Consider the following 121,896-nt stretch of genomic DNA (forward strand, 5'->3'; position numbering starts at 1 on the left):
TTTTCCCAATAAGGATTCTTATCTCTCTGTCACGTAATATGATTTGGAGAGAGCCTGTAGCATCTGAAGCAAGCACAGCAAGTCGAAACCTACATATTTTTTCATCAGTTAATGTTTCAAATAAAAAATAATTAGACGTACTACATGGTAAGGATTAGATTTTGCTAACCTTATTTCTGGGTATGGAACTATCCTTTGGCAAAGTGGGCAGCATTCCATACTTTGTAATGGTTGAGTTTCAGTATCACAGGAGGTGCAGACATGGATAAACCATTTTTGATTTGTGTCCACTTGGACAATGTTGAGATGAGCCAGTACTTGTTCCTTTACAACATTTAGTTGTTACTTTTAGTATGTTTTGATATTTACAAAGGTATTTATGTTTTTACGATGTTATATAATGATATACCTCAACGTATTCTTTATCCAATGTCCTAATAGCTTCGACAGTGTAGAGTTCTGCTTTCCTTGATTTGTTAGAATTCATGACTTTTTTAACAAATTCAGGCTCAGCTAACCTAAAATGCAAATGATTGAAAATATTTATACTGTAACTAAGTAAAAGTTAATGGAAAGTGAGTCTTACATTCTTCTTAGGTGATTAACGCTGTGGTGGTTGTAGTTGAGGTAGAATTTTGATCCTAATACATTTCCAAGCTTTGGCTCATCTGATCATATGAATTTTGTGAGGTAACATTTTGTTATTATATCGACTAAATTTTTTATTTTTACTTTACAATAATCGTTTAAATGATATTTTTAATCATTGATTGTGTGGTTTGCGATCAGTATGCGGTCCGGTTTCAAAAATAAAGTCATTAATTGTGCCTAGATTAAAGGCGTTTATTGTGCTTCTTAATTAATGGTTTTATTTGTGTCTCTTAATTAAGGTGTAAATTGTGCCTCATAATTAAGTGCTTTGATTGTACCTTATTTGAGGGCGTTAATTCTACCTTAGTTTGAGACGTTAATATTTTATTATTTGTGACTCAATTGAGAGCTTAATTGTCTCAACTATGAGTTATCATTATTGCGAGAATATTTTGATATGATCTGTTATATATGTCGAATTATATTTTTCTTATTTCTTTTGTTTTATTTTCAAGATTCTTAGAAGAAGACTGATTTTTCTTTTCGGATATTAAAATTTTACTGTTTAAATTTATCTGGTCATGTTGCATGTCCGACGGTTATGTAATAAGCTTTGTCGAATAAAAAAATTATCACAGTAAATTACCGATTCTTATTCGTTGAGATTTATTCTCATTTATATATATAAAAAAAGTTTAACGAAATGATATTTTTATCCATTTCATCGAAATCTTTAGCTTTTCTGATATATATGAGATGTGTTCCTCCTTTTGACTATTGAAAGAAGTGATGAATGAGGTCAGAATTTCATAAAAAGTTTATAAGAGTCACTTTCGTCATGGGATAAAGTGATTATTTAAATATTATATATAAACTTTTTAATTAATGTATTTTACGATCAAAAATTGTGTTTACATAATTAACGGGTGCATCAGATTTTTTTTTTTTTGTATGGAACGGGTGCATCAGATTTGAAATGAAGAAAATATTCAAATTGGAATAATGTAATTGTCGATAATCTTTTAATAAATCAAGAACTCTTTAATTCCCAATTCCATTGAAAATATGAAGATGATTAATTTTAACTTTACAAAATATATAAAAAAATTAAGTCTTGAATTTGATTATAGAAAATATCAAAAGAAATTGATCAAGTTATATTTTGTTACAAGTTTTGATAAAGGGCGGATGAATCAAGAGTTTATTAACCTTTTGTAAATCCAAAAAATTAATATCAAGCTTTTAAATTATGTGAAAAAATTCAAACGATTATTATATCCCAACAGATACTAATATCTGAGAATTTGTCCGAATCAAATTTTATTTTAAATAATTCATGTACCTTCTAGATTAGCTCAAATATCCGATACATTGACCACCTACCTCTGGTCACCTTCCCAGTTTCTGTGTGATTCGATAATCAACTTCATTTCTCAGTGTTGTTTACTTCTACCATCAATTTTTCAAATCCAAAGCCCATATCGGTTCTTGGATCAATGTCACTGCTTACAATTAAACGCGACCGCCAGTATTGGGCCTAGTTACTAATAATAAAAATTTAGTATTATCGGATTTATAATATTAAATTTAGAATTCATAATGACCTAACGTGAAAGGTTTAAATTATCTATTTTAATAATTTGACAAATTATTTATTTGAGTGATGAATTTAATTTATATCAAAAAGAAACCACAAAAATGATATAAATTTGTTTCAAAAAATATACACAACAAAATTTTGGCTTTAAATAAATTTTGTCATATTTTGAACTTAAAGTCGGCTTCTCTATCATTACATAAATATACATTTTTGGCTTAAATTGAAAATGATTTAAAATCCTAGATTTTAATCAACGCCAAACATGCTCTAAGTAGCTTTTAACTTTGAAAAGTACGGTCTAATATATAAATAAAATTTTATTTTCAATTATTAAACTAAAATCTTACAAGATCAAGTTTAAATTTTCGTTACTAATTTCGAAAATATTACAACATAAATGAATATAACTAGAATTTCTCATATTTGCTTTAGAAATCCTAATTCTGACAACATTGATTTTTCATGGGCCATTGATCTTCTTTTTCTGCAATTTTTAAGATTCGTTTAGAGCATCACTAGTAGTTTCCTTAAAAAGAATTTCTAAATATATAACAAATAATTTAAATTCTAAAAATTAGAAATACTATGACAACTCCAACGATGTTACTGTTTGTATTCACCGTTTTTATTGTTGTATTAAATTAAAATTCTTTAACAAAAACTATGATTCCTGCCTAGGAAGTTCAATCACATTTAGTCCTGCACTTTACATCTTTTATTTCAAAATACATGTCCACTTTAGAAAAAAGAAAATTGTTTCAAAATACTTGTCCAATCCCATTTTCAATGTAAATTATATATTCAAAATCAACTCCCTTTCACATATTACTAATTTATATTTCCAAGATCAACCATACACCACATATTATGTTTAATAAATGACTTCATACACCACTTTTTCCTCACAATCCATTTTTCTTAAATTATGTGATTTTTTTAAAATGGACAATTAATTTGAAACGGAGGGAGTAACTAGAAAGTTAAAGTAATAAACGATGATTCCGAGTTCCGGACATTCCATAAATTTTAACTAAATATCTATTCTCCTTCCCACTAAATTCTTTAAGCTTTTCTTTTTAGACCGTTCTATTCAATTTTTTACATTATAAAACTTTTCTAAAATAGTTAATGGGTCCTACCATTTTCTTACTTTTTCTTCCTTTTCAAATTATTTTTATTATCCTATATATTTTTTATATATTAAAAATTAATGAATGCCACTACTTCCTCCACTTTTTTTTCTCACTATTTTATACATATTCTCCGTGTCCCAACCCAGGCAGATGGGAGGCAGGGAGTACTACCATCTCTCGCGTCAGTTGGTGTGTGTGAGAATGTTAATTCTGCTATTGTAATGAGTCTATTGACAATAAAACTGTCTGCATAATTAGCTCTTAAGCTGATGAATACGTTACTAAAGTCTAAATCCCGTATTTTTAAATGGATATATTATGGGCTGATTTGGCCTTATCCAAAAATATTTTTTTTGTAGGTAATAAATTATTAAACAAATGAAAAATTATTTTTAATTTAATTGTTTGAGTAAATTTATTGGTATATTTAACATTTATTATAACTCATAAGTTATTTTTATATACCCCCTTTATTTCAAAAAAATAGTAATTTTGACTTTTTCTTAATTATTTGAGGTGTAAGGAAAAATAAATTTATATGTTGTCTTTTAAAATTTGTTTTTCTGAATAAAAATTTAACATTTATTTTTATTTTAAAAAAATATTTGAAAAATAATATGTAAAAACCTATTTCCTTTACCCATAAAAAATCAAAACGATTATTATTTAGATCGTAAATAATATATAATAATACAAATAAGTTGATTTGAGTTGTAAATTGAAGTGACTTATGAAATACTTGGGGGTGTTAGGCCAATCAAACCCAACTTCTAGTTTATAGGTTATAATCATTTATTCGTACTTGTATAAAAAATTAAAAAATACTTATATAAAATTGAGAACACTAGTTTTTTTTCATGATTTCCATTTCTTTTTCAAATATTTTAATTGATTATAAACCTTAACTTGCTTCTGGTTTTTACTTCACTTTAATATTTTAAACAAAAAATATATATTATAATGTCACCCAAATACCGGGAGAGCAGTTAGCCGCCGGCTACACGTTAAAGATTTACGTACACGATTTTCGGTTAAGCTGCTAATTTTGCATGTGATGCAGTTTAAAAAAACTGGCAACCCAGTTTAAGTGGGTAATTCACTTTTGTCTTGTTCGCTGTCCTCAGGATTTAGAATGGTCAAATTTCAAAACATGCTGTTTGTCTACACTTTGGAAATTTCAATCCGGTTTCGAGATTCGCATTTTACCCACTCTTTCAGTCCCTCGTGCATTTTCGGGAAGAGCAGCGAAGTTTTTTACTTTTGCTCTGCAAATTGTCAAGTAGTAGCTCGTGCCTCGTGGATTGCGTTCACACAAGTTGAAGAATCAGAAATTTTAGTGCAGGAGACGAATCATCGGAGCATCTTTAATATCCATGACACTCTCGGACTTACACAAATCCATTGTGATTCTTTCATCGTAAAAATTATTCCATCCGTTTCAAATTATATGTCCGCTTAAAAAAATCACATATTTTAAGAAAAATGAATTTTGAAAAAAAAAGTGTATTAAGTCATTAATTGAATCTGATATGTGATATATTGTTGATCTTGGAAATACTCCTTCCGTCCCATTTTAGCTGTCGCTTTTGGGTTTGTGCCGGTTAAATTGACCTAAATTTGACTGAAATTTATTAATATTTTATCAAGTGGAAAAATAAAAAAAATATGTCACCGGAAATAACTTTTAATCTACTGTAAGATGTAATTTTCAGTTTTTTAAAAATAATGAAAGAGTGACTTATAATTTTTGGTCAAAAGTTAGTCAATTTAACCAACAAAAATAGAAATGTGACAACTAAAAAGAATAGGAAAGAGTATAAATTAGAAATATGTGAAGGAGAGTTGATTTTAGAAATATAAACTGAAAGTTGAAGTGAACAAGTATTCTGAAACAATTTTTTTCTCAAAGTGAACATGTATTTTGAAACGGAAGATACATTATTTTTGAAAATTTGTATTATAACTAAAAGTAGATATTCAAGATATATCAAAATCATGTTTCTATTTGCAGACTTGTATGCTACAAGTTAAAGCAGCGTGTAAAAAGAAATTTGAGGTGGTGAGAGTGTTTTTTTGTCATAAAACAAAGTTTTATTTAAATTTCAAATCTTTCAAAACTAGGTTAGTAAGTTCATTTTAATCTGTACGAGATTATGTGATAAAAAAACTTAACTGTCAGTCTTTCACAGTACATCTCCTTCTCTGTATGGTCAATATCTCAATGTTTGTTATATTTGTCGAATATTTAAAAGTCCTTAAGAAATTTTCAGAAATAATATATATCATTTATTATCATAATAAACTAATATATTTTATTTATAACAATCTTAAATATTGATAACATGCTATTTTTAAAAGAATAGTGGTACTTAACCCAAATTATTTCCAAATATTTCCCAATGACGTGTGTGATTGATATGCATACATGTTTCCATTATTATTATTGTGAGTTTAACTAATCATATTTTGTCAACTAGATTTGAGAAAAAAAATTGAAAACATTTTTGGGTTCTTGACAATTTTTTTTTTAATATAGTCAATCAGTATAAAAGCATCTCCAACGCGGTTGATAGGGTTGCCAACGAGGTCATTTTAATTCAAATAAATTATTTTCTATTAAATTAAATAATTTTTTATTAAAGTTAATTAAGAGATTTAATAAATATATGTATTTTATTAGATATACATATATACTATTTATATTATATATTAATTTCCGGATAATTTGGAATAATCCGAATTCAACCCGAAAATGATCATTTTTTTCAGATTTATCTTGAGTCAATCTGAATTCGACCCGAATCCGAAAAACTTCAAACCGAATTTATATTTTATGGCTTGATTGTGCATACTTTTTTTCTTTTTAATTAAAATTTTTTAACGATTGAAACTGCTCTGACCAATATTATTAAAACACGATATCACACTACTCTTATACAATATTCTACCAATCTTATTTAATTAACCTTGTAGAAATACGCTAAGCACCTGGCAGAACTTATCATATAAAATAACTAATATAACGGCGTGGTAAAGATGAATAACATTGAATTAGCAAAAAGAAAATGATAAATGACATTGCCAAGCACATCTATGAATATTACTACTCTCTCCGTTTTGAAATATAAGGTTATTTTGACTTTTTTTTCACGTATTTTAAAATCTCTTGACCGTATGTTTAAAATCATCGTTTTTGAAATTTTCTTTTTTAAAAATAATATCAATCATATATTTTATTTAAAAAAGAAAAATTTAAAAACAATGATTTTTAGCATGCGGTCATGGGACTTAGAAACGCGTACAAAAAAGTCAAACGACTTATATTTAAAAACAAAAAGAGTATCAGAGCAAGTCCAATAGGTTACATATATGATGTGCTAAATTTACATTTGGGTAATGTGTCAAAAAAAATGCACTAGAACAGTATCCTAGTGGTTACCTATATCACTAGCACAACCTCAGATTTCTTAACCATTACCTATTTATAAGTAACCCCTACCCATTATCTATTTAATATTTATGAATAAAATAATCATCTCTCTCCTTCTTTCTTTGTCTTTTCCTTTTTTTTTTCTCATTCTCTCTCTTAAACTTATTATTAAAATAAGCTTAAGAGAACAAATATAGTGATTGCTATTGGAGTTGACGCTAAAACTAGATTACCTAAATTATTAAAACTCACTAAGATTCATTATTTTATATTATTAATTAATAAGTAATGAGATATATAACTCATTGGACTTTCTCTTATATTCTAGAAAATATGTGAGGGACTTGGAAGTTGGAAGAGACCAAATTATTGCATCTACACCCATATTTGTACAGTGACCAATGCGGGACGGCATGTGGGGTAAAGTGTTCCCATTTAAATTTCAGAAGATAAAATTAATCTATATATAAATAATAAAATTAGCATATTATATGTATTTTGGTGTCAACACGATAAAAAAGAATTGAGTTAATAGACGCACGGTGTACTCTAATATGTATATATATTATTTATTTCATAAAATTATAAATTTGTTTAAAAAAACTCATTTAATACTTAATTATACTTAGATATCTGGTCAAATATATAAGAATAAGTACATCAACTCAAAATTGTTAGTAAATTGATATATATTAATTATTTTGGTTTATACTTATAAAGGCCTGGAGGTTGCACATAAACAATAATCAAAATAAAAAAAATTTGGGACTGAGGTGGTAATAATTAGGGATGAGTAGAAACTAAACCGAAAATCGAAACCGCACCAAAAACCGCAAAGACCGGACGAAACAGCACCAAGAAAACCGCACCGAATAAAAATCGAACCGAACAAAAACCGCACCGCTACTTTGGTTTTGGTTTTAAATTTTTTAAAACCGAATACAAACCGAACCGCAACAACATTTATATTTATTTATTTATTTTATATATTATATTTAAAAATATAAATTATATTTATTATAGAATTATATAATTAGATATTTAGATATGGAATTGTAATACACTGCCTTGCATTGTGACTTTAGCTCGACTACCTTGGTCTCTTTTGAAATTCTAATCTAGACAATATGAATTATAAATTGTTAATTCATGTTATTGTAATCCTGCTGCTGCATATTCTAATTTGCTTCTGTGTATTTTGAATTACAAAGTGCATCTGAAATACTGGACAGTTCTGTTCTTTTGGTAATGATGTAGTCATGTACTCTGTCTTTTCTATGCTCTAGTAGATAAAAATTGCATATCAACAGTTCCTGCAAACTTGTTAAAGGCCCTGGATACATGATCAGGAACCTCCAGGTCTGCTTATGTTTTAATTAGGTCTCAGCAGCTTTATGAAGTTACTCACCCGTAATTAGACTATGTTTTAATTAGGTCTCAGCAGCTTTATGAAGTTACTCACCCGTAACTAGACTGGTGTTGAACTGTTGATACAACCATATAATCTCTCGATCTTACGGTTTGAAAGCCGAACCGCACCACATAAAATCAAAACCGCTTATTTATAAATCGAACTGCAGCAATGGTATTTGGTTTGATTTTGATTTTGAGTTTTAGAAACCGCACCTATATGGTTCCGGTTGCGATTTTGAGTGCAAACCGCATCAAATCGCACCACGCACTAGTAATAATCATCGAGAAGCGCATGTCGAAGAACATAGTTGAGATCATAAAGATAAACGTCATAGTATGACTTGGAAGCAGTAAAAGGAGTACAGGCTGTGTTAAACGGCCAAAAAGAAACTAGGAGATGGCCAGTACACACCATGGTAAAAGCATATCGTATCATTTGACAAAACTCGTGCAAGATGGTAAGTTTATTTTAGTCAAAAGTTGGCATCACTAACAAAACCGACCACATGAGAGGAAGATACTAAGATCATCTAGAAGAGCATGTCTCTCCAAGAAGTAAATCGTTTTTGTGTTTGTGTGCGTGAACATGTCTCTGCTCGACCAATTCGGTAGCTTTTGATTAGTCCATTTTTGTTATAATGGGGAGAACCATGATGGCACCTTTGACTCTGTACATTAACACGTCGTCGGTCGTCCCCTATAATAATAATATCAATAATAATAATAATAATAATAATAATAATAATATAATCGTTCATATTGTTAAGCGTTTTAGTTTTTCTAAAACATACAATAATTAGTGAAATTATAAGATCCGAAAATAAAACCATTCAATATTCTACTTACTATATTTTAGGACTATTATGATTGTGAGCAGATGTCCCGAAAGGCATGAAATGACGCGTGTTTTCCTAAAATTTTGCGAGGTGTTTTCATCATTTTTAATTTTATAAAATTATAAATATACTTCATAAAATTTTAAATTATACAACATTTTTCTACGTCTTTTAAAAAACGATCCAAGATGCGTCTCAAGAAGTGACAAGCCCACAGAATTGGCAAACCTTGTGCAGGGAAGGAATATAATAGTACAGGAAGACATGCAAATTATTGATTATGCGGCAGGTACTGCGCCTTTCTCTCGATAAATAAATCATTTACGTAAATCACATGTGGATGTAGAAGAGCTACTTGAAGAATAAAAACACGTGTTCGAGTGTGAACAAAGGTTAATCTAGTCGCAAAAATACATGATGTAACTTCTAACCGACTGAGTTTTGTTCCCTAGCCATTGTTTAAAATGTGTGCACTGTGACAAATTATGTTACTTTGTCCAAGAATCTCAACTAATTATGTTACTTTTGCTGCTTAAATATTTATATCCGTTTTAAAAATTAACAGACGGTGTAATACACTTTGACAAATGCCCATTTGAAGAATCTAAGCCGCGCACAACAAAATTTAACACGCTTTGTTTTGACATTATTGAACCTACCATAACCTTTAACAAACAAATGACATAATTTCAACTTTTTCCACAAAGAATAAAAATGTATGCCACAAACATGATTATTTTATGATAGTCACTTAAAATACTTTAATTTATTTAATGCTATCCAAACGTGCTACAAAATGGTAAACATGACTTCCATGAAGATGACGTCCTGTTGAAAAATAAAGGAATATTTAATTTAATAAATTATAATAAATTGATAATAATTTGAATTAAATAGATTTCCAACACTAAAGGCGCTGAACAACCGGCAATTTGAAGGTAAAATTTCGCCCGTAAATCTTTTAAATTTTATTAATTTTTTAATAAATATCTAAAATATAAAAAACAAATTCATTAGAATTGGTCACTGTATGAAACTAAAAAAATATAATAATATTTCAAAATCATATTTTTTAAATTAATCCTCAAATATCGCCAAAATTTAAGATAATTCAAAATTCTTTTTTTTTGATAAAAATATAATTTAATATGCTTATTAAATACTATCATATTTATAAGGATAATGTAATCTTAATTAAATATTTTAAAATTTTAAAATATTTAATACAACTGAATTTCTTAGATACAAAATCCTGAAAAGCTGGGGTTGAATTTAAATCTTTCAGTATTTGGAAATCAAAATGTTAATAAATTTCAAATAAATCAAATCAAACTCTATCTGATTTAGAAATAATCTAAAAATCCTCATTATTATCAACATATTTCTGATGATGGACTAATATCTTCATTAAATATCATCGAATTTAAAAAAAATAACTGAAAATATTAGGCAAATATTTTTAGATTTTAATATATTTTATAAAATCAAAATTGAAATCAAGTGGAGTTCATTATTTTAAAATATTTTTTTTACGGGGTGTATTTGATTGGGATTTTAATTGATTGTTTTTAGTTTATGAATTTTAATGGATTGTATGTGATTTTGATTTTGTGTGGATTCTTGATAAAATGTCACGAAGTTGATAGGATTTAAGCACAATACTTCAAAATCCCATGGATTTTGGCGGGATTTCAAAAAACTTAAAATACACTGAAAAATGCCACAAAATCCATCATTTATAAAATCCAAAAAAATCCATCAGCATTTGAAAACAATCCCAATTGAATACCATCGGATTTTAAAGCATAATTTAAAATCTTAATTGAATACCACCAGATTTTGCAGCATTATTTAAAATCCTAACTAAATACTTCAAGATTTTAATGGATTTCAAACATTTCGAATCGAATATCCTCGGATTTTATGAATGAAAAAAATGCTTTAAAATCTCAATCCAATACACCCTCTAAGAAGAGTGTATTCGATTGGGATTTTAATGGATTGTTTTTAGTCTATGGATTTTAATGGATTGTATGTGGTTTTGATTTTGTGTGGATTTTTGATAAAATTTCGCATATTTGATAGGTTTTAAGCACAAGGATTTAAAAAAATTTAAAACACACTGAAAATTGCCACTAAATCCTTCATTTTATAAAATCCAAAAAAATCCATCAGCATTTGAATATCATCAGATTTTAATGGATTTTAAACAATCCCAGTTGAATACCATCGAATTTTAAAGCATAATTTAAATCCTAATCGAATACCACCAAATTTTATAGTATAATTCAAAATCTCAATTGAATATCTCAATATTTTAATGGATTTTAAACAATTTCAATCAATCAAATATCTTCGCATTTCATTGAATGAAAAAAGAAAATGCTTTAAAATCTACTCCCTCTGTCCCATTTAATTCTATACGTTTCTTTTTAACTGCTCGACACGCATTTCAATGCTCTTATAAAATATAGTTCCGTAACTTATTTTTGAGATTTTCTTTTTCTGTATAAAAATATAACATCCAAACTTTTATTCAGAAAAAAAATAATTTAAAAATAAATTGCACAACTACACTTTGCAAATAAATTGCACAACTACACTTTGCAGAAGCATTAAAGTCCGTGCCCCGTCCCCCAATGTATACAACTCAAGGGATGGAGGGAGTAATACAAAGTGCTGAATTCACAAAGTCGCCGGGGAAGGGAGACAGAGCAGTATAAAACAAGCATTGGTCGACTGACTCCAAGTCTCCTCACGTTGGTCCTTTTCTCCCGCAACATTAAATCTGTTATCTAACGAGTAGCATATTTTTTCATCCATGGAGTTTGAAGCTTCCTGGTTGTTGCAGCTCCTTCGTAGCCCATTGTCCTTGCTTATCTTCCCTCTTATCATACTTTTTGTCTCCCTTTTGTACTTGGTCAAACCAAGAGTTTATTGCAAGTGTGATATTTGTCAGACTTATTTAACCTCAAGTTGGAGACTGCAGTTCCATAATCTCTGTGATTGGTACGCTCATCTCCTCCGAAACTCCCCTACTAAAACCATACATATACATGTTCTCAGGAACACCATCACTGCGAACCCCGCTAACGTTGAGTATATGCTCACAACAAAATTTGATAATTACCCGAAAGGAAAATCGTTTTCGACAATTTTGGGTGATCTGTTGGGTCGGGGAATATTTAACGTGGATGGGGAGTCGTGGAGGTTCCAAAGAAAAATAGCGAGCCTAGAGCTCGGGAGGGCCTCGATAAGATCTTATGCTTTTCAAGTTGCGAGTAATGAAATTCAGACTCGTCTTGTACCCCTTTTATCATCATTCGTTGGCAAGGAAAAGAGGGGTGGTTCTTTAGATTTACAAGATGTTTTTCGGAGATTTTCGTTCGATAATATTTGTAGATTTTCGTTTGGGCTGGACACCAAGTGCCTAGAGTTGTCTTTTCCTGAATCTGAGTATGCTGCATCCTTGGATCTCGCATCAAGATTGTCAGCTGAAAGAGCCTTGGCTGCGTCACCTTTCGTGTGGAAGATCAAAAGGTTGTTGAGTATAGGTAGCGAGAAGAAGCTAAAAGAGTGCATCAAAATGATCAATAAGTTGGCCCAGGAAGTGATTCAGCAGAAACGAAAAGAGGGCTTTTCAGATGATCAAGATTTGCTGTCAAGATTCATGGGGACGATAGATGATGATACATACCTAGGAGATGTGATAGTAAGCTTTGTTCTAGCCGGCCGTGACACGGTTTCTTCAGCTCTCACAAGCTTGTTTTGGCTATTGGCTCACCATCCATTAGTCGTTTCAGCTATTAGAGATGAAGCAGACCGAGTGATCGGAACGAATCAAGAACCAACCAAAAACATGGAGCAAATGAGTGAACTCCATTACCTACAAGCCACGGTTTACGAAAGCATGAGGCTATTCCCACCTGTGCAATTCGATTCCAAATTTTGCTTAAATGACGACGTTTTACCAGATAAAACGTTTGTTAAGAGTGGAACAAGAGTCACCTACCATCCGTACGCCATGGGCCGGATGCCTGAGATATGGGGACCCGATTGCTTAGAGTTCAAGCCAGAAAGATGGTTGCAAGATGGAGTTTTTGTTCAGGTGAACCCTTACAAGTACCCTGTTTTTCAAGCCGGGCTCAGGGTCTGTCTGGGAAAAGAAATGGCTCTGATGGAGCTAAAAAGTGTGGCCTTGTCACTCGTGAGGCGATTTCATTTCGACTTGGCTTTGCCATCTCACGAAATGACGCCCCGGTTTTCTCCAGGCCTCACAGCAGCTTTCAGTGGTGGATTACCGGTTTTTGTTCGTAAAATATGAAGACCTGAACCAACCGTGCTTGCTATATAGAACAGTAGAAACCATCAGGGTCATTATCTGATCATCAAGCGAAGAGAAAGAAATCATTCCAAGTCCTGCCTTGATGACATTTTGATAATTTAGTAGCTGTTAGATGTCAATAAAACGTGAAATATATTAGCTAAGCTAATGTGGCTAGTTGAACTTTTTCAAGTTGCAACTGAATTCAGGATGTATTTCGTGCATGTAAATATTTTGGTACGATATTTGGGTCTGTGCAATATTTTGATATTATTGAATCTTTACGATTAATTAGTCTCCAAAATTTTCCATCAGAGCAATGAGACGTTTTAGATCGTGTGATATGGTATTATGGTGCTAACTACTGTTTGGGTGTTCATGGAGATCTCAGCACAGTTGTAGTCACTTCCCAAATATATTATAATATCTTTCCATATTCAGTCTACTCCTCCGATCTGCTATGGCAATTATCTCAAAACAGAAGTATACTCCCTCTTTCCATTTTACAGTTTTTTCATTACTCGATACATATTTTAACGCGCACTTAAAACATAGTTTGATAACTTATTTTTTAATTTTTTTTATATAAAAATATAAACATTAAATTTTTATTCATAAAAAAAAAGTATAATGCAGATGGTAATAGACAGACTCCGTAGATGCATGTGATGCATCAGCTATATTGGCTTTGGCTCCCTGCGCTCCAGAGTCCAGACTCCAGATTGGAGATGATTCCCAACCTCGCATGTGGGCTGCTGCTCTATGCAATTTTTTAAAATATTTTTTGAATGAAGAAAAAATATGATACCCAAACTCATACATTTTGAAGTTTTGGTTTGCGTACGAGTATAAAAAAAACTCCAAACATTTTAATTAGGAAATTTAATACCGATACCTGATCCTAGTATCAAGCACAAATATTCCTATTGGGAAAGAAAGAAAATATTTTTTGAATAAAATTGATACAATTTTTAATAAAATAACTTTAATTAAGTTTTGATATGAATAACGTTTATTAAAATATTTCATCTTAATTATTATATAAATGCAAAATTTTATATCTAATTATATAAATGGACTACGCAAAAAGAGAAAGGGCTCAAGTCCGTACGTGTGTAGGTATAACCCTTCCACAGGGTCCAAATCCAGCCCAAAATGCAAAGCCCGAACCTAAAATCTGTTAACAGTATTTAGTTTTCCTCTGTACCTCCATTCCCGTAACTAACTTTTCAGTAGCAGCAAAAACACACCCATTTTTAATCAAATTGAAATTTAATAAACCCTAGAAATTAACACAACATGGAAGAAGTAATTGACGTAGACATGGAAATTACTATTGCTCAAGCAGTGCGTCAATTCAAGGGAAAGAAGAACAAGAAGAAGAAAGCACAGCCACAACCACAACCAGAAGCTGCGGATTTGTTGCCGCCGAAATTTTCGGAGGACTTGCCGGAAAAAGACGTGCCGGAGAAGGACCCGCCGGCGCCGGGAATTGAAGTGTCTCTGTTTGATCATTCTGTTGAGAATCACTTCAGAGCTATGGACAAGATTGCTGAGCTTTGCGGAGAAAGTGAAGTGCAATTTGATCAAGAGGAACTTCAGCGATTGTCTGCTTCGATGACGTTTTTGAGGTGATTGAGTTTTTTCCTTGAGCTTGGATAATTTGTTTTGATATCTGTGGTTTTGTTGTGTATAAAACATTGTGGTTGCATGATTGAGTTTGTCAGTGTTACTAGAATGGCACACGTTAATGTAGTTCGAGTATGTCATAGTTGATTAAGTTATATAAATCTTTAAATGCTTCGAATTATAGCAACCGAATATTCGAGGTTAGTTTATTTATGATTTGATCATTTACTGCTTGACAGTTTTGTTTTGTTTTGTTTTGGGTACATTATCTATATTAGATTTTTAGGAATACGCCGGGGCAGTTTGTTAAGCTTAATTGTGCGATTAATGCACAAGATGTGTGATGCAAATATTAGCGTTTTAATATGGTTATGAAATCAGCAAAAAAGCGGTAAAGAAGCGTGCTTAAGCGCTAAAAAGCATGCAAGGTTAACTAAGGCAAATATATCCTTAAAAGTGGGGAATAAAGAAACCCTATCTCCAATCCTCCCCAAATTTTGCACATAATAGAGAAACAATGACTCTGCATCTCCAAGTCTCCCAGGACGAATGAAAATTTGAAGGTCCGGAAGTTGAGCTAAATACTCCGAAGCTTTTAAATTATTGGAACATCATTGATTGACGCTTTAGTATTGACAATTCTGTTAGAATAGACATTCTATGCTATGTTTGAAAGTTAAGAATCATGAGTCATATATTTTTTCGTTGAACTCTGTAAATATCCCTTTCCTTTTATTGACAAAAAAGTTCGCGCTTCAAGTCGCACTTCAATATTAGGTCCTGCACTTTTTAAGATTTTGCCCCTAAAACAACACTGGTCGGGGGTAGTAGGAACTATAACTGATGAAGTGTCAGTTTGTCATGGGGAAGGGGATAGCAAGGGGTGGCAATATCAGACGCGACATGAACCCGACCCGACATGACGCGACATGCCACTTAATTAGACCTGAATCTAGGCGACTAGGCATTTTAACTCGGTCCAGACAGCTGGTCTGGTCAGAGTTGAGGGATTTATAAGCAGCTTTTTTGGTTTTGTATAAAGTTATGTTAAAGGACCACTTTCTCTCATATATATACTGTTGAGACTTGATAAATCTTTTTTTTTTTTTTTTTTGGTTGTAATAAGGGTGTCCTTTTTAAGATAAATTGTTTGCACTGTTTTTTGGATAAAAGTAATTTTTCCTCTGTCATTCATACCCTGTTTTGTCCGTGTTTATTTTTTGACAAAGTATTTCATTTTCGTCCGTTGAATCCTATAATAGTTAAATTTGCTCTATTTCGAAATTTGCAATCCTTTGAGGATTTTTTCTGCTGTACCTGCTCTTATGGTTATTGTGGATCTCATTCTCTACTATTCATCCATGCAGAGAATGGAAGCACTTCAATTACCAACCTAGAGTCATTAGATTTGCTTGTCAAAGTGAAAATCAACAGGGGAAAGATGTAATTGGTGAGATAAACCTACCCCAGTTCTCAGCTGCTATTGTTCCTAAGGTACATACTTTTGAAGTTTGCTGCTTCATTTTCCTATCTGCTGGTATACTAGGTCACAACAACAGTAATCTGTAAGTTTGCTGCTTCTTATATGCGGTTTCACTATCAATGCAGAAAGCCAAACAAACTGGAGATGCAGTGTTTCCAGGATCTGGGTATGTTTAGATTTAGACTGCATAATTTTTTTAAATATTTAATTTACTTTCTTTATGCTGGATCTATATGCCGTATTCGAATTTCCCCTACTGGTATAAAATGGATTCTTGTATATGTTCTTTATTTAGTGCTAATTAATTATGTGCTAATAATAAATTCTGATACTAATTTACGCAATATAACTTGTAAATAAAGTATTAGTCAACAGAAAATAATTGATTTATAACTGTTGGTGCCTTGGCGGTGTAGCTACCAATAGCGAGATCAATGCAGTCAATAATGTCTCTCCTAGGAGTTGGTTAACGAGCGCTGCCCCCCTCCTTATAACCCATAACCCGTTGACAACCCCCCCACCGCCCCCCACCCACCCACCCACACACGATTGCAACTGAAATAATGATCGCTTCAACTCCTTGATGCTTTCTTTCTTTGATGTGAGGTGTTCTCCCTTTGGTGAAAGCAAGTAATAAATAAATGTTAGGTCCAAAATATCGTAGAAGGGTGGTTGAATACAATACTGACTACAATTTAAAATTCTTTTGAGTCTTGCGGATAAACAAATTGCAGTCCTGTAATGGGTTTTGTGTGCCGGTTATATATCGAGTTCGGTTTCTGAGGATATTCAATAATACTACAAGCATATGGGTCAGTGCTCACTCCGCAAGAAGATGGACATTCATTTGCGTCTTACACAGTTGATAGTACATATGCTTTATTTAGACTCTTTCTTATTAGATCTTGTTGCAGCAAAGATTTTGTAATGTACGCTGGAGGATCTGTTTGGGCATTAGATTGGTGTCCTGCTGTTCACCGAATTTCTGAGTCTCATGCCAAGAGTGAGGTAAAAGAAATTCCTGTTAAATCAATTTTATACTTTATTGATGTGCAATGGTTACTAGTGAATTAGTCGTTGGTTTTCTTTGCTATCAGATTATAAAGCTATCAGATTATAAAACAAATTTAGGTTTGTAACTTGATTGAGTTGTATACCCAACATTCACAATATTTTCTTTGATTTCTACTTGGTAATCCCTATTATTAAAAAAAAAAATTGGGGTAGGCGCATGGTCTAGTAGCAATCTAACATGCCATCACATGGTGAGGAGTGAATTTTATATCCTATGAGAACTGGGTCCTGGGACAATAAAATTTCCCTGCACCTTGTTCACTTTTAGTCGCTTAAACCGGGTCTTGAAAGTACCCATCTGCTTTTGTCGCCTTCATATCTCAAATCCATAAATGCTTAGGTCATTGTTGAGTATAATGGGCTGATATGCCACAGTTAAACCTTGATTAATTAATAATCAGACAGATTTATGGTCCCAACATTATAGCGACAATACATATTTAACCTCGATTAGTTAATAATCTAATGAATTAATAAAATTTAGCGGTCCTGGCATAATTAATTTATAGAGGTTTTACTGTATTACACAATATAAAATTCAAGTGCGGGTTATTTAGCAAAAAAAATAAAATAAAAATTCAAGTGTGGGTTATTTAGCAAAAAAAAATAAAATAAAAATTCAAGTGTGGGTTTGCACACATGGTGTAATGCTTAGATTGATGGCAAATTGCCGTTCACTTATTATTTTAATAGTCTACAAGTTGATAGATATCTCTATTATGTGCATTTTGTATACCCCGAGTCCTGCTGTTTACATCGCATTTGCATATTACTCAGAATCTAAGATGCTATTGCTTTTATATGGTTTTTTTAATCTTTACAAAGGATCTAACAGGACAATGTACAGATTTTTTTTGCTTTTTAATCATTGGCCGATGTTTAATTACTTTCATGTCACTTTTCTTTGGCTATTGACCTGTTAGTTTCTCGCGGTTGCTGCTCATCCTCCTGATTCTTCATATCACAAGATAGGTGCTCCCCTTACTGGAAGAGGTTTGGTTCAAATTTGGTGTCTATTGAATGACAATTTTAAAGAGGAATATGTGCCCTCTCAAGTGAAAAAGATTTCAACTCAACCACAGAAGCCAAAAGGAAGACCTAGAAAAAGACCAGTATCTGACTCTGAAGATGACATTAAACCAAAGAAAAAAAAAGGGAGACCTAGAAAAAAGCCAGTATCTGATTCTGAAGAAGACTCATATATTGACATAGAACAGATTGATGCTTCTTTAGAATTGGTTCCAAACATGGGAGATTCTGGGAATACGCATGATCAGGTTGCTACAAAATACTCGGTAAGAAAAAAGAAAATCTCTGCCCAAGAGATGTCTGCAGAGCCACAACAAACACCCGGCAACATTGGTAAAATAGATATCAAATCACCTGTGAAAAAGAATACAAGAGAGAGACCGAAACGAGTTACCAGAAATAAACCTGATGATCAATATGTTTCTGTTAAATCACCTAAAGTAAATACCAGTGATAGTGACAAAGAAACCGAGTCCCCCCGACCTAGGATAAAAAGAGGGAGAAGTAATAAGAAGTCCAGAGATGCACTTGAAGGCAATGATATGGATGTCCTTGCAATTGAATATCCTGAGTCCACTTCGTGTCCAATAAATGAAGTTTCTGGAACTATCTGTAAACAAATTGCTAAAAGTGATTCTTCTGGAAAGCAGGACTCCAGCCAATTATATACAGGGCAGTTGAAAATGATTACTTCCAGGTGTTCTTCTTGTAAGGATGTAGAAATACCTAGACCTGTGTTGTGTCTAGCTCATAATGGGAAGGTTGCATGGGATGTGAAGTGGCGGCCTTCTGATTCTTCTGATTCATTTAATGCTGATTCCAAGCATAGGATGGGATATCTTGCTGTCTTGCTAGGAAATGGAGCTCTTGAAGTGTGAGTTAAATTAATAATTTCTGTTTTATTTTCGTTGTGTTGAACTCAGTCTGCCTTTTTTTTGTTTTTTTTTGGGGGGGGGGGGGGGGGGGGGGGGGCTGTTAAGTACAAAAACATTTAGTGAATGTAGTAACCCAAACTTCTTTGTACCATTTCTTCTGGAATAGGATTTGAAAACCATGGAATCTGAAAGTATAATAATTAGCATCAAGTGTAAAACCTAGAAGGCTAGTGCCCCCAGTTCCCAACCCTGCCTGGTTGTCTCGCATATATAGTGCAAGTTTAACTGGAGCAATTTTAGACCCTAGGGCATCCTCTGTGATGTCATCCAACTACTAAGTCAGTTTACTTATATGTTGTTTCCTTCTAAATCCATGCTTATATTCTTTCTGGCATTTGTGGCCTTGTTCACATGTGGGGATATTGGATATAATGACATGATAAAACTTTGAAAATGCAGCTGGGATGTTCCTTCACCTCATGCGGTTAAATTAATTTATTCTGCTACGCGAAAGGATGGAACGGACCCACGGTTTATTAAATTAGATCCAGTCTTCAGATGTTCCAGGTTGACATCAGGTGACAGACAAAGGTAATAGATATCATGATATTTGCACATATGTTAACTGTTTATAATATATATGTGACATGAGAATTATGCAGTCCCTGTGACAACTGACGAGTAAAATTAAAACTTATACCCACTTTGTGGCCATAAATTAATTCTCGAGTTCCAGCATAATCTTTTTGAGAAGTTATTTCATGCAGTGCGTTACACCGATCATAGTGGAGATTTTTCTTTTTACTGTGCTTTAAAAGAATTGCAATGATTATATCATCTCCTGAGTCAGCTCAACCAAGTTAAAATCAGTACCAAATATTGGCATCTTATTTAGCATTAAAGATGTTTAAAAAAGCAGGAGTTAATGAAGATTTACGAACAGGAATCATGATTTATATCGATGATATAGTTTGTACACATAATGGCATAAATTAGTATAAGAGCTTGTCCAATAAATACCCTCAAGTCTCAGCTGATTTGCTGGGCATAGTTTTATAGGTTTGTTGTAATCTCACTGCTAGCTGAATAGCTGTGATTATATCTATAATTTTAACTTCCTGGATTGGTGCTAATTTTCTAACCTTAGATTTTGACTTCTCTTGCAGTGTTACATTATCATTATATTACAGTATCAGCTTATATTTTTGTTCAATGTTTTTCTTATTTTTTGGCTTTTTATAATCAGTGTGCCTCTAACAGTGGAGTGGTCTGCATCACCGCCTCATGATCTTATTCTCGCTGGATGTCATGATGGAGTGGTAATATACATCACATGGTTTATAGTCTAACATGCTCCTTCTTTCATTGTATATTTTCTTATAGCGACTAGACAATGATAAGATAATTTTTGGAATCCACATCATCTTATGGAAAGAGCATCATATGACCAAAGAACACACTAGGCAGTTCAGGATGACACGATAACTTAAGTTGGACTTTATTTAATTCTTGTATATTTTTTGTGTAATTCCCCATCAGTCAACCAACACGCAAACATTCTGAATACACACTCGTTAGAATTATCTTGATTTCAATACTAGTCAAATGCAGTCAATCACATTCAATGTGCTTCAAATGCAGTCGATCACATTCACTGTGCTTGTGTTTTGGGATTCCACTACTTCTTCTCTTGGAGGTAGGATGTGGAGAAAAGTGAACAAATTATTTAATTTACTTATTTTGCAACAAACGTCACATGCATCGAAGGTTTTGGTTCTTATTTACCCACCTGAATTCTGCAAGGAATGAGGACCCTCGGCATATTAAGTTTAAGTATACGTGTAGAAAGAAACATAATCAGGAGTAGGCAGGGGTAAAAAGGAGAAATATAGGGAATGGAGGGTAAAGAAGTCTTTTATTAACTGGGAGTATAAAATAGGAGGAAGAAAAGGGTTAGGGTATCTATCGGGAAATTGTGTTAAGTCAGTAGTAGTATCAGGAGAGACCGCGCCTCTCGAATTGCTGCGGGGTTGTGTATTCAATCAGATCTGCTGTCTAGTACATCGTTTATTTTCCTGCTATTATATCAATTACGTGTTTGTGGTGGTTTACTTGTCAACTATAGTAGTTGATTGTAGTAAATTCCTCCTTAGTTCCAGAACTGAAAATTTTACTTCATGTTCAGGTTGCATTGTGGAAGTTCTCGGCCAATGTTTCTTGCAAAGGTATCAACATCCTGCAGTACTCACTAAACTGGTTCCTTTCTTAGAATATATTTTCTAGTCAGATCAGGCTATTAGTGAATCTGTGCACTAAAAGTATGTTGAAATTTTTTAATTTAACGAAGAGGATATCTCTCAGTTTTTTTTAAATGCTTTAAGTAGTTAAGCATTGTATTGTCCTTTCTTGTGTGCAGATACAAGGCCGTTGCTTTGCTTCAGTGCAGATACAGTTCCTATAAGAGCACTAGCCTGGGCACCAAGCCAAAGGCAAGTAATGCTATATATTAGCAATCTTTTATGAAAGAGGAAAATAGATATGAAGTAAATCAATACCTTGCCTAGTATATCATGTAAAAAAAGAATCACATAGCAATGTGCAGTAGGTTTTCATATCGTGGCCATCTATTGATGATTTGAATCACCTGCAAATAGTTTAAATGTTGTTTTGTAGTAGTTTAAGGGTCCCAGTGCACTCCTTATAAACATAATAAAATATCGTATCATAGTGATTTACGGCATTGTTTTGTATTTCAACTCCAACAATATTCTTTATTTTTGTTCTCTATTATTAACATAATAATATATTTGAACTAGTAGGTGGAAAATGGTGGGGACCAAAAGTATGACAAATGAAAATTATTGGTTAGAAAAGGAGGGAAGTGAATATTTTATTCCCAAAAATGAAATTGGGAATGCCTAGGGGTTACCAAAAAATAGGGAATGAGAGGGATGTCCTAGTGATTTAAGGAATAACTACGACATCGGTGAGGCATCATTTATCCTATATTCTCTATAATTTTAACTCAGGAGCTCATTTGGGGAGCTGTTGGACTTGCTCTTCACATAAACCATGTGGAAATTTTCATCCCCTGTCTCTATAAATGCAGTATATACAAGCTTAATCGAAGTACTTACATTCTCTCGTCATCTCCTTCATTTCGTGTAAAATACTAACAGTGTATATTGCTGAAATCTACAGTGATCCCGGGAGTGCCAATGTAATTGTTACTGCTGGACATGGATGCCTAAAATTCTGGGACATACGGTCAGTATGATTATCTCTTTTTTTTAAACCCTTATGTTGTGTTTGGTTGGGGAGAATGGAATGGAATGGAATGAGTAAAAATACTTGAAACTAATAGAGATATGAAGAAAGTTTTGAAAAAAATTTGAGGAAGTGCAAAATTGCTATGATGAGATTTGAGAAGAAATTGAGGATGAGAAAGAATGGAGCATTCCATCTCAAATTGAAGGTGTGATATCTAGCACATGATGTAAGGAATGGAATGGAGGAAGGAATGAAATTTCTTAAAAATTGTCCATAAGATAATTCATTTTTCATTCCATTCCTTCCGGAATCATTCACCCCAACCAAACACAACATTAGGGTCTTTAGCTCCTTAACTGCAAGAGCCCTGAGCTGCAAAAGCGAGTGCTATTATGGTGCATGTCTCACAGAGACCAAGCACATTGATTCTACATGATTAAAAAAATACATTTTAACGTGCATATAAATAAGAAATTGAACTCAACATGTTATAAATCAAGTATATAACACACACACACACACACATATAGTTCAAATATAACTTAAAAAACACACGACTTTACCTATAAAATGAAGAAACTAATCATCTTTAACACTGAAGCACACAGATAATTTTTTTAAATGTAAAATCACAATTTCCTAAAATTTACTGATATTTTAACTTATATACTTGACCTATTACATATCATTATTAAATTTATTATTATGTTAGTTTTGATGTTTTAGAAATCAGATTATTATATTTACAGTGAAGTTATCTAAATTAATTTATTCATATATTATAATTACAAGACTTTAAATTTCTATTTTACTAAACGTTTTCTATTACAGGAATAGATCCAGTTTTAATAATATAGAGTAGAAGGGGTTGTATAGTTGACCAAATAAAAGATAATAGTATCAATATTATAATTTTTGCTTGATGGTTTGTTTATATTGTACAAAGATTTGGGGAGTTACCTAAGCCGCAATGACAAAGAAGCCAATTGCTTGTCACGTTTATTTGCTAAAGAGGATAAATTGAACTTGCAATTGCACCTAAAGTGTGAAGATGATGATTAAAGTCCGTCGTTAAAACATTTCACATCTTCATATTTTTTTTCCTATAGGAATGACTTGTTCAAAATTCACGTACTACTGAATTTGGATTCATTCTTAAACAACGTAAGTAAACCAAAGTTCACTCAGCCAAGCCTCACACTTCATACCATGAAGCATTAACCTCTTTGAAGAGGATCGCCTCATCCCTGCTTAGGTGCCTTTAATAACCTTGTTTTCACTAATATCAGAACACTACCGTGTTAGTTCGATTTTAGTCCTGGTGAATAGACAAATCTTCAAATGCCTAATCTGATTTGTTTAGGAATTGGCATGTCCTCTTGTGTCATGCACTTTTAATCAAGATTACCACTATATACATGCTTAAATATCTTCCGTTTTTACTTTGTCTGCAGTGATCCATTTCGCCCACTATGGGATCTTAATCCAATTCAAAAGGTGATTTGCAGCTTGGACTGGGTGCCTGATCCAAGGTACTATTTGGCATTACCTGCAATGGAAGTACCTCTGTATCGACTATTTTTCCTCTATAATCAATATGTCCTTTTTATGTTTCTAGAGGTATAATTATCTCATATGAAGATGGAACAATAAGGATTCTCAGCTTGTCGGAAGCTGCAAATAATATTCCTGTTACTGGAAAACCGTTTGTTGGGACCCCACAAGAAGGTTTACACCGTTATTGTTGTTCATCTTATACGATATGGAGTATTCAAGTTTCAAGAATAACAGGTAAATTCCTTCAAAAACATTTGAATTAAATATGTTCTTTTTATGAGCTATAAAATGTAATTTGCCTATTAGTTGCAGTAGCTTATATCTACTTCTATTTGCTCCTGATATACTCTTAGTTTTTAATTTCTTTAGTGCTGATTAAGCGCCTAAGATGAAGTAAGAGAATACAACGTTGTTAGACCATATGGAAGTCTTTTAAAGCTGGGGCTGTCCAAAATATGAATTGTGGAGCTTAATCTTTGTGGACTTTTGATATGTGATAAAATAGTTGTTATCATATTACAGGCATAGTTTTTCAAGGATGTCTTTGTTCTGTGATTGTGAGTTCGTTGACGGCTTTATTTTAGACTAGTGTTTGTTCTTATTAGAAATAAAGTATAATTTTAGTGTTTTCATAGAAGAAACAAAAAACTCTGCTAATTTCTTATTGTGTATAGTCTTATTTATTTATTTTCTCCACAAGTCCTGAAATTATTAAAATGTAAGAATGTGAAATACTGGCCCATTAGCTATATGGCATAATTTCTGAGATAAGCTCCCACCAGTGCAGTATTAAAGATATTTCACTAAAGAGAGGGTCCTAATTAAGATAGCTGTTATGTTTTGGGTTAGATGCATATCACTTTACTTTCAGGCTGTGAAGAGTTTTTGCAACATACAGTTATTGTGGTATGAGATTCTTTGGTAATGTTTGTCGTTAATTTAACTTTTGTTTTAAATCTAAGTAATAACATTTTTCTCAATATTAGGAATGGTTGCATATTGTAGTGCAGATGGCACTGTTCTTCGTTTTCAGGTGAGTGTTCCATATCTTTTGCTGCTAAACTTTCTTACATCGTTTTTACTGATGGTAAATTTTGGATTTATGCAAACATATGAAGGAATGTCCTGGTCCTTTATTTTTTATTGAGGTCAACTACAAGAAATTTAAATAGTTACACTCACATTTGCCTCCACTGAGGCTCGAACCCTAGACCTTTAGTAACTAAGGACGAGGGATATTCGCTAGGCTAAGCCTTGCTGATATCCTAGACTTAGGTCCATCTATCAAAAAACGTTGTACTGTTTCCCAAGAATATAATAGATTGCATTCCCACTGCATTATTCTACATCCTACCAAACTGAACAGGACCTTAGTTTTGTTGTACCGTGTCGTTCTGCCCCGAGGTTGAACAAATAAAGTTTTGAGAACTTTCTTCCACAGTTCTACTAACCCAAAATGTTAAGAAAGCGAGTAGGAACTCTTTTAAACTTTTTTCGTTCATATTCTGGAGGATCTGATTTAGTAATATTCGTATTTCAGCTTACTACTAAAGCAATGGGGAGAGACCCTCTGCGACATCGTGCCCCCCACTTTCTTTGTGGGTCACTAACTGAGGAAGATTCCACTCTGATTATGTATACGCCCCTTCCGGATGTTCCACTCCTGTTCAAGAATCTGTCAAATCAGGAGAAAAAAGTGAAGATCGAAATGAATGGAGGTCAACCATCAAATCAGCAAGCTTTAGGTGAGTTAAGTTTTGCCTTCATTTCTTTTTCTTCTTACAAAGAGCTTTAATAAATGTCCACCCTGCCTTACTGATTGTAAAAATATGTAGTCCCAGCCGCAATGACAATCTGGTTATGACTGTAGTGTTTTTGAGTTGGCTTTCTTTCTGCCACTTTCAGATTGATCCACAAAAGTATAAAAACAAGTAACTTGTACATGATACACTACAGGACGTTTTAATAGCAATGCGCCATAATTACAGGAACTTAATATTAAGGCATTCTAATCTAATCATACAATTCTTGCAGCCTTGTCACACGGTGATGATCCGGGAATCGAATCTGGATCTGAGGACATAATGGCTGAAAAGAGCAAGAAGTCTTCAAAAAGCAAGACTAAAAGCACTAAGGTGCCGAACGCTAGTCAAGCATTAGTATGCAGAGATGATAATCCAGAGCCTGTGCAACTGAGAGAAGGCAATGCAAATGAAGAGAATGATAAATTCGAAATTTTGCCTCCAAAAATCATTGCAATGCATAGAGTACGATGGAATATAAATAAAGGCAGTGAAAGATGGTTATGCTATGGAGGAGCTAGTGGAATTATACGCTGTCAGGAGATTTAATTTGTCTATTTGTAGTGGCTCTGATCTATATAAAACTTCTGTGCAATTGTATTTGCTAGTATACCCAATATATGAACTTGAAAATTTGTACTTGCACAACCATATCGACCAAAAGCACAGTTTTAAAATTTAGGCTACATTCACTTGGGCTGGATTGAATGGATACTGGATTTTATGTAATGGCTCATTCCTGCTGGAATGATAATTGGACTGTTTGCCTGAGAGAATAGAATGGTAGACTCGGGCATTCCTTTCCGGATCATATATCAAATTTTGTTCCTTTCATAACAGGTGGGATAATATCATTCCAATTGATTTAGGCTTATCGATTCAGTTAATAATATTGCTCTTCTTCACATTTCATTTCAAAGTGATGATGAAATCATTATAATCTCCAGGTTTACTCTCAGTAGAAGCTTTTCTTCGAATCTAGCGCACGAAAGCATCTGTTCATTTCAGATTTACAGGTAACTTTTCATTCTTCAAACCCTAGTTTGCGTGTGATGATAGAATTAGCTCGCAATTTCTTTTTCTATGTATATTATCTCAACTTGATGTTGTTACTTATAATCTTGAAAGCGTACAGAGCATCTGTTTATATGATATATGAAGTTGTGCGGGTACATATGATTTGTTTAAGTATGTTTGTGTATCTGTATCTTCATTTTGTTTCGAGTACGTGTGGTGGAAAGTCGACACTCATACATGGGTATGGACACTCCGACACTTATTTTAGGCACAAAACCTTGTAAAATTTTCAAAAAATTGCCGAGTACCATACCCGGACACATATCCATTTTGGACACTTTTAGCAAGACCCACGTACATAGTGTATCCGTGCGTGTAATAATCTTAAGTATCATCCTATTGGAGCAAATTCCCATAATTTGAGGGTTCACGAGCTTGTCGTAATTATTTCAGCACTTGTATTGCGGATTGATGTAAAGATCATTCTATGATTTGAGAATTGTGGTGCCTTGCTTGAGCTTGTACGATATGGGCTAATGCTTGTTATGGCTAGTACTAGAGGCGCTCTTGTGAGGATTTTTAATACCTCTTATGGATCTCCTTTGTAAGAGGTAACTTTTGGACTACTCTTTGATAAATGATGAATTTCTAGTTAACTTTTAAATTTGTATGGAGACGTGGCAATGATATATATATATACATGGGGATGGTTCAATGAGGAACTATTCTATCGTGGTAACCTAGGAACTTTCAATCCGAGCCATACAATATCTATCCTACTCTAACTGCTTATGCCTACCCACTTTTGTGTAACTGCTATAGCGTGTATATGTTAATCTGTACACATATAAATGATTTTTAATTTTGATTTTGTATTTTATATTATTAATATATTTTATATTTTTATTTTGCTATCATATATATTTTTTTGAGTTCTATTAAATCATACTATCAATATTAAAATATAATGTTTACAAAGTTTAGAAAACTATCTTCAAAATTTTAAGAACTTACAACATATTTCATAAAACCAAATAAAAAGCATAAAAAATATATTAAAACAAACAACAAAAATTGAAATATATGAAAAATAAAATACAGAACATATGAGAAAATCCAGAACAAAAAATACAGAACACTAAATAATTAAAATATATAACTTCCAACATGAGTTCGGTACTCCCTTTTTTATTTTTTAATTTATTGTATAATTTTTTTCATAAGTTACTTGCATTCTTGTAAATTATGTGATTCTTCCATGTATTAAAACAAATAAATACACATAATTTATAAAAAATACAGTACACAAACAAAGTTAATATATATACTGTATTATCTATGCTCTGTATTTTTTTATTAAATTTTATATATAGTTATTAGAATATTTTTGTTAAGTTCTATGGAGTACATAAAACATTGAAGTATTGGAGTACAAATCATAATTTTTTAGTTTGATTCTATATAATATCTTTGATTATCCAAATTTTGATATAATCTATCATTTATAAGTTGTCTTGCACATAATTGTCAATTAATCATTAATATCTTTCAACTTTAACAAGTATTAAGATTATTGTTCTGCTTATTAGTTATATTGCAGAATATAGAGTCCTATGATTTATAAAAGTAATTATTTTACCATTTGATCACGATGTTTATGTTGCAGAACATAATGTGCATGTTGTCAAATATTTACAAATATTATTGGACAAAAAAAATTGAAATTTAGATGACTAGATTACATTTTATCAAACTTTGTACTCCAATACTCCAATTTTTTTTGTATTCCATAGAATTTATTGTATTCTTAATAGTTTCTTAGATCCTGTATATTAAAATATATAGAATTTTAAATACTATGAATGTATTTTATATATAAAATACAGAACACAAAATAATTAAAATATATAGAGTGCTAACATGTTATGTATTTATTTAATTATATATTTTTTCCATAATTTGCTTGTATTCTCTTGAATTATAGGATTCTTCCATGTATTATTATAATATATTTAGTTTTCTAAAATTTTTATTTTGTACATTTTGTAATTATTTATAAAATAAAATTTCTAAAAGAATGTAAATTAAGAAAATAAAAAATACTTACACAAACAAGTAAGTGACATCACATGTATAAAATTAGAGATACAGAACACGATAAACCTAAAAAAAGAAGCACATTTATCAAAGTACTCTAAGCATTTAGAAAAAAATAAAAAATAAAATAATATTATACTATAATAATTACATAACATCATGATATTATTATTTTTAGTATATAAATTTGTTAAGAGTACAGGACATAACACATACAATAGTTTATAACGTACAAGTAACTGCAATCACATCACAGAACAGCACTATTTGCAACCGCTATCAGCAGGTTTTAAAATAGAGTTCCTAGGTTACCCATTTGACTAGTTCCTCGCTGAGAAGCCCCCATATATATATATATATTTATATTTATACTAGCTTATAACCCGTGCAATGCACGGGCGGTTAATATATTTGTTATTTTATTATATATATTTTAAAGTTACCTAATTTTATTGTAAAAATAAAATTATGATAGAATAACATGGTTTAATAAATTTTTTACTTAACAGTTGGATAAATTCTTCATAGTTAAGTCCGTCAAATGGCTAATTGAAAATTAGGTCGAACATATATATTTTAATGAGAATGTTAAAATATTTTCTTTTACATGTTATAATTTAAGGTGGCCTATAAACTCAGATATAAACTAACCAATCAACATTTGATATTTAGTTAATAATAATTAATAATATGGTATAAAACATACGCATGAACCAAATACCTCCCCATCATACTAACCTAAATTTGATATTTTGGTTTAATTGATAATAAAAAATATACTATAACATGTTATAAATTTAAGAGCTCCGTGGGTCGAATACCAAACGATTCACCAAACTCAACTAACTGACCAACCAAGTGAATTTTTATTTTTGGCTTTAATAGTGTAATAATATATAGTATATGACAGATTTGTAATATTTCTTTTAATATGAGATCATTAGAGTATTTAAAAATAATGTTATTAATGTATTTTGGTTGAATAATATCACATGTTATTTATTAATAATTATATTTAATGATATTATATTTTTATATATATGGCGCCCGTGTTGATTGTAAAAACTCGGTTTTTTTAGTTAGAAAATCTAAAAAAGATAAAGCGTTTTGATTAAAAAGACAATTACTATGTTGCTCGATATTATTTTAGAAGATTGATTTTTTTTTATCTAAAAAATATATAAAAGATAATTTATTTTAGTTAAAAAGAATAATTGGTTATATATATAGATAGGCCCGTACTTCGGCCCAAGTACCGACCGCCCGACCAATATAATAATACTCCCTCTATTTTTTATTATTTGACTTTTAGACTTTTGGCACACATCTTTACGTATAAATATGTCGCCCATGTCCGTATTAATTGTAAAAGATTAATTTTTTAGTTGGAAAATTTATAAAAAGATAATATATTTTAGTTAAAAAAGTAATTACCATGTTTCTCAATGTTATTTTAGAAGATTGAGTTTTTTAGTCAAAAATATAAAAAAGTAATATATTTCAATTAAAAGGATTATCTGGTTATATAGATAGGCCCGTACTATGGCCCAAATTAAAAAGAATAATTAGTTATATAGATAGACCCAGAATAATTGGTTATATAGATAGGCCCGTATTTTGACCCAAATACTGACCTACCAAACTTTTAATGTTTCAGTTTTAAAAGGATTATTATTAATTAGTTATATAGATAGGCCCGTACTTTGACCCAAATTAAAAAGAATAATTATTTATATAAATAGGCCCAGAATAATTGGTTATATAGATAGGCCCGTATTTTGGCCCCAGTACCGACCGACCGACCAAATTTTTAATGTTTCGGCTTTAATAGTATAGTATAGATGGGTCATGTTCCTTTTACAACTCTTAGCCTAAGAACCCTTAGAATCCTTAGCTTTATTTTTAGCATTAATTAGGGTTATACAGCAGAACTGTACATGCAAAAAATGTTGTGTTTATGTATTATATTTTGAAATTATTTTTGAACACACAACGATGCAAAAAATATGTATTTGGATTTAGAACCTGAAAATCTGTTTAAAATTTAGGATTCTACAACGAAATCTTAGTGGTTCTAAGGTTCCATTTTAAGGATGGGTACTCTCTTCAGCGCGACCCATATAAATAAATAAATATATATATATATATATATATATATATTATTTAGTTCTAAAAATACAAATAAGATGAATTATTATATTATATTATATTTTTAATAGAAATTATAATTTATTACTAATATTAGATGTATTAAAATTATATAATATTATTTTTATAAAATACATAGATATTTTAAGAAAAAATATAAAAAACACCCTTGTATTGCACTGGTTATAAGCTAGTATGATTTAAAAGAAATAAGCCAATTATTTGAAGATAATACAAACATAAGTTACTGTTATCGTCCATGATTTTTTAAAATCAGGTAGGTGAGCAGAGTAGAGAATCTGGTGACCAGTAGCATTTACATTGTCCGTTGTCACTGTTGTTTTCAGTTTCTTTTCTATTTGCTGCCACTACATTTTTTGTTGTGCTCAAATGGTACACTAACTAATAGAATTCTCGGGAATTGCATTAATGGACATATCCCCATTGACAAAATTATTACCTCTAGATTGAGAACTTTTCTCATTTCTTTTCAGAAGGGGGTTCTCGGATGGGAATACATCTGTCTATAGTGCAATGACATGGAAGCATATAGTCATTATATGCTTCCATAAGAAGAACATGGTAATCTAGCATTATAAATCATATTGATCTTATTAAGTTTCCTGATATGTTATAAGAAGCAGCTTATACTGGTATGGTTTTCATACAATGTGCATTTGTCATAGTGGTTACACTATTTAGCGATAACATTTAAGCACTTTTGTCTATCCACAGGATATGAGGATAAGAGTAAAGAGAGGGTCAAAGCTGAGGCAATTTGCCCAGGAGGAGTTAGGTTCTCAGTTCAATATCATTGCTGCAAGTACTGGATCTGTCTTGGAAACAGTCGGCGGCAAAACTTGTTTGTAGAATTTTTTTATACATTACATTAATAATATGCAGACAGAATCTGTTTTTCCTAGCTAGGTTGAAAAAACAGAACTATAATTAAGGCATAAATTAGCAGAATTATTGTAAATTTATTGTATTTCTCCTGTAACTTGGTTTGATTTTCTGAAAATTGTACAATAATTTTTTTATGTATGAAATATTTAACTGCTTGATATATTAACAAGTTTTTAGAAGCCAAAGAGTGGACAATAGCATGACTCCAGTTTCCACAACAAGTGATTCGAAACAATAGTTTTATAAATTAGTCTGCTACTTCGCTACAAGAAGTTAAATCTACCAGCTCCCCCAGCTTGATACTTGGTCAGAAGTTGTCTTTTTGACAGAAATTAAGGCACTCTGATAATGTACGTCAATTGTATGTTATTGGCATACATCGCACTGTCACCTTCTCCAGCAGAGGAGATTATTTTAATACTTGTATTGGGAAAAAAGAACACTGTTTCGCTTTTAGACTAGGGAAGATTTCCTCATTGCCTGCTTTAGGATAAGAGTTCTATGGGATAAGAGTTCTATGGGACTTTGACATCGCTTTCTAATAAGTTTACAATTACATGATGTAATTTACATCTTCATGATTTGTGAGTTGTGAAGGAGAGGCCAAGGGTGAAGCGGGAGAATCTTTTCGCCTATAGATTGGTGGTGTTGATGAGGACTTTGGAGATAGGCTAGTGAACTCCAGGGCCTGTAACCTTAGTTCTGCAGGATAGTCAGCAATGCAGCCAATTCTCGGGCCAGCGCCTGTCGACCATTTCAGTGTGAGTTGGTGTCCCAACTGATATGACTTTGCAGCTTTCTTGGAATTGATTCTTTCCAGTATTGCTTTCTTCGGTACATCAGCTCTAGGACTCTGAAGACCACCGGAGAGAGTTCTTCTGTAATTATTTTTCGCTTCAAACACTTCAGTTTCTTCATGTACTGGAACCGTATCCGCCAAACTGGGGATATTATGGGGTTGGAGGGACTCTGAGGTTGTATCTTCAATACTACCATCTCTACTTAATTTTCCTTCGTCATTATTTTCAGCATCTTCACTTGCTTTGCGTATCTGATGACAATGTAGACAACTTCTCGAGTCAAATAATAAATCGAACTATGACATGGATTGGAGATCCCAGATCAATAATTCTACAGTTCCTTATAACTTGGAAGCAAATTTTTATTGAATTTGAAAAACTAAGATACATACTTCAACTTCATCAAGGTTGACTCCATTATCCTTGAGGAACGACAGTAAACTGTCGAGCCTTTCATCAGTTGGCCGGTAATGTCCACTGTATGCCGAGATAGACTGGATAGATATTCAAGGTTAACTTAAAATTCTTAATAGATAAAAGATGGAACTCCGACGTCCCCATAGATATTCTATTACAGAAAGCAAAGAATGGTATTCAAGATACGATACCATAGGGCAGTACTTCAGCATACCTTAAGTGTTCCATTATTTACCACAAGCCTTCCAGCAGCTAAAGTAGCCCCTCCAGCGAGGAAGCTTGAATGATGAAAACCTCCTTTCTTTTTCTGAATTTAAAAGATGACAGCATGAATAAATGAGCAAGAAAAAAACAGAGAAATCAAATTTGAACAAGAATTTCACTACATATTTTTCATCTTCCTCGAGATCTCACCTCTCCAGCATAGAGCTTCTGATAGGTACTCATCACAAATATCCATTTTGCCCCAGGCAATCCGTTATTTGTATCTAAAAAAATTCCAGTCTGTTGATGCACTATTTTTCCCTTAACAACAACATATTCATAGTGTTCCCTCTCTTGCTGATTATTGCAGAAAGATGAACCATAACATACAGTGAGTAAAAATGTCCATAGAGAGAGAGAGAGAGGGTAGTCCAATTATATTTACTTGTTAATGGAACACAATCAGGTAACACAAAGAAAAGAGTACACATACAGTTCCAAGGTACTTGATGCATTGTTGGCGAAGCTTCGATCTGGGGCATTTTGGAAGATCAACATCTTTGCCATCCCCAATATCTAACCTGGAAAATCATGAACTACAGATTGACTTCCCTTTACTTTGTAATCCTTTCATAATAAATGTGGATGATCATGAACAAGAAATTGTAGGTCACAAGGAGCCTTTGAGGAGAAAAAAATGAAAAAGTCACAGTTAAGCTTTTACAGGAAATGCATTGGTGCCATCCTTATCCAGGAATTCAAGTCCATAATTCAAAATATGCAGGTGAGCTGAAAAATAAAAACTGACCAGTAGAAAAATGGTTGGCCTGCATCAGCTTTACACCACTCCTCGTAATACAGATGCAAGCTATGCCCATATCGGTGTCTCGGATCAATCTAGTATATAAATTATGATCAGTAAAAAATCAGCAAGGAGCATTATAGACAAACAATGTGGTAAAAGATTGAAAAATCAAGGCAGGATAAAGAAAATAATAAGATTACAGCTTCAATCCAATGCTGAAGTGCCAGTTTTTGTGCTTTAGCATCTACGGACAAACCCTGACCCACCTACACAGAGTTAGAACACACAATTAGAAAACCACAATTTCTGTGATTCGGCATCTCAGAGATTTCCTGTTACTGTAGTATACTCTCAGTTTCTTACACAAACTAGAAAAACACACACCAGAAACAGATACCTTGGAAGCATTTAGAGAGACTCGGTTCCACCTCGAAGCCGCTGTCTCTGGCTTGGAGAAATTGAAGAAAGAAATCGTGCTGTGATTCAGCCTCGCAAAATCAATTGCCTGCCACCTACATTATTTACAACCAGAAAAACAAAATCGCATATGAGGTCTCCTTTATCAACTCTACACAATAGATCTTTCTTACAAGCAGTGGCGGATCTAGGAAGAGTCATGCAGGAACACTGTGTCCCCCCTAAAAATTAGACAATTTTTCACCATTCTAAAATTTACAAATTTTTAAAAGTATTCGGAAAATTTTGAAAGTATATAAGTGTTTTCCGAAAATTTGGTAATAACAAGTAGGCTATTGGTCGAAAAAGAAGTAACTAAACTAAGTTACCAGAATTCCTCGGCAGCAACAGCAGTATCAGCAAGCAAGCGGCGAGTACGATAACCCCTATAGTATTTCTGCACCCTCATGGCCGCAGACTCACTACACGACTCATTATCATCACACTTTGAGTTGAGCACTTTGGTTTCCATCAACTCAGAGCCTGCAGATTGTGTACAGAATGGCCTTGCGGTGGAGTTGATATCGAAACTTGGAATGCTATTCGTTTCAACCTCCATTCAAGTCTACAAATACCACGCAGTTGTAGAATTATGGTGCACGTTTAGGAGTCAGTCCAGACGTTTTTGTTTGAATGCGAGACGACTTTTTATATGCTACTATAAGAGAGACGACTGTTATGTGTAGTATAATCGTTTGTTAGATTCAGGACGACTCTATACAAAATTATATAAAGCTAACCACCCTCGGGTCCATGGAGGCATAATATTTTAGAATTTGATTTCGAATATGTTGATAATCTAAGTGAGCTTATTCTCTGTTGTTTCGGACATTCGAATTCGACTCTGACTCATACCGAAAATTATTAGAAAAGATATTAATTTATAAGGTATATAAGCTTGTATTGTCAAAAAATAATAATTTTGATTAACTATAATAAAACGTTAAAAATTCGTATAACAATTAATCAGGTCAAGTTATTTATAATATATATACCCTTTTAAATCATTTTTTATAATATTTATCCGATTCTCATTAAGGATTCAAATTATTCATATTCGATTTAATATCTTTAGTATATATACTATTCTAATTTCGGATTCTTATTCCCACCACAGAGCTCCATTTGTCACAAATAAAATATAAAAAATTGTAAAAATCAAAAATTGACGTGGAACAAGAAAAGTAAAGGTGATTAGATGATGAGACAGACAGACGTACAAAATAGAAGCGTTATGAGAAGAAAAAGAAATGGATTTGGCTTTTGTTAGCACAGCAAGAGTGGCGAATTGCATTAATGGGCCTTACCAAACACATGCGCATCTATTGCAATCACCACCATTCATCAATGCATATGCTCTTCCTCTTGAAACCTGAATCCACAGTTGCTTTGCAGGCTAAAATATGGCTGTGCATATGGCTTGCATACATAAGCTAAATGCGCTGTTGGTGATAATGATTTAATTAATGAAATTGGTACGTGGATTTGCGAATTGACTAATCAACCAACTACTTTAATTAACCAACAGGGTCTACAATATTGTCAAGTAGTACTTGTTTGAGATAAAGGATGATCTCAACCTCTATGTTCTGAACCTTGTTCTTACAAAAAGTAACTGTTCTAAAAATATATTCTTGTTTAATTTTACGACATTTCAGAGAAGCTTGTAACGGATATGAATATTGTGTGATTCGCAATCCGAGTTCCGATAGGAGCCACCAATAATATGCAGTTATCGTATCGTTACATCAGATATATTTCCACTTCTTGGAAGTTTCGTAACTGAGATATTCCTTCTCATCCCTAGTGGATGGTAAAATTTAAACTATTTATTATATTTAATTCATACGTGTAGAATAGCAGGTAGAGTCCGCAGATGAGAATTGAATTTCCAAATCCAGTTGCTGTCAACTACTACTTGTATGGTTTTAAATTGGCATGACCCGTTTTATTCAAAGCTGTCCCAGATCACACTACTGCCTATAGGCCAAGGACCTTGACACACCAATAACGACTGACCGGTGACCACACCATCCAAAACCCCAGGTCGAAGTCGGTCAAACCAATTACGCTCTCTTTATTACTCATTCCGTCTCAAAATAACGGCTTTATTAATAGGAACATTAATCATAATATATTACTCCCTCCGTCCCTTTTTATCTGTCCATTTTGGAAAAAAAAACACATACCAAGGAATAATTGATTGTATAAACTTTTTCATTAAATACCTCAAATTAATATCTTGAAAATGGTGGAATACCCCTACTTTATGTCTTGAAAACATGAATTCAACCAAGTTTTAAATAAGTCAAGCCTTGAAAATTGAAATTATAGAGATATATTTGAAAAACTATCATTAAATTAGTTTTGAAAGTATAAATGGACAGATAAATAGGGACAAATTTTCACTTCCAAAGTGGACAGATAAATAGGGACGGAGGGAGTACTATGATTACACATTTCTTCTTAAACTTAGTAATGGTAGGATTTTAGGATTTCCCTGGTTTCACTGCTATCAGCTGTGATTTTAAGAGTATTCTATCGAGCACCTCAAAGACAAAATATTTGTTCTCAAGGGTTTACATATACTATATTTCTACACATTCAATGCAATATAAAGAAACATAAATTGGAGCTCTGTATTAATCTCCATTTATGTCACTTTGGCAGAGAAAATTACAATTTTCCCTCGACATGCTTTGCTACAAGATAAACATACCTCAACTCAAAATGACAACACATGATGGAAAGAGCAGAACTTTGTAGTTTCTTGAATTACACATGAATACAGCATATCAGTACATGTCCATGTAATGGGCAAAATTGTGCGGTAAAGAGCAAATATCTGAGTTCAGCACGAGAGTGAAATGACCACCACTATTACCATGTAGGTGCTCGCCTGCCAGTTTCCATTACATATAATTCTCCCCATTTTCAACGTTTATATTATCACAGTACCCACACACAAATTACAAACACAATAACAATATATTCCCCAGCAAAACCCATTGGTAAACTGGAAACAAATTTACTTTAACAAATACAGATTGATAAATGCAACATGTCAAGATAAAATATAAGTTTAGAAATGGAGGGAATAACTCATAGAGACGTATCTAACATCGGCTGACATTAACAATAACTTATCTCTAGTTTTCAGGAGTGAGTAAATGATGTCACCAGTAATTAAGTGGAAATATGAGTTGGTCTGCATTGCCTGCTATACTGCATATCATGGGACTCCACTTTACAGATCAAAGCAGGGAGCGATCACAGGCTTTGCGTTTAAGACTCGAGACTACTATGACACTGTGGTGATTTGTGTTTAATCTCACACTCAATGTACATACTCGCACTATATATAGATATACGGGAGATAACAAGTCCTGACTTCCTCTAAACTAAACAAATAAAGATATGTTATTGGTTGAAGCACAACACCCTGTCCTGTGGAAGATTATAAGCACATCCTACCTACAACAACTTCTAACTACAAGTGAACCATCACATATAATTTGTGCACGCATTGAAAACCTTTTCTGACCCTATATTAAAGTTAGTTTTCTAGAAACTTTGAAGTTAATAAAATGGCCTGGATATCTAGCAAAAAATAAAATAAAATAAAATTGCCAGGATGATGTCAGAAATTACACTAAAAGATTTCTGGTATCATATTCTAACATATATATGAAGTACTACATATTAGCGAGATTCTAGAATGGTACACCATGCATACTAAGGGTTGAGTACTTCTGTATATGCATACTTGGTCCATGTTTATTGGTACTGGTCACTACTAAAGATTCCCTGTTCACTCTAAGACTCATAAGGCAATCTATCAAGGAGTAACAAGAATGTTAAATTCGAGAATGATCTACTAGATTCAAGAACAACAAAAGGTCCAACCAAATACCAACAAGTCAACAAGACAACAACAGTCGTTAGATGCCATCACACCATCTAAACTGATAGCAGTTATTCAATTATATAACAGAGTCTCTAAAAGATTAACTGAGATCACTTCACATAAGAAGAGCCTCTACCAACTCCCAGCTTAATCAAAAAGGCTGAGGCACATGTCCTGCACAAAGTGATATTATGTCAAATACATAACTCCATAAGCATCTTCCTTCTATATACATGCATCAGAAATGCAAAAATATCCTAACATCAATATGCTTAACTATTAGACTATTGCAAATTAGAGCATGAGTTCTATTGTTATTCGAAGTCAAAATTTCAATTAGATGGTGAAATTGATACTTAAGTATAACAACAATAGTATAATAAAACAAATTGCGGTAAGAGCTAATCACAGTGGTATTAAGATTGTACTCAGTACTCACATCATCAGATTCTCCCTCATCCTCCGCCTTTTCTTCTTTCTTGGCCTCTGCTGCAGCAGGAGGAGCGGCTCCACCAGTAGCAGGTGCAGCTACAGCCACAGCACCAGCGCCACCAGAAGGGACAGACGCCAACTTTTCTCGTCCAGATGCAATGAGTTCTGTAATATCCTTGCCCTTAACTTGAGACAGAAGCAATTCAATTCGGTCATCCTCAGCTTCAGCTCCAACTGTATACCAGATATAATTGACATAAATATATATGCAAAGCATTAACTATTGAAAGCCAACATCTGGACATAACACAAACAAATAAAAAAAAAATCGACAAACCTACACAGAACCACCAACTATCCTTAACAAATATCACTCCAAATGAAATAGAAGTGAGGATGTAAGTAAGATTTTAGCATTCAGCAAACCAGCATCTGCACCAAGTACTCTAAATTTCAGGGCCTCATTTTTCTGTTCATCCATGTTTATGAAATAGTACTAAAGTTAAAATTAAATAAAAAACGCTGCTATTAAGAATCGTATATTATTCGCCCTTAATAACATATTATTCGCCCTTAATAACAACTGAAATCTATTCAATAATACAATTAATTACTTACACTAGACACGTTTACTATCTCAACTCCAATATATATTTATTTGTACATCATAAATTTTGTTCCATAAGCGAAATGCGTGTAGATCTAAGATGTGCGATTTATTAAGTATTTTGGTGGCATCTCGAAAATTTCTAAAATAATATTTTCGATACTCTGAGAGACCGGGTCACCATGCCCATGCAGCAGAGCATCGCAATTCACAACAGTAAAATAAACAAGAAAAACATGTGTGGCCCTCCCAGATCACAATCAGCCAATACACACGAAAGTATCATCACATCGTAATAATCCAAACCAAACACAGATCTCCGAAAATTTAACCAACAAAAAATTACCCCCAGTAAAAATGCACAAATAAAAATTAAACGGAACCCTAGATTAAAGTTTTTAATCGATTGAAAGTACCAGATCCGAGAATGTTCTTGATATCATCAGCAGTGGGGGATGTGTTGCCACCCAAAACAGCGAGCAAATAAGCAGCGATCACCTTCATCTTTTTTCGCAAAACCCTAGCAACAAATTTACCCAATTAAATGACTCTAATGTGCGAGATCCTGTTTTTTTATATTCGGCGTTTCGTTTATTAACTATTGAGTGCAACTTTTGTGTGAGTTTTAACATGGGCCGGGTTACTAAAGACCCAAACAGTGTTTCTACTAATACTTTTGCTATTAGAAATTATTTTGGATATTGCTTATTTGCAATGGCCCAAAACAAACCAACCGTCATAAATAAGGAGTATTCTCACAATAAAAAAGGTGTTCGGATTATTTTTCTTTGTTTACATAATTAACCCGATACTGGGTAATAAAATTTTACAACAGACCGGACCAATAGAAAAGGACAAATAGATGTCGTTTATGTGATCCGAATAATAAAACAAATATACAGAACGAAATTATTGAAAAAAGAAATACGAAAGAGCAACTAGATGTTGCAGGCAAAGTTGAGAGCATCAGTTGCTAACAAGTCCAAACTGTCAACTGCAGGTTGTAGCCTGGCCACTTTGGCAATGGCCTTGTTCTCTGCAGCACTTCCGTTCTCTAGAAATACTCCCATTACTTTCCCGTCTTTGATCCAGTAGGAACCGAACTTGGGATTTTCTGAGGCTGGATTGTTGTCACCGAAAAGCACTGCTTCACCCACATTGTCACCGTAAAATTGCCATGACAGATCAAATGCACGAGAATAAAAGTACGGCAGGTAGTCGTATTCGTCAATTAATTTCCCCTGCTCGCTTGCGAATATACCCTGCATCACAAAGATTGCACTTTTAAGCTGAGTCGTGTATAGTATGGTTTGGGATGTTATAAATGGTATCAAAGCTCTACTCGGCTTATAAAGGCTCAAATACTCTTTATCTAACATACGTGGGATGTTACAAGTTCACTGGATGAACTTCGCAAATTGATGACACTTACATGATTGCATCATGATAAAACCATATTTTAGCAACATGGAATGAAGCATCTACCTACCTTTACAGCCTGCTCAGCTGATTTGTGGGCATGATCAACATGTTCAACTCTTCGAGTGTCATTATATAGTTTCATGGGGAAACTTGCGACGTCACCAACAGCATATACTTCAGGAACACTAGTCTTGAAGAATGCATCAGTCTGTAATGAAATTTAACATGAAATTTAAATTATCTTCACAAAACAGGACATTTCAAATTTCAAAAATCTAAAAGAAGCAAGTAATTCCATAAGCAGTTCAGAAAGAAAAGATTTAGCGCGTCTTAGGATTGCTGATCTTCGACCATTCAGTTAGACATACCTTGAATCCCCCTTTATCCTCTTCAAGCTGTCCTTTAAACAATGTTGTAAGAGGCCTTCCTCCAACACCAACAACAACAATATCGGCTTCCAGTACCCTCTCGTTCTTAAGTTTTACTTCCTTTACCTATTATGCGAGACACAAAAGTGTAATTCAGTATCTAAACTTTCAACTAAAGACCACAAGCTACATTGTGATAAGACTTTATTGGCTGCACATACATCTCCATTAGTATCGCTATTAAATCCTGCGGCTGCTGTTCCTTTAATGATCTGGACTCCTTTGCTTGCATAATATCCCTCGTAAAATGATGCTAGCTCAGCAGTAAAAAGTCGAGGCACTGTAGATGCATAGATATCAGAAACTCAACAACTAGATATATCTATTAAGTTACTAAGATACATGAACAAAAAAGTAGTCTCTACTTACTGCACCATGGTCCGGGATAAACCATTGTGACATCTAAATTGTTGATCTTCATTACTGCACTAAGCTCAAGACCAATGTATCCACCCCCAACAATCACAACCTTTCTGTTTTCTGCTTTAATAGCTTTTGCAAGTGTCTCGGCCTCTTCAATGTCTCTCAAGTAAAATATGTTCTTGGCATCAGCCCCTGGCACACCGTGATCTGTTAGTTTTGTCGCCTACATGACACAACATCAGAACAATAGCATCAGATAAAGAGAAAAAACGTAAATAGATTAACTAATTCATATACAGAGACTTAAAGATGGTAAGTGCTTACCGTGGAACCAGTTGCAATAATTAGAATTTGATATTTAAACATATCTCCGTTTGCACTTGTCAAAGTTTTTGAAGCAAGGTCCGCTTTCACTATTTCTGTGCTAAGAATCAACGATATCCCTATAATAAAAAAATGAACTTAGATTCGCGTGTATTATAGTAAATTTTTGCAACACCTGCTTCAGAGCATTACCTTTCGCTGAATACCACTCCGGAAGCAAAATGTCCCCTCCAGTTCCCGCGCACACATGAAAGCCTGGGAGTCTTGCAGGTCCTGTTAAAAGAACGAAACATAACCGGGTGACTCTATACCAATTACAGAGACCTCGAGTAGGAAAAACATAAATGGAGATTAAATTGATACAAGAATGCCATTTACAAGTTCAAACATACCTTGAGGAAAAAAGTATGCCTTGCTGAGAGCAGGACGTTCATAAGGAGCAACCTGAGAGTGCATTAATCAGCCCAGTATCACGAGTCAGAGTAACATAGAATATCTTGCTAACGAAAGCATATTAATTAATGGTCAGCACTCTGATAGTCTGATGTGTTCGACAAATACATTTAATATACAGAAATTATTCGTCATATTCTATAATCAATTTTGCATACCGACTCTTTGGAGATTATCGCCAGCTCGCCTGGTTTAACTCCTTGGTTTACAAACTCCCTAACAGCATAACCCTGAAGCAGCATGACACAAATCATACGTGAACTCAGAAAAATGCATATAATTTCATGACAACAAATAAAAATTTCAAAATTAAACGAGTACTCACAGCCGAAACGCCGCCACCAAGGATCACGTACTTAAAGTACTTCTCCGCCATTGTTAAGAATAATTTGATAAGAGATTAAGGCAAATTCTAGTCCAAATTTACTCCAGTTTTGCAGGTACTTTTATAGTGTTAAGCATATGACAGTCCAAAATGAGAGAAAATAGCAGGAAAGTACTTGAACTAGATGAGACCACCTTCATTAACAAATTATTTGTTACGTGGATACATAAAATGCCATTAATGTGTTAGGTGTGTGATAAGTAGTGTAGAAAAATACAATTATCATTTTAATAGAGTTTGTTACCTTTTGTATTATCTCCAACACTCCAACTTTATTCATAACAAACATCTTGTTATCATCTTCGGACAGGCTAAAAGAGAATGTCTTTTCAATCATTAATAATCAGTTTTATATTTGGTAAGTACACTTACCTAGACTTTCATAGATATGAAACATAGTTTAGTGCAGTTGAATAAGACACACTCCTATGCAACAATGAAACTATACTTACCCCGACTTGAATAGATTAATGAACTGGACTCCTGCACATTGGATTAATTAGTGGACTGGCCCATTTGAAGACTCGTAGATGATGAAGCCCGTTTGGCCCATATTCCATTATTCATTTACACATCAGCAGCATATAATTGGCAATGGCGAGGAGAAGAATTCAAGAAGTTCTGGTTTGACACGGTAACTAGGGTGCAGAAGCAGAACATCACATGGGAAATCTTGTTAAAGAAGAAAAAGCAACAACATTATCTCGTGGGCCGGCTGGCCCCTTTCTACGCGTGCATGCTTACTCAGCCATGACCCCACCAAGCTACTGATTTGTCACATCTCACATAGTACGAGTGTACAACATAAACCTAGATTAACTTGCGTCATTTTATAACATGCATGATATTAACGTATGCATGATATTAGATAAGTAAAGTGGACGAGATAAACCGTATTATCTGCGCCTATATAAGGAAACCTTGTACTAGAGCTGAGAAGTTAAAACCACGCTATTGCAATTTCCGCAGAGATTAGTGTAATGGAGAACCCAGCATGCAAGCCCAACACTCATAGAATTGTCTGCTGCATTGGCGACATTCACGGACACATCGACAAGCTCCAAAGCTTATGGTCCAATCTCGAAACCCAAATCGACCCATCTCATTTTCAATCTGCTTTGATCATTTTCTTGGGCGATTACTGTGACCGTGGTCCCAACACTTCCAAAGTTCTTGATTTTCTCATTTCTCTGCCTTCTAAATACCCTAAGCAAACCCATGTTTTTCTGTGTGGGAATCATGACTTTGCTTTCGCAGGCTTCCTCGGAGTTCTTCCGGAGCCTGCGGACGGGTCCAAGTTTTCGGATACGTGGAGTGGGTTTGAGATGAATGAGGCGAGAGAAGGGTGGTACAAAGAAGAAGGGTACGAGAGAATGCATGTTCAATCTAGAAAGTGGGGTGGGAAGAAAAGTGGGTTCACTGGCAAAGGTTTCGCGCTCATGGGATCACTTTATGATGCTGCTCCGACTTTCGAATCTTATGGGGTTCCTCATGGCTCACCTGGTATGCCCTTCTATTATAAACGTGCAGAGTTGCGCGGCCTAAAACAATGAAATAATTGTTTGTTTGTACAGATCTAATGAAGGCAGTTCCTCCTGAACACAAGAAGTTTCTTGCTGATTTGGTTTGGGTTCATGAAGAGGTCAGATTTCTGTACATTACGAACTTAATTAGCTGACCTCTATGAAATTTTAGGGTCATCCTTTCATGTGAACTGTAAAGTACAGCAAAAGAGCTAGTTTTTTTTTTTGACCAATATGACTTATAGCCTTACGGTTTGAGTATTTGTTTAAAAATATTTCCAAGCCGAGGCAGAGTCAAACTCACGACCTGGGCCAACAGAGGATAAACACCTAACTAGTGGGCTATTCAATCGTGCTCAGCTAGTGTTTATTTTATATATATAATTTTTGTTTGATTTTTCAGGAAAATGTCGGCATAGAGACTGCGGAAGGAATCACAGAGTACAAATTAATAGCTGTGCATGCTGGATTGGAAAAGAAGAGAGGTGTAGAAGAACAGCTGAGATATCTGAAAGCCAGGGACACCAGCATTCCTAAGGTGGAGGCCCTTAGCGGCAGAGAAAACGTCTGGGATATGCCTGAGGTGCATGCTTGCCCCTTTCTAATTTTCCCTATTTTTCGTATTTGTTGGTGCATTTTGTACGTTGATATTTGTTGTCTGATGTTTATGCCAGGATCTGAGTAATGCAGCAACTATAGTGGTAAGCGGCCACCATGGAAAGCTCCACAGCCAAGGCCTTCGACTGATCATCGATGAGAGCGGCGGACGAGAGTATAATCCGATGGCTGCTATTGTGCTTCCGTCCATGACAATTGTCCGCGATACTCATGTGCTCAAGTGATTATTCGGACCCTCTGCTCAGCGGTCCACTACTTCACTGTCATGGAAATGTCACTTCCAGTATGCTTACTTAGTTGTGTATTGGCAATGGTGTTCTCAGTTGATGAATTATGTACTATGCTTAATATTGCGCTACGAGTAATAAATAAACGGTGATGTTTGTAATAGTGAATCGACCTTTTGATACTTTGATTATACTCCTTCCATCCCGTCCGACTTTCAATGACCAATTTTTTTATTTTTTTTTGATAATATCAATGACCAATTTTTAACCAAGCATAAATAACAAATTTGTTATTATTTTAAAAAACTAAAACTTACATTTTATAGTATATTATATGTATTTTATGATGATATAATTTTTTTCCTTTAAAAATATATTTTAAACGTGTAATCTCAGTCAAAATTTGGTTAATTTGACCATTCAAAAATTAAACAGGACAGTTAAAATGGAATGGAGCGAATATTTTATTACAACAATTTACAAGTAAATCACGTGATTTAGTCTCAAATAAGTAGTTATATATTTAAAATAAGTTGTATATTTCTATAAAAATGAATTGACTTATTTACAGGTGGAAAATAATTTTTAATTTAATACATTTATTGATACTTTACATTTTTAGACATAAAATTAGTAATAAAATAATAATCTATTATAAATTAGTAATTTATGATGATCATGATATTTGTATAAATTCAAAAAACTTTAAAATGGAATACATTGACGATAAATAGGTAAAATTTGCAACTTTTCGGATATTAACTGAACGGCATAAATAGAATGGTTCTTACATCATCATATATCCCTGCTTAATTTTATATTATACTGATTCTAATATTCGTATGACATTATATATATTACCGAGAATAATAGTTAGCGGAAGATGATTAACTAGGAAATAATATTCAACTTATATTGTCGTGAGATTATTAAAATGAAATATTCAGTCCACACATTTTAATTATTTTTTTCAATTTTACAACAGCATAAAAGTGAGCACAATCACATCGCCTATTCGCCTTGACAACATCAACTCACCTAGGAAAAATGGACCAAAAGCACAAGCCCACCGAGCCCAGAACAGTCTGCTGCATCGGCGACATTCACGGCCACATCACCAAGCTCCAATCTCTATGCTCCAATCTCCAAGCCCAAATCGGCCCATCTGATTTCAACTCAGCTCTCATCATTTTCTTGGGTGATTACTGTGACCGTGGTAACAACACCTCCCAAGTTCTCGACTTTCTCATCTCTCTGCCCTCGAAATACCCTCAACAAACTCATGTTTTTCTCTCCGGAAATCACGACCTTGCTTTCGCCGGTTTTGTCGGAGCTCTTCCGGCGCCGGCCGGTGGGGCCCATTTTAGTGACACGTGGAGTGAGTATGAGGCGAATGAGGAGAGAGAAGGGTGGTATAAAGACTTGGAGTATGAGAGAATGCATGTGCAGTCTAGAAGATGGGCCGGGAAAATGAGTGGGCTTGGTCCTGTTTCGAAGAGTGAGTATAAGGGGTCCATTTATGATGCTGGCCCAACTTTTGAATCTTATGGGTTCCACATGGATCACCTGGTATGCTTTTGCTTGTTCACTTTTTGGTTTTCGGGGTTTGGTTTGTTCTTTTGCTGCTTCTTTGATTTTGTACGGTTGGATATGTTTGATCTGGGTTTTTTTTTACTTTTTAGGATGACTAGAGTTAATTTGTAATCTTTGTTAGCAACGATGCGTATTCAGGGGGTGTTTGGATGGTTCACGAGAACGGGAATCGGGAATGAGAATGATATGAAATTCAAAGATGCTGGCAGAGAATGGTTTAGGCATCTAATATAAAGAGAAATGGCCCTCGGTGTCACGATTTTGACACTAAATGACCCAATTGTCACGATCCAAAAAGAAGGCCCTCTCTGTCACCCTACAACGCCCTACAACGCCACTTCAACTCACGTTTAATAATAATACAAAAAACGTCCACGCAGCGACGTTCTCTATTTTAGAAAAGCTAGAAACGTAACTCTAAGTTATGTTTATAAAAGAACTTGTATTGTCTTGATCTAAAAACATGTGTATTATTATTAAGTTACATTTTTGGCTTCCCCAAAATGCTCGAGTCTAAACCCTAATTAACTCGAGACTTTAGGCGTGAGACCCTGAATCTGAGAAACCGGAAAAAAATATTTATTAATAATTAACATATAGGGTTTATATTTGTATTTAAAATGATTAATTTATACTTTAAATTAAATTGACTGACGGTTAGGGTTTAGGATTGAGGGTGTAGGGCCGTTAGGCCCTACTCCCTCGAGCCTAAATCCAACGGCCCTACACCCTCGAGCCTAAACCCTAATTAATGCGAGGCTGAAGGGCCGAAGGCCCTGAAGCCGAGAAACCGGCGGAATAAATAAATTTACAATCGTTAATATTTAGGGTTTAAGTTTGGGTTGCAGAATGATTAATTCGTACTGTAAATTAATTGGCCGAACGTTAGGGTTTAGGATTGAGGGAGTACCTAAACCCTAATTAATGCGAGGCTGAAGGGTCGAAGGCACTGAAGCCGAGAAACCGGCGGAATAAATAAATTTACAATCGTTAACATTTAGGGTTTAGGTTTGGTTTTGGGTTTTAGAATGATTAATTTATATTTTAAATCAAATTGGCTGACGGTTAGAGTTTAGGATTGAGGGCTTAGGGCCGTAAAATATTTTAGGCTTGAATAAAAAACGTTACATAAAGTAACGTTTTTCATTTATTACATACGTTAAACGTAAGTTAAACCTATGTTTATTAAGGCCCATTAAAAAAGCCCAATGAAGAAACCCTAGAACGTGGGACGAACTCCCGTTTTGTAACTCCTGATCCTCAAAACGTGAAGCGAAGTGACGTTTACTCTAAATGCCTGCTGAAGACGCGTTTTGGGGTGACATTCGGGGCCATTTTAATGGATTGTGACTATTAGGGCCTTCCTCTGAATCATTGTGACTGACAGGGCCAACACCCTAATATAAAATAGATTCTCATTCTAACCAACTAAATTTCTAATCCCAACACTAGCAAACGGTTCTGATTCTCGTTAATTTGCCTCATTAACCATGAAACCCCCCCCCCCCCCCCCCCCCCAGTCGGGCAGTGGTGGGAAAAGCGCACACAGACCTTGAAATTATAGTACGCATGCTATTTGCTAGTAAAAAAAAGTAGTATGATTTTAGGTGATGAGTAATAAAAGAACGCACAAGTCCGTGTAGTATGTGTAAAGAATTACTATAGATCATCCTTGATGAAATAATTTAAATTCTCTGATTCGGTATACTTGAACTATGTTACACGGTGCAACAATTTTGCTACATGTGATTCGGTCTAGAAGGCACATACTTATGCCTTAATGCTATCCCAAAAACTTGTAATTCATAGCATGCAACAATTATCCACATGCAATCATGGTGAACAAAGTTTAAGTGGTTTTTCGCTGTTCTCTATCATTTTCCAACATAACAGATCAAGAGTCACTTAAGGTCATTACAGAGAACTATTTGTGAAGGGATAGCGAAAATGGGTAAATAAGTTATTTTCAACGACTAATATACCAGAAAATAAGGAAAGGCCAGATAACAATGGTAGGTATCCCATAAAAGGTAGCTAAACAAGATGTAACCGATGTTACATATCATTTTTATCTAGTTCACAAAATTCAGGGAACTTATGCCAGTGTTTACATCAATCATGACTACACAATTTCCGATGGTTTTACTGTGGAAGTAAATAACAATTGTGTAGACAGACTTGGCAAAAAGTGTAGGTTGAAAACATTAGACGGTGTTTTCTGAGCTGATTCTATTATTAAATAGGAATATGCTGCTACTACTACATTGTGAAGTATTTGAACCGGCGGAAAAACTGTACAGCAAGTACGGATAATATGTTATGGATTGTTTCCACTATATTTTTTGGCCAAAAATTGAACTGCGCTTTGATATTTTCCACAACAATAGGAATGGGTGGAATTCGAATGCAAGATCTGGTTTTAGCAATCAAATTACTTTATTAATCATGATTCGGTCTTTCTAGTGTGTGCCCAAAGGCACACAATAAGCACCAACTCTCATGAAAATGGCTTATTTTGATTGGTGCAATTGATGTAAATGCAGGGGGGCCATTAACATTTATTATTCATCCACCAATCAAAAGTTAGTATTCTCATGGGAGTTAGTGACTATTGTGTGCCCATGGGCGCACCATAGAAAATTCGATCATGATTTTAGGCTATAATTGTATTCTTTCTTTCTTTTCTTTGTATGTATCATTATAGACGAGACCAGTTTGATGTACTTCCATAATAAGTAATAACAAATTGCAAGGGTCAACTAATATGAAGATTTTTGTTATTCGTGTACTGTCATTTTCGTGACTGTATTTTCTATATTATCCAGTAAAGATTACTTGTGTAATCAGTTTTTAGTTAAAAGTGGTTTCATTGTGTACAGATCTTATCAAGGCAGTTCCTGTTGAGCACAAGAAGTTTCTGGCTAATATGGTTTGGGTCCATGAAGAGGTCAGACTTCTATGCTTTTCCATTGCTAGCTAAAGTACTTATGATATGATTTTACTGTACTTAGGAAATACATTTTGCTCTGCACTGGACAGTGCTGGATAGTTTTGTTCATCATTTTTTGTTTAATATGGCAAACAAGCGTGAACATATCGAATTTCTTATAAATATTTTCATTCCATAGGATAATGTTTGCATTAAGACTCGGGAAGGAATTAAACAGTGCAGATTAATAGCTGTGCATGCTGGACTGGAAAAGAAGAGAGGGGTAGAAGAACAACTAACATACCTGAGAGCCAAGGACACCAGTATTCCTAAGGTGGAGGCGCTTAGTGGAAGAAAAAATGTTTGGGATTTGCCGGAGGTAAATTTATCGCTCTCAGATACAGAAATTCATTCTCATATTGTCTGGTCACAATTTAAAGGTGCGTTTTTTGTTTTAGAGTATAAAGTGGAATTAACATCTCTGTTATGCATGTTCCTATATTAAGTTGATTAGTATGACAACATAGGGATTTTAGATTTGTAATAATGTTGAAGACATATTACGAATAATATTCCTGAAATTCATTAATAAGGTCTATAACTTTTGTGTGGAGGGCTTGTGGCCCCTCTTTGTAGTTCTTCTTTTTACAGCAGAGGAACTTCTGATATTGCTTGTATTTTTCTGCACTGATGTGACCAAAATGCTTATTATCGTTGAACAGACTAACTGAGACAGCCTCGTAAAACTGAATAATTTTCTCAGAAAAGTAATAAACCTGAGTTGTTTTTGTCTGTCATATCTGTCAGGATCTAGCTAAAAGTTCAACTATTGTGGTAAGTGGTCACCATGGGAAACTTCACATTGAAGGTCATAGACTGATTATTGATGAGGGTGGCGGACTAGAGCATAATCCAGTTGCGGCCGTTGTACTGCCTTCGATGACAATTGTCCGTGATACAGATCAACCAAAAAATTAGTATCTGAGTCCACGCTCCACTGATCGTCACTATGATTCCACCAATATCTGGTTGAAGCATGAGATATGTTCTCTTCTATATCATGTATTTTGTCGGTCAGTTAAAGTTTATTGTACTATGCATTCTATGTGGAGTCTATTCTGCAAGATCCAGCTTGGCTTTTAACTTCATTCTGCTACTTTTATTATTGAATATGCTGATGTGTATTAGGATAAATATTTTAGTGTACTATATTCCTGCAATGCTCATTGCTTTTATTATATGTTCTTCTTAACTTGATGAATTAAATAAATCTTAGCTATCTCAAAGGAACACATATATGTGAAGTCCCTGTAGGAGCCTGTGGATAGAGATTGCACTGCTAGTCAAAGCAGAAGAAATAGGAATACTTTAGTCTGTAAATCATGTCGAGTAGATTGTTCAAATACTAACACCTCAGGCCCTTGTTAAGAGGTGTCTTGTACTATTCTGCTGACCGATATTTTGTGTCTACACTAATTGTCTAGATGCCACACTAGATGAGTATTTTGCAGTATATGATTGACCTTCAACCATGATTCCACACTTTTTGTTTGACCGTCAACATAGAGGGCGCACAGACTAATCTTATGGCCGTTAGGGTTTTAATGTAATCTCAGTTTTGTTGTGTTAGGATTATAACTATAGCACGCGTGCACTATATTATGGTATGGCAATAAGCATTGTCAGTCTTGCAAATCATGGATTGCTAATAATACATGATAATACTTTCTAAAGATATCATATTTACAATATTATGTAAATTAGTAATTTCACTCTTATCAGTCAGATGTACTTAATTCAATGTATAATCTTCGTAATATCTGAATCCAGTATCACTTCTTTCTTATTAAAATTGAGATGATTTAGCATTTCATGTCAGATTTTCCTTACACGTGCAATTATTTGTAGTTTTGAGCTATGTCTTTGTAATTACTATTTATGAATTATGAGTTATATATATCATGTGTACAATGAATGTAACTTTAGTGTATTTTAAAACAAACAGATTCATGAACTATTATCGCCATTTTGATATTCATCATCAAATTAAATTGCAGGAACAAAATATACTAGTAATGTCAACTTTTATAGCAAAAAAATAAATTAAAAGAGAAATTTATCTTACAGTTATAAAATAAGATAAATCAGAATCTCTGAAACTTAACAATATTTCAGCCAGAGATCATGTCGGCAACATTCTGACATTATTAATTTGTAGAGGATATGCTGTGACAGCAGAGACATAGTTCAAGCTTTCTTCAGTCAAACCTAACATAGACAAGGGCATATACCCAATAGTTAGGTGTTCATGTACATTGTACCCCGGGCAGTTTGGTATTTTTGGCTTTTCAAGTACATGATCAATGAAATTAGGTTCCCTCTATCGTGGGGAATTGTCACAGGAGTTTGGTACTGACATTAGAATGACAAGTAGTACTATGTTGTAGTGTAGACAATGCTTCTATGGTTTCTTACACGGGTCTCTACATTGGCATTTGGATTTCACATGTTTATCCCAATGTCATTCGTTGCAAGTATAAATATAGTATGACAAATCCTTTTATCCAACCAAGTATAAGCTTTTTTGTCAAAAAAAATATGGAAGCACATCTAGTGGGCTTAAAATACATGCAGAACAAGCAGAGAGTGGTATGCTGCATTGGCGACATTCATGGGCATATCGTCAAGCTGCAAAATTTGTGGTCCAATCTCGAAAGCCAGATCGACTCAACTGATTTTCAATCTGCTTTAATCATTTTCTTGGGTGATTACTGTGATCGGGGTTTTGATACTCCAAAAGTTCTCGACTTTCTAATATCGTTGCCCTCAAAATACCCAAAACAGACCCATGTATATCTGTGCGGAAATCACGACCTGGCTTTCGCAGCATTTCTCGGAATTCTTCCTGCGCCTGTCGACGGGTCCAAGTTTTCTGCTACGTGGAGTGAGTATGAGGCGAACGAGGAGTGAGAAGGTTGGTATAAAGGGAAGGGTATGAGAGAATGCATGTGCAGGGCAGAAGATGGGCTGGGAGAATAAGTGGATTTAATCCTGCTAAAAATACTGATTTTAAGGGATCACTTTATGATGCTGCTCCCACTTTTGAATCTTATGGGGTTCCCCACGGCTCGGCTGGTATGATTTCTTCCCAACCCCCCCTTCTATGTGCTTTATTTTTTATGGCTTGATTGGGATGCTTTAATCGGCAAGTTTAAGATGATTTAGGGTTATTTAATCAATAATAATCAACTTGTACCTAATCCACTTGAGTACCAGGGTTCATTTTAATTGCGAGTTCTGGTTTCAGTTCATCTTTGTTGGTCATAGTGCTTTTTTGTTTTGAGCTTCTTATTAGAAAGGAATTTCTTCCTCGTATTTATCTTCTAGGACTAGAACAGTTTGATGTGTTGCTGTACTTCCATAAAACAAGAATTCAAGAATTTACTTAATTAAGGTAATTGTTTTTCGGTTAGAGTGTCGTTTGTTTTTTGGCGTGTTTGACATATTGCATTGTCAGTGCATTAGATTTTATAGTTTACATCACAAGGGGACGGGAAGAGAGGACGAACTCATTACTATTTGTAACGAAGGGCGAGGAGTCTTGGCATTAGGCTATAAACAAAACGGCATGGGATGTTATTTTTTCGGTACTCTATAATTTAGTTGTGATCAGTTTGTAGTTGAGTTGGATTGTTGGCTACAGATCTAATCAAGGCAGTTCCAGCTGAGCACAAGAAGTTTCTTGCTGATTTGGTTTGGGTCCATGAAGAGGTCAGATTTATGCTTTTACAATTTGTTGCCATTGTTAGCTACAAAAGATTAATACATGGTATTTTGATTAAACTTAACTATGGGAAATACACTGTGCTTTGGTCTGGACGGTGCCTGATAGTGATAGTATTATTCATTATGTCATAAATGTTGCAAAATTAATTAACTTAAGGGTTATTTATCCACCAATATATTCCAGGATAATGTTTGCATAGAGACACAGGAAGGATTCAAATTTTGTAAATTAATTGCTGTGCATGCTGGATTGGGAAAGAAAAGAGGGGTAGAAGAACAACTCACATACCTTAGAGCCAGGGACACCAGGATTCCTAGGGTGGATGCTCTCAGCGGCAGAAAAGATGTCTGGGAGATGCCAGAGGTATATGTTTCCTCCAGGCTACATTTTCTTCCTCTTTGAAATTCTTTTTAATATTGGTTTATCAGGATTTAAAATTACATTTTTAGTTTGAGACTAAAAGATGACATTAATATTCTTATCAGAAAAAATATGACAATAATATTTAGTTGCATTTTCTTTCTTGTTTTAAGCTGATATGCTGAAAGCATTATTGTCTACAGTAAGATTTTAGCTGATGTTAAAACTTGTTACTCCTAATGAACTCTCTCTTAAAATATCATTTAATAAAGGTCGAAGACTTCGGAGTGGAGTGATCTATGGCCCTGTGTTGTGATTCTGTTTTGTTTGTCAGCCGGACAAAATCTGATTGTACTAAACTTGTCTCATAGAACTGAACTTTTGCTCAAAAAAATAATAAATTCCTTATTGTCTTGTATTATATATGCCAGGAACTGATGAAAGATTCAACTATTGTGGTAAGCGGTCACCATGGGAAGCTCTACACCGAAGGCCTTCGACTGATTATTGATGAGAGTGGCGAACTAGAGCATAATCCAATTGCTGCACTTGTGCTTCCTTCAATGACAATCATCCGTGATACCGATGAAGTACTCAAATAACTGAGACTCGCCAAATGGTTTGTTGTCTTCAAAATGTTACTTGCATTATCTTTACATACATGTGGCAATAAAGTGGACGGCTTATGCGATGTTTCCTTCCACCTGTTTATGTACTATTGTTAATGTCGTGGTGATAATATACTGATATTTGAATAAATTGACCTTTCCACGGATACTCTGATCTTAAATCGTAGTCTTTTTGGAATTTCTGACCAGTCTCGTGAATAAACACACTTGAAAACATGTTAAGATTATCAAGTAGAAAAACTTAACAACGATCCATGAACCTCAACCTCAATCCGTCTGATGCTTGCGACTGTATAATTACAAGCCAAAAACAAACTAGTCTACAGGGATAGTTGAACCAAGGCGCGAATGAAATTTATACACAACTAATGCTGGACTACGAAGTACAGACAACAGAAAAACAGACTGCTGTTTCCATATAGAAGCCAGAAAATCTTTCCCTGCCAAATCAGCTCAAGCCTGAAGGGTTGATATGGCTTGTGTTTCTCACGTAGAAGCACGCAGCTGGTGCAGAACACTCAGAGGCGATGAAGTAGAGCTTGATGATCTCAAGGCTTCTGCCAATGGTCCGCCCATCTGGTTTCCTCCCCATGTAGTTCCCCAGTGCAATTGGGATCCCTCTCTTTCACCATTTCCTTCTCCAGAGCCAGACTCTGCCTCTTCCCCGATACAAGGGAACAATTTTAGTGAAACATCAGAAGTTGGTGTTTTTCCAGGAACTGATATTGACAGAGAGGTTCCGACACTGGCATTATGCATGGTATTTCTAGGCTCTTGAATTGCTCTAGGCCAATCGTCGAAGAAGTGGCGAAGAGTCTGGCTATCAGATTTATCAGCCTCAGATGAATCCATATTTGATAGACCTTTAGTTTCAGCTAAAGATTCAACTGACCTGCAACACACAAAGCGAACTCATGCTGAAATGATAACTCGAATAAATTTAACATCCGCTCACTTTAATTTAGAGATTGTCGAAAATAAAATTCCAAATGATTCCTTGTCCGAAAGTGTGATCTAAAAAGAGGGCCCTACTATTTGTCTACATTTCATTCTTTTGCCAGAAACCATGTTCAGCGGGCCATGCTGATTTTTCATCAGCCTGAAGCACAATCTTACTTTGATAGATAGTATTATTATGGGACCCCAAGCTCCATGTTAATGTTATTCCTAAGATCATTAGATCGATAGCAAGTTGAGTTTCTCCCCTGTCGGGGGCAAGCATCTTTAAATGTTGTGCAAATTGCAAGTGATTCTACTAGCTGTTTCCCTTTCCTCTTTAAAGGAAACATGTGACAAGTAGAGACAAAAAGTGAAAGAATGGATACCTTTGGTTGAAATGGAGAACATCAGGGGAATTTGAAGGCCTGGATAGAGGGAAACTGGTGCTTCCACCGCCGATGAATGTCAGGGGCTCAGCTGACATTGGCGACATGGTATTCGACTTGAACAGACCTCTGTTACCGTTGTTATCAGTGGCGGAACCAGGAATAGCAGGACTGGCATTAGGCTTAGCAGCAGGTTTGTGAGTGGGACTTTCCACGGGCTTTCTTGAACGGTTTCTACCACGGTGAACGTGGCGATCACAGTATTTGTGACCAGCCACAGCGTCTTTCGAGCACCTCCATTTTTTCCCATCAGTCCTCCTGCATCTACCTGGTTCGGGATCCATAGCACTCTTTTCCCAAGATTGCATCCCTGGTTCCATAAACAAACTTCATTATCTATAGCCCTAATAGTTTTCATGTCAATGTTTATCAATTTAGCCTATGTGGATTTGTAAGTTCTTTGAAAAACTTTGTAGCTTCAAAGTTCATAGTTTTATTGCATTTGGCACTGAACTAGAAAAATGAGCCTTTTTTTTGGTACAACATTGATAAAATATATTGAATTTAAGTATTTTATATACATCATTAGTCCAATCCTCTTTAGGAACTACCCATAATAACAAACTTGCAAAATGGCACCAAAATCACCAACTAAACTTGTGCCGTACATAATAAACAAAACCAAACGTACCCAGTATATCCCGCTTAGAGCAGGGTCTGGCTCATCTAATGATAAGAATTGACAATATGTAGCAAGAGGAAACTTACAGGCAGGCGGGTATTGGTAATAAGGAGGAGAAGGTGAGGAGAGAATAAAGCTTTTGTTGGTGATGAGGAGGTGAATGAGTTGAGGAGGAATAGAAGCACCATTTATGATATGCCTGAAGATCAAGGCCTGCAATTCAAGCTCCTTCCACTGCCCCATACTAAAGCAACTTCTTCCACCTCCCACTCCTTGTTTTCTCCCATATTTATAACCTAAACCACAAACATCAATCACTCAACTTATTATATTAACAGAAAAGGGGTAGCAAGAAGCCAGGTTTATTGTATTACTTGATAGTGCAGTAGCAGAGGAAGGTGAATAAGTTGACAGTTTGGTGCAGGTGGGCTCATCAGCATCAGGTGCAAATAATGGAAGAGCTGAAGAATAGTGATGATGGTTTTGAGATAGAAAGAGCCCTGCCAGCTTTGCTTCTTGGTCTGCCTCATCCTTCTTTAGCTGCTCTCTCCATTGATTCAGCTGCAGCTCCATGCCAATTGCCAAATATCTAGAGATTTAGAACAAGAGGACTTTTGCTTAAGAGCAAGCTTTATCTAAAGAGAAAAGAATCAGAAAATGCAGACACATGTGTGAAGGCCTTTTTTTCACTGGAGCTACAGGGTTTTACAGACTCGGTTTTGTGGCTAGGGACAGACCACTTAACAAACACAGAGAGTTTCATCGAGGTTAAGTAAAACATTACAGTATTATACTTTAATTTTGTTATGGCAGTGTATTTTAAAATAAAAATAATAAACTCTGCTCCACATTCCATTCTGAATAAGTATCATATCCATTGCCATGGCCCATATGTAAGCAAGTAACCCTGGGTTCTTGTGTGATTGTACTTGTTGGTTGTTATACCTGAACGAAATTCTTTATTTACATAACTACCCAACAAGCTTTGAGTCTTGAGCTGTAGCTGCGGTCTTGGTACAATAAAACCTTGATTCCGATATGTTAATAATTTATGAGAAATTTATATTTAAACTATAAATTTTTTTAATCTCAACATAAGAGTGATAATACATATTTAACATTTATTAACTAAAAGTTTTGATAAATTAATAAAATCTTGAATATTAGTACGATGGAGAGGTTACTGTATACTCCTATTAGGCTAAAAATAAAGTGGTTGTAGAATAATGTGAATGAGCAGCGACTTTATGTTGTCAGTCTGAAATGGAATCTGAGATATCGGCAACTTCGATGCTTAAAAAACAATAAAGATCGCAGCAAAACGATATATTCTGTCTTTTTTTAGAAATGAGAACCAGTTTCTGCCCAAGCTCCTCCATTTGCTGTTATATTCTGCAGAGCCAAAGCTATTTAGTTTTACTTGCCTCCTTGAGCCCCCAAAAACTAGTCTTAGTAATTCGGACAATATTAATTATTTATTTTCGATTTTTCGTCTCCGTTTCATTTTCAAATCAATAGGATTATTTTGTCAAAATGACTGAACTGTGATTATCCTAAATTATTTTTGTATAATTTTAAAACCCGAAACATATATTATTATAGTACTCTAATATGTTTGCATCTAGGAAATTGGTCTTTAACATGGGGCGGTGTGGTGTGTGTGTGAAAACGGTATTGACGCTGCGAAGATATTCAGAATATAGTGTTCTGTCAGCTAGTGGATGAGTATTTGGAAATTTAGTTGGAAACCTGGGGTTTATTTATTGTGTTAGCTCTGTTGAATCTGACTGACGTGATGTATCATTCGGATGCCACCCTACCAAAACTCCTTTTCCATTCTAAATCAAATGCACTCGCGTCAATATCATGTCGAATCCGAGATGCCTTACCCGAAACAATTTAACCCGTTAAACAATGATTTTAGATTTGAGTTTATTGTGATTGAATTGTTTATTCAAAATTAATCCGAGACATAATAAGTCATTTTTTTATTGAATTCGGATTCAAGTGAAATTGTATCTATAACATAATTATAAAATATATATATATAATTTAAATTAGAAAAAATTATTTCATTTCATAAAAATTAACTTATTTGAATGAAAATATTTATTTATTTATTATTAAAATAAAATATTTATTAAAAAAATTTAAAATTATTCATGTATCAGGTTTGGATTGAATATATATTCAGACCCATAAAATTTCTAATCAAATCTTAATTAGATCAATTTTTCAACTCATACTCGTCAATCCCACTTGAACTCGAACGTAACTTGTCAGTCTCAACTCATACAAAAAATAAAAACTGAAAATCATCTGGCATAAGTATTCGCATCAACATTTACAAATTACACAACAACGATGGCACCACACTCGTCCTCCGATTGAGGATTTGAACTAAAAAATAAAATGAACAGTGAATGTATTTATTTAACACGTCATTCCGTGATAGAATGTACTCCCTCTGTCCCTCTCATTTCATTTCTTTACGGTTACTATTTTGGGATGTCCCTCTCATTTCTTTATATTAACATAAATAGTAAGTTTTTTTCATCATTACACCCACTATCTTCTCCCACTATCTCATATTTAACAATAAAAACTACTATTACACCCACTACTTTCCTCCACTAGCTCAAATCTATTATTAAATATTGATGGGTCTCACCACTTTACCCACTTTTCATCTAACTTTACTCATTTTTCATACATTGTCTTGGTCTCCGTGTCCCCCTCCAATGTAAACAATTGAGGGGGACGGAGGGAGTAGCGGTATACTCGACCGGACACAGAGGTGAGAGAGTTGCGCAGTGCTGCAGAATATGGAGTTTTAGCATAAAGTTTAAAAAGTCGCAGAAGAGTTAAAACAGTAAGGAAGGGGGGCTGACTTGAGTCAGTTATATGTGTCAGAAAGGCCTGTTTATGAGGGACTCAGTCAGATGCATAATAAATACTTTATGCACCGCAACAAGAAAGCTCAGTCAGATTAGACAGATGCTCGTTGAATGTTTTACCTATTCATTACTCGATTAATATGTCTCGACATCTTATAAGCACTCTTCTGTATTTACAAGAAATCATAAATATTGTGAGAGAGGCTGTACTGGTTCGTCCGTTCGTGCTCCAATAATAGTCATTCAAGTTCCCAGTTTTATCGGTGAGAGATCGTACTCGATTGACAGAATTTTCTGGTACGATATTTTGTGAAATAACTGTAAATATATCCTTCGTCTTAAATTTATATATTATAATTTATTATACAATCTTTTCCTACTAAAATTTGATTTCCAAGAACAATTTTTAACAGGTTAACGACATGATGGAATGTGCGCGAGTCGTTTGAATGTAAAATTATATGTATAATCATCAGAATAAAAACTGGTAATGTGACTCTTATGAAATATTACGATTTTCACCTCTGTCGTCTAGAAAACTTGTTAATATAAAATATTATGATCTCCAAGTCTAACTTGTTCAACTATTTTTCACACCTCCTACCTCAACTATTTTTAATTATTTTTAATCATTTTATTTCATTTCATTTTTCCGACCAAACACAATAAAAACATTTTTGTTATCCATATTTTGAGTTTGATCCTAATAATTATTACTTTCTTTGTCTAATGTTTAATTCAGTTGTTCAGAGCAACTCTCGGTTGATTGATCAAAAATCTGTATCATTTGATTTGAAGTATGAGAAAATTTATGTCTCTATTCAGTTGTCTAATTTGACCGTGGGTGTAACTAAGTTAATCAAAATTTAGTTGTAATGTATGTATATTAATTATTATATAATTAATAAAATAAGGAAAAAGTTAAATTATATTTAGTTTAGTATATATTTTTTCTGTATTTGAAAAAGTTAGTTTTTGTTTTCGATTAAAAGATAACTAATTAGAGCAAGTCCAAGAGTGCCTCAAATTGTTGTCCTAAGTTAAAATTTAAGGCATTTGATAAAAAAGACTGCTCCAACAATGTCCTAGTGATGCCTTATATCACTAAGACAACTCCTTCAAGCCCTATTTTTGAGGCACTCTCTCCTTGCCCTATCCCATATTTTATAATAAATTTCTATCTACACCTTCTTTCTCTCTCTACTTTATATTATGTTTTAATGATGAAAGTGAACTTTTAATAATAAAATATTAAACAAATAGAGAAAATAAGGCACATTGTTGGAGTTGAAGTTGGTTGAATATGTCCTAAACTACTAGGACATAATTTTTTATATTATATTTAGGGCTTCAACTAGGACACTGTTGGACTTGCTCTTAGAGTACCAAATGCATGTGATTTTCAATATGTACAACACAGAAAAAGACGTTGGACTGAGGCCGAAGCCGTAGGTCCTTCCAAGCCCACTGTCGAAGCCCGCAATAATGGATCTAGTTCGGCCCTGTACAATATTAAACTAGACCAACTCAAATTGTCTTCTTATTTTGTCCTAAGTTCCGATTGTGAAGGCCTTTTCTACAAACTTACAACCGTTTAATCTGTACTTATCAATCCTGCTCAATTTACATGCGGGTTAATGCTCTATTTCGTCACTCTACTGGACCAAAACTTTCAGTTGGCCTACCGAGTCAAAAAAGTTTTCATTTACATAATAAAGTATTTAAAAACTTTCAATCACGAGATTAAGCATAAAAAATATTTCAGCGCCGTTAAGTATGTGTTTGACTTTAACAGATTCCGTTAACTTTAACGGAATTGCATGGTTTCTCTGCTGCATTGCATGTTTTAACCCAGGAGAAAAACCAAGCAGTCCACTTGCTCAATAGATCCAGTAGTACCGAGGAAATCAAAGAAGCAGCCAAACCTGATGATGAATAGTTATGCTTCTTCTTTAGGATGGGCTTTTCTTTTGAATTGTATTAGTTTGCTTTTAATTTGGAAATTGCTGCTTGTGGCTACTGGGTTGTAACATCAACTCTATGCTATAGTAGGGATTGCTTCTAAACGGACATGTGATCAGTTTTAGTCTTTTAGATTTTATGCATGCCATGTTTTATTTCGCTACACAATGCTTTTCGTTGTAGGCTATTGTGAATTACACTCTACTCTGATTGACCTAGTTAGTTTTAAAAATTCCTTTTATCTATTTTTATAAATAATGAGTCGTCTAGATAGAAGTGGCATCATATCTTGCTGGTAGTCTCCTGGTTTGGGCTTCTGTTGCAGAATTAGTTCAATGGTTTTAGAAGGGTTATAATTTTCAATTTAGCAGTCTGTAAGTTGGCATTTGAAGTAAAATTTACATGATTTTATGGGTGAGGTTGCTTAGTTTTCCATTGGGTTGAAGCTAAATATTAAATCTCTTTCGGTGGATTCCAAATTCTTATCTCATTTGAATACTCATATTAACATGTTGTATTAATGTTTGAGTACTCACGAACACATTTGTCTTTGTCTTAACAGAGGCTTGTAAAGTTGTACTTCAGTCGGTAGGTGAACTAAAAATTTTGATCGAGTATAGTGATGAAATAGAGAATTAATCCTTTAAAAACTTAACGGAGATTAACGGAGTGGCCTATTTGAAAGTTTTTAATGGTACAATTAGTTGACTGAAAACTTTTTTGACTCGGTAGGTCAACTGAAAATTTTTGTCTAGTACAGTGATGAAATAGAGCATTAACCCATTTACATGTCACACATTAATCGCATTCACATCAACACACGTCACGAATAAATGCAATTTTGTCTTCTTGGGAAAAAAATATAGATGTCGATATCTCACAAGGAAAATCGCAGAAATTGATGGACCAACCAGATATATTATCTGTCCATATATCCCAATATCCCATTACAATATTATTCGGTCACGCTTTGTTTGGTCAACTAACTCAGCTTCGGTAATCATGGTATCGATATTTAGAAACTGTAGTGGAAGAATTTTTAGGATAATAAAAGGATCATTCTCAAAAAAGATAATAAAAGGATAATGTTAAAATTATCATTAGTTTGATCAAAATACATCAATTTAATATTTATTATAAAATCTAATTTAATATTATCATTGATCTGAATCAATTTATTTATTTAAAATTTTAGATTTTTTATTAGTTTAATCAGCGATAATCGATTTACTTGATACAAAATTTTAAACTAGTGATCAAATTAAATCACTTGCATGTAATGAGCAAAAGTTTGTTATGTCTGAATCAAACAAGCGATAATTTAATATATATTTAAATGAATAATTCTATTCACAAAATACAACAAGAAAAAATACTTTTACATATTGCCTTGTTAAAAAATCATTTATATGTCGATGGCATCATTCCGAGTCTAGTTGCAATAACAAGAGAAACCGAATCAAAATATTATTCTCACAAAATAAAAATTGATAATAAACACCACGATCTGGTTATGATAATAAGATGAGTACATTGTTCTAACTAGATAAATAGAATGAAATTCGATTTTAATATTAAAGTCAAATGTATTATTTTACGGTCAATTATTTTAGTTTTGAATCTTCTAAAATATTGATTTCGTTTATCTTTAATAGTTAAATTTTATTCCTTAAATTCAAATTTGTAAAACATACATATTTTATTTTTTTTGACAAAATGTATTCATTAAAACGCTAAAACATCTCATGGTGATGAAAAATAGGCCTATGACAGCCCCAACCCAACCACCAGGCCAGCGCCATGTCAGGCTGTTAGCGGTGAGCCAGAGAGGGTTTTCAGTGTGCTGGCGTATTTTACAGCAGAATATTGACAGCCTAGTTAGCATGATCATGTTTTAATAGGGATTAAAAACTACAAAGAATACTTGCGTTTGTGTTGTGTAGAAATGGGGACAACGATTTTCATTTGTTGAAAAGTAGGCATCTTTGGTGATATGCAGGGTTAAAGCATATCGTCAACAAAAATTTCTTGTTGAATAATTTTAATTTTAAATATTTGATTAATGTAAAAGAATATATACTATCATCCATTATGAAAAAACGTCTTATTCTAGAACTCCCTTCTCCAAACACATTTTTACTGCAAATCCAAAATATATATTATTTTTCAAATAAAGGAAAAATATATATTATTAATATTCGACTTTAACCTGCTGTCATGTAAATAACATTAGGCCAAAAATCCAACTGAAAGGTCCAAATTTGGACCATTTTCGGCCTAAATCTTCTCAACGGTAACCTAAATCTTGGTCCAAATTTAGGTCGGTGAACAGTACCGGCTTAAATTTAGGCTGACACTATTCACCGGCCTAAATCTTTTTGGTAATATAATAGTAATAACCTTTTATCTTTTGTATATTTAATTAATTAACTGAATTTATTGTGTTTGATATTAATATGTAATCTTATATTATTGTTAAAAGATTATAATAACAATATAAGGATAGTTAGAAGAATAAAATATTGATATATGAATTTGGACCAAAATTTAGGCCAAACTGTAGAATAGCAAAATGGTTTAAATAGTTTAAAAATGATTTGGTCTAAATTTGGATCAAGATTTAGGGCAAAAACTAGTTTCACAGTTAGAGATGGCCTGAAGTGAGGTTGTGATGGAATGAGATTAGAGCATAATGACTAATGAGGGAGCTTATGTGACGTTAATGTAAATTTAATCATCCAATCCAATCCACCCAAGTCGGCGAAGTCACTCACCCACCCATGTGATAACTTTTGGACCTCAGCGCTGCCCTATCAGATTCTTGAGGCCCAGAATCAGGACCGTTGGATATAATACTTATTACTACAGTATTGAGGAAACTCAGAGTCATCTTTGAATGGGTCAAGCGCCACAAATTGTCCCCCAACGGCAACATATTCTCTTAACAAGCTTAAATTGAAAACAGTTTAAATTCGGTTCTGATAAATTTTTGGTTTTTATTATTCATAATCAAGTTTTCAATCTTATTTTAAAAAATGCAATTTTCTCCAATTTTATTTTCAAAAATACTATTTTCTCTAAAATATTTTCAAAAATACGATGGTTGCATGCAACCATATATGCAACTGCAATTCCCAATTTCAAGTTCCAGTTTTCAAATGTCAATTTCGACCTCATCATTGAAATCCATATATAACTTACAGTTTTCACTTGCATTTAGTTGCACATGGGATTCATGCAACCTCATATGCAACTAAATGCAACTGAAAACTGTAAGTTACAACGGATGTATGGTGTGCCGGGCGAGGCCATTAGATTACAATAGAATCAACTGAATGCAACCTCATATGCAACTAAATGCAACTGAAAACTATAAGTTAGAACGGATGTATGGTGTGCCCTTGGCGGGGCATTACAATGAAATCAACTGAATGCAACCATATGCAACTTAATACAACCATATGCAACCATATATGCAACTACAATTCCTGATTTCAAATGTCATTTTTCGAAAATGACATTTGAAAACTGAAACTTGAAATCAGGAATTCAGTTGCATATGCAACCACTGTATTTTTGGAAAATATTTTCAAAAAGATAGTATATTTGAAAGATTTCAGAGAAGGTAGTATTTTTGAAAATAAGATTGGAGAAAGTAGTATTTTTGAAAATAAGATTGAAAAAACAGTATACAAGGTAATTTCCCTAAATTCTTTATATAATTAATAATTTTGATAATTTGTTACTCTCTTGTCCCTCTCATTTCTTAAAAAAAAAATTAAACTGTTTAACATGTATTTTAAAGTGCATATAAAATATAGGTTTATATTTTTTTTTAAAGTTTTCTTGTTTGGATTAAAATTCAAACATTAAAATTTTATTCAAAAAATAAAAATATTATCAAATTATATTTTATGAAAACCTTAAAATACGGCATGCAACTTTTTATTAATGTTTAATGCACAATTCTCTATGATATATCCCTTTATATATTAACTAGTTAAAAAAGCCGCGCTTCGCTGCGGCGTTACAAATTTTGATACGAATTAATATTATAATAACATAAAAATTATTCAGAGTCATCTTCTCGTTAAACATATCATTAATAAAAAAATATTATAATTAATATAAAAATTTGTTTAAGTAGCCATCCTGTCAAACACAATACTTATAATAAAATTAGTTCGAACCTCCCTCTCGTCAAAGATAATATTAATCAATAATTATTAACTTTATGATAAATTAAATATTATTATTTAGATCAAAATTAGTTTGAGCTCTCTTGTCAAACACAATACTAATAACAAAACATTATAATTTAGATATTAGTTTGAGTCGCCTTACTATCAAACACAATACTAATAAAAATTATTCTAATTATGATAAAATTAAGGATTATAACTGGATAAAAATTAATTTGAACCGTGGTACCGTTTTAACAAAAAAAATATATTACTAAAATTATAAAACTAAATTGGAAATAAAAATTGTACGTATTACCTTATAAATCTTAATTATAAATTGTATCTTATCTATGATTATTATTTTAAATAAATATAATCCTATTCCTTTTGGCAATCTTAAATAAGAAAAAAATTGCATTGCCTTTAGAATTCGGAAAAAAAAAGGATTATATTAATTTTTGGAATCTTTCAGCTTGATTTTTTAAATTATAATTATAATTGGATAAAAATTATTTTGAACTGTGGTACCGTTTTAACAAAAAAATATCATAACATTGAAAAAAAATATATTAGCCACTCTTAGGTCAAATATAATACTAATAGAAAATTTATTATTATTTAGATAAAAATTGGTTTGGGCCGCCTCCCGTGCCTGTCAAACAAAATACTAATCAAGAATCATTTACATTTTTATAAAATCAATATATGATTCCTATTTTATATATCCTATTTTTTTGTTAATTATTTTTATTTTATGATTCCTATTTATTACTTAAAAATTATTATTCTTTTGTGGTTCTAATTTTTTTGCTATTAGTTTTTTTTAATGATTATTATCTTTACAATCTTTATTTTCTATACGAAATTTTAAAAAAAGTTTATAAGACTAAATTGAAAATAAAATTTGTACGTATTACCTTACAAATCTTAAATATAAATTGTATTTTATCTATGTTTGTTAGTTTAAATAAATATAATCCTACTCTTTTTAGGATTCTTAAATAAGAAAAGAATTGTATTATTTTTAAAATCCAAAAAGAAAAGAATTGTATTAACTTTTGAAATCCTACCTGATTTTTTAAATATAATCCTATTTGTTTTAGGATTATTACTAAATAAGAAAAAAATTATGTCATGTTTAGAATTTAATAAGAAATACTAAATAAAAAGGAAAAGAATTGTATCATTTTTAGAATTCAATAAGAAAAGAATTGTATCACTTTTAGAATTCTTGAACCTGATTTTTTGAATTATAACTATATTTTTTCTCCTAAATTCAAGAAAAATCAGAAGACTGAATCGAGCAATTCTAGAGACGCCCGCATCCTCCTTTATATATATATATATTGATATATTGATTTTTAAAATCCAAAAAGAAAAGAATTGTATTAACTTTTGAAATCCTTGAACTTGATTTTTTAAATATAATCCTATTTGTTTTAGGATTATTACTAAATAAGAAAAAAATTGTGTCATGTTTAGAATTTAATAAAAAATACTAAATAAAAAGGAAAGAATTGTATCATTTTTAGAATTCAATAAGAAAAAAATTGTATCACTTTTAGAATTCTTACCTGATTTTTTGAATTATAACTATATTTTCTCTCCGAAATTCAAGAAAAATCAGAAGACTGAATCGAGCAATTCTAGAGACGCCCGCATCCTCCTTTATATATATATATGATGTTAAGCACGGAGGGGACGGAGTTAGTACTAGAATTGACCTCGGAGTATTTTTACTTGTAGAGATTATGGGACCGTTTGAGTGAGTTTAAAACAAGTGCTTTTTGCTTAAAATAAAAAAAGTGGAGTAGAAGTTAGAAGTTAGTTAAGACTTGTAAGTGATTAAAGTGTTTGACAAAGAATTGGAATTCCTGAGACAGAAGCTAGCATTTCTAACTTTTTATAAGTGCTTCTTGACTTATTATACAAACGGTACGAATAAGTGCCTCTAACTTATAACCGAAAAGCTAAGCTTATTATACAAACGATACGAATAAATACCTCTAACTTATAACCGAAAAACTGGACTTTTAAGGGGGTAAACAAACATCCACTATATACTTTTACTCTATACGTAACAGACAATCAGTTGTGTATTGAGATGAGCTCTCTCTAATTCCAATTGTCATCTTAAACACAATTGAAAATTAAAATTTTGACAAACTTGAAAGAATAATTGGAAAATGAATTTTTTATATTACGAGTAAGGTTACGATCATGTTGCTAGAAGTTATCGTCTTAATTTATCTATCATACAGTTAAATATCATAAGCTGTTCTATTGAGTTGAATTCTAAAATCTGATTTATTATTATATCTTTTTTGAAATTAGTTTAATTAACTTAACTAATTGATTAGTATTAAAAAATTTAATATATCTGATTAACACCATGAAAAATCGCCGTGGTTAATAATTACTAGATAATTAATTCCTCGACAGCCACTCTATTTAAGCGTGCTTCCCAATTTTATTTATAATAATCACAATTTATGGTCTACTTTTTTTTAATTTTTAAATAATATCATTTTGATTTTGCAGGAGGTTTGAATTGTAAGAAAAATATATTTGCACATATTATTTTTCACAATTTCTATTTCTGATTAAAAATTTAAGATTTATATTTTTGAAAAATAATTTATAAAAATATATTTTTTGAATTCAGATCACTTATAAAATATGGAAACAATTATTATTTTATAATCAATAGAGTGTTTTTAATAATAATAATAATAATAATAATAATAATAATTAACACATGCTAATAAATATAAAGGGATATATCATATAGAATTGTGCATCGTAAAGGATAAAGTGATTAGGTGGGTAAAAGAAAAAAAAGGAGGAGATTCTTGCTTTAGTATCTCGGCCGCCGGCGGTGGAGGAAAAGGTTTAGTTAGGCTGATAACCGGCCGACGTCGTTTTCTGACTCTGCTTAGCTCTTAAGTCTTTCCCTTACTTTGATGCCATTATCTCGTCACTGTGTCACTTTCTATCACCGCTAGTTATCAGTTGCAACTATATTCAACTATCAACTCAAAAATTATTTTATACATAAATAATACTCCATTTTAATTTATTCTGAGACTTATATACTTATATACATGTTGGTTCTATCTTCTTCGTAGCATCGACTTGGTAACGAATTTCAGTGATCGTTAGTGTTAGATGTAGTGGTATCTAATATCATATATTTTCTTCCACGAGATGAACGACATTGCTTAAAGAATTCATCTAGCTTGTTGGGCAGCAAAATAGTTATTTATTATACATAATTATTTATTAATACTTATCGAGGAGAGTTCGGCACACATTCTGAACCTTTTACATAATATTATTTAATAAATTATTTTTTTAATTTTTTAATAAAATTTTGTATTTAATTCTTATTTAGAAACAAAAAATTTTAAAAATAAATTATTGATAACTATGTTTTGTAATTTTTGTAAAATATGTGTCATAAAACATTAAGTAAAATATATAGAAATGAGTAAAATGGAGAGAGTGTTTTACAAAATATCCAATAATATATTTAAAATATAAGTGTTTAATTATAGAAAAAAAGTGAACACCGGCGATAAATTAGTATCAACCTCTCCCCTGGTTCTTTCCATCCTAACATTCTTGATATGGAGAATATTTTTTCTGAATATAACATTCTCATTGTTGGTCATGGTGTAGTTGCATGTCTCCTGCAAACACGCATTCAAACCATAGTTCGTAGGAGGATAAAAGTGTAGGAATGTTGTGATCTTGTTTCAAACCTTCTGCTAAAATTGGTTGTAAAAAAATATTTAAGATTTATCTTAAATAAGAGAATAAGAGGTCAATCTACACTTTAGCAAGACAAAAAAAAAAAAGAAAAAAAAAAAGAGGTCAATCTAAAAACGTACAGTACGTAATAATCCAAGGACGTACATATTTTCGTTTCTAACGTAAAATAACATCGACAGGTTCTAGTTCAACGCCATTAACCACACGCATCCTGGCGTAGCTAGTGGTTCATATTGAATGAGCATGCCACTGCCATTTGCCATATCAAAAACTAAAATTACTAGTCAAAACTGGTTACACCGTGATTGTGCCCGAATACATACATATATATCATGTTGTTCGTATTATAATCATTTTTGTTATTGCTTGAGCCGGCAAAACTATTACGTTACGAAATAATCCACCCTCAGTAGCGTAAACTATCGTACATACTTAGAAACATATCCACGTCCACTCGTTAACAATACTGCTCTCGTTCTCCGAATAATTAGTTCTCATTTGAGTTTCGGAGATTCTCATTCCATGTATAAAAGAACTAACTTTGGTATTAAATTTAATTTTTTTTTAATTGAATGGAGATAAGACTTTTTTTCGAGAAAAACCGAGTCCGTAGATCAAAGTCAAGAAGAAAATGCAGCGTGACTTGAAATGGAAGTGCATGTCATGTTTTTTTTTTTACGCATGGGTAGTGTTGTGGTGAGTCTAGTGACAGCGATGATATTATTTATATACAAGGTTGGATGAAATAAGAGTGGTACCACCAACTCCAGAAAATGGCTAACTTACATTGACAGTTCATCGTCCATGTTCTTAGCCCCTCCTTTTCTTACTAAACACAAGTTTCTACTTGAACAAAATTCCAAACTTGGCTCACCCAGTGTGTCTGCTAGTTTGATTTATGACTATCACATGCCTATTTTTGTAGCTAAACTGGCGAAACAGATTCATGATTCTTTAGCAAAAACCGTTGTCGCTGATGCTTTGAATAAACTCTTATCATTAAACTGTTCCTGTTATGATCGGTTAGGAAATATCTATAATTTATGGGGTGTTTGTATGGTAGATCGGAATGAGAACGAGTGATATGAGAATGAGCCAAACGTCCCTATATGTATTCAAGCATTTTGATTATGATTTTTAAAAGAGTAAATGACAAATTGGTGGCGGTAGTTTTCCGAATTTTACAAAATGTGGCTGGATTTTTAAAATTACATAATGGTGGTCGGAGTTTGCTTTCGCCTTTTAATAAGGCGGCGGCCGTGAACTTCTGTTAATTTTCCTCCATTAACTCCAAAAAATAAAAGAATAAACGATAAAATGGTGGAAATTCAGCCAATTTTCTGTAAAATTTGGAAAACTACGGCCACCAATTTGTCGTTTGCTCTTTTATTTTTTGGAGTTAACGGAGGAAAATTAACGGAGATTCACGGCGACCACCTTATTAAAAGGCGGAAGTAAACTTCGACCACCATTATATAGTTTTTAAAGTCCAGCCACCATCTTGTAAAATTTAGAAAACTACGCACTTTGTCATTTATACTTTTTATAATGTTCAAATTATTTAGGTTTGTATGAATTATGATTACAAATAATTCACCCGCCGAAATGGTAATCCAAATAGGAGGAAAAGGTCATGGAATCTAAGTGGGTAACCAGGATAAACAAATGAAAATGATTAAAAATACATGAATGTCAAGTTGTCATAGTTTAATTATGAATTTATTCATAGTGCAATACTTTTAACAGTTGAATGGGGTCTAGTAATTGACGAGTTTCTTTTCAAATTATAATTTGGGGAAGGGTTCGACTATAAAGGTCGAACACTCTGTTCTGCTGGCTGTAATTCAACATAGTTTTATTGTTAGGATTTCACAAAAATCAACAGTTATGCAACTGTCAGCCTGTATTTGTTTTTTTCTTGATTTAAGGTTATGGTTGGCAGTTGGTTCATCTAACTTCCATGTCTTCCCTGATGGATGCATATCCTCCCCGTATCAAATTACATGTACATCCCCTGTTATTCACATTTTTCACATTTTCTTTTATAAAACTAAAGTATGTGGTTGTTTTTGTTATAGACTAGAGTGTATTTTTTAATAATAAACAAATAAAAACATAATTTTTTAATTAAACAAATTGCACACATATTATTACATGTACGATTTAAAAAAAATATAGAAAAGTTTATTACTCCCTCTTATCCATTATATAGGGCGTTTGATTTTTTGTACGTATGTTTAGGAGACTTGACCACATGCTTAAAATTAGTATTTTTGAAATTTTCTTTTTCTGACTAAATATATTTATGTTATATTTTTATTCAAAAAAAGAAAATTACAAAAATATTAATATTTGCTATACGGTCAAAGCACCTAAAGTTACGTGTAAAAAGTCAAACACCCTATATAATGGACCAGAAGGAGTAATTATTTAACATATTTTATTAAAAATAAATATTCTTCTATATATATAATTATTTTATCAGTAATATTAGATAATTTATCTCAAATATATAGCTGGCTAATGATAAATATATGTGATTTTTTTACAAAATATAAAGCAGGCTAGTGGTAAAATATTTAATTTACGATAAAGAGAGGCTAAGCTGGCTTGACGACTTTAAACCCACCAGGCCAGCCAAGCCAGCCAGGGGTGTTTACTTGTTTGTTCATAAACACAACCCAAAAGAGTAGAGAATTAAAAGGGTCAGTAGACACACACATACACATACACACAGTATACAATATTATTACAGCACAAACCAAACAGGCAAAAGGCTCTGAAGAGAGAGAAAAAAGCAAACAAGATAAACAAGAGAGAAACTCAAGAAACAAGAGGGGTTTTCAAGACAACAGAGATGATGCAAACACAAGAGCAAGCAGTGACACAGTCTGGTCAACTCTCGGGAAGTCTAAGCTTCAGTGGAAGCATGTCGAAAGAAGATGAAGAGATGTCAAAGACGGCTCTTTCTACTTTTAGAGCCAAAGAAGAAGAGATTGAAAAGAAGAAGCTTGAGGTTAGAGAGAGAGTCCAGGCTCAGCTTGGTCGCATTGAACAAGAGACTAAGCGTCTGGCTAACATTAGAGAGGTAATTTAAGTGCTTTTTTCATGGGATTTTCTCAGATTTGGAAAATTTTGTTTCTAAATTTTGGGGGTTTTGGTTTTTTATTTTTTTTCATGGGAATTGAACATGGGTTTTGAGAAATGATGTTGGGTTATTTTGTTTCTATTATGTTTGTGTTGCATGTTGAATTTCTTGAATTTGGGTCAATTGTTTTCTACTTTCTTTTTCTCTTTCATGGGATTTGTTCATGAACCAAACCAAGTCTTCAGCTTTATGTACCGGTTTTTTTGTGCGCTAAAATATCTGTTTTCTTAGTAAATTACACTGTAAAATAGCAGAATTTTGTGTAAAGGTTGTCACTTTTCTTCAATTTTGGTTCTGCATCTTCCACAATTTTTTCGTGGGGTTGGAGATTAGGAATTCACAACAAGAAGTGGGTAGTCTGACTGTTTCAATCATGGTTCTGTTTTGTACCTTTATGTTTATGAACTTGAATAGGTATTTGACAAGGAAAAAATTATGTGCACAATTTTCTCGTGATTGTATATAGGCCTTCAAAAATAGACTTTATGGTTTTGCGATTGTAGCTTTCAGTTATTAAGTTATCAGTTGTATAAAAAACAATTGGAACAGTTTGAATGTTATTTGATCACGGGCAACTGTTTGGGTAAGCTGAGCCCAATTTTCTTTGCTTGTCATCAGACTTTTTGATTAAAATCGATGGATTTTATTTTGTTCTCAGGAACTTGAAGGATTAGCAGATCCAATGAAGAAGGAACTTAGCCTTGTTCGTAAAAAGGTCGATTCAGTTAATAAAGAGCTGAAACCCTTGGGACAGACCTGCCAGAAGAAGGTTATGATCTTACCGACAAATATATACGTTGTAAATTTTGATAGTGCATATTAATTGTAGATTCTTTTTTGTCAATATATAAATATTTATGAAGATGTGAATCTTGATCATCAAATCTATTATCTACAACGGCAACTTTATATCTAGCAATTTTTAATGGTATACATATTAATTGTAGATTTTTTTTTTGTCAAGATGTCTGTATTTTTAAATGAATGAAGATATCAAATACGATCATGTGACTATTTATTAGCTACTGAAAACTATTGGGATCTGGGGTGTAACAGGAAAAAGAGTATAAAGATGCTCTTGAAGCCTTTAATGAGAAGAACAAGGAGAAAGTACAGTTGATTACTAGGCTGATGGAGGTTAGTGGACCAAGCTTACATTTTGTTTACTAGTTTCATAAGAACAATTCAAGTCCTGAATATTTGATCATGGTTTTAATGAATCCTTTTAATGAAACAGCTGGTTAGCGAAAGCGAGAAATTAAGGATGAAGAAGCTGGAGGAACTGAGTAAGAGCATAGAATTGACGCGCTGAATAATTGTAAACTCTAATCACTAAGTTAGGGATGTGTGAATGTATTTATTAATCAAGAACACCGTTCTCTTTTTCATTTCTCTTATCTTTCTAGTTATATAATATGGGTGATTTGGGTTTGGTTGTATTTTATTGTTACCGTTGTTAAACAGGTCATAACTTTGGATTCTTTCTTTCACTTTGCTGTGTCTCTCAGGTTTTGTTAAAGTTATTTGTAGTTTATTCAGCAGAAATGCTTTTTGTGTAAGTAATGTTCATGAGAATTACTCCCCCCCTGGTGTTACTTGCTACCTTTCATTTTTTGTTTACTGTTCTTGTCTTCTTGACATTGTATTTTAGTGATGAATCAAGAACTGGCTACTTTGACATTTTAAGATTCCATTTAGAATTCTTGATTAAAATACGAACACAAGGACAAAAGTTTATTTATATAACAAATTAACAAATGTTATATGTTGCTCTCTAATGTCAAACACGGCAGGTATGATTCACGTTGTTTATAATACTTTTGTCATTTTTAGGTCTGACTGCCGAAACTTGGAACTGGTAATCACTGTAGAATGTATTTTAAGTTGAAAACCAACAGAAAAGACCAAAATTTTTCTCAAGTGTTCAATAATAGTGACAGTTGGGTAGTTTGGATAAATAAATTGGGGGTTGGGGTAGGGGACTTTGAGACTGGGACTAGAATGAATGGAGTCATGGGGAGACCCCTTGAAGCATGGTGGTATAAGACAAGCTAGCCACTGAAATTTTGTGTAAGGTCCATCAACAACAAAGCATGTCTTCTGATCCAAAACACTCTGGACTCTGGTCCCTCAGGATCATGTATTCTCGTCCTCGCATAATTTTTACATGTTAATTTTATGACAGCCAGTTTTTTTAAATGTAACAACTTTGTATTTGTGTTGATTTGTGATTCTATCACTAGTCGAAGGAAGAAACGGTTGTATAACGGCAAATATTTAGCATTCCGAAACAGATAAAAACACTATAGACATGATGAAAGCAAGGACTAACAGGCGTTGAAGACTAAAAGGAGAAATTTTCTTCAGTTCGAACGAACGTGGTAAACACATGTTGACTTGATCCACGCTTTTCCTCTGTTTTGTCTAGTGCCTGTTTGGAATTCTAACTCCGCATGAGTTAACATATAATGCAACGATTGCTAGCCAAACTCAAACCGATTAATTTAAATATCTCTGGCTTAATATTATTGGGTTTAGTTTATTGATTCATGGAGTAATGTGTTCGTGATATATGCATACTAGATATTATAAAATATCTGAAATAGTCTCCAACTAAAATTACAGTGTATAGTTTTTTACCTTTTTCTGATAGAATGCATCTTATATGTTTTTTTTAAAGAATATATATTATATATTTTTGCAATTAAACATGAAAATAAGAAAATGGAGAGATTGTATTATCATCACACAGAGGGGAACCATTTTCCTTATATCACCAATTCACCATCCACATTTTTACCTGGCCACTATCTATTAAAGCTTTTTGATATGTATGATACTACAGTATATATATTAATTGAAAATGGTTATTTAATTTCTACAATAATTTGCCCGTTGTACGAATCAAGCTCAGACTTGACCGTTGGCTCTGGCACCGAGGAAGATAGCGTATCTATATCTCATGTACGGGACCTGATTTTGACTCGTCCACCCTGGAGCCTCCAGAATTACTGCCTTACAGGCCTTGAGCCCACTACATTATTTTGGGCCTGTGCATATTCTCACTTTTCAGTTATATAAACCCCTCCCCAACCGCCCATTGTAAAACTTGCACAATGGGCCTCACAAGTCTTACAGAAACTTGTTGCAAAAAAGATGTGAATATCGATGCAGAAATCAGAATCAATTACATGCATAAAAAGCTTGTGATGAATAATCTATTCATCGAATAGCAAACGAGAGGGGCTTTGTCTTATTGCTGGGAAGAAGATCTTATTGTCTCCTTTGAGAAGGACCTCTCAGAATAGAATAATGCAATTTGTGTGTGTGAATTTTTGTGTATATTATTTCTTTAACGGAAAGGACAGAATGAGAAAAATCTCATCGGACAGAAAAAAACAAAGATACTCCTTGTTCTCTTCTGTCCTGTGAACCTAAGGTGGATCTGTCTCTAGACTCTAGTGTGTAAAAATTATATACAGGATCCACAATTTGCTACTACCACTCATTTTCTATACAAATATAAGGGTTTTCCACTCTCCTTAATTTGTTTATGTTTAACTGAAACTAATAGCATCTGAGGACTAAGAGCATCTCCAACCTTACAAAACCCTTAGGTAAAAAATGAGTTGGCATACCATATATAAAAAATATAGCCAATCTGTTGAAAAAAGCGCACTCCAACCACATGAGACTGTTGTCTATAATTTTAGCCAACCTCCTATGGATGGCTATATTTGTCGAACCTCTGCAGGTCTGTAAAAAATCTGTAGGAAGATTACACATCATTTATTACTATACTGAACTGATATATTCTATTTTAACAAACTAAAATATTAATAACATACTATTTTTAAATTATAGCCAACCAATATAGCCAATACCGTCGAAGCAAAATGTCTTACAGGTTCAGCAAATTTTACATAATGTCTTACAGGTCCAATTTAGCCAACGATTATAGCCAACACCGTTGGAGATGCTCTAAGTGGGTGTTTGTTTAGGACTTATAAGTCCAGCTCCTGGATTATAAATTATGAGCACTTATTTGTACCGTTTGTGTAATAAGTTAAGAAGTACTTATAAAAAGCTAAGAATGCTAGCTTTACTTATTTCTCAAACTTAATCACTTATAAGTCTTATTTTGCTTCTAACTTCTACTCCACTTATATATTTTAGATAAAAAACACTTATTTTAAGCTCAGCCAAACGCCGGTTGTTTCCTGGCAGCCAGGTTGGTGACAAACTCCACCACCTGAAATCAGTCAGGATCCTATGTTATACATTGATTGTGTAATGTGGTTTTTTGGCATATTATTCATGTAATTCATTATAAGAGTATTTTTTTTATTACTCCCTTCATTCAAAATAATAATTATTTTAATTTTTTATATATAATTTGAGGTGTAAATAAACTATATTTCTACATATTAATTTTCACATTTTTTTAAATAAAAGTTTAACATCTAGATTTTTACTCTAAAAATATTAAAAAATATTTGTAAAAATATATTTTTTGCAAATCAATATATGTATAAAAAGTCAAAATAATTATTCTTTATATATTTATTTAACGTATTTAGTTGAGTCGATGGGATGGTAAAAATATTGAAAGTATTATGAAATCAATGACATGCGTAGTTACAGCAACTCCAAGGCATTCTAAAAGTATTTATGTGGCACCTACATGGCATATACACGGCACATTTTAGATAATATTGTAAGTAAAAATTCTACACTCCAACCATTACCTCTTAGCAAAAAATATAGATAACTAAAATTAGGGTAGCATTTGTAAAACCTCTAAGGGTATTATGTATAATTTTAGATAATATAATTATATATAACACTATTGGATGAATCTAGAAGCTCTTAGCTATAATTTTAGATGATTATCTGTATATCATATTACAGCTAACAATTATACATAAGAGCAAGATGGTCTAACGTCGATTGTGAGAGAAAATGTTTAACCTAGCGGCGCAATGAACAAGATTTGAAAATTAAAATAAACTGGTTATAATTGCGAGAGCATTTATGGAAGCAAAAGAAAATTAGATTAGGAGTGATTCCAAGGGACAGCTGTGCAGCACGCGGCACTCTAGTTACTGACTTACTGTTAGGCTACGGTCTTGGGCAGTTGGGCTTCCAAGATTGCTTTCGCTGGTTTTTTCGAACATATTTAACTCCAGCCACATCGTCCTATTTTCATCATTTCTCGGGTTTTATATAATTAAATGGATATTTTGTGATCACGTTTTTTTGTTTTTTTGATGGAAAATTTCTATTAAAAAACTTGCTCCTTACATAACATCTCCAACAATGAACTCGGAGGAGATAAAAAAATATTGTAGCTATTAGACAAACATGGAACTCTAGCCATAATTTGTCTGCTTCTTGACGTGGTTTAACAACAGATCATCCCTCTGTTATAGCTTCCAGTGACAAAACTCAATAGTATGGCCAGCCTCATTGTAATACTGCTTCTCTTTAGACAATGTTGCTTTCACAGTTAATTCCGAGTCGCTTTCGATCTCCACATCAGACACTCCCATTTCCTCAATCCAGCGAATACTCTCCTCCCCTCCTCGAGCTTCAGCTTCCAGCACTGTTGCCTGCCCCTGAAATCTCATATTCTTTCCTTTGACAAACTGCCCATTCTCGTTTCGAAGCACCATTCCCACACTATACGACATTTCTCCTACGATCAGAGAAGCATCTACATTAAGTTTATGTCACCCTTCCCTCAGAGGTTTCCAACAGGTAATCTCAACGACCTCTACTGGCTTTATGTACATTGCGGCGACTTTTGCTTGCTTAGCTTTTGAAGCTTCCTGCCAGTCACGTTTCTGTTTCAAACTGATCTCCACTATTGTTGTTGGGTTGATAATTTTATCCTCCCAAACTTTTTGATTTCTTGCAAACCAGATGCCCCATGAAATCATAGCAACATTCTCTTTCTCCTCGGTATTGCCTGTAGCCATTTTCTCTAGTAACCAGTCAGGAGCATATTCCACCTCTTGCATTGCATAATTTAATCTCGCTTTCTGCCAGCATTCCATAGCAAAAGGACAGTCAAAGAATTCCAGCCACGTCGTCCTATTTTCATCATTTCTCGGGTTTTATATAATTAAATGGATATTTAGTGATCACGTTAATAATTATTTTTATTATTTAAATGAAATATTGAGTACTACTGTAATTGATTATCAGTGCCACGGTCACACTAAAAAATCTAAAATTAAAATGAGTTCACTCTGACCAATCGAAAACACAGAAGCGTTAACAACAATTATGCACTCAACATCGTCTGCAAGACTCAGTTGTAATAATGATACGACATATGATGAGATGATAATAACAAGTCAGCAACAATAATAATGCTAACCGGGTAATTAATGAAGGGGGATACACATTCTGTAGCCTGGTCCATGGAAACACAGTAGTTGTAACAAATTGCAGCTGCATGTGTAATGTTGCACAGTGTAAACTGGACCGCTGGTATAGTAATTTGCAGTACTAGTAAGATAAGTTTGGGTCAGCCTATGAAACATTGCACAACCCAAAGCAACCTTTTTTGTACTCCATAGGTAGCCTACAGAGACACCTCCAGCTTGTAGCTACAGAGACAGGATTGGGTAACAGTGGAACTACCGGTACGCTTTATTCTTCTCAACATATACAAGTCGTTTCAGATTCTATGTGGATGTTATTTTCGTGTCATCTTCTCATCATTTGAGGTTCTCTGCGGAGAGAATAAGTATATTTAAAGTGAAAAATATTTCTTACAAATGTGCTATCTCCGGAAACACTTACAAATAATATTTTTTGGCTTCTTTTGTTTCATATTAACATGCCCACAGTTGAAAGATTTGTTCATCAAGCTAAAATGTGAGTTCACATGTTAAAAATAAAAAATATAATGAACTTATGGAAAAACTCACACTCCCATCACGCTTTGTCTACAATTAACCAACCTCCTGTAGATGACGTTATATTTGTCGAACATCTACGGATCTGTAACAGTGAGAGAACAGTTGGAGCTGGGTAGCTGTCCCATTCTGAGCAACGCCAATGCATCCTCTCCTAGTCTCCCCCTTCCCCACTCATTAATACAGACAGCCTAACCAACTCTATTTCTTCTACTCCTCCCGTGATACTAGTTGAGTAGAGTGTAAACTATAAAGCACCCACTAACACAACTCGCATTTTTTAAAATCATTGCTTTATCAAACTACAATACCACCTTGCCTCGATATCATAAACTCCAGATTTGAATCAAGAACTCTCTTTCATCTCTCCCAATCTCTCTCATGTACACACAGAGAGATTGTACTTTCCACAGTCAACCCTTTCAACTGTCCACTCCACGTTGATGCTTACAGAACATCATTATTTTCATTTTACCCCCTCATTTTCAAAATTTACTCTTTCTCCCCACTTTATACTACTCATCATTCTTTTCTTCTTAAAGTGTTGCTCTTAAAGCCACAGAAACAAGAAAAAAAAGTTGAGTTATTGAACTATGGCTCATCATCATCCTGATCATAAGCACAAGCATTTACGAGAGCTGCTGAGAGAAGATCAAGAGCCGTTTTTACTACACAAACACATTGCTGACAAACGTTGTCAGCTCAAAACCACTTCATTACAACTTCGGAAACACAACTTGTTTATCAACCAAACGTCGTCGTCTTCGAAGCATGTCTCGTTTCTCTGTAGAAAAGCTTGTTTCTTATCTTTCACCGACTCGCCGGACTTCAAGAAATCGCCGTTCCCCTCGCCGGCTAAAAGCCCGTGTGCACGTTTTCTTCACATCCCAGCTAAAACGGCTGCCATGCTTCTAGAAGCTGCTATGAAGATCCAGTCAACCAAGCCCAAAGCCCAGGCCCAACACATCGGTTTTAACCTCTTCGGATCCTTCTTCAAGCGACTCAGAAATAAAAACAAGGCCAGGAAACGTGAAATCTGTGTGAATGATGCCTCTACACCTTCAGTTGAAGCAAATGCTGTTGTTTCTTCAAGTAAAAACATTGAGGAAGTTAGTGAAGATACTAGACGGGTCAGTAGTGCGGGCTGGTCTGAAAGTAATGAAGGCAAGTCTTTGGACATGGAGTCTTGTTCCACTACTTCAAGATCTGATTGTTCGAGCCCAACATCAAGCCCATTTCATTTTGCTCTTCAGCGGACCCTCACTCCTGATATCTTATCTCCGGTCACTTCTCCGGTTAGCCATAAAAAGGTGTGTGTTACTTCTTACGGTCAATTTTTACGCATCTCGACTAATAATATCGTGATACATGCAAGTTTATGCAGATTTATTACATAATTAGATTTTTTATTAGATTAAGCGGCCTTTATTGTAGAATAATTGATTAATACTACCGAACAAATTTTAAGGAGTTAAAATTATTTTCATCATAGATTTTATACGAACAAATGTTGAGGTTAACAAGGTTGTCAGGGGAGTTAAGTGTCGTTTAGGATCGGCGGGTGGCAAGAGGATCTCTATGTGAGTCGGGCTGTCGACTTGAAATGACGATGTTGCCCCACAAATTGCATCATTCCAAAACGACTTTGGAGGGTGTGATTTGTCATTCATAGGGTTTCGATAGGAGGACCTTATTGTTTTGTAGCTCTGCTTTTTTCGATCACGCCTCTGCCACAAAAATCTTTTCCAAACCAGCCCTGTCGATTAAATTATTAGTCACATTAAAAGACGATTTTTAGTTCTGTAAATGCAGGCGCTTTAATCTTATATGCTTGTTTGTTATAGCAGCAGTACAATCAATTTACAATTCTTAATAAAAATGTTTAAATAGACTCACCACAGTAATTAGTTAAAAAATTGACTGTAAAATATAATCACATGAAACAAACACAAACAATATATTTGTTACAATTTTTAGTTTGGTTATTTTTGACATAATAGTGCTGTTTGTATAACAGGATAATAATCACGAAGAGGAAAGTTTACAGAAAATTCCAGTTGGAGAGGAAGAACGAGATCAATGCAGTCCAGTATCTGTATTGGACCCACCGTTCGAAGACGATGATGAACTAAACAGAGAGGAGGAAGATGAAGAAGAGGATAGTGATTTTGATGTTGAGAGCAGCTATGCAATCGTGCAAAGTATGTTATTTGGTTTTGAATTATTTTACGAATGCTAACAAATCTTGTGTCTTTATCAACCTTTACTTTTGTCTAATGCAAGTTCATACAACTTAATAGATCAAACACTAAATTATTTTAAACCTGAAATATATTGTGGGATCCATTGAATTGAAATAATGGAATTGCAATAAAGTTTAAATTTCTGTTTAGTGACTAAACACTAGTGTGGTAGGGCTATATATTGATGGCTGTGTTTGTATTCAACTTCATGTCAATTTCGAATGATCAAGATCATATTTGCTTAGCTTTTTTCCAATGTTGTGTTCGATCTGAGTTGCTCACTTAAATTTAATGGAATCACTGCAATTATGTTAATGATTCCCTACCATTTGATGGCTACATGACTCTATACCCAATACTGATAATTTAGTTTCCTCGAGCCAACTGTACTAATCAAAGTGAATGTTTCATGTGCTTGTGTTGTGCACACTTTTGGTGAGTAGGGTCTCGTGTTCTTTGTTCAGTTACATTCATCTTCATTCGTGCCTTTTTTTCAGATAAGAACTGCTAACTAAATTCTAATTACAGGAGCCAAGCTGCAGCTTTTGCACAAGCTTCGTAGGTTTGAGAGACTGGCAGAGTTGGATCCTGTTGAACTTGAGAAAAGAATGTTGGAAGATGTAGAAGAAGCTGATGATGATGATAATGAAGAGGAATTTGATTATGTTAACGACTTAGGATCGTCATTGGATATTCAGGAAAATCTTGATGAGGTTGTTAGAGAAGTGTTAAGCAGATCAAATCAGTATAATCAGAACAAGATTTCCTCAGACGTTAGACGGCTTCTCTTGGACCTTATTGCTGAAGAGAGAAAGAGTGAACCGGACAATACCAGTGAAGCATTGGTGAGCAGTGTGTGCAAGAGGTTGAATGCATGGAAAGAAGTGGAATCTAACACCATTGATATGATGGTCGAATTGGACTTCAGAAAAGAACTAGATGGTTGGACGCGATATGAGGAGGAAGTACGAGACCGGGCAAGGGATATTGAGCTAGCAATCTTCGAGTTATTGGTTGAGGAGTTGGTTTCTTATTAAAATTTGCGGAAACAGGAAGCTTCATGAAATTTTGTATCAGTCCTAATACCAGTCCAGTCTAGTTGAGTATTGTAATTTTTATCGGGGACCAGTTTGAGTTTTGTATACTCGCGAGAGCTGGGTTCATTAGCACGATGACCAAGTTGTATCTTGCGAGTTACTCTGGTAGCAACATGGTTATGCATATGTATGATTTATAGAAAAAGAGGGGGTGGTATATATGCGTATTTATCTTTTTCAATTTTCCCTGATTTCCCATGACTATCGACAATGTCTATGCTCTGTGAAATGAGAAACACAATTTGAAAATTTTGAATCGAGGGTAAATGATCTCTATACTGGTTTGGTCTAACTGATACTACTACATTATTCACTGTCAAATTATTCCTCTGTGTCTGTACTTGTATGAAGTGATTGACAATAAAACTGAATAACGCTTTTAGAGGGCCTGTTTCTTCAGCTCAACTAAAACTAATTAGCTAGAGTGCACTTTAAACTATTGGTTTATACTACTATATGCTTATTGAAAAGCAACAAACTTAGGGGGATGTACTTAAAAGTGTAAATTTGGGGGTTTGAAATTGAGATATCCAAAGACCAAAGTGAAGGCAACAGGCAAAAACCATGAACAAATAAAACGATACTGTACAACTTTATATCAGAGAACATCACTGTCTCGTGTGTACTGTTAGAGCATCTCCAACCATATAAATCCCTTGGCTAAAAAATGAGTTCGCATTCCAAAATTAAAAAATATAGCCAACGTCCTGAAAAAATAGCACTCCAACCACACTAATCTGTTGTCTATAATTTTAGCCAACCTCCTATGGATGGCTATATTTGTCGAACCTCTACAGGTCTGTAAGAAATCTGTAGGAAGATTACATATCATTTATTACCATATTAAACTGATATATTCTATTTTAACAATTTAAAATATTAATAACATACTATTTTTAAATTATAGCCAACCAATATAGTCAGTACCATTGAAGCAAAATGTCTTACAGGTTCAGCAAATTTTACATAATGTATTACAGGTCCAATTTAACCAACAAATATAGCCAACACCGTTGGAAATGCTCTTAGTTGCTATATATAACAGAGCACCAGAAGCGAGGGCATCTTTACTAGTACTATGGCATTTTTAATTTATTTATGTATATTGAAACGGCCAAGGTGTAGTCTACATCACGCACTCTGGGTTAGTTTGCGATACGGCCTTATCAGATGGTACTTCGCCCCCCATTTTTCAAATTATGTGGGCATATATTAGCATCACTTTGTAATGTCACGATATGTTGGTGACTCTTCAGCAAATCTCTAACATCATGCCCAGCACAGGTGTTCTCCCTCCACAAGCTTCCTGATTTATCACATACCCTGCACATTCCCTCGGGCCTCGATTGGATCATCTTTATACTCAACGCTTCCTTTTGCTCGAACAAAAGGACAACATACGAAATTTAACGGACATACAAATTACTAACTCTTCATTTTACATCGAGTACCCGTGTTGCGATACTCGGACATTATATGGACATTCTAACATTTATTTTAGACCAAATAAATACAGTAATTTTTTTAAAATATGGTCGAGTCCTCAGTTTGAGCAATTCCAGCTAAAGTCTGGGTACTATAATAGGCATACAAATGAATTAAATTTATTGAATTGGGCAAGCAAATGTTCAAACTCGGTCGTACTATTTTAATAACCAATTTTAAAACCTTACTATAATTTAAAAGAAGATTTTAAGTAGATAATATAATATAAATCTTAAAATCAGCTGTTTTCTTTTAAGACTACATTTCAACATTTTCTCCATTATGGTTTACTTATTTAAAAAAGAAAGGGAAGAGAGAATCGTGCAGTACTCGTCTTGAGTCTTGACAATTGTAATACTGAACTGGCCCAAAATCTTGATGCAGTATGCATGAAGTCTTTTCTCATGCTCCAGACCTCCAGTAGATTTGGTCTTATATATGTTGGGCCTATACAACGAGTTATTCACCGCAAGCCTGATGACTGGTAACCACACACAATTGCCCATACCATAAACCGGCCATAAGTCGTAGTCTTTTGTATCGTATAAAATGAATGGGTCCGGGTAGCATATATAAAATAAAAAAAATTCGAATATTATTATTCAGAATTTTTGATGTATATATAAAGAAGGTAACGGTATCATTAATCAGAAAATTACTCATTTCTAAGATTTTCATATTAAACGCTTTTATTTTGACACTGAACATATGCTAGTATTGATCGTAGTTTCGGGACCTGCCAAAAACAATAATGTAGTGCAAAAATGATGCACCACATCCACATGTTCTACACTAACAAGCTAATACTTCTATATAATAATAAATTCATAATCTAAGAATAAAATATTTTTTGGTTAAAATATTATAACACACTGAATATATATATAAAAAATTAAGATTAAATTATCCAACATTTTTCTTCTGATAAACATACGCTGCACGTACGTATATCAGACCTGGATTCTAAATAATAATATAGGTGCAAAAAATATGCACCACATCCACATGTTCTACACTAACCAGCTATTATATATAATAATATATTCATAATAAGATTCTTGTAATCCTGTTATCCATTTTGTAACTACTCTACTTTGTTTATTAATATTTAAAGTTTGCGTCTACAAATTGTAATAAGGTTCTCAGGTAATTAAGACATCAGTTTTGACCCTCCAAAGTTGGAGTGCACGAGCTGTTAATCTTCATTACAAATTAATTACAACTAATAATAAGCATACAAGTCTATAACTAATCAGCAGCAGGTGTAGAACAAGCCATTGACTTGGTAAAGGTAGACCCTGTATGCACACCCTCCACATACATTCCTTTGATAATTCCCTGGAAGACCCTGAATTTCTTAAACCACCAAAATGATTAGAAACAAACATGCAGTATCTTCAGAAAATCATCACCACACCATCAAGATTTGGGAAGTAAACGAAGCTCGATTAGCCTCTATGCAACAAAAAATAGTGGAAACTAAGCCTACCCTGCTAAGCAAGTCGGCTGGTAGTAGCACTTGTTCGATTTTTCGTGTACCTCAGAGCTTCATTGACATCAACGGCAGATGCTACCAGCCTCACATAGTATCCATAGGCCCGTATCACCATGGCGAGCCTCATCTGAAGATGATTGAAGAGCATAAGTGGAGATTTTTAGGCACGTTGTTGCATCGAACAGAGAGGAAAGGATTGAGCCTGGAGGATTATTTGAAGGCGATTCAACCTCTTGAGTCGGAAGCCCGGGAGTGTTACTCTGAAGTTGTGAAATTTGGTACTGATGAGTTTATAGAAATGATGGTTCTTGATGGTTGTTTTATAATTGAGCTGTTCAGGAAGCTTGGAGATTTGTATCCATTCGAGCCTGATGATCCGCTGATTTCAATGTCTTGGGTGTATTCGTTTTTCTTGAGAGATCTTCTTCGACTGGAGAATCAAATCCCCTTTTTCATACTCCAACGCTTGTTTGATCTATCCACATTGCCTGAAGAAGAATCAGGCAAATCTCTTGCTGAACTAGCTCTGAATTTTTTCAACAGTGCTTTGCAAAGACCTGATGAAGTCCTTGACCAGCATAAGAACTTGGTGGGAAAACACTTGCTTGATTTTGTCCGAGCAAGTCTGATTCCACCTGGTGATCCAGACCATATGCATTACAACAATCCAAGCCATGTGATTCATTGTGTATCAAAACTTCGTCGAGCAGGTATTAAACTCAAACCTGGAAAGTCCACAAGTTTTCTGGTGATAAAGTTTAGTCACGGTGTGCTGGAAATGCCATCTATTTCAATGGACGATTTCATGAGCTCCTTCTTGATAAATTGCGTGGCTTATGAACAATGCCACAAGAGCTGTTCTAAGCACATGACAACTTATACGACGATGTTGGATTGCCTCATAAACACGTCTAAGGATGTTGAGTATTTATGGGACCACGACATCGTGGAGAATTTTTATGGAACTGATTCTGAGCTCGCTAGACTGATCAACAACATGGGGAAGGATGTAACATTAGATATAGATCGATGTTACTTGGCCAAAGTATTCAACGACGTGAATCAATATTACAGGAATAACTGGCATGTGACTTGGGCAAGTTTTCAGTATACTTACTTTGCTACTCCATGGTCATTTATATCAGCTTTTGCTGCTCTGGTTCTGCTCATCCTCACCATTATTCAGACTTTTTACACCGTCCTCTCTTTTGTTGACGGTATGAGTAAACCATGATATCGAATATCTATATACACCTGCAAAAGAGAAATTCGGGATTCCCCAACATTTTGTACATCTGTTTATCTAAAAAAATAGCATTTTCTACATTTACTTTCCTCCATGTAACAGAAAAAATGAAACTCTGATCTCTTGCTTTATGTTATCCAAAAATATTTGAATCCTTTTTATCCAAAATATGTGAAACATGTGCCAGTTTTCCGGAATTTATGAGTGCAGGGTTCCGGTGCTCACCAAAAAGTTTAATCAAAACAATGAAAAAGAATGTTTCTTCCCTAGACAATATACAAGCTTTATAGCCCCAGAGTATTCATCTAGTTCAGGAAGAGTATGATACATATACAATTATCAGATTTTGAATCCACTTCATATAATATTTGTATGCAATTCATCACAAAAAAAGTATATATAAGCCGGAAACCAACAAAGCATAATCAAGACAATTGATATGATGGCTTCCAGACTTTACAATACAAGCTCTTACCTAGTGAAATCCAACATGACAGATTTCAATGCCCTTACAGTTACAAGCCTTTTGCGTGTGACACCAAACTTCAGAGATTTCAAGAAAACATTCTTTACGAGAGAGCATGCGACTTTGTACATACTCTAGCTCATAGTTAAAAGTATCTGTAACATAGTATAAATGTATAACCACAAGAGTTTTAAAGATGAGGTAAAAGAACAGTTTTAGGGAAAGATAATGTTCCATTATTAGGAGCTCCAGAGATATTCAGAATTGATGTTATCAAGTTGTATATCTGAATATTTTCAAATGAAGGCACTTCAACTCCCTTGGCAAATCTAGGACCATGACCGATAAATATGGTCCTCATAGAGAAAAATGCATTATCATATCCATGAGCTCCTCCACATTCTTTTCTCCTTGATACCTTCTGTTCAACCTTATATCCCTCCTCAACCAGCCCGATTATTGGTGGAATACGATCACTAGCATGGTAATGCAGTCGACTTGGCAACTCCTCCTTGAGGTAGACTTTCAAATACTTCCCATTATTGACCTTTCCCGATCCCAATCCGTCATTCATTTTCTTAACAACATCAGCTGCAGAGTAACCATGCGATGGGCGAATTGCAAGCAAAGGACTATAATCCTGAACCCAATCCTTGGGGATATCAATCCAGGGAGCCAAATCATCCAAAAAAATTAACTTGCTATCGCAAGTTCCAACCATACCATGATCACCTACCATAATTATATTCACATCTTCAAAAACCCCTTTTCTCTCCAAACCATCAATCAACCTCCCTATCAAACTATCAATCCTCGCAACAGCCTCCGTGATCTGCGGATCATCAGGTCCAACCTTATGACCTTGATGATCAGGTTCCTCAAAATACAATGTCATAAAAACAGGAACATCCTCACTAGGCTCATCAAAATACCTCAGAACCTTATCGACCCGGTCCTCAAAAGGCACCGACCCATTATAATGCGCACACAAACTCAAAGGGCAAGTCCAAGCGCCTTTGACCACCTCAGATCCAGGCCAAAAATAAGTAGCCGCTTTAAGGCCATGCTTAACCACCGTCTCCCACACCGGCTCCCCCAGCCACCACTTGGGCTCATGACTCGCCATACTAAAACTCTCCCCGGTGCTAAAATCTCGAAAAAAATTATTCACAATGCCGTGATACGCCGGATACAAGCCAGTGACAATTGAGTAGTGATTGGGGAATGTGAGTGTGGGGAAAACAGGGATCAAGCCTAGCTTCGCTTGGGTCCCATCTTGGATCAAACGGTTGATATTCGGAGCTGGGGTTTTGTATTGGTACCCGAATCGAAATCCGTCCGATGAAATCAACAGAACTACTGGGTGTCTGAGCTTAGTGAGTGGCCTTGAGAATTGGGTGTTTGAGTGGAGACGAGGGTGTGATTTGGAGGAGGAAGAAGAGAAGAAAAGGAATGCGAAAGCGAACGCAGCCGCAGCTGTGGTGAGGAAGAGGAGAGAGATGAGGAGAATTGTGGGTTTTGAAGGTGGGTTATGAGGGGAAGTGGTGGAGAAAGAGAGGAGAGATGTGGTTTGTTTAGGCGAGTTTGAGGTTGAGTTTGATTCATCTTCTTGTTCTTGCAGTAGTGTGAGTTTGGGGAGGGGAATGGGATTAGAAACCATGGCTAAAGAGTTGACTTGGTATGTTTAGGTAGTGATAAAGAATTGTGAGAAGATATAAAGTTGGGTGAGATTATGGTGGGGAAGAAGATGAAGTTGTCATTGTCAAATGATCCCAGTTTGAACAAAGATTAATGGTGTACAGAAATAACAAGGGGAAGTGAGGCCGGTTGAACGGGGAAACTTTGGCTTACCTTGTGAAAGTTATCCGTTAGTTCAAGAAACTTGTCCATTCAAAGGAGAAATTTACATTATTTTGACTAAATTTTATATACAAAATCGTGTTATTGTTTATATGTATATATAATTTAAAATATGATTTTCACAATTTTAAAATTTATCAAATATATTATTAAATTTTATAAATATTTGGTTTATTTTTAACTTATCAAGATAGCAGACGAATAATATTGAGAACGAGAAAATAGTTACATAAAGTTATTTGTGAGTGGGAAATAATTTTCAATAAATGTTAATAATTTATAATTATAATATATAATATAAGTAATATATTATATAAATTATTTAATTTATCTTTTAAGTTTAAATACTTTTTGTTAAATCAAATTTTAAAAACAAACTAGATAACTCAATTTTCAAATTTCAGTTAAATCAAAAATTAACTCATGATATATTACATAAATGCAGTATTACAAAAATCGGGAATCGGATATAATCGGTTGAGCTACCGATTCAGGGATTAATTGGAAATCGGGGATTAATCGGAGTGGAAATCGGATTTAATTTAATATTACAATATTATTTAATATTTAGTTATTATTATATTAACTATTTAGTAACTGATATATTCACTATATTCATAAACTCTACTCCCTCTGTCCCATTTAATTGTATACGTTTCTTTTCAACTGCTCGACACGCATTTCAATGCTCTTATAAAACATAGTTCCGTAACTTATTTTTGAGATTTTCTTTTTCTGAATAAAAATATAACATCCAAACTTTAATTCAGAAAAAGAAAATTTTAAAAATAAATTACACAATTACACTTTATAGGAGCATTAAAGTCCGTGCCACGTCCCCGTCCCCCAATGTATACTACTCAGGGGGACGGAGGGAGTATTATTATTCATATTTAAAGTAATACAATATTTTAATTTTAATAATTTATCATATATGCTTCGATTAAGAAATATATGTAGAGATTAATCGGATTTCAAAAATCGAATCCGTGGCCGCCTTGCGGGGATTAATAGATTAAATCGGGGATTTTTAGAACACAAATAAACTAACCCCTGCTCGTAATACTCCCTCCGTCCCAGTCAATTCTATACAGTTTCCTTTTTGGGACGTCCCATCATTTCTATACATTCCAAATATAGTAAATTTTAATAATATAAAATATTATTACACCCATTTCTTTCTTCCACTGTCTCCATTCTATAATAATATAAACATTATTACACCCACTATTTTCTTCCACTATCTCAAATCTATCATTAAATATAAATGAGTCCCACCACTTTAGTCACTTTTCATCTCACTTTACTCACTTTTTACACTTTTTTTTTGTCTCCGTGTCCAAACCAAATGTATAATATCTACCGGGGACGGAGGGAGTAAATCGTTAGGTGAAATTCTTTGTGTAACTGAAGTTCAGATTCCCGCTTGTTTTTGGGTATATACTCCACCTTGAAATCTTGAATGCACCGATTATCAAAGGCTACCTAAGTCACTTAATTTTCTACTTCATTTGTTTTGGGGGTTTTAAAATCCCAACTCATTAACTTTTTATATTCATTTTAACTTGAAAATAGTACTAATTTTCTTGATATAACATGTAACTCACTGCTCAATTAGACACACAGTTTATTTTGATCGTGTAAATTTTATCTTGACTTTTTATAGGTGTGTTTTGGTTTCTGTTTTCCTGAAATGGGCTTTGCTTTAATTGAGGTAGAGAGATGTGTTATTGAGTTGATTTTGATGAGAATATGTATTTTTGTTGTTGTAAAGTAGCTAAATCTGGGTCGGCCCAACAGTTTCCTGCGGGTCTTTGGGTACTTGTTGTTGATGACCCCAGTTGTCTTATGATCTTGGAGAAAATGCTCAGGATTTGCCACCATGAAGGTACAGTAATATAGATATATAAGGTTTATGGTAGTTGTGACTTGTGAGTGTGTATGCATGTGATGTGTTAGTTTGTTTGTCTGGTTTGTTAAATTTGTAAAGGTCGAAGCATTATTGGATTCCTAGTGTTTGGTCCGGTCTCGTCCAGTGTATTTTGTAAATTTATTATCTTGGGCTTTTGATGTTGTTCTTAGGAGACTAGTAATCCAGGTGAGTAGGAATCATAGAGATTTGGATGTGATATTGTTTCTCGAGTCTGTGAACTTTAATTTCGGTATCTATCTGTGTAAGAACTAAGAAGTATTACATATAGATTGGAGCATGTATCTAGTTCTATATCTGTTTCTTTTTTTTGTGTGTTTTTACTGTTTAATGATATCTAAAATTCGTAATGTTTTGGACTTGACTGTTTTTTGTATAGAAAGTAATTCCCAGCCCATCATACGAGGGCAAACATAATAAATCAAGAGGCATTAATTGTTATATTCTTGTTTTAAAAATTCAATGGAAAGACACTTATCTATGTGGTTATTGGTTATCCATTTATTTCTTCCTGGGGTTTTCAGCAAAATATATGCAGTTCAGCTGATGTTGCTTGGAGAACAGAAATGGATTTGATATTGTTTTAGGCAGAGACATGCCTAACATGGATGGGTTCAGCTTCTTGAGCACATTGGACCGGAGATGGACCTCCTGTTAGAAGTAAGCAGAATAATACCTTTCTTCTGGATTTTGTGGTGTTTTAATTAATAATATCGATGGCAATTGTTCGATTTCTCTAATCAATCTGTATAATTGACATAGTATTGTTCTCCATGACCGCTTCTAATTTGTGATCTCAACTAACTTGGAATGAATTCTTGAATCTTTTGATGAAACTTTTTGGTTTGGGACATTACCAATTTATGGATTGTTTTCTCAATTATTTTTTTTGCCTCTATAAGAAATTTGCCATAACTATTTAGCATTGTTTTTTGTTGTTTTCTTTAATATAAATATTATTTGGTACAGAAGTCTGATTAAATCAAATATTAATATTATAGAAAAGGTTAATCAGGCGATAACTAACCATGACCAAACAGATGTTTCTATAATTTCCAGTTATAATACAGTTAAAGCAAAAACACTCAAAATGAAAATCTTCTTTATGAGTGATATATCAATTAGAGTTTGGTGAAAATGTTCATTTCAACCAAATTAATCTTACGTAAAACAGTGATATTTATATCTAATGACTGCTGGACCTAAATCAATCATTAGAGGCTTCTTTATTTGCTTGCTTACACATTTAAGTTGAGTTAAATATTTGGATGGACTAATTAAATTGGCCAAAGTAACTAATTGTTCAGTGTTTGTCCACTCAAAGTAATCAAAAGATAGACCAACCCCATGCACGTCACTGGTGACGTCACTGGTGAAGTACAGAGAATCTGAAACAGAGGAAAAGATGATACGTGTGTTGTACCCTTACTACCAAATTTCGTATTCATAAAAATATCTAGATACAAATCCTTTCACATTTATTTATCTGTAAAACGTACAAATAATATATGATCAAACAACCATGGGAACAGAGAGTTATCAATCGAAGAATGTATGCGTTATTGGAGCTGGGCCATCTGGGCTAGTGGCTGCTAGAGAGCTTCAGAAGGAAGGTCACGATGTGGTGGTTCTAGAACAGAAACATGATGTTGGAGGACAGTGGCTATATGAACCTAATGTTGAAGGCGAAGATCCACTAGGAAAATGCACTACCTTGAAAGTTCATAGTAGTGTATATAATTCATTGAGGATCAATTTAGCTCGGGAGACTATGGGGTTCACTGATTTTCCATTTTTTGTGAAGGAAGGAAGAGATGCGAGGAGATTTCCGGGGCACAGGGAACTATTGTTGTATTTGCAAGATTTTTGTGAATGCTTTGGGTTGAGAGAGATGATCAGGTTTTACACTAGGGTGGAAAATGTAAAATTTTTTGAATCTACTGATCCGTTTTCTGAAGATTTAAGATGGGTGGTTAGAAGCATAGATTATAAGAATGAGAAAGTGGTTGAAGAGGTGTTTGATGCTGTGGTTGTTGCTACTGGCCATTATTCCCACCTTAGACTGCCTACTATTCAAGGTATATATTTTGAGCAATTAGGAACTTTTTATAGGTAACCCATCTTACATGATTGTCAAGTATGAGCAGACAATATAATAAGTATAATACTTGTTAAACTCTAATTAATCTAGTTCAAGACAGAAAAAAAACTTCCCGAGATTCTCCTTGGTTCACATACCAAGATAGATCCTTCTCCCACTTGATTATTTTTCTGAAGTTAAGTAGGTGGCGTAAACTAGATTTTCTGGTGAATAAACTCTTGCCTGTTAACATTACAAATCAATCATTGCCTAAAATCAGTAACCATCCAACTACCCAACTTCTACACATTATATACTTATATGCTTGATATCTTGATCTCTTTCTTCACTATTACCAAATTTGTTCATCAAGCAAGGCAAGGCAGGAGGGAAACAATCAACCTATTGATATTGGAAGACCCGACGGATTCTTCCAATGTATCATTTCTGGGTCCAAAGGAATTTATAGGTATAGGAAGAAGTCCTATCAAATATAAATTTTTTCTTTCGACTGTTAATACGATATATAAGGACTGCTACTACAAAGAGTATTACTACACCCTTGATCGTGAAATATCGATTGCTTGTTGAACCCTGCGAATTGCGTGAAGTAGGATACTCCAAATTTGGGGGTCAAAATGTTTTATAAAATGTTCTTTGTGGAAAAAATGTGAACGAAAGATCCCACTGAATTGAATAGTAAAATGAAATGAATAGTACTACATGATATGGATTTTAATTAAAGGGTTAAATATCAAGTAGGTGACTAACTGCGTCCAAAAAACTCAAGTAGGTCACTCATTTCAAATTTGACTCAAATGGATCATCAATTAACTTAATTTGATCATTCCGTTGAAGTCGAAAATTGAAAAATGGTAACATAGGATGGTAGAGCTCGTTTTGGGCTTCGATATGGTTACTAAAACTTGCTATTTGGCTCATAAAATCATGGCAAAATATGGCTTTGATTCTCCCTATTTTTGAGGTTTCGAAGAATCAAAGCTAGTTTTACCATGATTCTGTGAGCCAAATAGCAAGTTTCAGTAACCATATTGAAGCCCATAACGAGCTCTACCCTCCTATGTTACCATTTTTCAATTTTGGGTAATTTCAATTTTTAACTTTAACAGAATGATCAAATTAAAGTTAATTGATGATCAGTTTGAGTCAAATTTGCAATGAGTGACCTACTTGAGTTTTTTGGCCGCAGTCAGTCACCTACTCGATATTTAACAGTCCTACTAAATAGCTAGTAATATGAAATGTGTAGACAGCTGTTTATCTTTAATCAAACACTGTTAATCATTTAGCTTATTTCTAATAATTAGGAAAGGATGGCTGGAGAAAAAAACATCTGCATAGTCACATATATAGAGTTCCAGAGCCATTTCGGAACGAGGTAAAAAATTGTATATACATTATTATCCATCGAATGTGTCAAATTTCTGCAATTTGTTGTGCAAGCTTTCTGAAATTGCAAAAAATACACAAAACATACTGGTATTAACAAAGTAAAAGTGATACGTAGGATTGCAGACACTATCGCAACCAAGGTACTTGTGTAGTTGTCTGCATGTCCTGACAAGGAAGGCTGGAAAAGAGATATCTGACTGGACTTGCTTTAGTTATAAGTCGAGCAAAATGAGCTAGAAAAGTGAATTTTCTGTAATCTTTGAGAAGCAAAGACTAAATAGGGCCAGGCATTTTGCACTAGAGGAGAGTAGTTCATGAATGGTTTTCCGCATATATTTTAAAGGTATTACTAATGTAATTTTTATGAATAGTTGATCTTATTGACTTAAAAATTGATGCAATCTTTGTTACCCCCAAGGTCCCAATCAATGAAGGGAAAACAGGGGAACACCTTTCTGTCCTTGATATACTGCTTCACATAAAAATCAGCCCAAACGCATACTGTTACGTAAACGAGCTATAATATAGAAGAAAAATGGTATTGAAAACGGCGGACATTTATGATTAAGAAACACCATACAACTTCTAATGATCGAACACTAAATAAAAATGTGTTTCGACAACAGAAAAAGTGATTTGTTAAGTCCCTAATAAACCTTGATTTTACTATATATTTTACACGTTTGCAACTTAAAGATACTGCTTGTCGCTTGATCTGAAAACAGGTTGTGGTGGTGGTTGGAATTGCTAACAGTGGACAAGATATCGCAATGGAGCTTGTTGAAGTAGCAAAGGAGGTCCATTTGAGTGCCAAGTCTGTTGATATCTGTGAAGGTTTATCTAAGGTTATCTCGAAACATGATAACTTATACCTTCATCTAGAGGTAAATATTAAATTTTTTCACATAATTCGATTATATTATTCTCTGTATATATGTATATGTCTTTTTTAGATATCTAAGAACCATAAAATGTGTATGGCAACTTATACATATTGCAGATAGACTCTCTGCATGAAGATGGCCGTGTGGTGTTCGTAGACGGTTCTTGCATAGCTGCCGATACTATCATATACTGCACTGGGTAATTAATCAATGTTATCCTACAGCTTACATAGAGTCTATGGATTCCTAAAGCTAACGGCATCTCCAATCTCTGCTTTATAAAACCTTCTTCATCTTTATATAAACACACAAATTCATCTCCAAAGTCCAATGCCTCTATCTTTATATATAAAGCAAACAAATATTCACCTTCAAATTGTAGGAACACTGGATGGATAAAGTAGATGAGAGAGACTATAAACAAATATTAATATAAGCACTATCAATTATTAATATAAAAATAAAATAGGTTTGAAGTTGGATTTTATTGTTGAATCTAGATATAAAGTGGATTGAAGTAAAAATTGAAAGAATGGCTGGAGATGAAATAGTGACAATTTGATGATAGAGCAATGGCTGGAGATGGCCTAACAGATATATGAACAATTTTTTCAGAAAGTCAACTTTTATAAGCATATGTATTGGAATCAATTAATCATGCTTATGTATCAATGACATACGATGTGTGTGATTTGAATTACAAAACTGGTCACTGTGACCGATAAAAGTCAAACAAGTCGCTCTGAGTGGCCGGAAGGGAGTATCAATGTATTTTAATTTTAAAAAAGCCTGAGAATGTGCTAGCTAGCTCAAGACATATATCAGTAAAAAAGAAAGACTGTTGTAAGTACAACACATCCCATTCTTGAAGGATCATTATATACACTGTGGTTTTAGAAGTGCACCCGGCCCCAGGGGTTGTAATATAATAAATTCTATTTAATATATTTAAATTTTGTCAAAAGTAAGCCAGTCATCAAGAAGGGTCAAAATCTTACTAAATTCATATTTAATTTTTTCGATATTTAATTATACATAGCTCATACTTGTTTTTGTACTAAACCAACATCTTGCAATGTTTAGGGCTGCCCCTGCCTATGTATATGGACTGTATATTGGCAGATGTAAGCAGGTGTACATATTCTCACTCCTTTACAATGGAGGAATAGGAGTAGGTGATTAAATATAAAAAAGTCTATCTAAATATCTAAATTTTATGTCATAAATAAGTCAGTCAGCAAGAAGGGTTGATCTAAGTTTAAATCTTTCTAAAATTATATCTAATTTTTTCAATATTTAGTTGCATTTAAGTCATACTTGTTTTCGTACTAATCCCCTGCATTTCAATTTTTGGGCTTCCCTGTATATTTGACTATTTGCGTACTTGCATATGTATATCTTTTGTATATTTGCGGATGTATGCAGGTATACATGTTCGTTCCCATTCCTTGACATCGGAGGAATAGTAGCAGTTGATGATGGAAGAGTTGGGCCATTATATGAGCACACTTTCCCTCCATTACTTGCTCCTTCTCTCTCCTTTGTGGGGATTCCTAAAAAGGTACATACTACTTAAGTATATAATTACTGCTCTTATATTTTTTTCAAAACTGATATGGTACATTTAGATTTTACCTTTGATTCTTGCTAAATTTACAAACAGAACTAGCTAGCAATTTAATTAATTAAATTGGGGGTGTGAAAACATCTCATATATATATATAGGTTATAGCATTTCCATTCTTCGAGTGGCAAGCAAAATGGATAGCTCAGCTGCTCTCTGGGAAAAAAAGTTTGCCATCACGGGCTGATATGATGCGGTCCGTTGAGGAGTTTTACGAATTAAAGGATCATGCTGGTGTTCCAAAACGTAACACCCATGATATTGGCAATTTCGAGGTTTATTTTTGTTGACAACTTGATGAGATTTGCATCCGACTTTTTAGTTTCCTAATTTCCTTGAATGTGCATAAAGGTTATATTTGCTCCATTCATGTGTACATTGTTTTTATGGGTTTTGTTTTGCAGTACTGTGAAAAATATGCTGATCTTGTCGGAGTGCCACACTTGGAAGAGTGGAGAAAAGAACTTTGTATGGCTGCTATTAAAAAATCAGAAGTCGACTTGGAAACGTATCGTGAGTACTCGTATGATCGCGAATTGCTTCAAGTGCCTCACCATTATTTAAGTCCTAAGCCTTTATAGTTGATATATTTTATTTTGTACTACAATGTATGGATTATGGAAGGAGTATTCATGAAACCAAATGTTTGGAAAACTATGGTTCCAAAAGACTTGAAACTATCCCTTTTCTGGGAGTTGAAAATAAAATTTTAGTGTTCCTCAAAGCGCGTATATTTTATTGCTAATTGCCGTTGCCTGGGGAGTTTTGAGTTTATAGTAACCTACATGTACAATTACACACTTGAATATGATTGTTTCTAACTCTACTATCTGTTCGTCAATAAAAGTAGCAGCAGCAGCAGATATTGGAGCCTCGCAATGATCATTGAAGGTCTCTTCAACTCTAATCCACATAGTTTTTGGTTCATGTTTTCTCAGTTTTATATATACCATAATATCTACAAAATTTTAAAAATAGTTATTTACTTGAGATACTATACCACCACTCAAATTTATGAGTCAATAGGTCAATAGCTATACATAAACTTAATTCAGATGCACATAGTTTATCTTGATTTTGTGCTGTTGCAATATCAAAATATCGGTATGTAGATTCTGACTAGATTGTACAGAATGTTATAAGTATCTTTTTATATATATAATCTTTGTGCATTGATTGCTTATATGTTACAATTTTATCTTATTATCCAAGTAGTTTGTCATCTGGACTAAGAGCACTCTTATTTTTGGATTTCCATCTGATTAATGATACAGTGCAAACAACTTCATGAGTTTTCATTCTCATTTTCGTGATCTAACATCAGTAAATTTTATATCGACTTTCCCTTTATGCTCATCTGAAACTTTATCAGTAGGTTCTGGGGGAATAAGTAGAAGTTATATAGGTTTCTTTCGAACATTTTTATGTCCTTTATTCAACTTGAGCATTTCTGTGTATTATCATTTTTTAGTACTAGATTGTGTAAACAAATTGTATCATTGTATGTACTATTTTTTTCAATATATTATTGTTGACATGTTGAACAGCTAAATCAGTAGTATCTTCTGAGTTTCCTTTATGTGGTATCAATTGCAATTTAAGAATAGAGGGAGCACAAATGCTTTTATATTTTCCAAGCAAACCAATTATCACCTTGAAGTTAATGCTGACAATTTTGAAGGGGCTCTGGACAGGTGAATTCTATTCCCATATCTTTGTAATTGTTCTTAATTCTTTGAAAAGGTATGCTGGTTCATTCACTCTTAGATTGCACAGTTCTTTCATAAACCACTGATGTCCAATTTTACTCGGATTTTGGGACTTGAGGAATGTTACTGATGAGGTACACATGGCCATGTCTGGGTTGTGAAATGCCCTTCTACATTTACATGTATATATATATGATAATAGCATCTGTCGACTAATAGATCTTTTTCTTGGACATGTAGCAGCCAGTAGATATTACTACCTGTATTGCATACATGTTCCACAGATAAATAATTAGTATGCAGCTTGAACAATAGTTCCATGTTTATCATTAAACTGTGTTGTTATTGCATACACTCTGCACTAACTACATGTAATCCTGTCAGGTTAAGGCTACTAAATATTTGTATTACTGTTGATCAATTAATAGCCTTCTAAGATAAACGATACGCTAATATAACTATCTTGGATAACATGTTTATTCAGGTTTCTTTTCCAATTTTATATTAGCTCTATCAAATGCAATGAAATTGCATTTGTGAAATTGTATATAATTGTCATTTGAAACACAAAAGCATATTTGACATCGATATGCGTTCACATTGTATGGTTTTGATTTGACTTTTTTTCTATTTCTCCTAATTCTGACATTGGAGTTGTTCACGGAGCTCTCAGCCACATGCAAGGTAGACTTCCTCTATCAGCACAATATTATTATGTGTTAACTTTGCATATACTAGGCAGATAATATGTATTTTACCAGGATTTTTCCATTTTGCATCACACAATTTTTGGTCTTTTTTCCATTATTCCTCACTCTCCTTTGTATTTTGTAGCCTTGAGTTCTTTCCAGTTCCTGTAACTTAAAGAAAGAAAGTATTGTGAAGCTCCAAGTACATGCACAGATTTGTGGAGCTATAATTGAAGTGTATTACTCAACTTTTGCCTTTGGACTTCTGCCTGACTATTTGCTCAATAATTTTAGTAGCATCCTCTGGAAAATTGGCTGACTGGGTCATCTTTGCCTTCAACTTTCAGCCTGGCCAAAGTTCAGTTAAGATTAAATGAGCTCTCCACTAACTGTAAGGTGTGTTTTCAGCAGTTAAAGCTTTATCTTTTTATGCATAATTATGTGTTCAGTCTTCTCCTTTTCTATTTTTATTCACATGTGTTCACTAATAAAATTTTAAATCTTTTGTGAGTAATATGATTAATATATTCATTATTGAAATGGCTTCTGCAACTTGCAAGATGTTAATGGTCTTATGTACAAACATTAAAAATGTGGTAGTAGTTTAGTACTTGATATTCCATTCGAATCTGTTGGGCCAGCCAGTGTTGACAATTGGGCTGGGGCCTGGCTATTCCTGCATGCATTTGCTGCAAGAAACTGCAAGCCAAGGACACTAGACTTTCATATTTCTGTACTCGGTCAGTGAATACTGAATTGTATAGAACATGTTATATAAAGAAAAAAAAAAGGTTGTTGACCATAAGGTTGTCAGCATAAAGATCTGATATAAAGTCTAAAGTCAGAACAAAAACAATATTATGATGATGCCTAGCTCAACAATGTGAAGAACTAAACTAGGAGTGTTTCCGTTACTTTAGGTACCCCTGCAGTTCTTAAAAAATGTCGGTAAACAAAGCAACTATCTGTAATCTGAATAGTACTGTATCTGTTTATTTATAACTTCCCTCTATTCAGCTTGTTATGTTTGTTGCTTAATATGATGGATGAGCCGTGTATGCTCATATGGATTTTGATCATGTCTCAACGTTCTTCATATGAGCAAGAAGCGGCAGCAACAAGAATGCACCCAGAGGGCTGCAATCGACTAGTTTCGAGAAAGGGAATATTAATAATTCAACAGTTAGGAAGTTGTTTCTTTTAAGCAACCATTACTAAAACGGGGACAATGTTTTCTTCTTCAATGTTTCTGGAAAGCGACCCATCAGAAACCTCTAAATGGGCGGTCTGATAATGTGTTGCCTCTTTATATTCTGCCTTTATATCCAAATAAACACAAATTCCTATTAGGTTGTATTAGAAATTCGCAAGCTAATCAATTTTGTAACTATTACAGACTACAAAAACTCCAATCACAAAACTATTAGTATTACAAAACTAAGTCAAAGTAGCCTAATTATGAAAATTAAGAATAATCCTTAGAATAAGTATGTAGCTTTAGCTGAGTGACACATCTTTGTCTTGCACCTGAAATTGCCGGGATGCAACTTTTGAAATTCCATGATTTGCAAACCGAAAGATGTGTTTGTTTGATGCATAGTTGAAAGATTCTAAAGTTATCATAATTGAGTTTGCTAAGGCGACAACTATGTCCGTACATAGATTAGACAAGTGATTTGAATATACGATGGAAAATGATTTTGATCGGAATGGATCCCTGTATTCATATAAATACTACTCCCTCCGTCCCCCTGAGTTGTATACATTGGGGGACGGGGACGCGGCACGGACTTTAATGCTCCTGTAAAATGTAGTTGTGTAATTTATTTTTGAATTTTTTTTTCTGAATTAAAGTTTGGATGTTATATTTTTATTCAGAAAAAGAAAATCTCAAAAATAAGTTACGGAACTATATTTTATAAGAGCATTGAAATGCGTGTCGAACAGTTGAAAAGAAACGTATACAATTAAATGGGACAGAGGGAGTATCAACTATGACCTCCAATCTTAATTATCATGTCATCTATTATATGTCTAATAAAGTAAGGGTGAGTAATTTAATTCATTGAGATTAAACTACCCTTGCATCGGAATGGATCCCTGTATTCATATAAATAGTATCAACTATGACCTCCAATCTTAATTATCATGTCATCTATTATATGTCTAATAAAGTAAGGGTGAGTAATTTAATTCATTGAGACTAAACTACCCTTGCCACTATACATGTATATTCATAAATAATAAGGCTAATTCTGACTTTTTATACTAACATAATTAGACATTAATGTCTCTTCATTAATATATATTAATTACTTTATAATAAAAATTCCAATACATATAAGTATATAATATTTATAATTATGATTTAATAAAAAATAAATATTTACTGGTGTAAAAAGCGGCGATTAATGAGATTAATTAACATGATCATTATTTGAAATTAGTTTAATATTATATATGTTAAAATAATATATAATCATTTTTCAAACTTTAATTTTCCTCCATAATTTTTGTAAATTTTTATATTCTGGCTGATTTTTGAGCTATTAATCAAATCTCTTACCAATTAGGTATCGATTTAATTGGATTTTATCAAATCAGATCAAAATCCGTCTGATTATCGATTAATCCGTTAATTCGGCCGATTTTACCATAAGTTTTGAATACTTATAAATAAAATATATAATAAAATAAAAAAAGTGGACTATTAGTGAGAAGTAAGTCTAGACTTATAAGTTTATTAAAATGTTTGAAAGAAAGTTAAAGTCTTGATAAAAAAAATGGAATTTTCAGCTTCTTATATGTTCTTCTGACTTTTTATACAAACGGGTTACGGAAAATAGAAACGCTTATAAAAGGAAGTCGGAAGCAGGGCATTCTAACATACACATGATATGACTTCAAATACAAACAAATAATACATTTAAATTACATTTATAACACAAATAATCTTAATTTAGAAAAGATAAACAAAAAGATATGAGATATATGAAAAAATAATTTAAAACAACCCGTGCTTTGCACAGGTTAAAAAGTTTTTTACATAAAAATTGTATACAATTTTGTGCGTACTTAGAAAAGCAGAAATACCATAAAAGACAAAGATGGTTTGGTTCGCAACCTCCAGCTTTCACTTGCTGCTGCAATCAAATTCTTTTGAATCAGCGGTCACCAATCAAATCCCTTTTCAATCGGCTATTGTTACGTTTTCTTAGCATCATTTTACATGTTTTATTTGAATCTCATCGATTATCGTCATGCATTTTATGTCGGGATATTCCAGGGTGCTTCATACAGGTCACCGGTTGGAAAATCCTCGAGATTATATCCGAGTCGAATAGCATCAGACTATAACGGGGCTTGTGCGTCTTTTAAATGTAAACGCATCAGAAAAAGACGAGAGGGATCAAAATCTGTAGATTTAGGAAATTCTTTTAGAGAAGGCAAGAATGTTCTTTATGCTCAACTGAAAAGTTGAAAAAAAAAAAAATGAAAATAAGGGTGGGAAAGAAAAGAAGAGAAAAAAGGGTCACGGAAAGATGCAAAAGAAAGGGGTGCAGATGTTGAATAAATCTCCGTTTTTGTCCATATATAAAGTTGTAACCAACCTCTACATTCTAAAATCATTATAACAATGTGGCCCATCTGAGCGAGTTGGACATCAGGGCCCATCAAATCAGCTTTCCTTCCTCCAAATTTATTCAAATCTCATCAAATTAAAAACTTTTATTGGTGGTGGTGGACACAGCCCCTGCGAGGCCCCCCTCTCAATTATTCATCACTGTCTGCATGAGTATTATTATTGTTATTATATTCTTAGGGCACAGGGTTGAAGAGTTACGTTTTTCTCATCACTAAAAGATGCACACACCAACCGGAACTAGGATTTGACTAGATACATCATAAATTATTTTGCACATATTGGAAGTCTTTATAGGTTGTCCGTAAATATCCGTCGTATTTTATGAAAAACAGTTTTCAAGATAAAGAACGGTTTTAGTTTGAGATCAACTATTTCTTCCATTTTGAAATGTCCACATTTCTAAGCCGTTTGATTATACTTAAATTATTGTTTTTAATTTTTCTTTTTGAATTATACTATAATATTAATCATATATTTTTATTAGGAAAAAAATTAAAAACAATAATTTTATTTATACAATTAAAATTTTTAGTTGACTTAAAAGTAAAAGTTATCCAAACACTTTTCATCGGTTATAAGTCAAGTTCACTTATCACTTCCGATCTCCTTCTTTACGTTAAGCAATCTTTTAAACTAAATTAAAATGACCCCTTAAACGGGAGTAATAAGAATAGAGTTTGTCTGGTGTGTGCCATGGGGCATGGGCACATGTTGAGTATAAAATTTTATGTATTTGGCTATTTTGATTGATATGATTATTGTATATGTATGATATCCATCATTATTAAAGAATAAAAATCAATCAAAATGATTCAAACTCATAAAATTTTTTGTTAACATGTGCAGCACACCGAAAAACCAATAAGAATATATGTTAACCTGTTTCTTCAAAAAAGAATATATGCTAACCTAGCTAGTAGAGAAGGAATGCCGATAACAAAAGCCGTAGCTTCATAGCTTGCAAATACAACTAAACTAGAAATGTGTTTTGAGTGGAGAAGCTAGCCAGCTAGAGTACACAGAGAGGAAAATATATATTTCGAATAATTAATCTGAGTGTAAAGCTAAAAGGCGAGGACGTGCATGCATTCCAGAGCAGGGCTAATAACAGACGGGGCTGCAGCACCTGATCAGCGTGAAATAAGGTTCATTCAGCACTGCCTCTTTTTAATCGATAAATCTGAATAATTCGAGAAAGTCAGTTAATTATGTTATTTTGTCCGTTTACAAACTTTTGTCCCTCACTTTTATTTAATTATTTAAAAAATTGACATTTTAAAATCATAGACTCCGCTGGTACTATAAAAAAAAGAGAGAGACATGGTGTCACCATACGTGCATGGACGGAACGTTGTGCAACCTGTTTTCTACTAGTAGTATTTATCTTAAGAAACAAGTAATCAGAGCAACTCAGTCGTCCTCAGTCCTCAGTCGGCCCCTCCTCCTATCTCACAGTACTCATCAGGCATGCAGTAGCAATACTCAGTTTGATCAGTTGCTGATAATTTCAGAATTATTATGTAACATGCCATTGCCATGGACTTTTCTAAATCTTCGTCTATATATACATATATTTTTTTCTGCGGTTTTTTATGATGTGTCCAGCAGCATACATTAATAAAATTTTCTGATTTTTATTGGCTTAAACTCTCAATTCTTTAAATGACTTCTTGAACATAATATTTTTGATTGATCACATAATTTTGAACATGAGCCTACTTTTTAAAGGCCTTCTCAAATTTAAGTAAGGGGTTCTTGAAAATTTATCTTTAAAACAGAAGGTATTGCCAAATTTAATTAAAATTTTGTGCTAACTTATATATTAATTTGTCAAATAATTGTTGGGATAACAACTCAAAGAACTCCGACTAATATTACACATAACATTTATTTAATTATTAGACAACATAATTTTGCTGAAATAAAACAAATTATTCTCAACTATTGAAACATGTATTTTAGAATAATTTTTTAGAAAAAATTAAAATTAAAATAGTTACAAATGTCAATATATAAAAGGTTTTATAATTCAACAACGATAATGTATATAATATATTAAGAATATGATGATATAATCAGATAAAAAACATTGTAATTATAATAAATAATAAAATTTTAAAAATTATTTAAAAAACATGTCATAATAACTTATCCTAATGCTGAATTGACTCATTTTTAAAAAAAATCAAAAAAAAATCAAACTCCTTTCAAGTCCCCTCAATCCAGACAGGTCATCTCATCCCTAACTGATACCACGTTACCATTGTGTGCCAGAATCCATTCAAATCCCAGAAGTTAACTCTTACAAAATCTTGCAAACAATGTGCAGATTAGACTTTCAGACCACCATTAAATTCGAGTACAATAAATTTGAACTACATTAAATCTGAATAGGAACTAAATCATAACACCAGACAGAGTATATTCAATAAATAAATTTTATCATTTGTATTTGAACATGAGTATATATTGTCTAAAGTTCATACACTTGAGATACGGCCAAAGAAGATACTAGTATTAATAGAAATACAAAAATGACGAAGAAAAATAAGGAAAAAGAAGAGAAAAAGGGAGAAATTAAAGAAGGTCGCAGAGAAGAAAGTTTAAAGAAACTGAAAAGGAATGGCCAGTAAGGTACTGATGAAGCCGTGTTGAATGAAAAAGGTAGTATGTAGTACGATTGTACACAATTCTTTGTCAGCAGCGGTTGCTTGTAATCACATGCTCTCTCGTATTATTCATAAATATAGTCAATATATGTGTCTTCTATACTTGCTCAACACCATATACCGTATAAAATTTTCCATCATATTTTTGTTGTTAATTATTTGTCTTCTATTTAAATAAAAGTAGGAACGAAATATGGTTGTAAAAATTAGGAATTGAAATTAATCGTTTGAATTGTCAATTTAAAAATTATCGATTTTTTTTTTACATATCATAGATTTTTAATAAAATCGAGTGTAAATTGATAAATTATATTTTTTAAAAATTAATCAAGAACTTTTATAACACTAATAAGGAATCCTATATATTATTTAACAAATTTATTGAAATTTTTTGTGTCGCCAATTATATATAGTGGCGAGTTAGGGTATACGTGTAATTATTAATGATAACGCAAAAATAATTGGACTTCTGATGAGCAGCAAGCTGGCCACAATCATGATTCAAATATACTGGGATGCAAAAGTAGATTATGTGGGCACGGCTAGAAAGAACAATAGAAGAATGTGTGTCTGTTTTATTACAATGTAGTAATACTTACACACGGTTTAGCCACTTAATTAGTTTCTTAGCAGTGAATTATATGCATAAACAAGCACAGCAGACCCATAATAAAGTGCATTCCAGATCCAGATATAATAAATGTTTTAAAACCTATTCGTACACATAAGAGATTACCAGATCAGGAAAAAAGTTCGGCACTTTATAAAGCAATTAAATGCTCTCCCCACATCAAAAGAGAGTTTTGTTCTTTTACTGTAAAGAAATAGTTGATTAAGCAGACCCTGATCTCGTGCATAACAGTTTGGATACTCTAAGATGTATTGAAACGTCGATGGAACTCGCTTTTCTTGATTTCGTTATACTAAATAACAAGCTGTCGAAGATCCTAGGGTTCTCAAATATATGATCTACCAACTTTGAATACTTTGGCATATATCAATATAATTCTTCATCATGATCCAAACTTTTGTATATACTTTACATCAAAAGCAACGAGTCTTTAGTTTTACAGCTTGGACCCCCCTCCCTTCTTACAAATTTGCTATGAATTTTGTATATTTAAAATACATAATGCGGATTAATAAGTGTGAGCAGAGTCCTCGTTCTTGTATATGCTGAATTAGTTTTCGGAATTTTGGGGTTTTTGTTACGTGAAATAACAGTCTGCATAGTATCAGACATGTCTATAGTCTTGTGCAAACAGTGTACAGTATGCGATACGTTAGAAATTTGGGGGACAACATTTCGATCTGGATATGTAATAAAGGATGACCGTGAAAAGTTAAATTTGATCCTTTAAGGCGAGTCCATTTAGTCTTTTACGCATATCTCGTATGAATATTTTTAAAAATATGGAGTACTTTATTGATAAAATGAGTTGTTAAAAGTAAATCAGTCGTTGATTGTCGGATATCCAATATTTGCTTGCAGCTTGGAATCCATGTATGTCCGTTCACAGGGGCCGTTTCAGTTATCTTAAAAAATTGATTTTTTATTTAAATTAAAGAACTAGAATAAAATTGAGAAGTAAATTAATAATTATAAGTTATTAAAGTTTTTGAAAAGGAAGCAAAATTTGTAAAAAAAAGGTTAGTATTTTCTACTTCCAACTTCTTTTGCATGAAAATATTTCTTACTTATTTACACAAACGAGTCAACAAAAGAAAAACAGGCTTGTATGTTGGTTCTAATCTTTGACTTGGAAGCTTTTGGAAGATTAGTTTTATTATCGTCGACAGGGTTTAATTTGAAAGCATATTTACATTCCTGATATTTACTTTTGTAGTTTCAGAAACTGAGCAGCAGCTGTACGTGTGGCCAAGAACTTAAAGCCAAAGAGGCCGCAATGGTATCATAAATGATCCCTCTAGTGTCTTCCGAAATATATATCACAAATTTGGATACATTTGATTTTTGGGTGTATATATTGAGGTAGATATATAAATGGAAGACGATTAACGCACTAATGAGTAAAGTTAGTCTCCGTATTCCGGAACACGAAAATACACGATATAAAATTTACAGAAAAAGTGGTAGTGCAGCCACATAAGTGGACTTGTTCGGTGTTGATGCTTAAAACTCTTAGTAGTTGCTAGAGTAATTAGTGACATATATAGATTGGGGAACATAAACATATTACAAATATATGTGACTAGTAGAAAGTTGAGGGGGAGAGAAAGAGAAAGAGAAGGATGATGGGGCCGTTGTCGTGTACCTAAATTCAAAGGGGCTTCATCTCTCTCTACTAGTAAGTATTCTCTTGAACGACAGGATCCGGGTCTGCCGCTCCCCATTGCTTAGCCTCTCTACCACAACATCATATCCCCTCTCTTCGCCTCTCTTCTCTTTTTATCCAATCCGAAGATTAGCTTCGGTTGATGGAAATGGAAGACCATCAGTATGGCATAGCGGATCTAAGGCACTTCATGAACGCCCGCCCCGCCACCTCCACCTCCGTCGGCTCCAATCTGTTCAATCAACCGACAGCCGAGCTCATGAATAACCCGGTTCATCATCATCATCGTCAGCATCAGCATCAGCTTCATCACAGCACCGATCAGCTAGCCGCGCAGCAGCACTTGGAGATGCTTATCTCTACGCGTCACCAGCTCAACTCTTCTTCGGACCAAATGAGTCCATTGCCGACTCCTCGCTCTTCGGCCTTTCTTCATCATCATCACCAGCATCATCCGCAACAGCAGCATCAGCTGTTTCGGTCTGATTCCACGGCTACTGCCGGGACTTCAGCAGCGACTCTGGATATGGACCTCCAGATGAGCGGTGGAGGTGGAAATGGAGACGGCGGTACCGGAAGGTGGCCTAGACAAGAGACGCTCACTCTTCTGGAGATCAGATCACGGCTTGATCCTAAGTTCAAAGAAGCCAATCAGAAAGGCCCTCTTTGGGATGAAGTCTCTAGGTATGAACACATACAATCTCTTCTTTCCTTAAACCTAGCTGCATATTATAACATTCATCACTATACCCTAGACTAGATGCATGATTATAAGATATCTCTCTCCCTCTCTCCCTCTCTCAATCTCTCTAGATCTCTCTCACCCTCGGCTTCTTTCTCATTCTCAGACTTCAACCGACTCCTCTATGACAATTAGGTTTCTGATAACAATCAACACACGGTCACATGCGAGTGGGGGAGAGAGAATTAGGGAGGAGGGAGACGACGAATATAAATAAAATATAAAATATCTTGTTTCCGTCTTATCTGCCACTTGATTTTTTAATTCTTCGTTATACCTTCATGATTGACTAGAGCTTCCACTGTTCATCCCTAATCTTCTTGCTACCTTTTACACAATTCACCAACACCATTTAATCCCCCATATCATACTAATATTACCAACTGTTTGCTTCTATTCCTCGTTTCGGATCAAAGATCAACTGTTGCTGAATCCGATCCATATTCGATATCGCTGGTTTACATATTGTTCAAGAACTATCAAAAAAACTACTGCTTACGAAGTTGAGTATTCATCTCGGTTAATCAAAAGCTTAATCATTAGTTTTGTATATGTGTAAGTGTAATCTAGTATTTGAAGGTAGTGAAAATTATTCCATCAGGAAAAGACAATGTGTATGTAGAAGCAGCTATCCCAATGTCTCGCCTTTCTCCAGAAAACTTTATTAAAATGACAAAAAAAATTCCTTCATGATCATTAGCAAAGATCATTATGACTCGACCTAAGTTTACACTTTATTTCCACTTTGATTCATCCTCGCTTATTAGTGGACTACATATGGGTATTTTTTATCATTAAGATTCTTCCCCTCCCATATGTATGTAATCATTATCTTCTACATTCGAATCGCTTTTTGCATATTTTAATGAAATTTGTATTCGTCACTTTATATTATCCTTTGTGTAGAATAATGAGCGTTGATCATGGGTACCAAAGAAGTGGAAAGAAATGCAGAGAAAAATTCGAGAATTTGTACAAGTATTACAAGAAGACTAAAGAAGGGAAAGCCGGGAGGCAGGATGGTAAGCATTATAGATTCTTTCGACAGCTTGAGGCTCTCTATGGTGAATCGTCGAGCAACAATCCGACTACATCGGTTCTGAACAATGCACATTTAAGTGGAGCTGGAGTTGCTGCGTTTCCGTATGGGAGTTCTCAGGTTCCGAATCAGGAAGTGTTTCATCAGACTCCGAGGCAGATGATTGATGATAGCTTTACTCCGTCGAACTCCTCGGCTTTTGTTACTTCTTCGTCGGATGAGTACTGCAGTGATCTGAATGCGGCCGCGTTGAAGAGAAAAGGTAAGAGGAGTTGGAAGGCGAAGATAAAGGATTTTATTGATGGACAGATGAGGAAACTTATGGATAAGCAGGAGGTTTGGCTCGAGAAGATGATGAAGAGTATCGAGCATAAGGAGCAGGAGAGGATGATGCGCGAGGAGGAATGGAGGAAACAGGAGGCAGCTAGGACCGAGAGAGAGCACAAATTTTGGGAAAAGGAAAGAGCTTGGATTGAAGCGCGGGATGCTGGCCTAATGGAAGCCTTGCACAAGCTAACCGGGACTAAAGACATTAGGGCCCCGGTTAGGTCTTCATCTCCTGATCAAGGTGATCATGGGGAGCTTCTGTCAATGAGGGCTGCTCATCATCAACATCCGCTTCAAAACCCGAACGATAATGGGAGTGAGACGATGATGCCAAACAGCAGCGAGAGCTGGCCAGAATGTGAGATCACGAGACTGATCCAACTGAGGAGTAGCATGGAGCCGATGTTTGTTCAGCAAAGCGGGACTTCAGAAGAGGAAGTGTTGTGGGAGGAGATCGCATCTAACATGGCGTGCTTGGGATATGACAATCGGAGTGCTGCAATGTGCAAAGAGAAGTGGGAAAGCATCAACAATTATCTAGCCAAAGCCAAGGATCAATCTAGCAAGAAACGCAAAGAGAACAACGTGACTCCCACAGTAAGCAGCAGCTGTTTTTACTTTCAGAACAACGAATCGATCTGCAATAATCAAGGCGGAGAAGGAGAGTACCGAGAAACCAATGATCTAGGAGGCGGAGGAGCCCTCGGAGGTCTTGAATTGACGACATCGCTACTGATACAAAGTGGCCACCATGAGAACGCCTCAAGGCCGCCTCCAGATTCCAATGTAGCCAGCAGCACAATGCAAGGTAGCTCATTTAGGTTTTTCATGGGAGATCAGACAGATAACTTATGGGAAAATTATGGATTGAAGCCGAGTAAGGGCGATAATTAATCACTAATTATCATTAGTGAATACTTAATTAATCTGTTTGGTGTACCTTGTTTTAAGTTGTGCTAGCTTCACGGAAGAGGAGTTCGAACTAGTACATAAAGCTGGAGTATGTTTTCAGGTAATTAAATCGTGATGTGACCACGTATTGATTGCATCAAATATCAGTTGTAATATGTATGCAACTTATTAATTAATCTCTTCAGTTTTTTTATTCTGTATGCTTTAATTTAAACTCCTGCAAAACTGTCAAGCTGGTCTCTCTTTGGTCCTGTTGATTCTCATTCTTCCAGTGTGTAATTATCATTACACCGCTGGTTACCTGAAAAAAAAACATCATCCTGTAGGTTATTCTACATGCTTCTTCTGTTACGATTCTCGTTTATGGTCAATCTTATCGATATTTGTATTATCACGAGTCAGTACGAGTTAACAATATCCTGAATATAAACCTCTCTAATCCGGCATTAAGAATCACTGGGAATGGCTTTTCGTGCTTCAAATAAATGTATATACGAGGCGCCGTTGACTTGCTTGCTAACGAATGGAAGATACTCCTATGAGAGAATTGATCTTAACTAGAGTCTAAAAGAGACGAAACACAACTCCGAACTTTCATTATCATCAACACTGATTCGACCTTGAAAAACCTAAGCAAACAAGAACTCGAAACTCTAGCAGCCAGGTTATATTCGGCATCTACCTATAGTTCATACAACTGACTTAAATTTCTGAAAAAAGTGTATGCGTGTGTCTGTAAACATATACACGTAATTAACACCAAAATAACACAAAGTCACAAACTATAGGCAGCTACACACATGTTCACGTATGCAGACTGATGAAACAGGACGATGATATGTCCCACTGTAAGAAAGCTAGACCCTGGGAAAGCAACTACCTACCAAGCTACGAAGCTAGGGAGCTAACTAGCTAGTAGGTCAAATTATATATTTCTAGATCACCACACCGAAAAATTCCGTTTGCCTTTGCACATAGCTTAGAGCCTTAGATTTATACTACTAATGTATGATTACAGTGTGTATAAATAGGCAAGCCTAGCTGGAGCTTTTACTCTTTGTTTGACCACCTTTTCAGATAAAAGCTGCATGACAAGATTTAATTAGCAATGTATTGATTTCAACCACATTCACCGAGTCCCATGATGGAACATTCACTCTTCTTCACTTAAGCTCAAGTTTTCACTTAAGATGCTTTATTAATTATATACTCCATTATTGCATGTGGATCAGATCAATTATTTCTTTTATCTGGAGATTTTGTCATTGACAAAGATATTTAACAGAGTACTAGATTGATTGAATTTGGATTGCTGGTTTAAAATGAGGAATGTGTTCCAGAATAAGTAAACCGTTTTTGACACAGTTAAGGGATGTAGCTAACTTTTTGAAGAAAACTAATGACTTTATGGTGGAAATTCAAAAGGAGATATGGACTTCTGAAGCTAGATTCTCCAGCACAATGTCAAGATATGTGCATATGTTATGGTATACACAAAGGCAGAGGGAGACATGCTACATCACACAGCTCACAGCTGGTCTGCATTAGTCTTTATACAAATCTACACATTATATGATCAAGACTCAAGAGTACAGGCCACTTGCTCTTGTCCACCGACTTGGAATGCTGAGATGGGGATTAGGAACCTCATCCTGGTTATGTACTTTTAACAGTACTGCGGTCAGTCATGAGCTCTAATAATTCTACACAAATTGACAGTCATCAACTCCTTGGGCCTCTTTTATTTTATATAATAATGACATGTAAGATCCTAGCAAGAAATTGTAGCTCTATTGGTAATTTATTATTGTCGATATGATATAATCTATGGTAATGCACCGGGAAGTGTCATCAGACGAATCAACGCTCCAAATAATTAACTTTACTATTTTCATTTATCAGCTATAAAAAGATACTAAAGTATATATTTAATTAATGCGGATGAAAAGAATATATACGGGAAAACTTTTCTGCATATATTAAGAACCTAAATTCGTATTTTATATAATTATTTGGCATATGATACGTTGAATCACACTGTGTAGAGCTCCAGTTAGGCTCACAACTTCGGCTATCGGGTTACAATCGCGGCTCAAAATTTTTACTCAAACCGAACCCGACCTGAAATTTTAATGGGTCAAAATATCAAATCCGAACCCGATCCAAAATATTTATTAATAAATATTTTTTAAAATAATAAATAAATGTCATCTTAATTGAAATAAATTAATTTTAATTAAATTTAAATAATAAATATTGTAAAAATAATATAAATATATGTATTTTGTATAAATATGCATAATATTTATATTATATATTAATTTTCGGGTAACCCGAATTCGACCTGAAAACCCGTTTTTCCGTTGATATTGTGTCAACCCGAATTCAACTAAAACCTTAGAAACTTCGACCCGCATTCGTGTTTTGCGGATCGAATTCGTTTCGGGTTATCAAGTTGGGTTAGATCTGTTTCGAGCCCTGCACCGGTTCAGCATAGGCTATAAAGTAGAGTTTGCCTTAAAAAGTTGAGTTTAGAACTGATAAATCATAATTAACTTTTATTTATATAGTCGTGTGAAAAGGTTATTAGTGTTTTTTGACTAACACAAGTTGAAAATTCTAATTACTTTTATCTTGTTTTTGTTTTTGTTTTTATAATTTGACTTTCCAAATATATATATAATCATTTCTTTCATTACTATGTTGGTAATTTTATATCTAAAAAATTGTAAATAGTAATGAATTTATCAAAACTGATAAATTAAAATTAATTTTTTACAACCCACAAAATTTACTTAAAAAGTTTAGCAACATTGTAAATTATAAAGTATCTTTTACTCCAAGAACTTAGCGGTTTCTTGGTTTGTGTTTGTACATTGTTCACAGATTTACGTATGTGTTTGTACCTGCTACCTAGGTATGTGTGACAGTGTGAGTCTGTGAGAGACTCCGGTACGGATTAAGCTTCTCAGTGTAATGCATGCATGAAGATTGAGAAGATAGATCACCGATTCTCCTCCATTTCTCTCATCTTTCATGCAATCAATAAATTTCGTATACGTCAGCTTTTGCTTTTCACTTGGATTCTCATTTTCCTCATCCATGAAACTCCACATAAACATGCATCATGGCTCCACGTTCTTTTCCTCATCAGTTCTAAACCTGTCTCTTCTTTTCACATCTTTCCTTTTTCTCTCGTCAACAATTAATATCACTCCCCCCAACTCCCGAGTATCCCTTCACACTCTACTTAAAATGCTGCTATTCACTGGCAGTGAAAATAAAATAAAATGGAGAGAGTGATGATGCAATTGATTTGACAAGTAACTGAAGAAAGAACTGAGAACTCAGAGCTTGTAAGAAGCCCGAATTGGAAGGGAAGAAGACTGTGCACACTTTGCTTATCCACTTTTTAAGGTATTCGATTAGACACTGTTTGTCTGTTTCACATGAGATAAATACTACGCCTCATGCATTTCACTGTTGCTGTTGTTAATGGCTACTGAAGTTACCTCTCTTCTTCCACCCTCTGCTGCGTTTTATTGCTTCTGATTCTCGTTATGCGTGCAAGCTATCGCTGTACATGCACTCCCATTTATGGTCCTGCGTTCTATTATGGAGTATTAACATGTATGCCTTTATACATTCCTAAATCGAGGGTTTCCCTTGTCTTTATCTGCCTGCTTCTTTTCTTGGACTGTGAGCTCGTCTGGCTGGTTATGTTGAAGTTTGTTCGATTCAAAATTAAATACACTCACGCACCTATTTTACGGATTCATATATACGGAGAGCAAAAAAAAATAATTATTTGTTTATATATAGTAGAAACGAAATTTTTATTTGCTGGAGCTATCTCTCGTGAAAGTTTATGCACATTACTGTCTTGTAGTTTTTAAGAGACCTGAACTTAATTTGTTAGGATCTTGCAATGCATATGCATCAATCCGAACGAAATATTTGATTAATTTAGTTTACTGTCTGGGCTAGATATTTAAAATCACAGGTGAAACAAAATTTATATCCTATAAATATCAAAAGTGGCAGCAACTTTTATCTTAGGTATAAAGTGCCATAATATTGTAAACAAATAGATACTCAAACAAAGAAGATCTGGAGCAATATAAAGTTATGTTTCTTTTAATTATGTTTGATTTCACTAAACATATCGCCACCTACAGTGCTTTATTTCGATATCATGTGAAGAATAAAATTCTGGCAAAAAATTTTGTATTATGTAGTAATAAACGTTACCCAACTTCAGTAAAAGCCAACATCAGATATTCATCCACGCCGACCTTCAGAATTTTGAGTGCAACTAACAGAAAAATATCGAGAGCACTTCATAATCATATACATATAATATTTTATTAATTCTGGAAAAAATTCTTCTAAATTTATTGGGTGAGAATTATTCAAAAACCTTGCATTATCAAGATTAGCAGACATAAGAAACATAGATACATGATACATCATACACATGAATTATTTGCTCTGCTGATCAGGAGGTACACCTTTTAAGATTCTTCTTCCCTTTAGCAAAAAGAAATATACTTTGCGATATATTTTATGAATTGCTCAGTGCTCACTAACATAAGTTTAAGATAATAGAACGAGTACAACGTTTTTGTTTACTTTTGGCAGTCTTCTAGAAGTTTTAGAACAGAATGAAGAGATCCGCCGATCCCATAATCGCGTTGTGTTTATTTTATGAAATACTTGATTGTTATATATTAATTAAGAAAATAGAAGGAATCAACAAATATAGAGCTTTTATCGTATAAATTATGAAGATATAATGTATCGAAGATGTCTAGTGTTGATGCTCCGTTCTAGCTTGGCAGCAGCGATGGTCATAGCTTTGCTACGAAATTTCAAGTGTCAAATTCTTGTGGAAAATTGTTCTGCTGTTGAAATAATATTTGAATCGTGCTTAATTGAGTTTTTTCTAGAATACGCCTCTATTTTGCAATTGAAAGCCCACATTCTGATTAATAGTTTTATTGATTTTGAATTGCTTGCGGAGTATTTATAATGAGAACATATACTTGCATATAGAATCTCGTATTTGTATGATACAACTTTTCCTCGTTCGCCAAAATATGTTAATGGTCCTTTTTTATATATTTTTAAGTAGAATAATTTAAACAGCATTTATCAAGTTAATCCCTTATAAATTATAAATCATTATTTTACATTTTCCCAGATGGACTCTTATACACGTGTCGGACCATTTATTTAATTTACGGATGTGTGTTTAACTTATTTTATTTAACAGAATTAAGTGTTAATTTCTTGGAAAAAGCACGGGAATGACTTTATTTTTTAAATAGTTATTAGATACTTTTTGAAAAAAATTAATAGTTTTTAATTCATTATTTTATAAAAATATATAATTTTATCGACAAATATGTCTTTATTTTCAAAAGGAGCTTAGCGGCTTAATTTGTCACGAATTTCTGGAAAAATCTTGAAAACTCTGAGGAGAAGAGTCCAAGTCGAAGCCCAGTACATTTTTGGGCGGACCAGTTATTGGGATTTGGGGCTTGCAAATTAGAGATCACCCAAATTTCTGAACTGCTGTAACACTCAAATTTTCTAGAAAGTACACAATATCAAAAACGGTTTTTCTAGGGTGTGCCCATGGGCACACATTAAGCGCGGAATTTTACAAGTTTGGGAGAATTTGATTGGCTCTCTTATCTTAATAATGGTGGACCCCCCTGCAAATACAACAACCACACCAATCAAAATCTCACAAACATATCAATTTCCGCGCTTAGCATGTGCCCATGGGCACACACTAGACAAACCGTATCAAAAAATAAAGGAAAATTACTTCACTCTATTTTTTGAAGTCACTCTATATAATCAGTATAATACAACTTTCACATTCTTCGTTTTAACTCCGTAAAACAACCGCTTAAAGATTTTAGATTTGAGATGTGAAACAGTTTAATACAAATTTAACGTGCGTAGTTTCAATCTATAATACAAGTATACAACCCTCAAGCACCTACGATTTTAAACTTATCAACAGGTTGTCTTATTTTACAGTAATTTTCAGAAAAAAAAAGTGACTTCCGAATTAGTGGACAAGAGTGTGGCAATGTCATACACAAAAAAGGAAAGAATGGCAGACGCAAATAATTTTTTTTGCATATTTTCGTAAATCCATGAAGTCATGAATATATTTTCGTTAATTCATGAAGCCATGAACAGAAAATCAAAATAAAATCTTAAAGATGAAAAAAATAATCATGAATCAACTAAATCCTCTTATAAACTTCTTCTTTTTTTTTTTTTGACAAATATGGCTTATAGCCTTACAAATGAGTATCTGTTCTACGAAACTCTCGGGTGAGCCAGGGTCAAACCCAGGACCTGGGACGACAGAGGATAAGCTCTTAACCACTGAGCTATCCAACCGTGCTCATAAACTTCTTCTTCAGAATAACTATAGAAACGTCGGAATTTTTTCTTCAAAATAAGAAATAGAAACCTCGTCTGAATACCATGAAATAAGGTCTGATCCTATTCAGATAATTCCGTAAATATTCCATTTTAAATTTCAAAAAACATCATATAGTATTTTCAGGATATAAAAGAGGGAAAATAAATTCTTATTCCATCAAAATATCATGAAAGTAAAGGCGGCCAAACATGCTCATTCTCCATTCTCTACTAAACAAGAATTACTTAATTCCAAGGTGATGCATCCGCTAAATTCTTCAGATAACATCATGACAAACACCATAATCAAAAAATAATAATAAATAACAGAAAAACCAAGCCCCAACACATTAAGAATAATCCAAAACAGATTACAGATCTCAATAGTAAATAAGTTTAGAGGGTTACAAGCTTATTCTGAAGTCTTTTTGTAGTTTTCATAAAAGAAAATACTAACCCAAACTAAAAATCCAAGATATCCGAAAATAAAACTCTTGCAAATACTAACTTGTAATCCATAAAACAAGGGGAATTGCAGACCCCAAAATACTCAGTACTTGTAGTCCTTGACGTGAAGGCTCTCAGAGGCACCCTCAACCAAAGTGCTGCTGCCCTGGTACTTCCCAAGGGTTGCCTCAGAGTTGGCCTTGCATCTGGTAAGGAATGCCTCTTGAGCTGCTTTCACGTTTTCTTCTTTTCCTCCCCAAGCCTTAAGAGTGCTCTGCTGAAGAGCCCTTCCAAAGGAGAAAGACAGGCTCCATGGCTTCTTCGTCTGAAGCTTGTTCATGGCATTGAGGTTGACAGTTGCCTGCTCCTCACTCTGGCCACCAGACAAAAACACAACTGCAGGAACAGCAGGAGGCATAGTTCGCTGAAGGGCACGAACAGTGTACTCAGCAATCACCTCGGGGGTAACCTTTTCAGCATCGGAACCTGGGGTAACCATGTTGGGTTTCAAGAGAGTTCCTTCAAGCAGGACTTTGTGATCATTGAGTGCCTTGTAGCAAGCAGCAAGTACACGTTCGGTCACATCAGCACACTTGTTAATATCATGAGGTCCATCGACCAAAATCTCAGGCTCAACAATTGGCACCAAGCCATTCTCCTGGCAGATTATGGCATAACGAGCCAAACCATTGGCATTCTCATTGATAGCCAGCTGAGAGGGCTCATTAGGACCAATCTTCAGCACTGCACGCCATTTTGCAAACCTGGCACCAGCTTCATAGTACTTAGCACAACGAGCACCAAGACCGTCAAGACCCTGGGTAGTTGTCTCACCATTAGTTCCAGCAAGCTCAACTGTACCCTTGTCCACCTTAATTCCGGGAAGAACTCCTCCTTCCTTGAGGACATCAACAAAAGGCTTGCCTGCAGACAACCAAAATCAGAATGTTAATAAAATTCAAGGATAATAAGCCACTATAAGATTACTGAGTATCCACATTTACATCAATAGAAGAAAATCCCTCCAGACTCCCAACCATAACAATATCAAAATTTCAAGAGATACTTCAGTGAGTCAATACAAAAGAAATTAGAAGCAGTTAAAGAATCATAAGAGTAAAATATACCAGCAGCAGTGCTCTGATAAAGAGTTTCCTCAAAAAGAATTACTCCGCTGAGGTACTGGAGGCACCCAGGAGTGCAGAAGAGAAGCTCACGGAGTGCCCTCCTGTTGTTCTCAACATTCTCAACATTAATGCTGGAGAGACGCTTGCCAATTGTACCAGTAGACTCATCAGCAGCAAGAATACCCTTTCCGGGGGTTCCAATGTAGGCAGCATTGGCGATAAGCTCATCTATCAAACACATCAAATCAAGAACATTATAAATAAATCTTAACACCACAAACAAAACTGAAAAGAAAATTGAGGCAGAAACCGATATTTAGACCAAAAAGGTGAAAGCTAACAAAGATCATAAATCCATCTCAATATTAACAACACGTTTCAACATAATTGAGTGTGTATCTGATAATCTTTAAAGACCAAGAAAAACAAAATACATGTTATGATGCACAAAACAGCAAACAAATCACAGAATATAGAGATCGGCTTAGTTGTAACGCATATAATAACAGGGTCATCGTGACTTACTAACTTGTACTAATTTTGAAGATCTGAGAAAATTAAACACTCTGATCTACATATTTAGTGTGATCCCCAATAATTAAATAAATTATAATTACAATTATACAGTAATTAACTAACAAAAGTGAATCATCAGCAATCAAGCATATCAACAACAATCAAAACCCTCAATAAAAACAGATCTAAACAACTCTCAGATAATATCGTAAATCTAATTAGTAAAAATCAGCAGCAGATAGGATAGTTACCACATAGTAAAATCATAGTTCAATAAATCACAAACAGAGCAACAGCAGCACGAAATAGATATAAAAAGCGAAGCACGATGGATAAATTCAGATACAAATAGTGAAGCAGAGTAAATATGCAGATCTGAGATATAATAATTAATAAAAAGAGAAGATCAAGATGAGAGGACTAACCAGCGTATTTGCCCCTGTAGCAAGACATGTTTGATCCGGGAGAGATTAATTAACGAGAGAGAGATAGAGAAAAAGAGAAACTTAGGGTTTATGTGTGTGTGTGGTGGGTGGGGGTGTATATATATTGGTGATGCGGCAGTAGGTAAATAATATGGGCGGAAGACAATAGGAGGAAATGAGTAAAAGAGAAGGTTCCAGAACGCCGCCTGCGTCTTCTGTTTTTCATTTTTTACAGTTTCACCATTTTATTTTAACTTTTTCAAAAAGTAATACTACCTCCTTCAAATTCTATATAAGATTTTTTTTCTTCAATGACGGGATATATGAATAATTAATATTTATTTAGATGATTTAGTCGCAAAAATCTTATTGGTCTGAGTAAAATTAATTATATATTATTAATTAAATTTAAAAAGTTAATTGAAACCCATTTTTTAGATACATAATGTTTTCTTTTTTCCAAACACCGTTATATTTTGTGTCATTTTATGCTATTTTGTGTATTTTTTTAAGTTGATTTAATTTTAGTTCAGATGAGATATATGCAAAACCGCATGCTGAGTACGATAAAACAGGGGTGTAAAACATTATTCCCAGTCTATGGGCTCATTGGACCATGTTTTCGATCAATGTTTTAGACCCGCCGACTACCACTACCTTTTGTTTAACCGTTTTCCACAAATTTACTTATAAAAAAAATTTATATTTTATATATATAGAGTTAAGTTCTATGGAGTACATAAAAACATTGAAGTATTGGAGTACAAATCATAATTTTTTAATTAAATCATAAATAATATCTCTGATTTATCCAAATTTATATATAATTTATCATTTATAAGTAGTATTAAACATAATTATCAATTAATTATTAATATCTTTTAACTTTAACAAGCATTAAGATTGTTGTTCTGCTTATAATTTATATTGCAGAATATAATGTTCTACGATTTATAAAAGTAATTGCTCTATCTTTTGATTACAATGTTTATGTTGTAAAACATAATCTGCAGGTTGTTGGATGTTTACAAATATTGTAAAACACAAAAAATGAAGATTTAAATGACTAGATTATATTGTATGAATTTTGTACTCCAATATTTTTTGTACTCCGTAGAACTTGTCACTATATGTATATATATGTGTGTGAATTAAATCGATGACAAATTATATCATATCTATTCTATTTTAAAATATATTGATTGAAACACGTATTTAATTTGAAATTAAGTTATACCTTCTTGTCAGTTGAAAATTCTATATTAGTTATTTAATTATATATTTATCAGTACAA

At 33.8% G+C, this 121,896-nt stretch overlaps 14 protein-coding genes and 2 pseudogenes across 26 annotated transcripts; 10 read left to right on the forward strand and 6 right to left on the reverse strand.

Moving 5' to 3' along the window:
- Positions 1 to 11,689: 11,689 nt before the first annotated feature.
- Positions 11,690 to 13,618, forward strand: LOC108216642 (cytochrome P450 94C1). The gene has a single exon (XM_017389466.2). The coding sequence runs from the start codon at positions 11,825 to 11,827 to the stop codon at positions 13,325 to 13,327; it is 1,503 nt and encodes a 500-aa protein (XP_017244955.1). The 5' UTR covers positions 11,690 to 11,824; the 3' UTR covers positions 13,328 to 13,618.
- Positions 13,619 to 14,520: 902 nt separating this feature from the next.
- Positions 14,521 to 32,374, forward strand: LOC108218785 (uncharacterized). 6 transcript variants are annotated; one of them, XM_017391889.2, is made up of 19 exons: positions 14,521 to 14,958; positions 16,324 to 16,450; positions 16,565 to 16,605; positions 17,354 to 17,447; positions 18,437 to 19,416; positions 19,877 to 20,008; positions 20,664 to 20,736; positions 21,603 to 21,642; positions 21,834 to 21,906; positions 22,619 to 22,684; positions 24,142 to 24,219; positions 24,306 to 24,478; positions 25,231 to 25,277; positions 25,785 to 25,989; positions 26,279 to 26,886; positions 26,994 to 27,062; positions 27,517 to 27,674; positions 31,803 to 31,961; positions 32,044 to 32,374. In XM_017391889.2, the coding sequence occupies exons 1-15, from the start codon at positions 14,627 to 14,629 to the stop codon at positions 26,593 to 26,595; spliced, it is 2,778 nt and encodes a 925-aa protein (XP_017247378.1). In that variant the 5' UTR covers positions 14,521 to 14,626; the 3' UTR covers positions 26,596 to 26,886; positions 26,994 to 27,062; positions 27,517 to 27,674; positions 31,803 to 31,961; positions 32,044 to 32,374. The 6 variants fall into 6 exon arrangements, with proteins under 6 accessions (XP_017247378.1, XP_017247377.1, XP_017247380.1 ...); XM_017391888.2 differs by having other exon boundaries at positions 31,803 to 31,890; XM_017391891.2 differs by lacking the exon at positions 31,803 to 31,961.
- Positions 32,375 to 32,596: 222 nt separating this feature from the next.
- Positions 32,597 to 35,603, reverse strand: LOC108218786 (IQ domain-containing protein IQM3). 2 transcript variants are annotated; one of them, XM_017391895.2, is made up of 9 exons: positions 35,226 to 35,602; positions 34,838 to 34,952; positions 34,641 to 34,706; positions 34,444 to 34,532; positions 34,129 to 34,216; positions 33,846 to 33,992; positions 33,646 to 33,738; positions 33,407 to 33,508; positions 32,597 to 33,265 (listed from the first exon to the last, which is right to left on the reverse strand). In XM_017391895.2, the coding sequence occupies exons 1-9, from the start codon at positions 35,453 to 35,455 to the stop codon at positions 32,768 to 32,770; spliced, it is 1,428 nt and encodes a 475-aa protein (XP_017247384.1). In that variant the 5' UTR covers positions 35,456 to 35,602; the 3' UTR covers positions 32,597 to 32,767. The 2 variants fall into 2 exon arrangements, with proteins under 2 accessions (XP_017247384.1, XP_063947455.1); XM_064091385.1 differs by having other exon boundaries at positions 33,106 to 33,284; positions 35,226 to 35,603.
- Positions 35,604 to 38,753: 3,150 nt separating this feature from the next.
- LOC108219555 (large ribosomal subunit protein P2) lies at positions 38,754 to 40,457 on the reverse strand. The gene is made up of 3 exons (XM_017393058.2): positions 40,259 to 40,457; positions 39,243 to 39,469; positions 38,754 to 38,977 (listed from the first exon to the last, which is right to left on the reverse strand). Exons 1-3 carry the CDS (start codon positions 40,344 to 40,346, stop codon positions 38,951 to 38,953), a joined length of 342 nt encoding a protein of 113 aa, XP_017248547.1. The 5' UTR covers positions 40,347 to 40,457; the 3' UTR covers positions 38,754 to 38,950.
- A 137-nt stretch (positions 40,458 to 40,594) lies between these two features.
- On the reverse strand, positions 40,595 to 43,345 carry LOC108219553 (monodehydroascorbate reductase). Its single transcript, XM_017393056.2, has 10 exons — positions 43,158 to 43,345; positions 42,991 to 43,062; positions 42,772 to 42,823; positions 42,572 to 42,652; positions 42,380 to 42,498; positions 42,062 to 42,278; positions 41,854 to 41,972; positions 41,633 to 41,758; positions 41,332 to 41,472; positions 40,595 to 41,104 (listed from the first exon to the last, which is right to left on the reverse strand). Exons 1-10 carry the CDS (start codon positions 43,206 to 43,208, stop codon positions 40,781 to 40,783), a joined length of 1,302 nt encoding a protein of 433 aa, XP_017248545.1. The 5' UTR covers positions 43,209 to 43,345; the 3' UTR covers positions 40,595 to 40,780.
- A 791-nt stretch (positions 43,346 to 44,136) lies between these two features.
- Positions 44,137 to 45,748, forward strand: LOC108219554 (tyrosine-protein phosphatase RLPH2). Its single transcript, XM_017393057.2, has 4 exons — positions 44,137 to 44,720; positions 44,792 to 44,859; positions 45,144 to 45,323; positions 45,415 to 45,748. Exons 1-4 carry the CDS (start codon positions 44,198 to 44,200, stop codon positions 45,580 to 45,582), a joined length of 939 nt encoding a protein of 312 aa, XP_017248546.1. The 5' UTR covers positions 44,137 to 44,197; the 3' UTR covers positions 45,583 to 45,748.
- An 801-nt stretch (positions 45,749 to 46,549) lies between these two features.
- Positions 46,550 to 51,255, forward strand: LOC108219124 (tyrosine-protein phosphatase RLPH2-like; annotated as a pseudogene).
- Positions 51,256 to 51,955: 700 nt separating this feature from the next.
- On the forward strand, positions 51,956 to 55,029 carry LOC108219123 (tyrosine-protein phosphatase RLPH2-like; annotated as a pseudogene).
- Positions 55,030 to 55,138: 109 nt separating this feature from the next.
- Positions 55,139 to 57,658, reverse strand: LOC108219122 (growth-regulating factor 3). Its single transcript, XM_017392412.2, has 4 exons — positions 57,265 to 57,658; positions 56,977 to 57,186; positions 56,209 to 56,578; positions 55,139 to 55,775 (listed from the first exon to the last, which is right to left on the reverse strand). Exons 1-4 carry the CDS (start codon positions 57,461 to 57,463, stop codon positions 55,370 to 55,372), a joined length of 1,185 nt encoding a protein of 394 aa, XP_017247901.1. The 5' UTR covers positions 57,464 to 57,658; the 3' UTR covers positions 55,139 to 55,369.
- A 14,707-nt stretch (positions 57,659 to 72,365) lies between these two features.
- Positions 72,366 to 74,345, forward strand: LOC108215572 (uncharacterized). Its single transcript, XM_017388071.2, has 4 exons — positions 72,366 to 72,795; positions 73,514 to 73,624; positions 73,912 to 73,992; positions 74,093 to 74,345. Exons 1-4 carry the CDS (start codon positions 72,565 to 72,567, stop codon positions 74,165 to 74,167), a joined length of 498 nt encoding a protein of 165 aa, XP_017243560.1. The 5' UTR covers positions 72,366 to 72,564; the 3' UTR covers positions 74,168 to 74,345.
- Positions 74,346 to 79,986: 5,641 nt separating this feature from the next.
- On the forward strand, positions 79,987 to 83,305 carry LOC108218669 (uncharacterized). The gene is made up of 3 exons (XM_017391715.2): positions 79,987 to 81,094; positions 81,802 to 81,985; positions 82,556 to 83,305. Exons 1-3 carry the CDS (start codon positions 80,378 to 80,380, stop codon positions 83,062 to 83,064), a joined length of 1,410 nt encoding a protein of 469 aa, XP_017247204.1. The 5' UTR covers positions 79,987 to 80,377; the 3' UTR covers positions 83,065 to 83,305.
- Positions 83,306 to 85,817: 2,512 nt separating this feature from the next.
- Positions 85,818 to 87,428, forward strand: LOC108218670 (UPF0481 protein At3g47200). The gene has a single exon (XM_017391716.2). It carries the CDS (start codon positions 85,980 to 85,982, stop codon positions 87,336 to 87,338), a length of 1,359 nt encoding a protein of 452 aa, XP_017247205.1. The 5' UTR covers positions 85,818 to 85,979; the 3' UTR covers positions 87,339 to 87,428.
- Positions 87,429 to 87,679: 251 nt separating this feature from the next.
- On the reverse strand, positions 87,680 to 89,666 carry LOC108218668 (uncharacterized). Its single transcript, XM_064091165.1, has one exon. It carries the CDS (start codon positions 89,474 to 89,476, stop codon positions 88,007 to 88,009), a length of 1,470 nt encoding a protein of 489 aa, XP_063947235.1. The 5' UTR covers positions 89,477 to 89,666; the 3' UTR covers positions 87,680 to 88,006.
- Positions 89,667 to 91,126: 1,460 nt separating this feature from the next.
- On the forward strand, positions 91,127 to 100,536 carry LOC108216315 (flavin-containing monooxygenase FMO GS-OX-like 9). Of its 7 annotated transcripts, XM_064092566.1 has the most exons (10): positions 91,128 to 91,390; positions 91,477 to 91,564; positions 92,131 to 92,266; positions 93,139 to 93,684; positions 95,015 to 95,085; positions 95,825 to 95,983; positions 96,100 to 96,182; positions 97,409 to 97,544; positions 97,709 to 97,882; positions 98,012 to 100,536. In XM_064092566.1, exons 4-10 carry the CDS (start codon positions 93,378 to 93,380, stop codon positions 98,186 to 98,188), a joined length of 1,107 nt encoding a protein of 368 aa, XP_063948636.1. In that variant the 5' UTR covers positions 91,128 to 91,390; positions 91,477 to 91,564; positions 92,131 to 92,266; positions 93,139 to 93,377; the 3' UTR covers positions 98,189 to 100,536. The 7 variants fall into 7 exon arrangements, 4 of the variants coding, with proteins under 4 accessions (XP_063948637.1, XP_063948636.1, XP_063948635.1 ...); XM_064092567.1 differs by having other exon boundaries at positions 91,127 to 91,564; positions 93,411 to 93,684; XM_064092565.1 differs by having other exon boundaries at positions 91,128 to 91,564.
- A 7,897-nt stretch (positions 100,537 to 108,433) lies between these two features.
- On the forward strand, positions 108,434 to 111,830 carry LOC108219074 (trihelix transcription factor PTL). The gene is made up of 2 exons (XM_017392328.2): positions 108,434 to 109,301; positions 110,266 to 111,830. The coding sequence occupies exons 1-2, from the start codon at positions 108,760 to 108,762 to the stop codon at positions 111,617 to 111,619; spliced, it is 1,896 nt and encodes a 631-aa protein (XP_017247817.1). The 5' UTR covers positions 108,434 to 108,759; the 3' UTR covers positions 111,620 to 111,830.
- Positions 111,831 to 118,411: 6,581 nt separating this feature from the next.
- Positions 118,412 to 120,825, reverse strand: LOC108219129 (fructose-bisphosphate aldolase 1, cytoplasmic). The gene is made up of 3 exons (XM_017392419.2): positions 120,603 to 120,825; positions 119,662 to 119,889; positions 118,412 to 119,458 (listed from the first exon to the last, which is right to left on the reverse strand). Exons 1-3 carry the CDS (start codon positions 120,628 to 120,630, stop codon positions 118,638 to 118,640), a joined length of 1,077 nt encoding a protein of 358 aa, XP_017247908.1. The 5' UTR covers positions 120,631 to 120,825; the 3' UTR covers positions 118,412 to 118,637.
- Positions 120,826 to 121,896: the final 1,071 nt, after the last annotated feature.

Source organism: Daucus carota, chromosome 4 (assembly GCF_001625215.2).
Source record: "Daucus carota subsp. sativus chromosome 4, DH1 v3.0, whole genome shotgun sequence".
Classification (NCBI taxonomy): Eukaryota; Viridiplantae; Streptophyta; class Magnoliopsida; order Apiales; family Apiaceae; genus Daucus; species Daucus carota.

What these genes read in the sequence shown, in the direction of transcription:
- LOC108216642 (XM_017389466.2), top strand. Translation starts at nt 11,825, where the DNA reads ATGGAGTTTGAAGCTTCCTGGTTGTTGCAGCTCCTTCGTAGCCCATTG.
- LOC108218785 (XM_017391889.2), top strand. Translation starts at nt 14,627, where the DNA reads ATGGAAGAAGTAATTGACGTAGACATGGAAATTACTATTGCTCAAGCA. An exon ending in GCTTCGATGACGTTTTTGAG is followed by an intron (nt 14,959 to 16,323) that starts GTGATTGAGTTT and finishes TCATCCATGCAG; the next exon opens with AGAATGGAAGCACTTCAATT. An exon ending in CAGCTGCTATTGTTCCTAAG is followed by an intron (nt 16,451 to 16,564) that starts GTACATACTTTT and finishes CTATCAATGCAG; the next exon opens with AAAGCCAAACAAACTGGAGA.
- LOC108218786 (XM_017391895.2), bottom strand. Translation starts at nt 35,455, where the DNA reads ATGGAGGTTGAAACGAATAGCATTCCAAGTTTCGATATCAACTCCACC. An exon ending in GTTGCTGCCGAGGAATTCTG is followed by an intron (nt 34,953 to 35,225) that starts GTAACTTAGTTT and finishes TAAATAATGTAG; the next exon opens with GTGGCAGGCAATTGATTTTG. An exon ending in TTCAGCATTGGATTGAAGCT is followed by an intron (nt 34,533 to 34,640) that starts GTAATCTTATTA and finishes TTTATATACTAG; the next exon opens with ATTGATCCGAGACACCGATA.
- LOC108219555 (XM_017393058.2), bottom strand. Translation starts at nt 40,346, where the DNA reads ATGAAGGTGATCGCTGCTTATTTGCTCGCTGTTTTGGGTGGCAACACA. An exon ending in CAAGAACATTCTCGGATCTG is followed by an intron (nt 39,470 to 40,258) that starts GTACTTTCAATC and finishes TCTGGTATACAG; the next exon opens with TTGGAGCTGAAGCTGAGGAT. An exon ending in ATGAGGGAGAATCTGATGAT is followed by an intron (nt 38,978 to 39,242) that starts GTGAGTACTGAG and finishes CACTTTGTGCAG; the next exon opens with GACATGTGCCTCAGCCTTTT.
- LOC108219553 (XM_017393056.2), bottom strand. Translation starts at nt 43,208, where the DNA reads ATGGCGGAGAAGTACTTTAAGTACGTGATCCTTGGTGGCGGCGTTTCG. An exon ending in CGATAATCTCCAAAGAGTCG is followed by an intron (nt 42,824 to 42,990) that starts GTATGCAAAATT and finishes ATGCACTCTCAG; the next exon opens with GTTGCTCCTTATGAACGTCC. An exon ending in GGAGTGGTATTCAGCGAAAG is followed by an intron (nt 42,499 to 42,571) that starts GTAATGCTCTGA and finishes TTTTTATTATAG; the next exon opens with GGATATCGTTGATTCTTAGC.
- LOC108219554 (XM_017393057.2), top strand. Translation starts at nt 44,198, where the DNA reads ATGGAGAACCCAGCATGCAAGCCCAACACTCATAGAATTGTCTGCTGC. An exon ending in GGTTCCTCATGGCTCACCTG is followed by an intron (nt 44,721 to 44,791) that starts GTATGCCCTTCT and finishes TTGTTTGTACAG; the next exon opens with ATCTAATGAAGGCAGTTCCT. An exon ending in ACGTCTGGGATATGCCTGAG is followed by an intron (nt 45,324 to 45,414) that starts GTGCATGCTTGC and finishes TGTTTATGCCAG; the next exon opens with GATCTGAGTAATGCAGCAAC.
- LOC108219122 (XM_017392412.2), bottom strand. Translation starts at nt 57,463, where the DNA reads ATGGAGCTGCAGCTGAATCAATGGAGAGAGCAGCTAAAGAAGGATGAG. An exon ending in CTCTGCTACTGCACTATCAA is followed by an intron (nt 57,187 to 57,264) that starts GTAATACAATAA and finishes TTTGTGGTTTAG; the next exon opens with GTTATAAATATGGGAGAAAA. An exon ending in TTACCAATACCCGCCTGCCT is followed by an intron (nt 56,579 to 56,976) that starts GTAAGTTTCCTC and finishes TTATGGAACCAG; the next exon opens with GGATGCAATCTTGGGAAAAG.
- LOC108215572 (XM_017388071.2), top strand. Translation starts at nt 72,565, where the DNA reads ATGATGCAAACACAAGAGCAAGCAGTGACACAGTCTGGTCAACTCTCG. An exon ending in GACAGACCTGCCAGAAGAAG is followed by an intron (nt 73,625 to 73,911) that starts GTTATGATCTTA and finishes GGGGTGTAACAG; the next exon opens with GAAAAAGAGTATAAAGATGC. An exon ending in TGATTACTAGGCTGATGGAG is followed by an intron (nt 73,993 to 74,092) that starts GTTAGTGGACCA and finishes TTAATGAAACAG; the next exon opens with CTGGTTAGCGAAAGCGAGAA.
- LOC108218669 (XM_017391715.2), top strand. Translation starts at nt 80,378, where the DNA reads ATGGCTCATCATCATCCTGATCATAAGCACAAGCATTTACGAGAGCTG. An exon ending in CTCCGGTTAGCCATAAAAAG is followed by an intron (nt 81,095 to 81,801) that starts GTGTGTGTTACT and finishes TTTGTATAACAG; the next exon opens with GATAATAATCACGAAGAGGA. An exon ending in CAGCTATGCAATCGTGCAAA is followed by an intron (nt 81,986 to 82,555) that starts GTATGTTATTTG and finishes TTCTAATTACAG; the next exon opens with GAGCCAAGCTGCAGCTTTTG.
- LOC108218670 (XM_017391716.2), top strand. Translation starts at nt 85,980, where the DNA reads ATGATTAGAAACAAACATGCAGTATCTTCAGAAAATCATCACCACACC.
- LOC108218668 (XM_064091165.1), bottom strand. Translation starts at nt 89,476, where the DNA reads ATGGTTTCTAATCCCATTCCCCTCCCCAAACTCACACTACTGCAAGAA.
- LOC108216315 (XM_017389048.2), top strand. Translation starts at nt 93,129, where the DNA reads ATGGGAACAGAGAGTTATCAATCGAAGAATGTATGCGTTATTGGAGCT. An exon ending in ACTATCATATACTGCACTGG is followed by an intron (nt 96,183 to 97,408) that starts GTAATTAATCAA and finishes GGATGTATGCAG; the next exon opens with GTATACATGTTCGTTCCCAT. An exon ending in TTGTGGGGATTCCTAAAAAG is followed by an intron (nt 97,545 to 97,708) that starts GTACATACTACT and finishes ATATATATATAG; the next exon opens with GTTATAGCATTTCCATTCTT.
- LOC108219074 (XM_017392328.2), top strand. Translation starts at nt 108,760, where the DNA reads ATGGAAATGGAAGACCATCAGTATGGCATAGCGGATCTAAGGCACTTC. An exon ending in CTTTGGGATGAAGTCTCTAG is followed by an intron (nt 109,302 to 110,265) that starts GTATGAACACAT and finishes TCCTTTGTGTAG; the next exon opens with AATAATGAGCGTTGATCATG.
- LOC108219129 (XM_017392419.2), bottom strand. Translation starts at nt 120,630, where the DNA reads ATGTCTTGCTACAGGGGCAAATACGCTG. An exon ending in CTACAGGGGCAAATACGCTG is followed by an intron (nt 119,890 to 120,602) that starts GTTAGTCCTCTC and finishes TGTGTTTGATAG; the next exon opens with ATGAGCTTATCGCCAATGCT. An exon ending in TTATCAGAGCACTGCTGCTG is followed by an intron (nt 119,459 to 119,661) that starts GTATATTTTACT and finishes GGTTGTCTGCAG; the next exon opens with GCAAGCCTTTTGTTGATGTC.